The sequence below is a fragment of the Triticum aestivum genome, chromosome 1B, assembly GCF_018294505.1.
Source record: "Triticum aestivum cultivar Chinese Spring chromosome 1B, IWGSC CS RefSeq v2.1, whole genome shotgun sequence".
NCBI lineage: Eukaryota > Viridiplantae > Streptophyta > Magnoliopsida > Poales > Poaceae > Triticum > Triticum aestivum.
The window spans coordinates 394,425,628-394,569,806 of NC_057795.1; positions in this window are offsets into that span (position 1 = coordinate 394,425,628).

The window sequence follows — 144,179 nt, forward strand, 5'->3', positions numbered from 1 at the left end:
CTGTTATGACTTATAGCACTAGTAATGTTTGCATGATCATAGACAGACAACTGTCAGGTTTATATGACGGACAACGTCTTTTTAACTTATATATATATATATATATATATATATGTGTGTGTGTGTGTGTGTGTGTGTGTGTGTGTGTGTGTGTGTCAGAATCATTTTGCTTACATCAAAGAAATTTACAGATGTCTGTGTTGCTGGTAAACGACACCGACTTGTTACTTTAATATGTTGCCAAAAACTTGTTAGTTTTACTAGTTCATGTGTAATTAAATACGTTGCCAAAACTGGTTAGTTCTACTAGTTTCATGTTAGTTTCTTATGGCTTTTGCAACACTTTATTTATGATTGCTCACATTTAAGTTTGCAGATCCAACTGAAACTCCAATGGCACAACAAGTATGTTTTCAAAAACTTCTTTGTTTACCTGGTTTGTTGCTGTAACTTGTTGCTGTAATCATCTTAACAACTTCAACTTTTCAGAATCCAATTGGAAGTCCAATTGCACAACAGGTACATTTTAAAAAAATTATGTGTGTAACAGTTTTGCTGCTGGAACTTGTTGCTGTAATCATCTTACCAACTTCAACTTTTCAGGATCCAATTGAAAGTCCAATTGCACAACAGGTACATTTTCGAAAAATATATAACAGTTTTCCTGATGTAACTTGTTTCTCTAATCATGTTACTGTCTACTCAACCCTTCAGGGTCCAAGAAAAAAATCCAATGCCACAACATGTGCCTTTTGCAAAACTTCTTTGTTTAACTGTTTTGCTGCTGCATCCGGTTGCTCTAATCAAGTTACTGTTTACTCAACTTTTCAGGATCAAATAGAAACTCCAATGCCACAACATGTACCTTTTGCAAAACTTGTTTGTTTAACTGCTTTGCTGCTGTAACCGGTTGCAATGATGTTAATAACTAGTTTTCAGCATCGAATCAAAACTATTTAATTCCTTGTTTGTTTAACTGGGTTGTTGTTCTAACTCCCAGTTGAGATGTATTGCTAACTTCAACTTTTTTTGATCCAATCGGAACTTTAACGGCAAAACAGGTCAACCCAAGATTAAAGAGCAAGGTCCCCATGGACGTTGTATCATCCCACAGCAGTGGCATCGGCCCAATCGTGCATCATGAATTGCCAACTGCTGATGCACTAGAGGCTAAACTATTGGTAGAAAGAGATTCTGCTTCTACACTCAGAGATGAAGTTGACATGTTGAGGAAGCAAACAGCACAATCACAAGTAGTACTCAAGAGAACCATTAAATATTTGGCGGATTTGAAAATGAAGCAAGCTGAGACTGACCGCATTGTTAAGGTCCTGAAGGAAAAAAGAAAATTAAATTCCCACTTTGGAAATTGTAGGTGAAATATTTTTTCCATCGTTGAATGACCTTCATGTTGTTTGTTCATGTAATTGATCAAAACATTTGTTTTAGAGATCATGTAATAATTGTTTTTTGGTTAATAATTCTTTTTTGAGTACGAGTCTGTATTAATTGATAAGACTGAGACATTTCATATTGTTTGCTATGCCAGACCTACAAATATGCCAATAGACTGATAGTGCATTCAACAATAATATTAGTATAGATGGTCCTTAAGTGGCACGCATCTGAAAGGGCCAACATGATGTACTAGCTTTGCTAAAAAATGATGCTCTTCTAGCAAAAAAGTACAGTGGCCTGGCTTATGTATGTTAGTTGAGATTATTGATCCATATACTCTATAAGTGTTTATATGTCTATTAGTTTTGTACATTACTGGTTGATTGACTTAGTATTTTGAATCCTGAGATGTCGCTTGTGTACATATCTAAATGGGAGTACACTATATGCTGCGTGTGTTATACATGTTACACAAGTTGGACATAAAGTGGTATCAAATATTTGTTTCACCATAAACTGGATTCTACCTTCTGAATTCGAGTATCGACATTTGTAAATCATATTCATATATGATAGTGGAATACATCTTATGTGCTTCTGAAAATATATAAAAAAACATAGAATGATTTATAAAGATTCGTATAAGAATACAAAATGGATTTGAATTTAGTTGCCAGGGTAAACATGTCCCAAAATTCGAAGGAAGCGGCAAAACATCCACTCCCACGTCGGCTGCCCGAAGCCAGTGTTTGTGAGATGGAAATTACTGCCTACCACTTACACGGACAATCCATAGGCCCGATTTCCACTACTATCAGTAGGGGTAGGTTAGTAACTTCAATCAGACGTGACACGATCGCCTCTAAGCCCATTCAGGCATGGGCGGCAAAACACATTTGATTCAAGATCATCCGAAAGTCCTCTGTCCCTCCCTCCATTTCCCCATCTATACACGGTTGGCGGGAAACAAAACTCGACTCAGCCGAAATCGATGTAGCCAAATATTTTTAATAGGGGCAGATTTGTAACTTCACTCATACGTGACACAACTGCCCTACCTGTCATCCCCGTTCATACACCGTGGGCGCCAAGCGTGGGCGCCAAAACGCCCTCTCCTCGCTCGGAATCGCCTTGGGCAAATATTAGGGAGATGCAAGATTACCATCCTATCCCCAATCGACGAGACGTCCAGATTTTAAATGGGGGTAAGGTCATAACTTTCGCATATTTTAGACAGGCGCGTCCCAAAGACATGGTCCCCCGTACCTCTCCCTCCATTTTCTCATTCATACACAGTTTGTGCTAGAACTCCATCCAAACACCAGCCTCCTCTGTTCGCCACCACATCCATCGCTGCCGTCCTCCACCATGCCGGAGCACCTACCAAGACCGCATCGTACACTACTAGAGATGGACATTTCTCATCCACGGCGAAGGACCAGGAGCCTTGCATCGCGTCCTCTCGCTTCATCGGGGCAGTCGTCCTCCTTGCCGGGGATGCTCTAACAACCTTCTCATCCATTGCAACGGGACTTATCCCCTGATGCACCCGTCTACCATCGCAGATCATCTTCCGCGCCACCGACAACCATCGCACCCCCGATGCCTACACAACCCCGCAAGAGAGGTGGTACTACTTCAGATCCGCTCAACCTTTTGATCTCAACCAGAAAATAGATCATAACTTGTTACTGTACTTTCTTTTCAGCTCTTAGAATCTTAGTTCTTAGTTCGAAGCAAAAAATGGTTGCTAAGTAGCATTTCTGCGGTTTGCAGCTTCAAATCTGCCATGAGCCATAATAGGGTTTAATTGATCATGCTTAAGGTTTCCCCCTTTTATGATCACTATACGATCAGCCTACGTGCTTCGAGTCATAATAGCACTGCTCCACCCATCAAGCTAAACAAGCTTAGTTGTTCAAATATGAATATCATATTATTAAAACAGAGTTGTTTAATTTTTTTAAGCAAAACATAGTCGTTTAATTGGTCAGCTAAATGTTCCTAATTTTGTTTCAAAATGCATGTACGCCACCGGGGCAGATCTACAGGGTGTCCACGGTAGGCCGCGGCCCACCCTAGGATTTTGTGTCGGACCAGACCCCGATTCCCCTCTGTTCGGCTGCACTTCCTATCTCTACTCGCTCCCAGCCGCCTGCCTCGCCGGCGTCTTGCCGTCAAGGGACGACATGACTTTAGGAGGAGATGCCGGACTAATAGGAGGTTAGGAGCTGCTTTCCCAACAGCGTCACCGCTGCCCGGGCGCACCACCGTGCCTACCTTCCTAGTCCGTTGAAGGCTCAGGCGTGCAACACCCACTAAGCCAACCCGGATTATCCTGAGATATGTCCTCAACACTCAGCAACCACTCTCCATCACCCATTTTTAATCGATGCATTACTCATTAGGCATGACTTTCATTAGGGTTTGTTGTGTACTAACTACTACCTACACTTAATGGTCCAGATATTTTAGTAATCTTTAGTACCTGTAAAGTTCATAGGGTTTCAAAATTCTGGCCCTAGGAACAGACACTGGTCATTTTGTGTTGTTGGTCATAGTGACATTGACCCAGATTTGTTGACAATTTTACTTGTCTTTCTTACTCATTCGATATGATATCCAATTATTCACTTCGATTAGTTGCAAACAATAAGTGCTAGACCAACTTCTTGATTCAGATTTTGGACTGTCTCTTACTGCAGATACAATTCTGCACACTTGTCCTAGTAAGCTCACAAGTAATGATTGATTCACTACCTCTATGCTTGCCTTGTCATATTTGTTGTCAATATTCATTTAGGGTGGATCACCCTCTTTCAAAATACTGGAACCACATACATGAGTGAATAGTATTTCTCTATGTGATCTCTTCCATCATGTGTGGGCAATGAATACTGCATTATATAGAAAGAAAAGTGTAATACCCACCTTTTACATAGACTACGATCTTTTATATGGAATACAATCTACCTACTTGCTTTGTGTCGCACTATTAGCAGTTCACCCTTGAAGCTAAACATCATGCCACTCATAATTCCTTTATTTGTTCAAATACGAATTTGAGATGATTCTCATGTTCTTGCTTGAGTTTTCAAATGTGTGTCCGCCCCTTATAGAGACATAAGAGGTTTGTATTTCTATGTGTGGTCTGGTCAGCACGGTTGGGGGATGTACTTTGTATACGCAAGACAGAAGACACAAATTTCATTCTTTTAAATAGGCGAGGACCAAACTGGATATTTAAGATGAGCAAGGGTTGGTTGCTCTTTTCAAGCAGTCGTTGATGAAGTATCGTTCCTACCTAAGGCAAGCGCACTTTGATGGCAAGCTTCTAAATGAAATTTCTGTAAAGTCTCCGGTGCTACATTTATCATACAGTGATTGGAATAATCTTGTTACACATTGGTCACGTCTGCAGCATAAGGTACTGTCTATGATATCACATCACAACTTGAACTACATTTGTGCATGTACCTTACCGTATCACTTGTACGAAAACTGTTTGCAGAAGACTATTCATTCTCAAGGGACCACAGTATCTCACAACTATATTGTATGCTTGATGTTGGCTTGAAGTACGTCGGTATTTCCCCAAAGAGGAATTGATGATGCAGCACAACAACGCTAGGTATTTCCCTCAATGATGAGACCAAGGTTATCGAACCAGTAGGAGAACCACGCAACACAACGTAAACAACTCCTGCACACAAATAACAAATACTCGCAACACGGCGTGTTAAAGGGGTTGTCAATCCCTTTTGGATAATAGCGCCAGAAATTGGCACGGAGATGGGAGAAAGTTGTAATAGATTGGATAAATAGATCGCAAATAAAATAAAGTGTAGCAAAGTATTTTTGTATTTTTGGTTTAATAGATCTGAAAATAAAAGGCAAATAAAAGTAGATCGCGAAGGCAAATATATAAAAGAAGAGACCCGGGTGCTGTAGGTTTCAGTAGTGGCTTCTCTCGAGAAAATAGCAAACAGTGGGAGAACAATTACTGTTGGGCAATTGATAGAACTTCAAATAATCAAGACAATGTCCAGGCAATGATCGTTATATGGGCATCACGTCCAAGATTAGTAGACCGACTCCTTCCTGCATCTACTACTATTACTCCACACATCTACCATTGTCCAGCATGCATCTAGTGTATTAAGTTCATGGAAAAATGAAGTAATACAATAAGAACGATGACATGATGTCGACAAGACCTATTTATGTAGAAATAGACCCCATCTTGTTATCCTTAATAGCAAAAATACATACATGTCGTTTCCCCTTTTGTCACTCGGTTCAAGCACTGTAATCAAACCCATCACAAAGCACCTACTCTCATTGCAAGATAAATAGATCAAGTTGGCCAAACAAAACCCAAATATTAGAGAAGAAATACGAGGCTATAATAAATCATGCATATAAGAGATCAAAGAAGACTCAAATAACTTTCTTGGATAAAAACATAGATCTGATCATAAACTCAAAGTTCATCGGATCCCAACAAACACACCGCAAACATACTTACATCATATGGATCTCCAAGAGACCATTGTAATAAGAATCAAGAGAGAGAGAGAGAGAGAGAGAGAGGAATCCATCTAGCTACTAACTACGGACCCGTAGGTCTACAATGAACTACTCACGCATCTTCACAGAGGCACCAATGGACATGATGAACCCCTCCGTGATGGTGTCTAGATTGGATCTGGTGTTTCTGAACTTGCGGCGGTTGGAATTGATTTTCGTCGACTCCCCTAGGATTTCTGGAATATTGGGGTATTTATAGAGCAAAGAGGTGGTGCGGGAGGCCACCGAGGTGGGCATAACCCACCTGGGCGCGCCTGGGCCCCCAGGCGCCCCTGGTGGGTTGGGCCCCCCTCGGGGCACCCCTCTGGAACTTCTTCGGCCCATCTTGTGTCTTCTGGTCTAGAAAAATCCACAAAAAGTTTCGCTGCATTTGGACTCCGTTTGGTATTGATTTCCTGCAATGTAAAAAACAAGCAGAAAACAACAATTGGCATTGGGAACTATGTCAATAGGTTAATACCAAAAAATGATATAAAATGATTGTAAAACATCCAAGAATGATAATATAACAGCATGGAACAATCAAAAATTATAGATACGTTGGAGACGTATCAGCATCCCCAAGCTTAATTCCTGCTCATCCTCGAGTAGGGTAAATGATAAAAACAGATTTTTTGATGTGGAATGCTGCCCAACATATTCATCACATATTCTTTTATTTGTAGCATGGATATTTGGACTTTTGTATGTTTCAAAGCAATAGTCTAGTTTTGACATGAAGACTTTAATACTCAAGCATATCAACAAGCAAGCATGTCTTTCAAAATATCAACGCTAAAGAAAGTTATCCCTAGCCCATTATGCTCAGTCATTGATCCATTCATGAAACACACTCGAATACTAGCTATACCCAACGCTCAAGTATGATCATAGTGCCCCTTAGATGGTGCTTTGTAAGAGAAGATGGAGACTCAAGTAAAAAAAATTGCATAAAGTAAAAGAAAGGCCCTTCACGGAGGGAAGTAGGGATTTGTAGAGGTGCCAGAGCTCAAAGCAAAAACTGAGAGGTAAAAACATTTTGGGAGGCATACTTTTCCCACCAACGAAAACGACTTAGAGTTCCCAACACTATCCATGCTAGATACATCATAGGCGGTTCCCAAACAGAAAATAAAGTTTATTCCTTTTTCCACCATACTTTCACTTTCCATGGCTAATCGTATCCACGAGTGCCCTCCATACCAACACTTACCTTTGTTGTACTCTTGTGCAATGACAAGTGAATAAACACTCATTGTGAGAATAACACATATAGCATGGAAAACATCAGCCACCCCTCACCACCTCGAGAGCAGTACGAGCACACAAAAGAGGAATTTATTTTGAAAATTAGAGATGGCACATACAAATTTTCTTAGAATGGCACGGAAATACCGCATATAGGTAGATATAGTGGACTCATATAGCAAAACTGGTTTAAAGGGTTTTGGATGCACAAGTAGTGATCATACTTAGTGCAAATGAAGGCTAGCAAAAAGATTGAGAAGCGTCCAACCAAGAAATGACAAATCTCGTAAGCGAGCGTTAAGCATAACTAACACCGAATAATGCACCACAAATAGGATGTAATTTCATTTCATAATTATTGACTTTCATGCTTGCATAGGGAATCACAAACCTTAACACCAATATTCTTACTAAAGCATAATTACTCATCAACATGACTCACATATCATATCATCATATCTCAAAAACCATTACAAAGAACCAAGTTTATTTTGTCCAATGATCTTCATGAAAGTTTTTATTACATCCTCCTTGGATATCTATCACTTTGGGACTAATTTCATATGTTGCTTTTAATAAGCTCAAACAAATATAAGTGAAGAACATGAGCGTGATATTCCTTTCTCTAGAAATAATCTAAGTGAAGCAAGAGAGAATTAAAAAAAAAATACTAACTCCCAAATAAATTGAAGTGAAGCATGAGAGCATTTCTTCAAAAATAACAAAGCACACCGTGTTAAAAAAGATATAAGTGAAGCACTAGAGCAATTCCAAGGCTCTAAAAATTTAAGTGAAGCATAGGAGCAAGCATAGCATAATTTTTGGATCTCTCAAATAGGAGTGTCCAGAAAGGATTCAAGACTTAAAACACAAAGCAAAGCAAGCAAAGACTAATATCATACAAGACGCTCCAAGCAAAACTCATAATATGTGACGAATAAAAATATAGCTCCAAGTAAAATACCGATGGTTGTTAGAAGAAAGAGGGGATTCCACTCGGGGGCATCCCCAAGCTTAGTTGCTTGATACTTCTTGAATATTATCTTGGGATGCCTCGGTCATCCCCAAGCTTAGCCTTTTGCTAATCCTTATTCCTTCATCCATTGTAATATCACCCAAAACTTGAAAACTTCAATCACCCAAAACTCAACAAAACCTTCATGAGATCCGTTAGTATAAGAGAACAAACCACTACTATAAGTAATGTTGCAAACCCATTCATATTTTATTTTTGCATTATATCTACTGTATTCCAACTTTTATGTGGCAAAAACTCTTCAAAGAAAACCACGGAATCATCAAAACAAGCACACAACGCATAGAAAACAGAATCTGTCAAAAACAGAACAGTCTGTAGCAATCTGGCAACTTCGAATACTTCTGTAACTCCAAAAATTCTGAAAAATTAGGACAACGTGAGCAATTTGGTTATTAATCTTCTGAAAAAACAATCAACTCATAATCACTCTTCTGCCAATAATGGGAATTATTTTTGTGAGCGCAAAAGTTTCTGTTTTTCAGCAAGATCAATTCAACTGTCACCCAAAATCATCCCAAATGCTTTGCTTGGCACAAACACTAATTTAAACCACAAAACACATCTAATCAGAGGCATAACTGGGTATTTTATTGAAAACAGCAAGAAAACCAAAAAGCAAAAAGATACAAGTTGGGTTGCCTCCCAACAAGCGCTATCATTTTATACCCATGTAGGCATTCTAGATATGGGGGTATCCAAACTTGCCTGCTTGCGGCCCACCACACGGCTCCATCAACGGCCTGGTGCGGCCCAGCTTCAACATCAACAACTCAAGACCCTCGCGAGGTGCCTAGCATCGCGAGGAGGACGACGCCAAGACCCCCAAGGGACTCGGCCTCTTCAGGCTGGCTCCCGAGGGGCGGAGAGTTCTATGCAAGGTGCACCTCACGAGGCTCAGCTGATGTGAGCCATAACGACCAAGGCCAGGCGGGCGCCAGCGGGCACAGAGCGCCAGTTTCCTCTTCGGTTGAAGGGAGGCAAGCCACAAGCACGGAGTCCTGAGGAATAAACCAAAGGTTTCCATTCTGGTGCAACAAGACCAAGACCACCAAGACGGCAGGACGGAGGTCATCAACGAGCCCATCATAGCGTCATGACTAGGGGCTTTTCGCAGGCGAAGACCACTTTAGTAAGGATAAGCTGTACTACTTGTCCCCCTTCAAATCCGTCCATTGTGGGATCCCTTCCCGCCAACATTTGGGAAGATGACCAAAGCCACTATAAATAGGTCTTAGCCACCACCATAGAGGGGCATCTAGTTCACATCCCACCAGCTCTCTTGAGCTCAAGAACACCTCACCTCCTGAGGACAGTTCATCCACTGTACTAGTTCATCCTCAGCTCCTCGAGGCAATACACCAAAACGCTGGAGTAGGGTATTACACCGCAAGGTGGCCCGAACCAGGATAAACTGTTGTGTCCCTTTGTCTCTTCGAGCTTGTCGCGCTAGGCTTAGGAGGATCGCGAGTAGGCAGGCTGGGTAGGTTGAGATCTCCGCACGCACTCCATAGTTTGAACCTTTCAAGGGTTTGCGGAATCTGTAATCTGACATTTGGCGCGCCAGGTAGGGGTGCGTCAGAAATCCGCTGCTCAGTCCGCTGCATCCCGTTGCCAGCTTCGATGGCAGGCGTCCCCTCGTCGGCTCGGCTGTCGCGCGCCTCCGAGGAGCCGAGGGCCTCTGCGCTTCCGCTCCCGCCTTGCGATGGGTGGAATGGCCACCCAAGTTCAGACCAGATATGCCGCCACGCTACGACGGCGCGGAGGACCCGGCCGCCTTCCTCCATGCGTACGAGAAGCAGTTTGGGCGGCCGGTGGAGACGACAAGGTGAAGGCCAACTGGCTCCCCATGGCCCTCGTAGGCGCACCGTGCGCCTGGTTGCTCAACCTGCCGGAGTCCTCTGTGGCCTCTTGGGAGGAGCTGCGCGGCCTCTTGATCGCATGCTTCACGGCACCGGCGCCCCCCATCGTCGTAGTTTTCCTAGGTGGCTCGCAGGCACCACCATCCGACCGCCACATCAAGCAGTTCTACCGACAAGTAAGTGCCTCCCAAGAGGGCTCGGGGGCTCCCCCGGGCTGGGTGGCGCCTAAGGCTGACCTCACCTTCGGCCCCGAGGATCATCCAGCCACCACGACAGGAGCGGGCGCGCTCCCGATGTTCTGCACCCCCACCATCTGCAATGTGGCGGTCACCAAGACCCTCATCGATGATGGGGCCGGCCTCAACGTGCTCTCCGCGGAGACATTCGGCCTACTGCATGTGCCCCCCGGCCGGCTCACCCCCTCCAAGCCCTTATCTGGGGTCGGCGATGGCTCCACCAACCCCTTGGGGTAGATCCGCCTCCCCGTCACCTTCGGGACCCGCGACAACTACCGCACCGAGCTCATCGACTTTGACATTGCCCGGATCGACCTGGCATACAACACCATCCTGTGGTACCCGCCCTTGGCCAAGTTCATGGCGGCGACTCACCCAACTTACAAGCTCATGAAGATGCCTGGCAACAACAGCGTCCTCACGGTAGCAGGGGACACCAAAGACACGGTGCAGGCCCTCAAGCTCGCCTTCAGGTCGGCGGCGTCCGCACTGCCTAATGAGAAAGGGGGTCCTGGGGCCCCGGGAGGAGCGCCGGCCAAGAAGAAGCAGTTGTTCTCCCAAGACTGAGCCGAGACGAAGCAAGTGCTGGTCAGTGAGGAGGGGACAACCAGCGCCACCTTCACTATAGGAGCTGGCCTCCCTTAGGACCAAGAGAAAGCATTGGTCGAATTCTTGCGCACCAACAAGGATGTATTCACTTGGGAGCCCAAAGATCTGGCTGGGATCCCAAGGGGAATAATCGAGCACCACCTGAAGGTATGGCCAAACATGCGGCCGGTGAAGCAGAAGGCCTGCCGCCAGTCCATCGAGAAGCAAGCATTTATCGTCCAAGAAACCCGCAAGCTGCAGGACGCTGGGGTCATCAGGGAAGTATGATACCCGAAGTGTCTGGCAAACCCCGTTGTCGTCCCCAAGAAAGGAGGGAAGGAACACATGTGTGTCGACTTCACCAACCTCAACAAGGCCTGCCCTCAAGATCCCTGTTCCCTTCCTCGCATTGATCAGATCGTGGACTCCACCGCCGAGTGCGACCTGTTGTGCTTCTTGGACGGCTTCTCAGGCTACCACCAGATCAAGATGGTGGTGCAAGATGTGGAGAAGACGACATTCCTGACCCTCTGCGGGGTGTACTGCTGCACCTGCATGCCCTTTGAGCTGCGGAATGCCGGGGTTACCTTCCAGCGGCTGATGCATATCGCCCTGGGCACGCAGCTCGGGAGAAACACAGAGGCCTATGTTGAGGACATAGTAGTGAAGTCTCGGGAGGCTAGGACCCTGATAGCAGATCTGGAGCAGATATTTGCCAGCTTGCGCAAGGTGGATCTTCGGCTGAATCCCAAGAAGTGTGTATTCGGGGTCCCCACTGGCAAGCTCCTGGGCTTCCTAGTGTCGTATAGAGGGATCGAGGCCAATCTGGAGAAGGTCAAGGCAATATAAGACATGAGCCCCCCGTAGACCCTGAAGGAGATGCAGAAGCTGGCAGGCTGCGTAACCTCGCTTAGGCGCTTCATCTCCAAGCTTGGGGACCGCGCCCTCCCATTCTTCAAGCTGATGAGAAGGAAGGAGCCGTTCGAGTGGACCCGGGAGGCAGACGCAGCCTTTCAAGACCTCAGGAGATACCTGACCAGCCCACCAGTGATGGTGGCGCCACGCCCTCTCGAGCCCTTGGTGCTCTATTTGGCAGCCACCCCTCACTTAGCCAGCACCGCCCTGATGGCGCTAAGGAAGGAGCGCTCATCCGAGGACCCTAGGCAGGATGCTCAACCACCAAGCGAAGCACAGCGCCCTCAGGACGACGCACCTGGGGTCTCGGCCTTCCCAGCGGCCGATGTCCCTCCTGAGGCTGCAATTGACCCCACAGCTAGGGGGGCTCCTGAGTACGAACCTCACAAGACCGCCGAAGGCCCGCGCCCTAAAGAAGAACAAGACTCCACCGGTGCCTCCCCCCTCGTCGAGCACCTTGTCTACTTCGTCAGCACGATGCTGAGGGAGGCATGGGCGTACTACCCCATGCCTCAGAAACTCTTGCTCACGCTTCTCGTCGCCTCCCGAAAGCTGCGCCACTACTTCCAAGGCCACCCCATCAAAGTCGTTTTGGCATACCCGCTGGAGAGGGTGCTCCGGAGCCCGAACACCACCGGACGAGTTGCAGAATGGAACATCGAGCTTCAGGCGTTCCATCTCGAGTTCAGGACCACCAGGGTCATCAAGGGTGCGGCCCTTGCTGACTTTGTTGACAAGTGGACTGACCTCCCCGACCATGGGTTGAGCGAGGACCACTCCGTCTTACCTAGGGACGAGCAACCAGACAGATGGATCATGTACTTTGACGGAGCATTTGCACGACAAGGCGCAGGAGCTGGAGCCGTCCTTATCTCACCCACCAAGGACAAGCTCTACTACGAGGTACAACTCTGTTTCCAGCAGGGTGAGAAGGTCTCCAACAACATCGCGGAGTTCGAGGGCTTTCTCGCTGGTCTCAGGGCAGCGGCAGCGCTGGGGGTGAAGCGCCTCACCATCAAGGGCGATTCCCAGCTCCTCGTCAACTTCTCCAACAGGGAGTATACACCCAAGGACAAGCACATGGAGGCATACCCAGAAGAGGTATGCAAGATGGAGAAGCGTTTCTTGGGCTTGGAACTGCGGCACGTGCCGCGTGGGACAAACAAGGAGGAAGACAATATCACCAAGAGAGCATCCCAAAGGCTCCCCTAGGAGCCGGGGGTGTTTGAGGAGCGGCTCTTCAAGCCATATGCGGCTCCCCCACCGCGGCTCCAGCACCGCCTCAGGAGGATCTGCCTCAGGCGCTTGAGATGGGCGCCCCAGCATGTGGCCATCCCACAGGGGCACGCCTGTTACTTGCTCTCGAGCCTCAGAAGGGGTGCTGGACTGAGGAGTTCAAGGCGTACTTGCTTCAAGGGACCTTGCCAGAGAAGGAGGAGGATGCCGAGCGTGTGGCTCGTCAAGGCACCGCATACTGCATCTAGGATGGTGAGTTATATTGCAAGAGGCCCAATGACGTTTTGTTGCGATGCATCTCCAGGGAGCAGGGACTTGATCTGCTAGCGGACATACAAGGTGGGGACTGCGAGCATCATTCCTCGTCACACACTCTGGTGGGCAAGGCGTTCCGCAACAGCTTCTACTGGCCCACTGCGCTCAACGATGCCATAGAGCTGGTGTGTTCCTATGAAGCATGCCAGTTCCACGCCAAGCAAATTCACTAGCCTGCGTAGGGCCTCCAAACAATCTCGCTCACATGGCCGTTCGCGGTCTGGGGGCTGGACATCTTGGGGCCGTTGCCTCGAGCGCCAGGGGGCTACCGATACCTCTACGTCGCCATCGACAAATTCACCAAGTGGGTAGAGGTAGAAGTTGTTCGCGCCATCCCAGCCGGATCTGCCATCAAGTCCATCAAGGGCATCATGAGCCGGTTTGGGGTTCCTAACCGCATCATCACCGACAACAGCTCACAATTCACTAGCAACCTTTTCAAAACATACTGTGCTAACATTGGAACGTAGATATGCTATGCCTCAGTGGCACACCCCAGGAGCAATGGCCAAGCCGAGCAGGCCAATGCCGAAGTCCTGAGGGGCCTCAAGACGAGAACCTTCAAGAAGAAGCTTGAGTCCTGCAGCAGGGGCTGGCTCGACGAGCTACAGTCCGTGCTGTGGTCCATCCGCACCACTGCAACCAAGCCAATGGGAGAGACGCCGTTCTTCCTCGTCTACGGAGCAGTAGCGGTTCTCCCACACGAGGTCAAGCATCGCTCCACGCGGTTCCTGGCATTTAAGGAGGCATGTCAGGACTCCATGCGGGGGATGGATCTCGTGCTGGGGGAGGAATGCTGCCGTCAAGCCTCGCTCCGGACGGCAAGGTAGCAGCAGGCGCTGCGGCAGTATCACTGCCGCAACGTCCGCTCCAGGACGTTAGAGTTGGGTGACCTCGTCATGAGGCGGGTTCTCTCTAGGGAAGGGCTGCACAAGCTCTCTCCCATGTGGGAGGTCCCCTTTAGGATTGCCCGTGTCTCCAGGCCTGGAACCGCACGCCTAGAGACACAGGAAGGGGTCCCCATCCAGAACGCCTGGAACATCCAGCACCTGCGGAAGTTCTATCCCTGAAGAAAGGCTCCAGCCTGTGAAGATCTCCGCTCGTGACACTCTCACATAATTATGAGTGGGGCTGTACACGCCCCGGAGTCTCCTGAGAGCCGCCATGGGGCCTCATGGGGGCTCCCTTCCACGTCTTAGTGGCAGCACTTAGCTCCACGCTAGTGATAAGACTAGATTAGGTGCCGGACGCGGCTGTTCATTTGCTTTCCGAAGTTGCTTGCAGTTTTTTAGTTATCTTTTAATGGATTTGGTGCTTTCGTGTTTCGGTTTGCTGAGTTGGTTTCTCCTCCTCCCACTCATTTGTTTTTTGGCCCGAGGATAGGAGAGAGGTGGCAGTTGCCCGTCACTCTCCCTTGCGCGCCTCGCCCGTGGGGGCTAGGCAGGTGTGTGCGCCTTGGGCCTGCCCTCGTGCACGCACATCACGCCGAACCCCGCTGCCCTGGAGCTTCGGCCTTGTCCTTGCGAGGAGCCCTCGATCAAGCTCATAGGCATCAGCACCCCTCATATCCATGCCCCCCGGGCAGCGCGATGCGGTGCATTAAGTCAGAGCTGACTCAGGACAGGGGACTTGCATAGGGAAGAACGAGGCGCTCGTCAGGTTTCCTTTCCTTTAAAACAGCCCATGCAGCGGGTCCGCGGCGGCTCCCAAGAACCCAAGGCGCCTCCCGTGATCTCTAGCCTCCAGCTCCCCAGAAAGGGGGCCTCGTCGAGCGCCAGAAGCCAAGTCCTCGCGAGGCGGAAAGCTACTTCGCGTATATCAAGCTAAGTTTTCTTATCCTGGCCTACTCAGAGCGCAAATTTTACGGCACAACATCAAGACAGCAAGCATAGCATAAAGGGCATAACTGCCATAGTTCATTACACGCCCCGGCGGGGCACACTATCTTTTTTCGAATTACATGAGAAAGGAAAGGCTAAACAAAGGAGACCCAAGGACGAGCGAACCCGACACTAGCATCGCATCCTCAAGCAGCGCCTCAAGGTGCCCGGCACTCCACCAGCTCCCCCATAGGTGACCTGGGGCCGTGGCTGGTTTTGAGTCCAAGTTCGGCGGTCCCAGGCTCATGTCGGGCTCCTCTCCAGCTTCACCGGAGCGCTGCAGCAGGACGAACCACCGCCGTCCTCGACCCGAGCGTGACGGCATGGGGGCCGGTCGTAGCCACCACTGCTCGAGCTCTCATCCGAGGATGAGCTGCTGTCGTGCGAAGAGGAGTGCACACCGCCAAGGCCAAGCTCACCTTCGCCACCCTCGTCGTTGCTGTCGTCTTCCGGGCAGCACCCCATGCGGCGGCCGTCCTCCCTGAACACCCTCACGTACAGGGTTGCCAGGCCGTCGTACTTGAAGTGGAGGGTGCACCTTCCTCCCAGGCCTCGCGCGTGTGCGAACTTCTGCCAGCCGCGGGTCAGGACCACACCACCAGAGGTGGCGACCTCGGTCCCGACCCACAAAGCTCTGCTGCAGCAGCCGTCAGCCTGCAGCCAGAGACCATCGAGTCCCGAGGATTGAATCTCACCGGAGAAGAGGCACAGAATCCGGAGCAAGGTGCCGGCCGGGCTCTCCGACCACACCACAAACTCGGGGAGGATGTCCAACAAGGAGAAGCGCGGTCGAGGAGGGCGCATGATCACGGTGCGCCTTCCTTCGTCATGGGGGCTACTCTAGAGCCAGTGTCCCCTGCCGCGAGAAGAGGTGCCATCACGTGCACCAAGAGAAACATCGGCCCTACGGGATGTGCAACAGCGCTCCCTGGGGGCCGCTGTGGATGTCGCGGGGTGCTTGCGGGGATGGCCGCGACCTCTCTTGGGAGGCGGAGAGGGTGGTCCCTCCTTGGAATCTTTCCCCTTCTCGGCCGCCAAAAACCTCCTCGGCGGCGCCATAGAAGCAAGACGGAGAAGGAGAGGAAGCGGGCGGCAAGAAGACGAAGGATAGATGAGCGGCGGGGGGGGGGGGGCTCTGCCCCTCCCCACATTTATAGCCAAGGGAGGCCAACCGCCGGCCTCCACGACCTTGCACCATGATGATCTTCTACGTGCCGCATCATTCCGTCAAGGAAACAGTTGCCGAGTTAGCGTGGGGAAGTGGAGATGCCCACGTCCCATCAATCGCCATGCGTCATCAAGGCCGCAGGCGGTTAGGGCCCGCAGCGCTCCGCACTTGCCCTTTGGCTTCGCCTAGAAGCCAAGTCCGAGCGCGCCGTGGGCCCGGGGGCTACTGCTGGTGTTCTGGATATGGGGGTATTCAGATTTGCCTGCCTGCGGCCTACCACGCGGCTCCATCAACGACCTGGTGCGGCCCAGCTTCGGCATCAACGACTCAAGACCCTCGCGAGGAGGACGGCGTCAAGACCCCCGAGGGACTCGGCCTCTTCAGACTGGCTCCCGAGGGGCGGAGAGTTCTATGCAAGGTGCACCTCACAAGGCTCAGCTAACGTGAGCCATGACGACCAAGGCCAGGCGGGCGCCAGCGGGGACAGAGCGCCAGTTTCCTCTTCGGTGCAAAGGAGGCTAGCCGCAGGCGCGGAGTCCCGCGGAATCAACAAAAGGTTTCCATTCTGGTGCAACAAGACAAAGACCACCAGGACGGTAGGACGGAGGTCATCACCAAGCCCACCACAACGTCACGACCAGGGGCTTTTCGCAGGCGAGGACCACTTTAGTCAGGATAAGTTGTACTACTTGTGCCCTTTCAAATCCGGCCGTTGTGGGATCCCTTCCAGCCAACATTTGGGAAGAGGACCAAAGCCACTGTAAATAGGACTTAGCCACCACCATAGAGGGGCATCTAGTTCACATCCCACCAGCTCTCTTGAGCTCAAGAACACCTCACCTCGTGAGGCTACTTCGTCCATTGTACTAGTTCATCCTCAGCCCCTTGAGGCAATCCACCAAAACGCTGGAGTAGGGTATTACACCGCAAGGTGGCCCAAACCAGGATAAAATGTTGTGTCCCTTTGTCTCTTTGAGCTCGTCGCGCTAGGCTTAGGAGGATCGCTAGTAGGCAGGCTGGGTAGGTTGAGATCTTTGCACGCACTCCAGAGTTCGAACCTTTCAAGGGCTTTCGGAACCCGTAATCCGACAGCCCCTAGCGAGGCATAATTTTATTGATGCTCACATGAAAGATAATAGTTGAAACACAAAGAGAGCATCATAAAACATGTGACAAACACATTTAAGTCTCATATACTTCCTATGCATAGGAACTTTATCGGCAGACAAATTGGCAAAACAAGGCATATCTAACATATGCAAAGGAGAGGAATAAAACATTGACAATCTCAACATAACCAGAGGTAATTTAGTGACATGAAAATTTCTACAACCATATTTTCCTCTCTCATAATAATTCCATGTGGGATCATAATCAAATTCAATAATATAACCATCACATAAAATATTCTCTTCATGTCCAAATGCATGCAAAGTTGACACTCTTCCAAAATAGTGAGATTATCATCAAATAAAGTCATGACCTCTCGAAGCCCACTTTTATCAAAAAATTCACAAGATTGAACACTCTCCAAATATGCTGGATCATTTTCACCTAAAGTTGACACATTTCCAAATCTACTGTCAATACTGTTGCAAAAATTATTATCAATAACATACTCATCATGGGGCTTAAATGAATTTTCAAGATCATAAGAATCATTATCACCCCAATTATGATCATTGAAATAAGTAGTGGTCATAACATAACATGCATCCCCAAGCTTGGGATTTTGCATATCACTAACACAATTGACATTAATAGAATTTATAATAACATCATTGCAATAATGCTTTTCATTCAAGGAGCTATCATGAATCACATTATAAATTCCTTCGTTTAACACTTCATCCGAATTTTGAGATTCATAAATCTCAAGCTAAACTTCATAAAGATTATCTAGTGAACTCAATTCACTAGCAATTGGTTCATCATAATTGGATATTTTGAAAATATTAGCAAGTGGATGAGGATCCATATCAAGAGATTTTTAGCAAGCGAAGATGCAAGCAAATAGAGACACATGGCACACAAGCAAAGACGAGATTTGATGAGAAAACGATGAACGAAAAAGAGGGCGAATAAAACGGCAAATTGTCGTGAAGTGGGGGAGAGGATAACGAGAGGCAAATGATGTAAATTGCAAGGAGACGAGATTTTGTGATTAGGAACCAGGTAGATGTTGATGATGTCTCCCTGGCAACGGCGCCAGAAATTGGTGAGTTGTCAGGAGACTATCTTGACTTGATCCTCGCTGGCAACAGCGCTAGAAATTCCTTTTGATGTTGGCTTGAACTACGTCAGTATTTCCCCAAAGAGGAAGGGATGATGCCGCACAACAACGGTAGATATCTCCGTCAGTGATAAGACCAAGGTTATCGAACCAGTAGGAGAACCACGCAACACAATGTAAACACCTCCTGCACACAAATAACAAATACTCGCAACCCGACATGTTAAAGGGTTGTCAATCCCTTTTGGGTAACGGCGCCAGAAATTGGCACGGAGATGGGAGAAAGTTGTAATAGATTGGATAAATAGATCGAAAATAAAATAAAGTGCAGCAAAGTATTTTTGTATTTTCGATTTAATAGATCTGAAAATAAAAAGAAAATAAAAGTAGATCGCCAAGGCAAATATATAAAAGAAGAGACCCGAGGGCCGTAGGTTTCACTAGTGGCTTCTCTCGAGAAAATAGCAAACGGTGGGAAAACAATTACTACTGGGCAATTGATAGAACTTCAAATAATCATGACGATATCGAAGCAATGATCATTATATAGGCATCACGTCCAAGATTAGTAGACTGAATCCTTCCTGCATCTACTACTATTACTCCACACATCGACCGCTATCAAGCATGCATCTAGTGTATTAAGTTCATGGAGAAACGGAGTATGCAATAAGAACGATGACATGATGTAGACAAGATCTATTTATGTAGAAATAGACCCCATCTTGTTATCCTTAATAGCAAGGATACATATGTGTCGTTTCCCCTTCCGTCACTGGGATCAAGCACCGTAAGATCGAACCCATCACAAAGCACCTCTTCCCATTGCAAGATAAATAGATCAAGTTGGCCAAACAAAACCCAAATATCGGAGAAGAAATATGAGTCTATAATCAATCATGCATATAAGAGATCAAAGAAGACTCAAATAACTTTCTTGGATAAAAACATAGATCTGATCAGAAACTCAAAGTTCATCGGATCCCAACAAACACACTGCAAAAAGACTTACATCATATGGATCTCCAAGGGACCATTGTATTGAGAATCAAGAGAGAGAGAGAGAGAGAGAGAGAGAGAGAGAGAGATACGTCTCCGTCGGATCTACTTTTCCAAACACTTTTGCCCTTGTTTTGGACCCTAACTTGCATGATTTGAATGGAACTAACCCGGACTGACGCTGTTTTCAGTAGAACTGTCATGGTGTTATTTTTGTGCAGAAATAAAAGTTCTTGGAATGACCTAAAAATCCACAGAGCAACTTTTCAGAATTAATAAAAAATACTGGCAAAAGAATCAGCGTCAGGGGGCCCACAACCTGTCCACGAGGGTGGGGGGCGCGCCCCCTCCCCTAGGGCGCGCCCCTGCCTCGTGGGCCCCTAGACGTCCACCGACATCAACTCCAACTCCACATATTTGCTTTCGTGGAGAAAAAATTAGGGAGAAAGTTTTATCGCGTTTTACGATACGGAGCCGCCGCCAAATCTCTCTCGGGAGGGCTGATCTGGAGTCCGTTCGAGGCTCTGGAGAGGGGGATTCGTCGCCGTCATCATCATCAACCATCCTCCATCACCAATTTCATGATGCTCACCGTCGTGCGTGAGTAATTCCATCGTAGGCTTGCTAGACGATGATGGGTTGGATGAGATTTACTATGTAATCAAGTTAGTTTTGTTAGGGTTTGATCCCTAGTATCCACTATGTTCTGAGATTGATGTTGCTATGACTTTGCTATGCTTAATGCTTGTCATTAGGGCCTGAGTGCCATAATTTCAGACCTGAACCTATTATGTTTTCATGAATATATGTGAGTTCTTGATCCCATCTTGCAAGTCTATAGTCACCTATTATGTGTTATGATCCGACAACCCCGAAGTGACAATAATCGGGATACTTCTCGGTGATGACCGTAGTTTGAGGAGTGCATGTATTCACTATGTGTTAATGCTTTGGTCCGGTACTCTATTAAAAGGAGGCCTTAATATCCCTTAGTTTCCACTAGGACCCCGCTGCCACGGGAGGGTAGGACAAAAGATGTCATGCAAGTTCTTTTCCATAAGCATGTATGACTATATTCGGAATACATGCCTACATTACATTGATGAATTGGAGCTAGTTCTGTGTCACCCTATGTTATAACTATTACATGAGGAATCGCATCCGACATAATTATCCATCACAGATCCAATGCCTACGAGCTTTTCACATATTGTGCTTTGCTTATTTACTTTACCGTTGCTACTATTACAATTACTACGAAGCTGCTGCTGTTACTTTTGCTACTACTATCGTTACTTTCATACTGCTTTTCTACTAAATACTTTGCTGCAGATACTAAGTTATCCAGGTGTGGTTGAATTGACAACTCAACTACTAATACTTGATAATATTCTTTAGCTCCCCTTGTGTCGAATCAATAAATTTGGGTTGAATTCTCTACCCTCAGAAACTGTTGCGATCCTCTATACTTGTGGGTTATCAAGAATATTTTCTTGCCCCATTGCTGAGGAGCATAGCTCTATTCTTTGAGTCACTTGGGATTTATATCTGCTGGTCACTATGAAGAACTTGAAAGATGAAAGAACTAAGATTTATCCCTGAACTACGAGGGGAGGTAAGGAACTGCCATCTAGCTCTACACTAGATTCTCCTTATGTTATGAGTAAGCTTGCGACACCTAAACCTGCTTCTGCTATTAATTCTGATATGTCGCATGTTATTGATGATGCCACTTCTAATATGCATGATACTTATGATGACACTACTTCTGTGCTTGATACTACTGTGCCATTAGGTGAATATCTTGATGAAGAACTTGCTAGGGTTAGAGAGAATGAAATTCTTGAAACTGATATTATTGAAGATAGTGATGATGAAGGTTCTCCCCCTAAGTATGAATTGCCTGTTGTTCCTGAGGGTTATGTTATGGATGAAGAAACTGCTAGAGATTTTCTTGCTTGCAATGATAGATCTGATCTTAAGAAGTTATTAGCTAAAGTGAAACAGAAAACTCTGAATGCTAGAATGAAATGTGACCCTGCTTTTGCTACTTCACCTATCTTTGTTACTGATAAGGATTATGAATTCTCTGTCGATCCTGAGATAATTACTTTGGTTGAATCTGATCCTTTTTATGGCTATGAATCTGTAACTGTTGTGGCACATCTTACTAAGTGAAATGATATAGCCACCCTGTTCACTAATGATGAGAAATCTCGCTAATATTATATCCTTAAGATATTTCCATTCTCATTAAAGGGTGATGCTAAAATTTGCTTTAATTCTCTTCATCCTGGTTGTGTGCGTAGTCCCCAGGATATGATTTATTACTTCTCTGCTAAATATTTCCTTGCTCATAAGAAACAAGTTGCCTTGAGGGAAATATATAATTTTGTGCAAATTAAAGAAGAGAGTCTCCCACAAGCTTGAGGGAGGCTTCTCCAGTTACTTAATGCTTTCCCTGATCATCCTCTTAAGAAAAATGAAATACTTGATATCTTTTATAATGGACTAACCGATGCTTCCAAGGACCACTTGGATAGTTGTGCTGGTTGTGTTTTCAGGGAAAGAATAGTTGATCAAGCTGAGTTGCTATTGAATAATATGTTGACTAATGAAAATAATTGGACTCTTCCTAAGCCAATTCCTGAGCCAACTCCTAAACCAACTCTGAAGAAGAGGGGTGTTCTATTTCTTAGTCCTGAAGATATGCAAGAGGCAAAGAAATCTATGAAAGAAAAAGGTATAAAAGCTGAAGATGTTAAGAATTTACCTCCTATTGAGGAAATACATGGTCTTAATATACCACCTATTGAAGAAACACATGGTCTCGATAACCCGACACAGGTAGTAAAGGTAAATTCTCTCTATAGATATGATAAAGTTGAAATCCCGTCTACTAAGTTTGCTAGCCAATGCTTGGATGAGTTTGATGACTTTATGGCTAGGCAAGAAAATTTCAATGCTTATGTTGGTAGATAATTAAAGAGTAATTCTTACATGATTGGACGCTTCAGTGATTATATGGCTAGAGTTAAAGGTGAATTTAAACTCATTAGTAAATATGCTTCTATGGTTACTACTCAAGCAGAACAAGTACTTAAAGCTCAAAGTGATTTGCTTGATGAATTAAATAATAAACATGATTTTGCTGTTAGAGTGGCTACTAGAACTGGTAAAATGACTCAGGAACCTTTGTATCCTGAAGGCCACCCTATGAGGATTGAGCAAGATTCTCAGAGAAATAATGTAGATGCACCTAGTCCTTCTAAAAAGAAGAAAAAGAAAAATGATAGGACTTTGCATGCTTCTAGTGAACCTGTTGTAGACACACCTGAGAATCCCAATGATATTTCTATTTCTGATGATGAAACACAATCTGGTAATGAACATGAACCTAGTGATAATGTTAATGACAATGTTCATGTTGATGCTGGACCTAGTAATAATGATGTAGAGATTGAACCTGCTGTTGATCTTGATAACCCACAATCAAAGAATCAACGTTATGATAAGAGATACTTTGTTGCTAGGAAGAACGGTAAAGAAAGAGAACCATGGGTTCAGGCCATGCCTTTTCCTCCTAAGCCATGCAAGAAAAAGGATGATGAGGATTTTGAGCGCTTTGCTGAAATGATTAGACCTATCTTTTTGCGTATGCGTTTGACTGATATGCTTAAAGTGAATCCTTATGCTAAGTACATGAAAGATATTATTACAAATAAAAGAAAGATACCAGAAGCTGAGATTTCCACCATGCTTGCTAATTATACTTTTAAGGGTGGAATACCTAAGAAACTTGGAGACCCAGGAGTACCAACTATACCATGCTCCATTAAAAGAAACTATGTTAAAACTTCTTTATGTGATCTTGGAGCCGGTGTTAGTGTTATGCCTCTCTCTTTATATCGTAGACTTGAATTGAATAAGTTAACACCTACTGAAATATCTTTGCAAATGGCCGATAAATCAACTTCTATGCCTGTCGGTATTTGTGAGGATGTGCCTGTTGTGGTTGCAGACGTCACTATCTTAACGGACTTTGTTATTCTTGATATTCCCGAGGACGATAGTATGTCGATTATCCTTGGTATACCCTTTTTGAATACTGTAGGGGCTGTTATTGGTTGCAACAAAGGCAATGTCACTTTTCATATTAATGGTAATGAGCATACGGTACACTTTCCGAGGAAACAACCTCAAGTCCACAGTATCAATTCTATTAGAAAAATTCCAACTACTATTATTGGAGGTTTTGAATTTCCTCTTCCTACTGTCAAGAAGAAATATGATATTCTTATTATTGGGGACGTGCATATCCTGTTGAGGTAACCTAGTGTTATTCGAAATTTCTCTGGTTCCATGCTATTCAGAATGAGTTTGTTAACAAGACTTGACCAACCTTGTTAGTGGATTCCTTTTGATGAGCATGAGATGGATGAAGTTAGAAGGCACAACCTTCTGTACCCTCCTTTTACTTTCTGTTATTTAGATTAAATAAAGAAAAAATAGTATTTTCTGTCAGTTTTCTGAATTATCCATGCAATAAAAAATACCCCAAAAATAAAAGTTCTCCAAATGCCCTGCAAATTTAATATGATTTTTTCTGGAATATTTGAGAATATCTGGCACTGAGAACACAGCAGGGGGAGCTGGCACCTGGCCACGAGGGTCTAGGGCGCGCCCACCCCTACAGGGCGCGCCCCCTACCTCGTGGGCCCACGGTGGCCCCCCTCCACTTATTCCTGCACCCACACACTTCATATTCCTCCCAAAAAAATCACCATCCAGCACAAGCACGAGTTCTAGCTCACTTTGCTGCCATTCGATCTCCTTGCTCAAAGTTCCATTCACAAAACTACTTTGGGGGATTGTTCCTTGGTATGTGACTCCTCCAATGGTCCAATTATTTTTTGTTCTAGTGCTTTATTCATTGCAAATTTTCGCTGCCTAGGTGACCTTATTCTTGAGCTTGCATGTCAAATTTATATGGTCCCAAGTAATTTTAATGCATGATATAGGCTCTAGGCACTTGTGGGAGTAGTTGCTACCAATTTTATTGAGTTTGATTCACTTTTATTTTGAGTTACTAAAAATTTCAGAAATTTTTCAGAGGAAGAAATATGTCCAAGAAAATGTATCAAGGTGGTTCTTCAAGTAAGAAAGGACCCAGGCTTGCAATACGTGAGCAAGACGATGAACCACCGAGGGAAGCTGACGTGCGGCCTTGTGAATGGCCGAGAGAGGAGTTTATGGTCAAAGCGGGCATCAAGGATGAATTTGATGCATATGTGCGTAATGTCGATCTTGAGGACTTCATGCAAGATAAGTGCCCGCAATACCACTATTTGACTGACTCCTTTGTGAGAAGGTTTAAATTTACATCTTCGCGTAATTCTCCAACTGTCCTGTTTGATATTTATTATAAACCATATACCATGGACCTGGAAGATTTCACTACTTCTTGTAAACTCCCTCAGTGGGGCAGTGTTAATGAACCTCGTAAATCTGAATATAAAGATTTTCTTGCTAGTATCACTGTGGGAGAATCTAGAGAAATAGAACAAGCTACCATAGGGAGCATTCATTTTCCTGCTATACATTATTTTGCTCTCTTCATAGGTAGATGCATAAACGGTAAAGATGAAGCATGTCACATGTGTGTTCCTGATCTTTGTGTTCTCAAGAGTGCTATATTAGGTGATAAACAATACAACTTGGGGGCAATTGTTGCATGTAGGTTGCATAATAATGGTTTAGTTGGAGACTTATTTGGAGGGATTTATGCGACCCGTGTGGCTAACTATCTTGGCATACCTGCACGTGAAAATGATAGGGAGTTGCCTCCCACTTATTTAGATTATAATGCCATGGTTAATCATCATTTTCTTGAGAGGAATGAACAATTCCTCCAGTATCGACTAATCTTTGACAGACGTCGCGCTGTCCATATTACTCTCCCTGCTCCTGCCCTCTTTGATTATCACACAAAAGGAAGATATGTTATAACCAGGGAGGAGGCAAACAAGTACGAGAGGAGGACGGAGGCAGCTCGCCGCCATGCTGCAGCTCAGGAGGCGATGGCTGCTACATCTCAGTATGACCCCAGTTACAACTTCGGATATCAGCCAGGCTACCCATGGCCATAGACCAACTTAGGCCAAAAGCCTAAGCTTGGGGTAGTACGTATTTCTCACCGACATTACATTCATGTTCACACACTCACTCTAGTTGTCGGTGCTCATACTTTTTCATTGTACTATCCATGCTAGTTTAATTTCTTTTTCTAGCTTTCTTCTTGTGTGTTTGATAAACCTTAAGAAAAACAAAAAAAATAGTTAGTTTAATTTCCATGCTTGTAGTAGTAATTAAAATAAAACCCAAAAAGATTTCTCATTCTTCTTTTGCTTGTTGGGAGCTTTCCCGTGTAAATATTTTATTTCTTTCCTTTCCTTTGGTGGTCGAGAGGAGAATACCATAATGAAAATGTTTAGTGGCTCTCATATGCATGATTGTTTATTTAACCAAGAGCGCATATTACCTTGTCTTCTCCCTTGAATTGAATGCTTGCAGGTTCCAGCTTAGTCCAATGCACGTGCACCGTTATTATTATCCATATCATTCGGTCGTGCAAGTGAAAGGCAACAATGACGATATATGATGGACTGATTGAGACGAGAGAAGCTGGTATGAACTCGATCTCTCTTGTTTTGGTAAATATGATTAGTTCATCACCCTGATTCAACCTATTATGAATAAACATGTTTGCAATGACAATTAGAGATTATAGTTGCTTATGCCATGCTTAATTAGCTAGGAGCTTATAATGGTTTACCTTGCATGCCAACATGCTATTAAAATGGTTGTGATGTGGTATGATAGGGTGGTACCTCCTTTGAATGGTTCGAGTGACTTGGCACATGTTCACGCATGTAGTTGAAACAAAATCAACATAGCCTTCACGATATTTATGTTCATGGTGGATTATATCCTACTCATGCTTGCACTCGGTGTTGATTAATTTTAATGCAGTTGGTTGCTTCCCAGTCTTTTGCTAGCCTTCACCTGTACTAAGCGGGAATACTGCTTGTGAATCCAAACTCCATAAACCCCAAAGTTATTCCATATGAGTCCACCATACCTTCCTATATGCGGTATCTACCTGCCATTCCAAGTAAATTTGTATGCGCTAAACTCCAAACCTTCAAATGAAATTCTGTTTTGTATGCTTGAACAGCTCATGTATCAACTAGGGCTGTCTGTATCTTCCATGCTAGGTGGGTTATTCTCAAGAGGAGTGGACTCCGCCCCTCATTCACAAGAAAATGGCTGGTCACCGGGATGCCTAGTCCCACACTCAAATCAAATCAAAATAATTAAACAAAACTCCCCCAGGATTGTTGCTAGTTGGAGGCACCTGTTGTTTTGGGCAAGCCATGGATTGATGCTTGTTGGTGGTGGGGAGTATAAACTTTACCATTCCGTTTGGGAACCGCCTATAACATGTGTAGCATGGAAGATATGGAGATCTCATAGTTGTTATGTTGACAGTGAAAGTATACCGCTCAAATTGTTATTCATCTCTATTTCATAATCGAGCTCTGGCACCTCTACAAATCCCTGCTTCCCTCTGCGAAGGGCCTATCTATTTACTTTTATGATGAGTCATCACCCTCTTATTAGAAAGCACCCGCTGGAGAGCACTGCTGTCATTTGCATGCATTACTATTAGTTTATATTGGGTATGACTATGACTGGATCTCTTTTACCATGAATTACAATGTTTAGTCAGTCCTTGATCTTTAAAGGTGCTCTGCATTTATGTTTTGCGGTCTCAGAAAGGGCTAGCGAGATACCATCTTGTTATATCATATTATGATTGTTTTGGGAAAGTGTTGTCATCCGAGTTTTATTATTATTGCTCGCTAGTTGATTATGCCATTGATATGAGTAAACATGAGACCTAAGTGTTATTGTGAATATGGTTAGTTCATAATCTTTGCTGAAAACTTGAATTCTGGCTTTACATATTTGCAACAACAAGAGCAAACAGAGTTTGTAAAAGTTTTTCTTTATCACTTTCAGTTTGTCAATTGAATTGCTTGAGGACAAGCAAAGGTTTAAACTTGGGGGAGTTGGTACGTCTCCATCGTATCTACTTTTCCAAACACTTTTGCCATTGTTTTGGAATCTAACTTGCATGATTCGAATGGAACTAACCCGGACTGACGTTGTTTTCAGCAGAACTGCCATGCTGTTATTTTTGTGAAGAAATAAAAGTTCTCGGAATGACCTGGAAATCCATGGAGCAACTTTTCAGATTCAATATGAAATACTAGCAAAAGAATCAGCGTCAGGGGGCCCACTCCCTGTCCATGAGGGTGGGGGCGCGCCCCCTCCCCTAGGGCGCGCCCCCTGCCTCGTGGGCCCCTAGACGTCCACCGACCTCTACTCCAACTCCATATATTTGCTTTCGCGGAGAGAAAAATCAAGGAGAAAGTTTCATCGCATTTTACGATAGGGAGCCACCGCCAAGCCCTAATCTCTCTCGGGAGGGCTGATCTAGAGTCTGTTCGGGGCCCCGGAGAGGGGGATTCATTGCCGTCATCATCATCAACTATCCTCCATCACCAATTTCATGATGCTCATCGCCGCGCATGAGTAATTCCATCGTAGGCTTGCTGGACGGTGATGGGTTGGATGAGATTTACCATGTAATCAAGTTAGTTTTGTTAGGGTTTGATCCCTAGTATCCACTATGTTCTGAGATTGATGTTGCTATGACTTTGCTATGCTTAAAGCTTGTCACTAGGGCCCGAGTGCCATGATTTCAGATCTGAACCTACTATGTTTTCATGAATATATGTGAGTTCTTGATCCTATCTTGCAAGTCTATAGTCACCTATTATGTGTTATGATCCGACAACCCCGAAGTGACAATAATCGGGATACTTCTCGGTGATGACAGTAGTTTGAGGAGTTCATGTATTCACTATGTGTTAATGCTTTGGTCCGGTACTCAATTAAAAGGAGGTCTTAATATCCCTTAGTTTCCACTAGGACCCCCTGCCACGGGAGGGTAGGACAAAAGATGGCATGCAAGTTCTTTTCCATAAGCACGTATGACTATATTCGGAATACATGCCTACATTACATTGATGAATTGGAGCTAGTTCTGTGTCACCCTATGTTATAACTATTACACGAGGAATCGCATCCAACATAATTATCCATCACTGATCCAATGCCTACGAGCTTTTCACATATTGTGCTTTGCTTGTTTACTTTACCGTTGCTACTGTTACAATTACTACAAAACTGCTACTGTTACTTTTGCTACTGCTATCGTTACTTCCATACTACTTTGCTACTAAATACTTTGCTGCAGATACTAAGTTATCCAGGTGTGGTTGAATTGACAACTCAACTGCTAATACTTGAGAATATTCTTTGGCTCCCCTTGTGTCGAATCAATAAATTTGGGTTGAATACTCTACCCTCAAAAACTGTTGCGATCCTCTATACTTGTGGGTTATCAGGGAGGAAGTCATCTAGCTACTAACTACAGACCACTAGGTCTATAGTGAACTACTCACGCATCATCGGAGAAGCACCAATGGACATGATGAACCCCTCCGTGATGGTTCCTAGATTGGATCTGGTGTTTTTGGAACTTGCGGTGGCTAGAATTGATTTTCGCAGACTCCCCTAGGGTTTCTGGAATATTGGGGTATTTATAGAGTAAAGATGCGGTGCTGGAGGCCACCGAGGTGGGCATAACCCATGTGGGTGCGCCTAGGTTGTGCCCCCCTCGGGGCACCCCTCTGGTACTTCTTCGGCCCATCTTGTGTCTTCTAGTCTAGAAAAATTCCAGAAAAAGTTTCGATGCGTTTGGACTCCATTTGGTATTGATTTCCTATGATTTAAAAAACAAGTAGAAAATAGCAACTGGCACTGGACACTATGTCAATAGGTTAGTATCAAAAAATGATATAAAATGATTATAAAGTGATTGTAAAACATCCAAGAATGATAATATAACAGGATGGAACAATAAAAAATTATAGATACGTTGGAGAAGTACCAACATTGCATTGCTATTGTGAGTACCTCTTGTCTTGTATGACCATACTTACTTTCATAGCTGGTTGATTATGTAGCATCACTGCACATGTTAGCCTCCTTATCCTTCATTTGGTGGAAATTATAAGATCCGTATCGATTCTTACGTAAATTTAGAATTGACCTAGTGCTTTTGAAGAGGTTTAGCTCTGCAGTCCTCTTGTAAGGACCAAATGTCTTCTATCACTATACTTACATTAACAACTACTCCCTCCGTCCCATAATATAAGAGTGTTTTGTATAGTACACCGGTGTACTAAACACTCTTATATTATGGGAAGGAGGGGTTGGTTCATTGTGTAGCATTACTCTGCATATTATCTCCCTCGTCCACCATTTACTAAAAAATCTCAACCAGTGCAGAAGTGTAGCCCATTGCTCTTGTCAGTACATTTTTTCCTGTAACGCTTGTACTTACAGGGATAGGTAGTTGATTATGTAGCATCAATCTGCATCTTATCTTCATTATCCTCTATTCCTTCCAGTATTATCATATCTATAATAACTCTCTACAAAATGTAGAGTACATGCAATGCTTATGAAGAAGTTTCTGTGCTGAAATTCTTGAGTTATCCTTCCCCTTACATGGAGAAGGGCATTATATAGCCAGTGTTAATTGTTAATGTAAGTTAGTCCTTCTAAAGCCTTTAGCTCAACTGCTGTTTAATTTTCTCATACTCCCTATCGTCAACTACTGTTTAGTTTGTTGTTTCTATCAAAATGCATGTTCGCAACAACTGTAAGTTCCTTATTCATACCATGCACATTACTCAACACATATCGAATGATTTTCTTTAGCCCTGCATGTATGCTTGTTTTTGCTGATCTATAACCTAGTGTGTGGTGAAGCAGCCCACATTTGCATCTTGTCATTTCTTGCTATATCTTACTGATGTGGCTGATGATATGAACAACATGCCATGCACATTAACCAAAATAGATACAATGATTGCCTTTTCCCTTCATCTATGCTTGTTTTGTGTAGGATCAAAAGTATGTCTAGAGGGGGGTGATTAGACTACTTTACCAAATAAAAACCTAGCCTTTTCCAAATTTTATTTCTTGGCAGATTTTAGCAACTTAGCTCTAGTCAAGCAATCAACCTACACATGCAATTCTAAGAGTATAGGAGTGGGATGTAAATCATTGCATATGAAGGTAAAGGGGAGGAGTTTGGAGGGAGAAAACGCAATGTAGACACAGAGATTTTTGGCATGGTTCCGATAGGTGGTGCTATCGTACATCCACGTTGATGGAGACTTCAACCCACGAAGGGTAACGGCTGCGCGAGTCCACTGAGGGCTCCACCCAAGAAGGGTCCATGATGAAGCAACCTTGTCTATCCCAACATGGCCATCTCCCACGAAGGACTTACCTCACTTGGGTAGATCTTCACAAAGTAGGCGATCTCCTTGCCCTTACAAACTCCTTGGTTCAACTCCACAATCTTGACGGAGGCTCCCAAGTGACACCTAACCAATATAGGAGACACCACTCTCCAAAAGGTAATAGATGGTGTGTTGATGATGAACTCCTTGATCTTGTGCTTCAAATGATAGTCTCCCCAACACTCAACTCTCTCTCACAGATTTGGCTATGGTGGAAAGATGATTTGAGTGGAAAGCAACTTGTGAAGGCTAGAGATCAAGATTCTTGTGGTTGGAATGGAATGTCTTGGTCTCAACACATGAGTGGAGGTTCTCTCTCAGAAAATGAATTTCGGAAGTGTAGGCACGTTCTGATGGCTCTCACCATGAATGAAGAGTGGGTGGAGGGGTATACATAGCTTGCACACAAAATCTAACTGTTACACACAAATTCCCAAACTCGGTGAGACCAAATAGTGAAACTCGGTCAGACCGATTCAGTTCAAAATGTGAATGTTAGGCTTTTCGGTGGGACCGACATGATCAACTCGGTGGGACCGATATGCTAGGGTTAGGGCATAACTTGATATTGGTCAGACCGACCACATGAACTCAGTGGAACCGATTTCAGTAATAGGCAAACAGAGAGTTGGTCAGGAAAACTTGATGGGACCGATCACTCATTTCGGTGAGACTGAAACATTACAAAAAGGAAACAGGGAGTTTGCATTGCGAACTCGGTGGGACCGTTCACTCATTTCAGTGAGAGAGAAATGTTACGAAGGGAAACATAGAGTTTGCAATCCCATCTCGGTGAGACCGAGATCCCTATCGGTGAAACCGAAGTGATTAGGGTTTGTGGCAGTGGCTATGTCAAATGAACTCGGTGGCGCTGGATAGATCAAATTGGTGGGGCCGAGTTTGACTTTAGGTTTAGGACATATGTGGAAATGAGAAAGTGGTTGAGGGTTTGTGGAGCATATCACTAAGCATTTTGAGCAAGTAAGCCGTTAAGCAACACCTCATCCCCTTTTAATAGTATTGGCTTTTCCTATGGACTCAATGTGATCTTGGATCACTAAAATGAAAATGTAGAGTCTTGAGCTTGTTGCCAATATATGTCCTTAGCATTTTGAGGGGTCCACATCTCTAGTCCATGCCATGCCAATCATTGAACTTTCTGAAATGATCATCTTGAAAGAGTATTAGTTCAATGAGCTATATGTTGTTAAGAATTACCAAAACCACCTAGGGATTAGTTGCACTTTCATTTTGTCGACATGGTAATCCAGTAGTGTGTTGAAGCTCCCTGCATTATGAACAATGCCAAATTATGCTATTGACATTTTGAATCGTCTCTTTTTTTCTAATTTGAAACTGGATGGAATTGACAACATAGTTACCACCTTTATTTATATACGTGCAAAACCTATCATCTATGTGCTTGTTTCAGGGTGATATGCCCAATGCCATGCACAAGTCCGCTGAAGGCTGTGAGACAAACCCAACACATATTGCAGTAAAGAAGGCAAAACATCTTGAAGATAGCGAGACAACCTCAAAGTCATGTCTTGATGCAGTGTTCAGGTTACTTGAGACTAGTAGTCAAACAAGTTCACATAATTTGCTGCCTGAATCAGTTCAACTTCTTCAATCTCAACTTCAAGCAGAAAGGTGTTCTACAAATCAACTTTGATTTGAAGTCCAATCTCTAAGGAAGATCGCGAAGAAATCCAGTGATAACCTCATTGCTAATGAGCTACAGCTGGAAGCTATGACCGACATACTAGGCCGGTCTCATAGCCTTGCTCAGCTGCTTGCGTAGCAGCTCCCGCACAAGGCTAACCTTTCTTGAACTATCTTAGAAGTGGTCTTGGTTCAGTATTCTTTTGTTACTCTGCAATGGCACCCAGTTCTTGTAATCTTCTTGTTCGTTGAGCTTTATGATCATTAGTGGCAAACTTTGATGCCCAGTGGATGTAATATACCTTAAATCCTTTATTGTACACTGTAGGTTTATTATTCTATGTTACTATGCCATAATTTATTTATTGTATAGAGTAGGTTTGTTCTTAATTCCTACTAGTTACCGTATATGCCATCATTCGCTATTTAAAAAACGTGAAAATCTGATGTAGGCGACCAGGCCGAAACATTCGTCTCTAACGGGGCTGCATTTTAGCGGGTCACAATTGGACCGGCCCACAACTTTCTTGAGCCTGCACTGACTAGCCATTTGGGCCCTTCGTTGTCGCGTCAGACCCACAACTTACAATGGGCCTTCATTGGGCCCAACGTTTAGTTGGGCCTACTGTGGACCCAACGCTTAGTTGGGCCCATGTAGCTTCGGGCCTTTAACATGCTGAATATTCTCCTGGCCTGTTATGGCCGAGAAGATACCATGGGCCTTTAGCAGGCCTAAATGCATGTTGGGCCTCAATTTTCAATAGTTGTCCACGTGCCTTTAGCTGGCTAAAATGTAGACAGGGCCATTATTGGCCCAGTTATGTGACGGGCCTTTACCAGGCCGAAACATATCTCAGGCCTTATTTGGCTCACTGACATCATGGGCCTTTAAGAGGCCAAAAGCTTAATAGAGGCATCACGGGCCGAATTATACCACAGGCCTTGAACAGGCCCAATGTCACGTTGGGCTGAACTGTTGGCACGTTGATCACGGGCCTTTAGTGGGCCGTATGTCGCATTGAACCATATACGGCCCATGGGCAGCACGGGCCATCACTAGGCCTAAAGTCACATCGGGCTAAAATGGGCCCATGTATACATCGAGCCACTAATAGGTTGAAATCTCACTAGGCCATAATTGGGCCCAAAGACTCGGCGAACAATTGATGGGCCAGATCTCGCGGTGGGCCATAAATGGGCCATGTTTAATTAGGCCGTTAGTGGGCCAGCCCACCAATACCTGAGTAAATCAAATGGGCCTTTGCCTGGGCCAGCCTTTTAACCTATATGGGCCTCTGTTGGGCCCTACCACGTGTTGATGTATCATAGGCACGTCTCCTCCATTGGACTGACGACATCTGTCCCATCGAGGAGCTGACATGTGTTTCCTACGGCCAATGAGAATTTTACACGTGGAAAATCGCCATTGGTCATTGTTGTTAACGGGTTGTGGGATCCAAATCGGACCTTATAGCTTAACAACGACCCGTTACGATGGATGCCACGTGTCGGTTACCCTTGACGAAACCACTTCCATGACGCCTCATTTATCATCATGGAAGTGAACACTTCCATGATGACAGCACATGTATGAGTATCTTGATTCTGTCATAAAATCGTCATAGATGTACATGCATGCCAGAAAACATGACAAATCAATATCAATCAAGCAGGAGTAGGCTTTTACCTCCACTGTGAGGGGCCGAACCTTGGTAAACCCTTGTCTTTCGATTCTGATCAACCTCATTCAAGCTACTGCCTAGTAGTGATGGCCTCATGACTAAATCCTTTCACAAGGACATCTGCCGTGACAAAACCACGACAGTTGGCACCCACCATGGGACTATCACTTAGTGGTATTTAGTTCTTGGAGGGAGCTCTCCAAGGGAATGAGGCTATGTGATCGACCGCATGACCAAGAGTTGCCGGGACAAGCTCTATGTCGATGATTCAGGCTGGGGCCCCAAGGCCGTCTCGATCGAGTATGGGTACCGGGTCCCCTTTGGCAAGATCCACATCTTCATCGACATTATCAGCGAGTCCGTACCCGAACCAGACATTTGCACGACATTGTCGATCTAGCTCGGCGTGCGCAACCCGCCCATGCTCAAACCGGCCGGAAGCATGTCTTCGTTGGCTTCACCCAAGGGGCCGATCTTGTGGACAACTCCGTGACCGATGGGGACACCCTTGTCTACTCCGACGATGATTCATCGGTTGGGGAGATGGAGTCGACCCCCCCATATGACAGCAGGCTTGGGGGCTGCTCCGATGATGAGCCAGCGCTGAACAACCATGAGTCGCCCCATTGGACCACCGTTTATATGGCAGGCACCACCCCGGGCCTTAACTCAACTGTGGCAGGTACTATGGGAGTTGCCGATGCATCAGCGACTAATACAAACGTGGCTAGTGAAAGCTCGAGAAGAGGTTTCTAGAGGGGGGGGGGGTGATTAGACCCTCAACAAGTAAAGATAGCAGTTTTTAGGTTTTTCAAGTTGAGGTTGCAAATTAGCACAATTTCAATCATTCACAATACAATTCAAGCAAGCATGCAAAGAGTATATGAGCAGCGTGAAGTAAAGCATCCAACTTGTGAGAAAGTAAAGGGATGGGATTGGAGTATGCAAATGCAATTAGAGACATGGAGAATTTTGGCATGGTTCCTGTAGGATTTCGAGTTTCACAAACTCTTTAGAGGTTCGAACTCTGGGGTGCGTGCGGAGATCTCAACCTACCCAGCCTGCCAACTTGCTGACCTCATGGCCAATCGCATTGAGCTCGAAGGGATAAGAAGACACAGTAGTTTACCCAGGTTCGGGCCACCTTGCGGTGTAAAACCCTACTCCTGCTTTGTGGTGGATTTGCCTCGAGGGGCTGAGGAAGAACTAGTACAATGGAGAACAGCCTCAGGAGGCGTGTTCTTGGGCTCAAGTGAGCTGGTGAGATGGTGAGGGTGGAATGGACTCCCTCGACCCTCTCTTGTCTCTTCCCTCTAGATTCGACCCCTCTCTATGTTGGTGGCTTGGTCCTATTTATAGTGGCCTTGGTCCTCTTCCCAAATGTTGGCGGAAAGGGATCCCACAACGGCCAATTTTGAAGGGAGACAACAAGTACGTCCTATCCTGACTAAAGTGGTCTTCTCCTGCAAAAGCCTCTGGTCGTGACACGGCAGTGGGCTCGGTGATGACCTCCATTCTGCCGTCCTGGCGGTCTTGGTCTTCTTTGCACCAAAATGAAAACCTTTGGTTGATCCCTTGGGACTCTGTGCCTACTGCTTGCCTCCCTTGCACCGAAGAGGAAATTGGTACTCTGCGCCCATTGGCATCCGCCTGGCCTTGGTCGTCATGGCTCACGTCAGCTGAACCTCGCGAGGCATACCTTGCATAGAAATCTCCGCTCCTCGGGAGCCAGCCTGAGGGGGCCGATCCCCTTGGAGGTCTTGGTGTCATCCGCCTCGCGAGGCTTGGCCCCTCGCGAGGGTCTTGAGTTGTTGATGCTGAAATTGGGCGTACCAGGCCGTCGATGGAGCCATGCCGTGGGCTGCAGATAGGCAAGTATGGGTACCCCCGTATCCAGAACGCCGACAGTAGCCCCCGGGCCCAAGGCACGCTCAGACTTGACTTCTGGGCGAAGCCAAGGGGCAAGTGCGGAGCGCCGCGGGCCCTAACCGCTTGTGGCCTTGGACGACGCGTGGCGATTGATGGGACGTGGGCGTCTCCACTTCGCCATCCTGCCTTGAAATCCGTCTAACTTGACGAGTCGATGCTTGCTGTAATCATCCATGGCGCCAACGAGGAGGTTCTTGGCTGGTGAGAAAGGCAAGGCTCCCAAGGAGGAACCAGCTTCGCCACCACCCAAGAGGGGCCGCGGCCGTCCCTGCAAGCATGCCGCGACCTCGGTGGCGGCCCCCAGGGGGCACATGCGCGCTTCTCTAGGGGCCAGCATCTCCCTTGGCATACGTGGCGGTGCTTCTTCTCGCGGTGGGGGCCACCGGCCACGGGGCAGCCCCCGCGATGTGGGTAGGCGTGCTATGGTCGCTTGCCCTCTTCGACCGCGCTTCTCATCTATGGTCGGAGAGGCCCGCCGGCACCTCGTTCCGGCTTCCGCGCTTCTTCAGCATCGAGCTGCCGACCTCAAGGCTGGACGACCTCTGGCTGCAGGCCGATGGCTGCTGCAGCAAGGCCTCGTGGGTGGGGATTGAGGTCATCGCCATGGGCAGCATGGTCTTGACCTTTGGCTAGCAGGCGTTTGCCCGTGCACGAGGCCTGAGCGGGAGGTGCACCCTCCACTTCAAGTACGATGGCCTCGCGTCCCTCTTCGTGACGGTGTTCAGGGAAGATGTCCGCCTCACGGGGTGCTACCCAGAAGGCCGAAGCGACGATGAGCTTGGCCTTGACGACGGTCGTGCCGGCGACGGGGGTGAGCTTGGCCTTGACGACGTCCACATTTCCCCCCGCAGCGGCAGCTCTTCCTCGGGCAAGAGCTCAAGTAGCAGCGGCAAGGATCAAGCTCCGTGCCTCCGAGGTCGATCGAAGGAGGTGGCAGATCGCCTCTCCGCCACACCCCGGCGAAGTAGGAGGAAGGCCCAGCCTGAGCTCAGGGCTGCCGAACTTGGACTCAGGACCCGCTGCATCCTTGCAGGCTGCTTTTGTTTAACCTTTCCTTCCTTCTGTGATTTCAAAAAAGTAGGGTGCCCCGCTGGGGTGTGTAATGAACTATGGCAGTTATGCCCTTTTTGTTGTGCTTATTATCTTAATGTTGTGTCATGATGTTTGTATTCTGGGTAGGCAAGGGTAGGGTAACTTAGCTTGACATGTTTGCGATAGCTTCCCACCTTGCGAGGGCACGACCCTTGATGTCTGGTGGAGCCCCCTTTCCTGATGACTTAGGAGCCACTGGTCTCGGGAGGTGCTAGAGGCCTCGGGAGACGCCGTAGAGCTGCTGCAGATCTGTTAGAGGAAAAGAAACCTTAACGGGCACCTCATTCTTCCTTGCGCGAGCCCCATGCCATAGGTTTAGCTGTGGCCTAATGCACCGCGTCATGTTGCTCGAGGGGCACGGACATGAGAGGGCACTGATGCCCACGAGCTTGATCGAGGGCTCCTCGCAAGGATCATAAAGCCGAAGCACTGGGGCAACAGAGTTCGGCAAGGTGTGCTTGTGCGAGGGAGAACCCGTGCGCACACACCTGCCTAGCCCCCACGCGCGGGGCGCGCGAGGAAGAGCGACGGGCAACTACCGCCCTTTCCTGGCCTAGGTCAAGAATGTGAGAAATGAGAGCAGAGAACATCCAACTTGGCGAACCAAAACACGAAACCTCAAAATCCATTAAAAGATCACTAAAAGATTGCGAAACAACTTCGGAAAGCAAGCAAATGAACAACCGCATTTGGCACCTAGTCTAGTCTTCTTACCAGCGCGGAGCTAAGTGCTACCACTAGGATGTGGGAGGGAGCCCCCGTGAGGCCCCAGGGCGGCACTCAGGAGACTCCGGGGCGTGTACAGCTCCACTCATTATTACGTGAGAGTGTCACGAGCGAAGACCTTCACAGGACGGAGCCTTGCTTGATGGGTAGAACTTCTAGAGGTGCTGGATGTTCCAGGCGTTCTGGATGGGGATCCCGTCCTGTGTCTCCAAGCGCGTGGCGCCAGGCTTGAAGACACGGCCAATCCTAAAGGGGCCCTCCCACATGGGAGAGAGCTTGTGCAGCCCTTCACTGGAGAGCACCCACCTCAGGACGAGATCACCCACCTCGAGCATCCTGGGCGGGACGCTGCGGCAGTGTTTCTGCCGCAACGCCTGCTGGTACCATGCTCCTCAGAGCGAGGTTTGACTGTGGCATTCCTCTCCCAGCACGAGATCCATCCCCCGCGTGGCATCCTGGCATGCCTCGTCGAACGCCAGGACCCACGTGGAGCGATGCTTGACCTCATGTGGGAGAATCGCTTCAGCTCGTAGACGAGGAAGAATGGCGTCTTGCCCGTTGGCTTGATCGCGGTGGTGCAGATGGACCACAGCAGGGATTGGAGCTCGTCGAGCTAGCTCCTGCCGCAGGCCTCGAGCTAATTCTTGAAGGTCCTTGCCTTAAGGCCTCTCAAGACCTCTACATTGGCGCGCTCGGCCTGGTTGTTGCTCCTGGGGTGTGCCACCGAAGCGTAGCATATATGTGTTCCAAGGTTAGCACAATATGTTTTGAAAAGGTTGCTAGTGAAATGTGAGCCATTGTCGGTGATGATTCGATTAGGAACCCCAAACCGGCTCACGAGGTGCTTGATGAACTTGATGGCTGACCCAGCTGGGATGGTGCGGACAACTTCTACCTCCGCCCACTTGGTGAACTTTTCGATTGCGACGTAGAGGTAGCGGTAGCCCCCTGGCGCTCGGGGAAATGGCCCCAAGATGTCCAGCCCCCAGAACGTGAACGGCCACGTGAGTGGGATAGTCTGGAGGCCTTGCGTGGGCTGGTGGTTCTGCTTGGCGTGGAACTGGCAGGCTTCGCAGGAGCGCACCAGCTCGGTGGCATCGTTGAGTGCTGTGGGCCAATAGAAGCCACTGCGGAACACCTTGCCCACGAGGGTGCATGATGAAGAGTGGTGTTCACAATCCCCACCATGTATGTCTGCCAGTAGCTCGAGCCCCTGCTCCCTGGAGATGCATCATTGGGCCTTTTGTGGTACAACTCACTGTCCTGGATGCAGTACGTGGTGGCCTAGCGAGCCATGCGCTCGGCATCCTCTTCCTTCTCCGGCAGGGTCCCCTAAATTAGGTACTTCTTGAACTCCTCGGTCCAGCACCCCTCCTGAGGCTCGAGCGAGAGGAGCAGGCGGGCCCCTGAGGTCAAAAGCCGCAGGCCGGGGCGCCTGTTGCTGGGGCTCGGGGTAGGTCTTCCTGAGGTGGTGCTGGTGAAGCAATGGGGGGATCTGCCGATGGCTTGAAGAGTCGTTCTTCAAATACTCCTGGCTCCCGAGGTAGCCGCCGGGATGCCCTCTTGGCGATGCCATCCGCCTCCTTATTCGTGCCTCCTAGCATGTGTTGTAATTCCATGCCCAAGATCGTTTCTCCATTTTGCGTACCTCTTCCAGATATGCTTCCATGTGCTCGTCCTTGGGGACATACTCTTTGATGGAGAAGTTGATGAGGAGCTGGGAATCGCCCCTGATGGAGAGACGCTTCACTCCCAGCGCTGTTGCGGCCCTGAGGCCAGCGAGTAGGCCTTCATCTTCCGTGATGTTGTTGGACACCTTTTCACCCTGTTGGAAACAGAGTTGTACAACGTAGTAGAGCTTGTCCTTGGCGGGTGAGATGAGGACAACTCCAGTCCCCGCACCCTGCCATGCGAACGCGCCGTCGAAGTACATGATCCACCCGTCTGGCACCTCGTCTTCGGGCGAGAGGGAGCGATCCTCGCATATTCTGCGGTCAGGGACGTCGATCCACTCTGCCACGAAATATGCGAGGGCCGCGCCTTTGATGACCCTGGTGGTGCTGAACTTGAGCTGGAACACTTGAAGCTCGATGTTCCACTCTAAGTCCCTCCTGTCGGTGTCAAAACTGGCAGATCTCGGGTAGGACAAATGGTAACTATGGACAAAGGATACAGTGTTTTACCCAGGTTCAGGCCATCTTAATGGAGGTAAAACCCTACTCTTGCTTGATTATATTCGAGGGTATAGGGGTTACAAGAGTTGATCTACCACGAGATCGAATTGGCTAACCCTAGATTAGCTAGCCTAGCAATGTTGTGATCCTACCTCCGATCTACCCTCCGGTTTATATAGACACCAGAGGGGCTTAGGGTTGTAGAAAGTCAGTTTTACTGAAAGGAATAACATATCCGGACACCTATACTTTCCATCCACGCTTATGGGAGTCCCTACCAGACACGAGAGGTGATCTTCTGCCTTGTATCTCGACGGCCCATCAGTTCGGCCCACATCCAATAGACGAAGGCCCGAGGACCCCCTAGTCCAGGACTCCCACAGTAGCCCCTGAACTAGTCTTCAATGATGATATATTCGGCTTTCAGATTGTCTTTGACATTGCAAGGCAGGTTCCCTGAAGAATACACATCGGCTTCTTCTGTATAAGAATTGTATCCGGCTTTTTATAAACACAATCCTTAGCTACGAAGGCAGGACATACATATAAAAAATGAGAACAGTGTCTTTCACTAACACCTTTTTCAGCGAAGCGTCAGACTTGACCCTTCGTCATTTTGAACCGTTTTTCCCATCCCACGTTCCGTGTTATGCGGCCACACCTCATTGGCACGTCATGTCCAAACAAAGACCGTTCCCACAAAATACGGGATTGCACATCAATGATATTTGGGTAATCCAACCATTTGCGGCGCACACCTTCATTGGGAATAGGCTATATTCAAGGCACGAGTGAGGGGCGGTTGGCATTTTTTCTTCCTATAAGAGGGCAATGGATCTTTACTTTCTCCCCCACGCCTTCACATCTCCTCAGCCTTCCAAGCTCCCAAGCTCTCTACGCAGCAAAGTTTCCGTCTTTCTCACCACCACCACCACCTCCTCCGATGATGGCCGGATCTGGCTATAAAGGCAAGTGGGAGGCCTCCTCCGTCACGGAGAAGGAGATAAAGGATCTCCGGAGTGCGGGGTACCTTGCCGCCAACATCAAGCGTAGGCTTCCCCCCGAAGGTCAAGTCATTCCCACTCCGGAGCCCGGCGAATGGGTCGTCTTCCTTCCCCACTTCCTTAGAGGGTTTGGTTTTCCGCTCCAACCGTTTGTCCCTCGATTCATGTACTACCACGATCTAGCCCCGAACTCTTTCCTCCACACCTCAGCGTTCATCGCCATGTGTGAGGCTCTCCTCCGCGTCCACCCACACTTCAGCCAATGGCTTAAGGTCTTTGATGCGTCCATTTTGCATCATGCTTTTATGTCAATATTTATTGCATTATGGGCTATTACTACACATTATGTTTCAATACTTATGGCTATTCTCTCTTATTTTACAAGGTTTATCATGAAGAGGGGGAATGCCGGTAGTTGGAATTCTGGCTGGAAAAGGAGCAAATATTGGAAACCTATTCTGCACAGCTCCAAAAATCCTGAAACTCCACGAAAGTTATTTTTGGAATTAATAAGAATTATTGAGCTAAAAAACACCAGAGGGGGCCACACCCTGGCCAGGAGGGTGCGGGGCGCGCCCACCCCTACTGGGCACGCCCCTGTCTCCTGGCCCCCCTGGTGGCCCTTCGGTGCCCATCTTCTACTATATGAAGGGTTTTACCCTGGAAAAAAATCATAGGCAAGCTTACGGGACAAAACTCCGCCGCCACGAGGCGGAACCTTGGCGGAACCAATCTAGGGCTCCGGCGGAGCTGTTCTGCCGGGGAAACTTCCCTCCGGGAGGGGGAAATCATCACAAACGATCCTCTCACCGGGAGGGGGTCAATCTCCATCAACATCTTCACCAGCACCATCTCCTCTCAAAACCCTAGTTCAACTCTTGTATCCAATCTTGTATCAAAACCACAAATTGGTACCTGTGGGTTGCTAGTACTGTTGATTACTCCTTTTAGTTGATGCTAATTGGTTTACTTGGTGGAAGATCATATGTTCAGATCCTTAATGCATATTAATACTCCTCTGATTATGAACATGAATATGCTTTGTGAGTAGTTACGTTTGTTCCTGAGGACATGGGAGAAGTCTTGCTATTAGTAGTCATGTGAATTTGGTATTCGTTCGATATTTTGATGAGATGTATGTTGTCTCTCCTCTAGTGGTGTTATGTGAACGTCGACTACATGACACTTCACCATTATTTGGGCCTAGAGGAAGGCATTGGGAAGTAATAAGTAGATGATGGGTTGCTAGAGTGTCATAAGCTTAAACCCTAGTTTATGCGTTGCTTCGTAAGGGCTGATTTGGATCCGTATGTCTAATGTTATGGTTAGGTTTACCTCAATACTTCTTTTGTAGTTGCGGATGCTTGCAATAGGGGTTAATCATAAGTGGGATGCTTGTCCAAGTAAGGGTAGTACCCAAGCACCGGTCCACCCACATATCAAATTATCTAATTACCGAACGCGAATCATATGAGTGTGATGAAAACTAGCTTGACAATAATTCACATGTGTCCTCGGGAGCGCTTTTCTCATTATAAGAAATTGTCTAGCCTTGTTCTTTGCTACAAAAAGGATTGGGCCATCTTTCTGCACTTTATTTACTTTCATTGCTCGTTACCCGTTACAAATTATCTTATCACAAAACTATCTGTTACCTACAATTTCAGTGCTTGCAGAGAATACCTTACCGAAAACCGCTTGTCATTTCCTTCTGCTCCTCATTGGGTTCGACACTCTTACTTATCGAAAGGACTATGATAGATCCCCCATACTTGTGGGTCATCAAGACTCTTTTCTGGCGCCGTTGCCGGGGAGTGAAGCGCCTTTGGTGAGTGGAACTTGGTAAGGAAACATTTATATAGTGTGCTGAATTTTCTGTCACTTGTTACTATGGAAACTAATCCCTTGAGGGGCTTGTTTGGGGTATCTTCACCCCGACTAGTAGAGAGAAGATTTTCTCCTCAACCTACTGAACCTACTAAAAATATTTACTTTGAGATTCCTTCGGGTATGATAGAGAAACTGCTAGCTAATCCCTTTACAGGAGATGGAACATTGCATCCCGATTTACACCTTATCTTTGTGGATGAAGTTTGTGGATTATTTAGGCTTGCAGGTATTCCCGATGATGTTGTCAAAAGGAAGGTCTTCCATTTATCTTTGAAGGGAGATGCATTGACATGGTATAGGCTATGTGATGATAAGGGATCTTGGAATTATAAACGATTAAAGTTGGAATTTCACCAGAAGTTCTATCCTATGCATCTTGTTCATCGTGATCATAATTACATATATAATTTCTGGCCTCGCAAAGGAGAAAGTATAGCTCAAGCTTGGGGGAGGCTTAAGTCAATGTTATTGTCGTGGGAAATGAACACCTATGGGGCAGGGCCCCTTTTCGGTCCGGCGGGGAGCGGGGGATCGCACGAAGAGCGGATCGAGGCGAAGCACGCGAGCGGGTTTACCCAGCTTCGGAGCTCTCGGGAGAGTTAAACTCCTACTGCTGCTTTGTGGTTGTATTGTGTTCTTGCTCGAGAGCGCGAGCGTTCTGTAGTTTCGAATGAGTCGAACCTCCTCTACGTTGCGCATGGGCCTCCTTTTATAGGTTCTAGGGGTCACCGACAGGTGGCAACGCATGCGGGGGTAAAAGTGTAAAAGGTGTGGTCGGTACAACTGCTTCTATAGTGGATCCTACCTAACTCTGACGACAGGGGACAAAATCATTTAATGCCTGTCCGATCGCCCAAACAGTGCAGAAAAGCGACCGTTAGGGGCGCCACCGTTCGCCACGATGGCCATCTCATCATCTTCGCTCGCCACCTCGCACCGCTTGGCTGCACAGCCGCCCGCCACGTGCGCCTGGAACGATCCTGTGGCGACACGTTGACGGATGCGCTGGAGTATGGGCACAGAGTGGTGGCTTCGCCGCGGCAAGCGCCTTGCCGCGGTCGTTGTCTTGTCGCGCCCGGAAGCTTGTCGCTCGCCGGGTCTTGTCGGGACGCGCGGCACGTCGCGGCAAGTTTCTTGAAATGCCTTGGTTGGCCTTCCCGGCAAGCTCCTCTTGCCGGGGCCTTGTCCTTCCCGGCAAGCCTCTCTTGCTGGGGCCTTGTCTTCTCAGTTAAGACACTTTGTTCTTGAATGGCACCAATAGGAACCATGGAGGATCTTGGCGGTCACCCGACAAGCCTTGCCGCGGGGTGCTGCGACTGCCCGTGCACAAGTTCGGGATACTAAGGTACCCCTACTTTAGTAGAACGACAGGAGCCCTCGGGCCTGGGCCATACACGGTGCCGAGCGCTGTTGGGCCGGGCCCAAAACAGGGCACGGGCACACGCGGCCTGGGTCTACGCCGTATCTGACTCCGTATCCACCGCGCCCTCCCGTAACGGCACGCGTCGAATGCGGCGTTGTGGGAGAGATTGTGGGTGCTTCTTTATTCGGAGAAAGCGTAACGTTCGCCTCATCCTCTTTAGAAGCAAGGGAAACAGGGGCCGTTCCCCCACCTTCGCCATTTGCTGCTGCAATCTCGGAAATCTCCGCTGCTCCCCTCCGCTTCCAAAGCCGAAAGAGAGCAGCGCTCCGCCCCCCATCGCCACCGGCGCCGCCAACGCCGTCGATCTCCCTCACCACCTCCGCCATGGCTCCGAAAGCCGGAAAGGGGAAGGCCGCGAAGGCTGCGACCGCGAAGGCTGTGAAGTCGACCGAGGCGCAGCGGCTCGAGGCGCTGTGGAAGGAGCGGGCCACTTTCCCCCCGGAGCTCTCCGCGAAGGAGCTGAGGGAGTGGTACTACCTCTTCTGGTCGACGGAGACGCGAGCGCATCCGTGCACGAAGGTACTCTCCGCCGTCGCTACGAAAAAGGCTCCGGTTGGTGGATACCCTTTCTTCCCCTTGTTCTTCTACTGCGGGCTCTGCCCGCCCTTCTTTGATTTTTTCTGTGATATCATGAACACCTACGGGTTTCATCTCCTTGACTTCACCCCCAAAGCCGTTCTGACCATGGCAGTTTTCGCACATCTCTGCGAAAACTTTGTCGGAGTCCACCCAAACATAGCCCTCTTCCGCCACTTCTTCATGCCTCATGTCGAGAGAGGGGAACCTCTTGCCGGCGGGATCACCTGGATCTCGCGAGCCGGCAAGAAGGAGACCTATCTGGAGGGGGAGCTTCGTAGCAAGTGGGAGGAGTGGAGAGCAGATTGGTGCTGGGTCGTAGAGATGAACCCGCAGCTATTTACCGCTCTGCACCAAACCCCTGCGGTGCGCGGCAATGATTGAAGCGCCCTGTCCGCAGACAACGACAAGCTGAAGATCGCCACCACCCGGATCTTGCGCCTCAGGCTTGCCGGGCTGACTTTAGGCGCTGTCGGCGCAGATTTCCTTCACCGCCGCATCGCCCCTCTGCAGGCGAGGGGGAGACTCGCCTGGGAATTCGGGGTCCCGGCGGATATCATGAGGCTGCGCCCGGGCCTCAACTTTAATTTCACCGTCCTGGAGTTGGACGGGATACTCAAGGAGATATTCAAGCACGACCCTCAACATCCCGAGTGGTTCAGGTTGCCGGCAGGCGTCGTTCCTTTGTGCAACAACTCCTCGCGCGACCGCATCTGCGCAATGATGCCGTTGTGCGACTCGCATGGGATCGTCCCAACTTGGCAAGAACTTGCCGACGATGTCGTGCAGCAGTTCTTCGACGGCCTGGTGGAAGTGGCGGTCAATGCCGATGAAAAGAAGCTCCTCACCCGCGACACCACCGAGCAAGAGATGGAACGCATTGCCACCAGGGCGGAAGAGGCGGCGACAGCCGCAGCCGCGGGTGAGTTCGGGTTCACCGTGGAGGAAGCAGACGCGGCATCGGCGGCAAGCCTGGCCGAACGAGAGTGGCCCGAAGACGAAGAAGAGCTTGCCGCGCCTGGCGCCGAGTCGAGCGAGCCCGTCGAGGGTGCGAGCGGTCCGCCATCTCCGAGCAGCTTGCTGCAAGCAGGGCCCGCAGCGCAGCCCCCAGCGCAGCCAAGAAGGCGCCTCCGTAGGGCCGGGGACGCAGCAGGACGGCAACCGGGTCAACAACCGCGGCGCCGCGCGACACGCTCCACCGTGACAAGTACTGTCGCCGCTGGAGCGCCTCCCGCCGCGGTGGCAACTGGAGCGGGGTCGTCTCGGGCCGCCGCCGCAGCCCCCGCCAAGCGGCCAAGGGATCCCACTCATCCGCCTCGTCGCGCCGAAGGTGGGCCGAACTTCGACCTCTCCGCGCTCAGCTCCGACAAGGAGGAAGAAGAAGAGTAAGATCCTCTTGTTGTCCTTGTAGTTCTTCGATTTGCTTTTTTTGTCTTGTATCTGATCTGATTTACTCTGGACTCATTCCGTTTCAGGACACTGGCCGAGAGGGCGGCGAAGAGGGCCAAGGTTCCGGTGGTTGTTATCGAGGACGAGCCGACCGCGACAGCAGGAGGCGCGCCCGAGACCACCTTGCCGGACCCGGCCACTACTCCACAAAGCAGCCCCCAGCGTAAGTGTTTGGTTTCCTTTCCGCTGTTAGCCGTGCATGAGTGCTCTTTCTTGGCTATCAACTGAATATTTGTTTGTGCAGGAGCAGAACAACTTCACCAGGAGGGCCTGGAAATCCCTTCCGACTCGTCGTCCACTTCGACTAAGCCGCCAAGGGCGGACTCCCCGGCAAGGGAGCGTTGTCCGGCAAGGGAGGAGTCTCCGGCAAGGGACAGCGCCAACGATCCCCCGATGGTGGAGCCCATGACTGTGGACCCCAGCACAGGTAATCTTCCTTGCCTGAAACTTCCCTTGAGTTTTTCTTCTTCTGATTTCTCTTTTTGATCATTTGCTTGACTTTTCTCCCTTTCCGGCCTTCAGATCCACCCTCCATGGAGCCGATGGAAACCGAGACCACCGGCGAGGAGAACGCGCGCGGCAACACTGACGACGCTGCTGCCATCGAAGAGGAGGCCAGTGCTGACGATCCCGCCGACGAGGAGGCCGCCAAGGCTGCTGGCGCAGAAGCTGGCGAGGGGTCTGGCGGTCGCACTGACGACCCTGAGGGCGCAGGAGCACAAGGCGCTACGCCGACCGCCGATCCCTGTGCCGCTGATGCAGCGCCAGGCTCCAAAGAGCCCCAGTCTAGCGTCTACCTGAAGGCCGGCGATGGTGTCTTCATCAAGCTTCCCTGGGAGTCGAGCTCCAGGGCGCCGGTCGAAGGAGAACCTTTTGACGGGGAAGTGCTCATCTCCGCCGGGCTGACGCTGGTTGACACGCCAAGCAGCAGCAGCGGCGACTCTGAGGAGGAGCAACTGCTCCGGAAGCTGGTGTCGCTCTACCGCGCCCGACAAGCCAAGGTGGAGTCCCGGGAAGCGCTTGTCGCGCAGGCGGGAGCAGACATTGAGAAGCGCGCGGAAGAGCTCCGGGAACGGAATCAGGAAGCTCTCCGGTCCATTGCAGAGGAGCGGGCATAGCTCGTCGAAGCGCGGAAGGCGTTCATCCTTGAGAAGGCCGAAGCCGAGGAGCAACAGCGGCTTGCCGCCGAGGAGCTGTCCACGCGAGAAGGTGAGCTGACGCAGCGGAAAGTCAACCTGGACAGCTACGAGGAGGAGCTTGCTGCGCACGAGCAATCACTTGGCGGGGCACTCAAGGAAGCGAAGGACGCTGCCACAGCTCCCGTGGCCGCCAAGAAGGAGTTGGAGACGAAGGTGGCGCGGCTAGAGGGCGATCTCAAGGCGAAGGATGAAGAGCTTGCCGCGCTTCAGCGCGAGCGCGAGAAGGACGCCCTCGCCCATGGTGATCTGCAAGTTCAACTCGCCGATAAGGGCAAGGAACTGAACGCCGCCAAAGACTCAAATGCTGATCTGGAGCTGAAGCTAGCCACACTGACTGAGACGCTGGATGGCGCCAAGAAGTGAGAGGAGGACTTGAAGGGAGAGATCAAGGCCAACGAAGAGCTGCTAACGAGGGCCGCCGAGACTCAAAACACCTTCAGGGCTACGGTGGAGCTCTGGACAGAGGGCCTCGTCAACATTGCTGCAGTCATCGACGAGGAGCTGGCGCAGCTGGGGATGGAGGGCCTCGGGTACTCCTCCGACGAGAACCTCCAACCCAGCGCCAAGCTCACCCTGTTCTTCAAAGGCGTGGCGACGGGCCTCCAGTAACTCCGAGAAAGGATCCCAAAGCAGCTGGCCGACGAGTTGCGCACGATCTGCGCCAGAGTTCTGGAGAAGGTGCTGGTGAAGGTGGCGTTCCGCAACCCCGGCCTCAACCTCACCAACGTCCTCAAGAAGCTGCCGGCGGACGCTGATCTTGACGCGCTCGAGGCTCTTGTCACACCCATTGTGGACAAGGTGAACGAGGTCAAGAGGGTTGACGGCGGTCGTGTGGACTAGACTGCCCGTTTCTTCCTTTCCTTGCCGCTGCTAGACATGTTATGGGAACCATCCATTAGAGCGCGGCAAGTTATTTGTGTAATATAACTTTATCTTGGGCAGTATTTGCTACGTTATTTCCTTTACTTGATTCCTTCCTTTGTATGCTTTTACCCTACGCTTTTAGGGAACTTGCCGGCGCGGGCACCCTTGCCGCGAGCGCTGAGTGCGGAACATCAGCAGCCTGCTGGCGGTGCCGGTACCGACAAGAAACCTTGTCGCAACTAGTCGCAGCACACTTAAGTTGTTGAGCGGACTCGAAACAAAGTAAGGGCGCAGCTAGCTACGATTTGGTTCCTCTGCGCACAGGTTTTCCATACAAAGCACGGTCGTTCAAGGAAGATAACTCAAAAATTTAAAAACTGATTGCTCAAATTTTGGCAACTTAGCTTTCATATTGTCTGCTTCCCGGTAAGGCGAAACTTGCTTGAACGACGCCTGGTCCACACCATTATCTCCTTCTTCCCCCTCGGCAAACTTGTGCGCGAGGGAACCTTTCCCTTTCTTTGAGAAAAAGAAAGAAGAGAAAATAAAGATATGGAGCCTTAAGGCTCGTTATTGCTTACCGGGGGCAGGTGCTGCACAAAATGTCAGAAAGTACATGCGAATAACAAAGAACATGAAATTGACAAGATGTGCGGAGCACACAAATTTTATTTATGCACGGGGTCTGCACCCGACTTTGTACAAAGGGTTACATGCAACAGAGGCAAGGCTTGTACAAAAGGTGGTTGCCGGAACAGGTTCCGGCAACCGCGCCTTACGGGTAAAACTTACGAAGATGCTCGATGTCCCAGGAGTTGCTCACCGGAAAGCCATCTTCGGTCTCATGGCGGACAGCGCAGGACCTAGTGACTCGTTTCACCCGGCAAGGGCCTTCCCACTTTGGCGTCAACTTGTTGGAATTCTTGGCGGACTGAACCCGCCGAAGAACAAGGTCGCCTTCCTCGAGACTTCGGGCATTAACTTTGCGGCTATGGTAGCGGCGCAAAGCTTGCTGGTAGCGAGCAGCTCATACAGCAGCCTGAAGACGATCTTCCTCAAGGAGCAGTGCATCATCTTGTCGCAGCTGCTCTTGCTCAAGCTCATCATAAGCGAGCACTCGAGGCGATCCGTATACGAGTTCCGTGGGGAGAACTGCCTCTGCTCCGTAGACGAGAGCGAAAGGTGTCTGGCCAGTGGCTCGATTTGGCGTCGTCCTGATCGACCAAAGAACCACCGGCAGCTCCTCGATCCAGTTTTTTCCGCACTTGCGCAGCCTGTCGAAAGTCTTGGTCTTGAGCCCGCGCAACACTTCAGCATTTGCCCTCTCCGCTTGACCGTTGCTTCTCGGGTGAGCAACAGAAGCGAAGCAGACCTTGGCGCCAAGATCTTGGACGTACTGCATGAAGGTGCGGCTCGTGAATTGCGTGTCGTTGTTGGTGATGATCCTGTTGGGGACTCCGAAACGGCAAACAATCGACCTGAAGAACTTGACTGCTGACTGTGCCGTCACCTTCCTCACTGCCTCCACTTCCGGCCACTTTGTGAACTTGTCGATTGCAACGTACAAGTACTCAAAGCCCCCGACAGCTCGGGAGAAGGGGCCGAGGATGTCGAGCCCCCAGACCGAAAATGGCCAGGATAAAGGGATCGTCTGGAGAGCTTGAGCTGGCTGGTGTATCTGTTTGGAATGAAACTTGCACGCTTCACACTTGGTTACTTGTGCAGTTGCATCTTAGAGGGCTGTTGGCCAAAAGAAACCTTGCCGGAATGCTTTGCCGGCAAGTGCTCTTGCGCCAATGTGGTGGCCACATATGCCTCCATGTATCTTCGCCAACAGCTCCTGTCCATCTTCCTGGGGAATGCACTTCAATTTCACTCCGTTGAATCTTCTTCTATACAGTATGTCATCGACAAACTGGTACATACTTGATTGCCAGGCTACTCTCTCCGCTTCTTCTTGCTCTTCGGGAAGTTCTCCTGTTTGAAGGAAATGGACAATCTGTTGTGCCCATGCTGGAGCTTGCGGCTCGACAACAAGGACTAAAGGCACATATGCTGCTGCGGGAACATCCGCTTCTATGGCAAGAATTTGCGGCTCAGCTGGAGCGTGATGTTCCCCGGCAAGCTTGCCGGAGCAAAACTTGTCGGGAGCGTCTGCTTCAACGGAACAAACCCTAGGGCTTGTCGGAGCAGACTGCTCCTCAGCACTCTTGGTGTTGATCTTGGGGACCCTCTTGGTGGCGGCTTCGGGGAGCTCTGCCGGAAAGTAGTCACCGGAAATCAACTTCCTTTTCTTGCTCTGTCCTGTTGATGGTGTTACAGATGGTTGAGTCAGCTTGAGCACAAAGATCCCTGGTTCCACAGCTAACTTAAGTGCGGCGCACTTTGACAGGCCATCTGCAATGTCGTTCTGAGTTCTCGGAACATGTTCCATCTGTAGGCCGTCAAAGTGTTCTTCCAACTTTCTCACTTCATCAATGTAAGCTTCCATCAACGGACTCTGATAATCTTTGTTCACTTGGCGGACGACAAGCTGCGAGTCACCCCTAACAATGAGCTTCTTGATCCCAAGGTCTGCAGCGATCCTGAGTCCGGCAAGCAAACCTTCATACTCTGCAGGATTGTTTGTTGCTTGCTCCTTGGGAAAGTGCATCTGGACCACGTACTTGAGGTGCTCTCCGGTGGGTGCGACAAGTAACATGCACGCACCGGCGCCTTGCAGCGAGAAGGCACCATCAAAGTACATGACCCATTCTTTGTTTGCCTCCTTGACGGGGATGCTCGTTTCCGGAATTTCTTCATCAGGTGTTGGCGTCCATTCCACTATGAACTCTGCCAATGCTCGGCTCTGGATAGTTGAAGTACTCTGAAACTTGAGGCCAAAGCTTGACAGTTCCAGTGCCCACTCGACAATCCTGCCTGTTGCTTCTGGATTCTGCAATATCCTCTTCAACGGAAAGCGAGTGACAACTGTGATCTCATGTGCTTGAAAGTAATGGCGCAGCTTCCTCGAGGCCATGAGAAGGCCGAAAAGCAACTTCTGCACACCAGAGTACCTTGACCTAGCCCCTTGCAGAAGGGAACTGACAAAGTAAACTGGGCGCTGCACCATCTTCTTCTGCTTCTCTTCTTGTGGCTGCACAGATCCATCCTTGTCGGGACCAGAGCTTGTCGGGGAAGCCCCCTGCTTGTCGCTGGACGCGCTTGCCGTGGTCGCTGGCTCATCATCTGCCTCCCTTTCCGCTACTAACGCAGCACTAACCACTTGATTGGTTACCGCTAGATACAATAGCAACTTCTCTTGCGGATTAGGTGCGACAAGTATTGGAGTGGAGGACAGGTATCTCTTCAAGTCCTGCAGCGCAGCCTCCGCTTCCGGAGTCCATTTCATTGGACCTACCTTTTTCAATATTTTGAAAAATGGCAGGGCGTGCTCAGCAGACTTGACGCGCTTCAGTGCTTCGATCTGCTCAATGGCCTTAATCTTGTCGGGATTGGCTTCAATCCCCCGCTGAGATACGAAGAACCCGAGAAGCTTGCCGAAGGGGACTCCAAACACACACTTCTCGGGGTTCAACTTGAGATTGATCTTGCGCAGATTTGCAAAGGTCTCGTCCAAATCTTGGATCAGAGTTGCTTTGTCCTTGCTTTTGACCACTATGTCATCCATGTAAGCTTCTACATTTCTGTGCAACTGTGGCTCAAAAGCTTCGTGAACAACCGTTGCAAATGTTGAACCAGCATTCCTTAATCTGAAAGGCATCCGTACAAAACAGTAGGTGCCACACGGAGTAATGAATGCGGTTTTCTCCACATCCTCTTCTGTCATAAAGATCTGATGATATCCTAAATATGCGTCAAGGAATGAAAGCAAATCACATCCTGCCGTGGAGTCGACAATCTGGTCAATGCGCGGCAAGGGAAATGGATCTCTGGGACAAGCCTTATTAACGCCAGTGAAGTCAATACAAAGCCTCCACTTTCTGTTCGCCTTGCGCACGACTACAGGATTGGCCAGCCATGTAGGATGGAGCACTCCTCTGACAAGACCTGTTGCTTCCAACTTCTTGATCTCTTCTGCAATGAATTCTTGACGCTCCACTGTTTGTTTCCTAACTCTCTGCTTGACGGGCCGCGCGTGAGGACAGACGGCAAGGTGGTGCTCAATTACTTTCCTGGGAACACCGGGGATATCAGACGGTTGGCATGCAAACATGTCGACATTCGCCCGCAGGAAAGCAATGAGCACGCTTTCCTATTTAGGGTCAAGCGTGGCACTGATGGTGAAGGTACCACCAGTGCCGTCCTCCTTGGCGGCCACTTTCTTGGTCTCTGGTGAAGCTGTCTTTGCCTTCTTACACTTGCCGGTGGAGCTCGATGGTGCGTCCTCGACGGTAGCGCAGCACTCCGAAGAGGTGCGCTTGCCGGAGTGGGCATCAGAGCTCTTGCCGGACTTGGTCTTCTTCTTCCCCCCGGGAGCTTCAGCGGCAAGTGGCTTGCGTTCTGCTACGGCTGCTGCTTCCCGGTAGATCTTGTCAGTGCAGATAAGGGCGTCCTTCTTGTCACCAGGGACAGAAATGACACTTATCGGACCAGGCATCTTGAGCACGTTGTATGCATAGTGAGAGGCTGCCATGAACTTAGCGAGTGCTGGAAGGCCGAGTATTCCATTGTAGGGTAATGGAAAATCGGCAAGCTCATAGGTGACCCTCTCAGTCCTGAAGTTTAGCTCGCTGCCGAATGTTACCAGCAACGCGATCTTCCCCTTCGGCTTGCTCCTTCCCGGATTGATTCCTTGGAATGTGCCAGTCTCTTCGAGCTCGCTGTCGGGGATCTGGAGCTTCTGGAGTACCGCTGAGGAGATCTGGTTCAAGCCGGCCCCGCCGTCAACTAGCATCTTTGTGACCTTGAGGTTGCGGATAGTTGGTGAAACCAACATCGGCAAGCACCCGACCGCAGTTATGCGATCGGGGTGATCCTCAACATCAAAGATGATAGGCGTGCTGGACCACTTTAGAGGCTTGCGTGACTCAACTGATGGTTCTGCTGCATTAACTTCCCGCACCCACTGTTTGAGCTGGCGGTGCGAAGTATGCAGAGAAGCACCGCCGTCAACGCACAAAACCTCTGTGGCTTTCTGAAACTCCTGCTCGTCGGCCTCGTCATCGTCCATATCCTCATCTTCGTCTTCATCTTCATCCTTGTCGCGGCCGCGGGGAGGCCTGTCTCCTTGCCGCTGCTTGGCCTTGCCGCGGTGTCCTCCCCGGCCGGGACGCTTCTTGCCGGATCCTCCAGTACCTTCTTGGGCCTTCTCCTTGTCGCGTCGCTCGTACTCAGCTTTCTGCAGCTCAACAAGCTGCTCAACCTTCTTGCAGGTCTGGAGATCATGGCCCTTGGTGCGGTGGATCTTGCAGTACTGCTTGCCGGAGCCGTCTTGCTTGTCGGCGGCCACCACAGCCTCGCCGGAGTTACCAGTTTTGGCCTTCTCGGCGCCACCTCCGTCGCCGGACTGCTCGACAACTAGCACGTCTTTAGCTTTCCTCTTCCTGTTGTTCCGCCGCCGGTTTTTCCTTGCCGGGGAGGCATCTTCACTGTCAGATCCTCCTGCTCCTGTCTTCTCTCCGGGGAGTTTCCTCCCTTCCTCAGCACGTGCACACTTGTCGGCCAAGGCATATAGCTCGCTGACGTCCCTGATTTTGCACATCGCCATCTCCTCCCTCATCCTGCGGTTTCACACGTTCTGATGGAACGCGCTGATGACCGCAGCAGGGTGGATGTCTGGGATGTTGCGCTGCACTTGGCTGAATCTCTGAATGTACTTGCGCAAGGGTTCTCCTTCCTTCTGGGCGAGCAGATGAAGATCGCTCTCCAGGCCATGGGGCTTGTGGCCGCCTGTGAAGGCGCCGACAAACTGATGGCACAAATCTGCCCATGAGGAGATTGAGTTGTCCGGCAAGTGCATGAGCCAGGATCTGACATTGGGCTTGAGTACCAGTGGGAAGTAGTTGGCAAGGATCTTGTCGTCGCGTCCTCCGGCAGCTTGCACCACAATGGTGTAGATGCCGAGGAACTCCAACGGATGTATCCTGCCGTCGTACTTCTCGGGTACATCTGGCTTGAAGTTCTTGGTACTGGGCCACTGGACTTGCCGCAGCTCACGAGTAAACGCAGGGCAACCTACTGCGTACGGCAAGTCGCCTGGTTCCCCTGGCGCATGCATGTCGATAGTGGGCCCAGCGCGCTGGTCTGATTGATGCTGTGCTTCTCTCCGACGCTCGATTCGAGTACGAGCGTCCTCTTGCTGTCGTTCTTGAAGAACTTGGCGCTGATCACGACGAGCTTGCGGATCTGATGACGCTATGGAGTCCGTGTCGAGGTTGACCCGGCGAGTCGGCGATCTTGGCCTTCGGGGAGGGGAGTGCATGGTGGTTGCACCGCCACCAGTCTTGTCGCCATCGGCCCGCGCCTGGGCGTCTTGCCGCGGCTTCGAAGTGCTCGGTTGCCGGGGAGTGTCGCCGTTGGCGAAGCCGATGAGGCTCTGAATGGTGGCCCTCCAGTCGTCGATCTTGTCCGGTGCTGGAGGGAAGTCCAGGAGCAGTTGGGCTCGGGCCAGCGCTTCTTCTGGAGTCTTTGGTGGCGGTGGTGAACGACGCGAGGAACGGAATATGCTCGAACTTCTAACCGTGTTAGAAGGAGCAACATCTCGTCCAGGTGACCGTGCCGCGCTCGTGCCAGCACGTTGGCGTGCATGCTGGCCTTGAGCGTCCCGGGATCCACCAGCTTGGCCATGTTCCAACACGCGTATGGTACTGCGGGCACCATGACGCTGTCGGTCCCGCACCTCCTGAGAAGGGCGCGGTGCGTGTACGGACGCCGAGGTTTGTGCAGCCTTGTCCTTGGACCTGGCAGCATCGTGAGCTCCCTCGTCGGCGCCCGTTCCTTCGCCAGCGTCTACCCCACCACCCGTTTGCTCCGGTGGCGGCGGGATCGACGCGGACGGACCAGCCACCTCCGAAGCCTTCCTCTTCAGTGGCATGTTGATGAAGATGACGAAGATCTGGCTCGCGTGAACGCCGGATCAGGTTCACGCAACCTCGACGCCCCCTACCTGGCGCGCCAAAGATGTCGTGGGAAACGAACACCTATGGGGCAGGGCCCCTTTTCGGTCCGGTGGGGAGCGGGGGATTGCACGAAGAGCGGATCTAGGCGAAGCACGCGAGCGGGTTTACCCAGCTTCGGAGCTCTGCGGAGAGATAAAACTCCTACTGCTGCTTTGTGGTTGTATTGCGTTCTTGCTCGAGAGCGCGAGCGTTCTGTAGTTTCGAATGAGTCGAACCTCCTCTACATTGCGCATGGGCCTCCTTTTATAGGTTCAAGGGGTCACCGACAGGTGGCAACGCATGCGGGGGTAAAAGTGTAAAAGGTGTGGTCGGTACAACTGCTTCTACTGTGGATCCTACCTAACTCTAACGGCAGGGGACAAAGTCATTTAATGCCCGTCCGATCGCCCAAACAGTGCAGAAAAGCGACCGTTAGGGGCGCCACCGTTCGCCACGATGGCCATCTCGTCATCTTCGCTCGCCACCTCGCACCGCTTGGCTGCACAGCCGCCCGCCACGTGCGCCTGGAACGATCCTGTGGCGACACGTTGACGGATGCGCAGGAGCGTGGGCACGGAGTGGTGGCTTCGCCGCGGCAAGCGCCTTGCCGCGGTCGTTATCTTGTCGTGCCCGGAAGCTTGTCGCTCGCCGGGTCTTGCCAGGACGCGCGGCGCGTCGCGGCAAGTTTCTTGAAATGCCTTGGTTGGCCTTCCCGGCAAGCTCCTCTTGCCGGGGCCTTGTCCTTCCCGGCAAGCCTCTCTTGCCGGGGCCTTGTCTTCTCAGTTAAGACACTTTGTTCTTGAATGGCACCAATAGGAACCATGGAGGATCTTGGCGGTCACCCGGCAAGCCTTGCCGCGGGGTGCTGCGACTGCCCGTGCACAAGTTCGGGATACTAAGGTACCCCTACTTTAGTACACCGACAGTTATATTCATGCCCCAATCATGAGCTCTCAAGAGAAATGATTATTCAAAAATTTAATGCTCGACTTTCTCTCAATGATCGCACCATGCTTGATACTTCTTGTGCTGGTTCTTATATGCTGAAGACTACTGAATTCAAGTGGGACTTATTGGAAAGAATTAAACGCAACTCTGAAGATTGGGGTTCCGATGATGGTAAGTAGTCATGTATAATACCTAAGTTTGATTGTGTTAAATCTTTGATGGATACCGATGCTTTTCGTGGATTTAGCGCTAAGTATGGACTTGACTCTGAGATAGTAGCTGCTTTTTGTGAATCTTTTGCTACTCACGTTGATCTCCCTAAGGAGAAGTGGTCTAAATATAATCCTCCCATTGAAGTAAAAGTAGTTGCACCTATTATAGTTGAAGAAAAGACTGTCACTTATAATGATCCTATTGTTCCTACTACTTATGTTGAGAAACCTCCTTTTCCTGTTAGGATAAAGGATGATGCTAAAACTTCGACTGTTTTTCGTAAGAGTAATACTAGGACTTATACACCTCGTGAGCAAATCAAAGTTGAACCTAGTATTGCTATGGTTAAAGATCTCTTGGATGATAATTTAGATGGGCATGTTATTTATTTGTGTGGTGAGACTGCTAATATTGCTAGACCAGATGCTAAGATACATAGACCTGTTGTAGGCATGCCTGTTATTTCTGTTAAAATAGGAGATCATTGTTATCATGACTTATGTGATATGGGTGCTAGTGCCAGTGCAATACCCTATGACTTATATAAAGAAATTATGCATGATATTGCACCCGCTGAAATAGAGGGTATTGATGTTACTATTAAGCTTGCCAATAGGGATACCATTAAGCCAGTTGGGATTGTTAGAGATATTGAAGTCTTGTGTGGAAAAGTTATATATCCTGCTGATTTTCTTGTTCTTGGTTCCCCACAAGATGACTTTTGTCCCATTATTTTTGGTAGACTCTTCTTGAATACTGTTAATGCTAGGATTGATTGCAAAAAGGATGTTGTTACAATTGGCTTAGGGGATATGTCTCATGAGTTTAATTTTGCTAAGTTTCGTAGACAACCTCGTGATAAAAAATCACCTAGTAAGGATGAGATTATTGGTCTTGCTTCTATTGTCGTGCCTCCTACGGATCTGTTAGAACAATATTTTCTAGACCACAAAGATGATATGTTTATGAATGAAAGAAGGGAAATAGATAAAGTATTCCTTCAACAGGGCCCTATTCTGAAACACAACTTACCTGTTTAAATCCTAGGGGATCCCCCTCCACCCAAGGGTGATCCCGTGTTTGAGCTCAAACCATTAGTCCCACTCTATGCCAACACAAAATTAAAGTGGAGAAAGATGACAAACCGGTTGGAGATCCTCAATGACGATTGAATCCTAAGATGAAAGAAGTGGTAAGAAAGGAGATACTAAAGCTCCTTGAGGCAGGTATAATTTATCACGTTGCTGATAGCGATTGGGTAAGTCCTGTCCATTGCGTTCCTAAGAAGGGAGGTATTACTGTCGTTCCTAATGATAAAGATGAATTGATCCCGCAAAGAATTATTACAAGTTATAGGATGGTAATTGATTTTCGTAAATTAAATAAAGCTACTAAGAAAGATCATTACCCTTTACCTTTTATTGATCAAATGCTAGAAAGACTGTCCAAACATACACATTTTTGCTTTCTAGATGGTTATTCGGGTTTCTCTCAAATACCTGTGTCAGCAGAGGATCAATCAAAAACTACTTTTACTTGCCCTTTCGGTACTTTTGCTTATGGATGTATTCCTTTTGGTTTATGTAATGCACGTGCTACCTTTCAAAGATGCATGATGGCTATATTCTCTGACTTTTGTGAAAAGATTTTTGAGGTATTCATGGATGATTTCTCCATTTATGGATCCTCCTTTGATGATTGCTTGAGCAACCTTGATCGAGTTTTGCAGAGATGTGAAGACACTACTCTCGTGTTGAATTGGGAAAAGTGCCACTTTATGGTTAATGAAGGCATTGTCTTGGGGCATAAGATTTCTGAGAGAGGTATTGAAGTTGATAAAGCTAAAGTTGATGCTATTGAAAAGATGCCATGTCCCAAGGACATAAAAGGTATAAGAAGTTTTCTTGGTCATGCCGGTTTTTATAGGAGGTTCATTAAGGACTTTTCTAAAATCTCTAGGCCTCTGACTAATTTATTGCAAAAAGATATTCCTTTTGTCTTTGATGATGATTGTGTAGAAGCATTTGAAATACTTAAGAAAGCTTTGATCACTGCACCTATTGTTCAGCCATCTGATTGGAATTTACCCTTTGAAATTATGTGTGATGCTTGTGATTATGCTGTAGATGCTGTTCTAGGGCAAAGAGTTGATAAGAAATTGAATGTTATCCAGTATGCTAGTAAAACTCTTGATACTGTCCAGAGAAATTATGCTACTACTGAAAAAGAGTTCTTAGCAGTTGTGTTTGCATGTGATAAGTCGTTGATTCCAAAGTTACTATTCACACTAATCATGCTGCTATCAAATATCTTATGGAAAAGAAAGATGCTAAACCTAGACTTATTAGATGGGTTCACTTGCTCCAAGAATTTGATTTGCATATTATTGATAGAAAGGGAGCTGAGAACCCCGTTGCAGACAACTTGTCTAGGCTAGAGAATGTTCTTGATGACCCACTACCTATTGATCATAGCTTTCCTAATGAACAATTAGCGGTTGTTAATGCTTCTCGTACTGCTCCTTGGTATGCTGATTATGCTAATTACATTGTTGCTAAATTTCTACCACCTAGTTTCACATACCAGCAAAAGAAAAAGTTCTTTTATGATTTAAGACATTACTTCTGGGATGACCCACACCTTTATAAAGAAGGAGTAGATGGTGTTATTAGACGTTGTGTACCTGAGCATGAACAGGAATAGATCCTATGCAAGTGTCACTCTGAATCATATGGAATACACCACGCTGGAGATAGAACTGCACATAAGGTATTGCAATCCGGTTTTTATTGGCCTACTCTCTTCAAAGATGCTCGTAAGTTTGTCGTGTCTTGTGATGAATGTCAAAGAATAGGCAATATTAGTAGACATCAAGAAATTCCTATGAACTATTCTCTTGTGATTGAACCATTTGATGTTTGGGGCTTTGATTATATGGGACCTTTTCCTGCCTCTAATGGATATACACACATTCTAGTTGCTGTTGATTACGTTACTAAGTGGGTAGAAGCTATTCCAACTAGTAGTGCTGATCATAACACTTCTATTAAAATGCTTAAAGAAGTTATTTTTACGAGGTTTGGAGTCCCTAGATATCTTATGACTGATGGCGGTTCACACTTTATTCATGGTGCTTTCCGTAAGATGCTTGCTAAGTATGATGTTAATCATAGAATTGCATCTCCTTATCACCAGCGGTCTAGTTGTCAAGTAGAGTTGAGCAATAGAGAGCTCAACTTAATTTTGCAAAAGACTGTCAATAGATCTAGAAAGAGCTGGTCCAAAAAACTTGATGATGCATTATGGGCCTATAGAACTGCATATAAAAATCCTATGGGTATGCCTCCATATAAGATGGTTTATGGAAAATCATGTCACTTACCTCTTGAACTTGAACATAAAGCATATTGGGCTATTAAATCATGACTTCAAACTTGCAAGTGAGAAGAGGTTATTTGATATTAGCTCACTTGATGAATGGAGAACCCAAGCCTATGAGAATGCCAAGTTGTTCAAAGAAAAAGTCAAATGCTGGCATGACAAAAGGATACAAAAGCGTGAGTTTAACGTAGGTGATTATGTGTTATTATTCAACTCTCATTTAAGATTTTTTGCAGGAAAACTTCGTTCTAAATCGGAAGGTCCTTACGTTATCGAGGAGGTCTATCGTTCCGGTGCCATAAAAATCTACAACTTCGAAGGCACAAGTCCGAGGGTGGTGAACGGTCAAAGAATCAAACATTATATCTCAGGTAATCCTGTCAATGTTGAAACCAATATTATTGAGACCGTAACCCCGGAGGAATACATAAGGGGCACTTTTTAGAACGTTTCAGACTCCAAAAGGAATAGGTACGTGGTACGGTAAGTAAATCGACTCCAAAACCATTCTAATGGCAATTTTTCTCTGTTTTGGAATATTTAAGAATTTTGGGAAGAAAGAAGTAATCCGGGAAGGACACGAGGCCTCCACGAGGGTGGAGGGCGCGCCCACCCTTACTGGGCGCGCCCCCTGTCTCGTGGCCACCTCGTGTGCCTCCCGGACTCCGTTTTATTGCACGTTACGTTTTTTGGTCGGTAAAAATTCATTATATAATCTCCTGAAGGTTTTGACCACCGTATGACGCAAATATCCTCTATTTTCGTTTTGAGCTGTTTCCGTTACAGATTTAGAGCAATATGTCGTCTTAGGATTCGAAAGGGGAGAGCTTTGTGGCTGACTACCTTGCAGACCGTAAGGTGTACAGGGACTTGGAGCATGGTGTACGGACCACTGAAGAAGAGGAAGACTATGAGCCTAAGGGAAAGGAGGATACGAGTTCAGACGAAGACGAAGCCCCATTACCTCAACCTGGGGACATGCATGTGGAGTTTAAAAAGTCAGGCCTCCCTGATAGAGCAAAGAAGCCAAAGATCGAGTTTATCCCTTTTCTTCTCTTGCAGGAAAATAAACAGGAACTATGCAAAAGAATATTAAGTCTTGAGCAAGAGATCGATGACCTAAAGGAGCAAAATATTATCCTCAAGCGTATATTGAGGAAGAAGCCTACATCATCAAGAACTCCTTTAGCACCTCCAAGGACATAATCACATGGGTATGGGCACTCCCCTTGGCAACTACCAAGCTTGGGGGAGGTGCCCCGATATCGTATCACCATCACACTCCTTTCTTTACCGTTTTACTTAGTTCGATCCTTTTAAGTAATATCTAGATCTAGTAGATTGAAGTTTTGGTATCAAGTAGTTTTGAGTTTTGCTTTGTGATCTCTTTATGTAATCAAGTTCGTGAGCTATCTATAATAAAGATTAGTGTTGAGTCAAGGGCTTTGCTATCTTGCTATGATCTTGAGAAAGTAGAAAGAATAAAAATAATAAAAGACTCCATATTGATCTTATGGATAGTAATGACCTCGCATATAAAAAGTATGAGGCATAAAAGTTGTTGAGAGTTGACAAACGTAGTTTTGGTCATCGCTGCAATTAATAGGAAGTAATAAGGAAAGAGAGGTTTTCACATATAAATATACTATCTTGGACATCTTTTATGATTGTGAGCACTCATTAAGTATGACATGCTAAAAGAGTTGATGTTGGACAAGGAAGACAACATAATGGTTTGTGTTTTCTCACATCTCAGTTAAAGTATATTGTCATTGATCTTCCCAACATGTTGAGCTTGCCTTTCCCCCTCATGCTAGCCAAAATTACTTGCACCAAGTAGAGATACTGCTTGTGCTTCCAAATATCCTTAAACCCAGTTTTGCCATGAGAGTCCACCATACCTACCTATGGATTGAGTAAGATCCTTCAAGTAAGTTGTCATGTTGCAAGCAATAAAAATTGCTCTCTAAATATGTATGACTTATTAGTGCGGAGAAAATAAGCTTTATATGATCGTGTGATATGGAAGTAATAAAAGCGACGGACTGCATAATAAAGGTTCATATCACAAGTGGAAATATAAAGTGACGTCCTTTTGCATTAAGATTTTGTGCATCCAACCCTAAAAGAACATGACAACCTCTGCTTCCCTCTGCGAAGGGCCTATCTTTTACTTTATGTCTTTTACTTTATGCAAGAGTCAAGGTGATCTTCACCTTTCCCTTTTTCATTTTATCCTTTGGCAAGCACCTCGTGCTGGAAAGATCCTGATATATATAGCCAATTGGATGTAAGTTAGCATGATTATTATTGTTGACATCACCCGAAGGTGAATACATTGGGAGGCAACACACTAAGCCCCTATCTTTCTCAGTGTCCGGTTGAAACTCCATAACCACAAGTATTGCGTGAGTGTTAGCAATTGTAGAAGACTATATGATAGTTGAGTATGTGGACTTGCTGAAAGGCTCTATTCTTGACTCTTTCTGATGTTATGATAAATTGTAGTTGCTTCAATGACTGAGATTATAATAGTTTGTTTGTTCTCAACGAAGTTTCTGAACCATACTTGACATTGTGAATTGATTGATACTAGAGCATAAGAAGTCATATGATAAAGTATATATATGTTGCTGTTATAAGAATGATCATGATGCCCTCATGTCTGTATTTTATTTTTATTGACACCTCTATCTCTAAACATGTGGACATATTTTTTGATTTCGGCTTCCGCTTGAGGACAAGCGAGGTCTAAGCTTGGGGGAGTTGATACGTCCATTTTGCATCATGCTTTTATGTCAATATTTATTGCATTATGGGCTATTATTACACATTATGTTTCAATACTTATGGCTATTCTTTCTTATTTTACAAGGTTTATCATGAAGAGGGGGAATGCCGTCAGCTGGAGTTCTGGCTAGAAAAGGAGCAAATATTGGAAACCTATTCTGCACAACTCCAAAAATCCTGAAACTCCACGAAAGTTATTTTTGGAATTAATAAGAATTATTGAGCAAAGAAAACACGAGAGGGGGCCCACACCCTGGCCAGGAGGGTGGGGGCGCGCCCACCCCTACTGGGCGCCCCCTGTCTCCTGGGCCCCCTGGTGGCCCTCCGGTGCCCATCTTCTGCTATATGAAGGCTTTTACCCTAGAAAAAAAATCATAGGCAAGCTTACGGGACGAAACTCCGCCGCCACGAGGCGGAACCTTGGCGGAACCAATCTAGGGCTCCGGCGGAGCTGTTCTGCCGGGTAAACTTCCCTCCGGGAGGGGGAAATCATCACCATCGTCATCACCAATGATCTTCTCATCGGGAGGGGGTCAATCTCCATAAACATCTTCACCAGCAACATCTCCTCTCAAAACCCTAGTTCATCTCTTGTATCCAATCTTGTATCAAAACCACAAATTGGTACCTGTGGGTTGCTAGTAGTGTTGATTACTCCTTGTAGTTGATGCTAATTGGTTTACTTGGTGGAAGATCATATGTTCATATCCTTAATGCATTTTAATAATCCTCTGATTATGAACATGAATATGCTTTGTGAGTAGTTACATTTGTTCCTGAGGACATGGGAGAAGTCTTGCTATTAGTAGTCATGTGAATTTGGTATTCGTTCGATATTTTGATGAGATGTATGTTGTCTCTCCTCTAGTGGTGTTATGTGAACGTCGACTACATGACACTTCACCATTATTTGGGCCTAGAGGAAGGTATTGGGAAGTAATCAGTAGATGATGGGTTGCTAGAGTGACAGAAGCTTAAACCCTAGTTTATGCGTTGCTTCGTAAGGGGATGATTTGGATCCATATGTCTAATGATGTGGTTTGGTTTACCTTAATACTTCTTTTGTAGTTGCGGATGCTTGCAATAGGGGTTAATCATAAGTGGGATGCTTGCCCAAGTAAGGGCAGTACCCAAGCACCGGTCCACCCACATATCAAATTATCAAAGTACCGAACGCGAATCATATGAGCGTGATGAAAACTAGCTTGACGATAATTCCCATGTGTCCTCGGGAGCGCTTTTCTCATTATAAGAAATTGTCTAGGCTTGTCCTTTTCTACAAAAAGGACTGGGCCATCTTGCTGCACTTTATTTACTTTCATTGCTTGTTACCCGATACAAATTATCTTATCACAAAACTATCTGTTGCCTACAATTTCAGTGCTTGCAGAGAATAACTTACTGAAAGCCGTTTGTCATTTCCTTTTGCTCCTCGTTGGGTTCGACACTCTTACTTATCGAAAGGACTACGATAGATCCCCTATACTTGTGGGTCATCAGTCTTCAACATGAAGCCAAAGGTGGTTGACAGGCAGCACGCAGACTGCAGCGGAGTTATGATCAGCAAGCTACCGAACACCACATGGCCCATGGGGGCCTTCGTGAAGACCATGAAGATCTGGCAACAAGAGTGGTTCTACATCACTGAGCCGCGCCGGCCTAAGTGGGTGGCGATTCTGGAGTTTAGATCGGGACCCCCCATGAGGCTCACCTCATGGAACGCAAAGGGCCACAACTGGGGCTCCTAGACGGAGGTGCAAGTGCTGCAAATGCGCATCACCAACGTGCTAGGGAAGAACATTGGTCTAACAAACGTGATTCAAATTATGCTCTTCCGCCACATTCTCCCCTGCCAGCGCCAGGATTCCCCCATGTGGGAATTCAAACCGGAGGAGCAGCGGACTCTACAACATTTCCTCAGCACCACAGACAAGGGAATGTGGAAGCTGCTCTTCAAGGCGCAGAAGAGCTAGCCCATGGAGACCGAAGACATCGGCCTCAACGCCATGAATCCGACCTCTCCGGTAAGTATTTGATATTTTCGAAGACATAGTCAGTACATATTCATACATTCGATCTATACTGAACTCATCAGCCCATCTTTTGGTTACAGGGCGGGACCAAGAAGTCGGAGCGGATCCAGATTCTGGCTCTGTTTCCTAAATACCCAGTCACTCCTGCGCTAGCGGAGATGCTGGTCCCGGTGCCGTATAAGGCACCGGAGAAGAAGGCCAAGAAGAAGAGCAAGGGGCCCAAGGACGGGCCCCACCATAAAGGGCCTTCGAAAGCTGTGTCCGGAGAGACCGAGCTTGTCTCCTCCCATGAGGAGGACGAGGACAAAGAGGACAAAGGGGAGGAGGAGGAGGAGGAGGTGGAGAGCGACTCCCCCTCAAGACGAGGAGGGGAAAGAGGACAACCTCTAAGAACCTGGAGGGGGCGACACCGAAGAAGGGGAGGGTGGTACTCTCGGATAGTTTGAACTCAGAGTCTCAACACAGCCCGGAGAGGGTCCAAAGGGAGAAACCCCTGGTTGAAACATAAGTGTCAGAAACTTACTCGTTCCATTATCGCTTGAATCTGCCTGTGTCATGCCTAACCCTTTTATGATTTTTAGCCCTCCGCGCAAGATCCCGATCCCCTTTTCTATAAAGGGGAACTCTCTAGCCCCTGGAGAGGCGGAGAGTGATAGGCCGTCGTGCACCTTCTCCCCCCTGCCATGGAGCACACCGAGGTGTCCTCCCAAAGGGCATCTCTGGGGAAAGTAGGAGCAGGCGAGACCATCCAAAAGCCGCCCGAGGACAACGCCTCGGACACCGTAGAGCAGGGCACGGCGGCCCCCATGACCACCGAGGATGGGGGGACTTCAACAGTCTCGGCCCTCACTGAACACCATCCCGGAGACCAGTACGGCTCCGGGTTCGAACCAACACCCCCCTTCGAAAGAGGGGTGAGGAGCAGGAGCTCCGTCGGCGGCCTCTGCCAATCTGGAGGCTGCTGACGCTATGCAGGAGACACTGCAACGCGCCTCTATCGTGGAGGAACACCACACCCAGATGGGTGTGGTCATGGAAAAGGTTCGGTCTGTGAAGGGCGGACTGACTAAAGCCTTCAACAGCCTATTGGCAAGCTTTGAGGTAAGCGATGTAATATTCTTTATTAGCTTTAATTTTTTGTACACATATATGTGTTAGGCAAAACCCATGTGTAGAAAGTAGCCCCTGAGACTATGTCTGGATTAGGACAATCCAGACAGAGGATCAAAACAGGTTGATAACGTGCCGTATATATTGTTGGACAGGCTCCGATGTTGGCGGCTACTGCCCAATCCGCAGAGATAGCCGAGCTCAATCGGAAACTTCGGCTATCCGACGAGGAACTCGACAGCATCAACAAGAGGTTTAATGAAACCCAAGGTATGTGAAAGTAATCCATACCCGAAAGTGATGTTTGTATGTAGTCGTGTAAACTTACTAAAAATGTTATAAAATACTCATAGTTGGCGCAGCTGCTACGTCTTGAGCTTGCGTTGGTTTTCCTTGAAGAGGAAAGGGTGATGCAGCAATAGTAGTGTAAGTATTTCCCTCAGTTTTTGAGAACCAAGGTATCATTCCAGTAGGAGGCTCCTCAATAGTCCCACGCACCTACACAAACAAACAAAGAACTCGCCACCAACGCAATAAAGGGGTTGCCAATCCCTTCACGACCACTTGCAAAAGTGAGATCTGATAGAGATAGTATGATAAGAATAAATATTTTTATTTTATTTTATGATATAGATTGGAAAAGTAAAGATACAAATAAAAGTAGATTCTTATATGATAAAAGATAGACCCGGGGGCCATAGGTTTCACTAGTGGCTTCTCTCAAGATAGCATAAGTATTACGGTGGGTGAACAAATGACTGTCGAGCAATTGATAGAAAATCGAATAATTATGAGATTATCTAGGCATGATCATGTATATAGGCATCACGTCCGCGACAAGTAGACCGACTCCTGCCTGCATCTACTACTATTACTCCACACATCGACCGCTATCCAGCATGCATCTAGAGTATTAAGTTCATAAGAATAGAGTAATGCATTAAGAAAGATGACATGATGTAGAGGGATAAACTCATGCAATATGATATAAACCCCACCTTTTTATCCTCGATGGCAACAATACAATACGTGCCTTGCAACCCCTATTGTCACTGGGTAAGGACACCACAAGATTGAACCCAAAGCTAAGCACTTCTCCCATTGCAAGAAAGATCAATCTAGTAGGCCAAACCAAACTGATAATTCGAATAGACTTGCAAAGATAACTCAATCATACATAAAAGAATTCAGAGGACATTCAAATATTTCTCATAGATAAACTTGATCATAAACCCACAATTCACCGGATCTCGACAAACACACCGCAAAAAGAGTTACATCGAATAGATCTCCACAAGAGAGGGGGAGAACATGGTATTGAGATCCAAAAAGAGAGAAGAAGCCATCTAGCTAATAACAATGGACCCGAAGGTCTGTGGTAAACTACTCACAACTCATCGGAGGGGCTATGGTGTTGATGTAGAAGCCCTTCATGGTCGATTCCCCCTCCAGCGGAGCGCCGGCGAAGGCTCCAAGATGTGATCTCGTGGATACAGAAGGTTACGGCGGTGGAAATTGTTTTTCGTTGGCTCCCTGGATGTTTTCGAGGTACGTGGGTATATATAGGAGGAAGAAGTAGGTCGGTGGCCGCCCGAGGGGCCCACAAGATAGGGGGGCGCGCCCTGTAGGGGTGGGCGTGCCCTCCACCCTCGTGGCCGCCTCGGCTGCTTCTTGGCTTGCACTCCAAGTCCTCTGGATCACGTTCGTTCCAAAAATCATGCTCCCGAAGGTTTCATTCCGTTTGGACTCTGTTTGATATTCCTTTTCTTCGAAATACTGAAATAGGCAAAAATGATATAAATGTGTAAAATAAAGCCCATAAACATCCAAAACGGGTAATATCATAGCATGGAACAATAAAAAATTATTGATACGTTGGAGACGTATCAAGCATCCCCAAGCTTAATTCCTGCTCGTCCTCGATTAGGTAAATGATAATAACAGAATTTTTGATGTGGAATGCTACCTAGCATATTTCTCAATGTAATTTTCTTTATTGTGGCATGAATGTTCAGATCCAAATGATTCAAAATAAAAGTTCATATTGACATAATAAATAGTAATACTTCAAGCATACTAATCAACGCAATCATGTCTTCTCATAATAACATGGCTAAAGAAAGTTATCCCTACAAAATCATATAGTCTGGCTTTTGCTCTATCTTCATCACACAAAGTATTTAATCATGCACAACCCCGATGACAAGCCAAGCAATTGTTTCATACTTTAGTAATCTCAAACTTTTTCAACTTTCACGCAATACATGAGCGTGAGCCATGGACATAGCACTATATGTGGAATAGAATGGTGGTTGTGGAGAAGACAAAAAAGGAGAAGCTAGTCTCACATCAACTAGGCGTATCAACGGGCTATGGAGATGCCCATTAATAGATATCAATGTGAGATAGTAGGGATTGCCATGCAACTGATGCACTAGAGCTATAAATGTACGAAAGCTCAACAAAAGAAACTAAGTGGGTGTGCATCCAACTCGCTTGCTCACGAAGACCTAGGGCATTTTGAGGAAGCCCATCTTTGGAATATACAAGCCAAGTTCTATAATGAAAAATTCCCACTAGTATATGAAAGTGACAACATAGGAGACTCTCTATCATGAAGATCATTGTGCTATTTTGAAGCACAGGTGTGGTAAAAGGATAATAGCATTGTCCCTTCTCTCTTTTTCTCTCATTTTTTTTTCTTTTCTCTTTTTTCCCTTTTTTTATTTTTTTCTTTGGCCTTTTTTTTATTTTTGGCCTTTCTCTTTTTTTTGTAAAGTCCGAAGTCTCATTCCAACTTGTGGGGGAATCATAGTCTCCATCATCCTTTCCTCACTGGGACAATGCTCTAATAATGAAGATCATCACACTTTTATTTACTTACAACTCAAGATTACAACTCAAAACTAGAACAAGATATGACTCTATATGAATGCCTCCGGTGGTGTACCGGGATATGCAATGAATCAAGAGCGACATGTATGAACATTATGATGGTGGCCTTGCCACAAATACGATGTCAACTACATGATCATGCAAAGAGCAATATGACAATAATGACGTGTGTCATATAAACGGAACGGTGGAAAGTTGCATGGCAATATATCTCAGAATGGCTATGAAAATGCCATAATAGGTAGGTATGGTGTCTGTTTTGAGGAAGGTATATGGTGGGTGCATGGTACCGGCGAGAGTTGCGGGGAACAAGAGAGGCTAGCAATGGTGGAAGGGTGAGAGTGCGTATAATCCATGGGCTCAACATTAGTCAAAAGAACTCATATACTTATTGCAAAAATCTACAAGTCATCAAAAACAAAGTATTATGCGCATGCTCCTAGGGGGATAGATTGGTAGGAAAAGACCATCGCTCGTCCCCGACCGCTACTCATAAGGAAGACAATCAATAAATAAAATTGTGATCGAACTTCATCACAAAGCGGTTCACTATACGTGCGTGCTACGGGAATCACAAACTTCAACACAAGCATTCTTTAACTTGATAATCACCCAACTAGCATGACTTTAATATCACTACCTCCATATCTCAAAAAAATTATCAAGTATCATATTGATCATAGCATCCAATTCACTTTCTATGATAGTTTTTATTATACCCAACTTGGATGCCTACCATTCTAGGACCAATTTTATAACCATAGAAAATACCATGCTGTTCTAAGAGACTCTCAAAATAATATAAGTGAAGCATGAGAGACTAGCAATTTCTACAAAATTAAGCCACCGCCGTGCTCTAAAAGATATAAGTGAAGCACTAGAGAAAAAACTATCTAGCTCAAAAGATATAAGTGAAACACATAGAGCAAAATCTATCTAGCTCAAAAGATATAAGTGAAGCACATAGAGTATTCTAATAAATTTCAATGAAGTGGGCTTCTCCCAAAAAGGTGTGTATAGCAAGGATGATTGTGGAAAACTAAAAATCAAATACTAATATCATACAGACGCTCCAAGCAAAACACATATCGTGTGGCGAATAAAAATATAGCTCCAAGTAAAATTACCAATGAACGAAGATGAAAGAGGGGATACCTTCCGAGGGCATCCCCAAGCTTAGGCTTTTGGATAAGCTTGAATATCTTGCGGTTCCATGGGCATCCCCAAGCTTAGGATTTTGCCACTCCTTATTACATAGTCCATTAAATATTTACCCAAAACTTGAAAACTTCACAACACAAAACTCAACAGGAAATCTCATAAGCTCCGTTAGTGAAAGAAAACAAAACCACCACATAATTTAATGTAATGAACTCATTATTTATTTATATTGGTGTTAAACCTAATGTATTTCAAGTGCTCTATGGTTCATACCACTTAATACTAGCCATAGATGCATCAAAATAAGGAAACAACACACGAAAAACAGAATCTGTCAAAAAACAGAACAGTCTGTAGCAATCTGTAACTAACGAAAACTTCTGGAACCCTAAAAGTCCTAACAAAATAGGAAGTCCTGTACAATTTGTCTATTGATCTTTAGCAAAAAGAATCAACGCAACAGCACTTTTATGTGATTAACAAAACTAATTTCGTGCGTGCAAAGTTTCTGTTTTTCAGCAGAATCAAATTAACTATCACCATAGGTTATCCTATAGGTTCTACTTGGCACAAACACTAATTAAAACATAAAAAACACATATAAACAGAAGGTAGATGCAAAATTTGTTACTAAACAGAAACAAAAACGAAAAACACAAATAAAATTGGGTTGCCTCCCAACTAGCGTTATCATTTAACGCCCCTAGCTAGGCATAAAAGCGAAGATAGATCTAAGTAGTGACATCTTTGGCACTCAATTCATAAGTAGCTCGCATGACAGATTCATAATGTAATTTAATTTTCTTTCTTGGAAAGTTCTCCATGCATTTCCTTAATGGAAATTGGAATCTAATATTCCATTCCTTCATATCAACACCAATCGTTCTAAGGAAAGGTCTACCAAGAATAATAGGGCAAGAAAGATTGCAATCTATATCAAGAACGATAAAATCTACGGGCACCAAATTTCTATTTGCAACAATGAGAACATCATTGATCCTTCCCATTGCCTTTTTAATGGTGGAATCCGCAAGGTGCAAATTTAAAGAGCAATCATCAAGATCATGGAAACCTAGAATATCACATAAAGTTTTCGGAATCGTGGAAACACTAGCACCCAAATCACACAAAGAAAAACACTCATGATCTTTAATTTTAATCTTTATAATAGGTTCCCACTCATCATTAAGTTTTCTAGGTATAGAGACTTCCAAATTAAGTTTTTCATCATAAGATTGCATCAAGGCATCAACGATATGTTTGGTAAAAGCTTTATTTTGACTATAAGCATGAGGAGAATTAACAACGGATTGCAACAAGGAAATACAACCTTCTAAAGAACAATTATCATAATCAAATTCCTTGAAATCCGAGATAGTGGGTTCAATGCTATTTAAAGTCATGACCTCTCCAATCCCACTTTTACCAAATTTAGCATCAAGATCTAAAAACTCTGAATTATTGGGACGCCTTCTAACTAAAGTTGACTCATCTCCAGTCCCATTATTAATAAGATTCATATTGCAAAACAAAGATCTAATAGGGGACACATCAATAACTTTAAGATCTTCATCATTATTTTCACGAAAACTAGAAGAACACGCCTTTACAAAGCAATATTTCTTAGCACGCAATCTAGCGGTTCTTTCCTTGCACTCATCAATGGAAATTCTCATGGCTTTGAGAGACTCATTGATATCATGCTTAGGAGGGGTAGATCTAAGTTTAAGAGAATCAACATCAAGTGAAAGTCTATCAATGTTCCTAGCCAAATCATCAACTTTGAGCAAGTTTTCTTCAAGCAAGGCATTACAATTCTTTTGAGAAATCATAAATTCTTTCACACTATTCTCAAAATCAGAGGGCATATTATTAAAATTACCATAATAATTATTGTCGGAATTTCCATGATTATTAGAGGAATTACTGGGGAACGGTCTAGGATTAAAGTTTCCTCTATAAGCATTGTTTCCAAAACTATTCCTTCCAAAAAAAATCACATCCATAGGCTATTTATTATTCTCAATCAAAGTAAACAAAGGCATATCATTGGGATCAAGAGGAGTATTCTTAGTAGCAAACAATTTCATAAGTTCATCCATCTTTCCACTCAAAACATTAATTTCTTCTATAGCATGCACTTTTTTACTAGTAGATCTTTCGGTGTGGCATTGAGAATAATTAGCCATAATATTATCAAGATGTTTTGTAGCATCTCCTAATGTGATTTCCATAAACGTGCCTCCCGCGGCCGAATCTAAAAGATTTCTAGAAGCAAAGTTCAACCTGGCATAAAATTTTGTATGATCATCCATAAATTCAAACCATGAGTAGGGCAATTACGAATCATCAATTTCATTCTTTCCCAAGATTGGGCAACATGCTCATGATCAAATTGTTTAAAATTCATAATATCGTTCCTGAGAGTGATAAGCTTAGCGGGAGGAAAATATTTAGAGATAAAATCATCTTCGCACTTGTTCCAAGAATCAATACTATTTTTAGGCAAAGACGAAAACCAAACTTTAGCACGATCTCTATGTGAAAACGGAAATAACTTCAATTTAACAATATCATTATCCGTATCTTTCTTCTTTTGCATATCACACAAATCAACAAAGTTTTTTATATGGGTAGCGGCATCTTCACTAGGAAGGTCGGCGAATTGATCTTTCATAACAAGATTCAGCAAACAGTATTGATTTCACAAGACTCAACATCATTAAGAGGAGCAATCGGAGTACTAAGGAAATCATTATTATTGGTATTGGAGAAATCACACCATTTGGTATTATCTTGCGCCACGGCGACAAGTAATCCAACACAAAAGCAAACATAAAAAGGCAAGCGAAAAAGAGAGGAGAGGTTGGGAAAGAGAGGGCGAATAAAACAGCAAGGGTGAAGTGGGGGAGAGGAAAACGAGAGGCAAATGGCAAATTATGTAAATGCGAGGGAGATGAGTTTGTGATGGGTACTTGGTATGTCTTGACTTGAGCGAAGACCTCCCTGGCAACGGCACCAGAAATCCTTCTTGCTACGTCTTGAGCTTGCGTTGGTTTTCCTTGAAGAGGAAAGGGTGATGCAGCAATAGTACCATAAGTATTTCCCTCAGTTTGTGAGAACCAAGGTATCAATCCATTAGGAGGCTCCTCAAAAGTCCCACGCACCAACACAAACAAACAAAGAACTCGCAACCAACGCAATAAATGGGTTGTCAATCCCTTCACGGCCACTTGCGAAAATGAGTTCTGGTAGAGATAGTATGATAAGAATAAATATATTTTTGGTATTTTATGATATAGATTGGAAAGTAAAGATGCAAATAAAAGTAGATTGAAAGCTTATATGATAAAAGATAGACCCGAGGGCCATAGGTTTCACTAGTGGCTTCTCTCAAGATAGCATAAGTATTACGGTGGGTGAACAAATTATTGTTGAGCAATTAATAGAAAAGCGAATAATTATGAGATTATCTAGGCATGATCATGTGTATAGGCATCACGTCCGCGACAAGTAGACCGACTCCTGCCTGCATCTACTACTATTACTCCACACATCGACTGCTATCTAGCATGCATCTAGAGTATTAAGTTCATAAGAACATAGTAACGCATTAAGAAAGATGACATGATGTAGAGGGATAAACTCATTCAATACGATATAAACCCCACCTTTTTATCCTCGATGGCAACAATACAATACGTGCCTTGCAACCCCTATTGTCACTGGGTAAGGACACCGCAATATTGAACCCAAAGCTAAGCACTTCTCCCATTGCAAGAAAGATCAATCTAGTAGGCCAAACCAAACTTATAATTCGAAGAGACTTGAAAAGGTAACTCAATCATACATAAAAGAATTCGGAGGACATTCAAATATTTCTCATAGATAAACTTTATCATAAACCCACAATTCATCGGATCTCGACAAACACACCGCAAAAAGAGTTACATCGAATAGATCTCCACAAGAGAGGGGGAGAACATGGTATTGAGATCCAAAAAGAGAGAAGAAGCCATCTAGCTAATAACTATGGACCCGAAGGTCTGTGGTAAACTACTCACAACTTATCGGAGGGGCTATGGTGTTGATGTAGAAGCCCTACGTGGTTGATTCCCCCTCCGGCAGAGCGCCGGCGAAGGCTCCAAGATGGGATCTCGCGGATACAGAATGTTACGGCGGTGGAATTTTTTTTTGTTGGCTCCCTGGATGTTTTCGGGGTACGTGGGTATATATAGGAGGAAGAAGTAGGTCGGTGGCCGCCCGAGGGGCCCACGAGATAGGGGGGCGCGCCCTGTAGGGGTTGGCGCGCCCTGTAGGGGTTGGCGCGCCCTCCACCCTCGTGGCCGCCTCGGCTGTTTCTTATCTTGCACTCCAAGTCCTCTGGATCACGTTCGCTCCAAAAATCATGCTCCCGAAGGTTCCATTCCGTTCGGACTCCGTTTGATATTCCTTTTCTCCGAAATACTGAAATAGGCAAAAAAAACAGCAATACGGGCTGGGCCTCCGGTTAGTAGGTTAGTCCCAAAAATGATATAAATGTGTGAAATAAAGCCCATAAACATCCCAAACGGGTAATATAATAGCATGGAACAATAAAAAATTATAGATACGTTGGAGACGTATCAGCAGCTGAGGTCAAGTCCCTCAAGAGAGCCCTCGCCGAAGCCAAGAAGGAGGCGGAGGTGAGCAAGGCGACCACGGACAAAGCGGCCAAGGATTTAGACGAGTAGCAAACCACCCGCCAAGGACATGAGGCGCGGGTGGGGGAGGTCAAACAAGAGCTTCAAGGACGCCATCGCTAGGTGCGAGTCCTCGGAGTAGAAGAGTTCGGAGCAGGCCTCCGAGCTCACCAAAGCTCTTGAGAAGCTGAAGGAAGCCCAAGTTGAATCCCAGGGTGCTCGCCAGGAGAGCCAAGAGGAGAGGCAAATTGCGGCTGGTAAGGCCTTTATCATGCAGAGTAGATTTACTAGTAAGAGATATATTTTGCTGACCCGAGTTTGGAGTTCTCCAGGCGCCTTTGCCGATCTGCCGAGGATTATTGCGGAGCTGAAGAGTGGAGCTCGACAGAGAAGTTGTTCTGTTCGCAGTATGTTGCGCCAGAACTCCCAGTGCCCCTTAGCGACCAGCTGAAGCACCTGTCCAAACTGCATAGGCTGGCCGGACTGGCCATGAAGGTTGTGATAGTCCGTCTATGGCCGGCCAAGCCCATACCTATCAGTCATTTTGGCCTCGTGAAGCGGCTGGTGGATGCTCTTCCTCGGATCGATGCCATCAAGCAATCGTCCTGGATAGAAGGTGCTCGGATGGCCCTCGTCCGCGTCAAAGTTCAATGAGTGAAGATGAAGGCCACCGAAATTGCCACCGCATGGCCACCTGAAGGCAAGGAGCACTGGCAGCCGGAGAAGTACTTTGACGAGGTCCTTGAAGGAGCCCGCATTGTAAAGGGCCAGTGCTCAAAGGACGTCATATTTGAATAGTTGAGTCCGGTTTGTAAGAGTCATGTAATGAACTCATGATGTATAATAGTTATGCTTATGCTTTATGATTAGTTTATCCTCCTATTCTGCTGTTTATATGTCTGAAAGTTTACCAGTCGTCGGCTTCAGCCCCCACGTAAATATTACAGGGGTGTTAGAAAATGCATGACCGCACTTTATCCAACATCTTGGTTTGATGTGGGAGGCAGCCTGCGAGGTGAACCAGGCAATCAGACTATGAGGTTTTAGTACTTTCACTTAGCCATAAGAGTCCATTGGTGGCGCTAAGTACTAGCCCCTTGTTGCATGAATGGCAATCCATAGTGCGGTGCCTTTGCAACGTGGCTGGTCGAGAGCCCAGCCCCTCATATAACACGACATAAATCACAGATGATTTGTAGTATAACACTAAGTCACTGGACCGCTGACCCGCTCTCACCTATCATGATAGTCAGTTTTCGGCTTTCTCTACTGAGGTACTTAACCAGACGAACCATAAATACAATTGCAATAGTTCTCCCTTTACTACCTTAGCTGAACTTGCGGAATGTAAGGTGGCAAACACGGGAGCCGGGCAACCCAACTATAGACCAAAGAGATGATTCGGAGGCGATGCATATAATGCAATTTCCGGGACGCTGAAGAGTTCCCTATGGTGTTCGGACTTAAGAATTTTGTGGGGCCGAATACGGCCCCTGAAATGAAGGCCATGTCGAACCACATGTGTCAGTTGGAGGTAAGGGGGAAACACAAATGACGAGGTAATAACATGACCCAACCATTAAGGTGATAATCATCTGCTTCCTTTGTATCTTTATTGATACGCCGACGACAGACAGTGTTGTTCAATATTAAGGTCATATTACATGCCTCAAAAAAGAAGAAAAGGTTTTGCATATGGGAAAGTCTAACACAGGGACTAAAGATCATAGTTCAAAAAAAGGAAACTCCAGTGATGCCCTGCTACACGTCTGCGCCATTTCTACTTAGTAATAAGTCCTTTGAGAGGAGTGTTTGATGGTTGGGAAACGCTATCCTTAAGAGGATCTCCTGCAACAACCATCTAGCAAGTAGGGTTCTTGATGAACCTGCAGTTAGAGGAAAAGGATATATGTGGTCCAGAGAGGGTCAAGCCATACAATGGACTTTTTCCACAGTGTGCCTCCGGCACCGCCCAGTGTATTTTTAGTGCATAGTTATGTACGCGCGATATGCGAGCCGCAACCTGATAGGGCGATCGACGGAGGCCAAACTGCTAGTTAAGGTCCGGATCCGTTGATTTATCACTATTAGGCGCGGACCAGACTCGTTTAGATACGTCATTGGATTTATTGGCTGATGAACTATTCAGCTTGATAAGGCCGCCATATACTTCGGCTGCAAGGGCCACGGTTTGCTCTTCAGTACGGAGTGAGTGTTCCATATTAGCATTGACTGTAATAATGCCATGAGGTCCGGGCATTTTGTGCTTCAAGTAAGCGTAGTGCGGGACTGTGTTGAAGCGGGCGAAAGCAGTTCGTCCGAGCAGTGCATCATAGTCACTGCAGAAAGGGATAATATCAAAGACTAACTCCTCACTCGAAAGTTGTCTGGGGAGCCGAATAATATCTCCAGTGTCAGTGAGCCCGTACAACAGGACTCTACTCCCGGTATCACACCTTTAAAGCTAGTGTTACTAGGCTTGATTCTAGATTGGTCAATTCCCATCTCACGGACAGTATCTTGATAAATCAGGTTGAGACTGCTTCCTCCGTCCATAAGGACTCTGGTGAGGTGGTATCCATCAATAATTGGATCAAGAACCAGGGCAGCGGAACCCTCGTGACAGATACTGGTTGGGTGATCCCTGCGTTCAAATGTGATTGGACAGGCTGACCATGGGTTAAACTTGGGGGGCGACGGGCTCTACCGCATAGACATCCCGTAGTGCACATTTCCACTCCCTTTTGGGGATATGAGTGGCATATATCATGTTCACCATTTTCACCTCGGGGGGAAACTGCTTCTGACCCTCGGTGTTCTACTGACGGGGTTCATCATCGTCTTCAATTGGAAGCCCTTTTCCCTTGTGTTCGGTATTTATTTTACTCGCCTGTTTGAAAACCCAACAATTCCTGTTGGTGTGGTTCGCAGTCTGATCGGGCGTACCATGAATCTGACAGGGCCTCTCGAGGATTTTATCTAAGTTAGATGGCCCGTCCTTGTTGCCTTTGAAAGGTTTCTTCCGCTGACCGGACTTATGACCGCTGAATCCGGCATTAACTGCCGTATCGCCTGCGTCGTTGTTGTTGTTGTTCCGACGTTTGTTTTTTTTGCGGTGAGGTTTACCATTGCCGTCCCGCACCTCAGAGGTGCTGGGATCACCCGAGATGTTGCTTTTATGAGCCAACCAGCTGTCTTCACCCGCAAAAAAAGCGGGTCATGAGTGACGTTAAGGCTTCCATGGTCTTCGGCTTTTCCTGCCCAAGGTGTCGGGTGAGCCATTCATCATGGACGATGTGTTTAAAGGCCGCTAAGGTTTTGGCGTCTGGACAGTCTATGATCTGGTTCCTTTTAGTTAAGAACCGATTTTCCAAAGTTTGCGGGCTGATTCGCCTGGCTGCTGAATTATGTGACTCAAGTCGTCAGTATCCGGTGGCCGAACATAAGTGCCCTGAAAGTTGGCCCAAAAAGCATCTTCCAAGTCTTCCCAGGTTCCAATGGAGTTTTTTGGGAGGCTGTTTAGCCAGTGCCGTGATGGTCCTTTCAGCTTTAGAGGAAGATATTTGATGGCCTGAAGGTCATCTCCTCGAGCCATGTGGATGTGGAGAAGAAAATCTTCAATCCAGACGGTCGGATCCGTCGTTCCATCGTACTGTTCGATTTTTACGGGTTTAAACCCTTTTGGAAATTGGTATTCCATGACCTCATTGGTGAAGCACAAAGGGTGTGTGGCCCCTCTATATCGTGCAATATCACGGCGGAGATCGGCTGACATATGAATTCATTTCTGATCCCGATTATAGTAATGGTCGTCATGCCGGGCTTGATAGCCATTGTCTCGCACCGAGGCACGGCCTCTTGATCCATAGATTGATCTAGTTTGAGTAGCTTTATTGGCTAGATCACGTTGCAAGTCGTATGTGTATCCCGTAGCTGCTATCTCCCTGCCTCTTCGGCGAGGAGGTGTGGGTTGGTGTTTGGCTTGATATGTCGCTTTATCCCGTTCATGTGATGGTCGGTCTAGTTGGTCTGCCTGATTGCATTTTGACGGTATTGGCTCAAGGGATTCGTCGTTGAACTGTGGCAGCAACTTGCGCTTAGGGTAACTTTTAACAGGTCGCTCGTGGCCGTATTCCTCAGCAGCCAGGACCTTAGTCCACCTTTCGTTAAGCGTATCTTGTTCAGCTTTGAGCTGCTGCTACTTCTTTTTCAAGCTCCGAGTTGTAGCAGTAAGCTATCGCTTGAAGCGTTCCTAATCGAGGGGTTCCTCTGGGACGATAAAATCTTCGTCGCCGAGGCTGACCTCCTCTTCGGATTCTGGCATATAGTTGTTATCCTCCGAATCTTTGTGATTGGCCTGTCCAGGACTGTATTCACCCTCTTCCCTTTCGTCATGTTCGGATGTTGGCTCGACGGGGTATTCGGGGTCTTCGGCATTATCCAGAGTCTCATTATCTCCGGTGCCGGTGTTATTGTCCTTCGCCCGACGTGATCGTGAGCGGTGCCACTGACGTCGGTGCTTTGTTGGTTTATCGACGGGTTTGTCCTCATCCGGGCTCCGATTATCTTCGTCGTTCTTTTTATTTGGAGTGTCCACCATGTACACGTCATAGGCTGAGGTGGTCGTCCAACGCCCCATAACAGGTGGGACTTGGCTTGATTCGGCGTCCGCATCATTGTCCATGTCGTCGATGTTTTCGGACATGGAGTCCAGCATGTCGGTTAAGTCCTTGATAGTGGCTATTAAGTGGGTGGTGGGTGGGACGTAAAATTCCCTGCTCTCAGCCCCCAGCCCAAGGTGGGCACAGTTCAAAGGGAAAGCCTCCATGATGGCGAGCAACTGCATTAAACTCGATGCTTCATCTAGGAGCGAAGGTCGGACCGGAAACTTTGGATCTGCAGAGCTGAGTTTGGCATGGGATACCTGATCAAATCCAATGAGTGCGGACCTCGACAGTTCGGGATGGTTGCCCAGAGCCAAGCCTAGGATTGCATCTGGGCCTTCGGTCGGGAACTAGGTCCAGCGGGGCTTGCACTCCCGTCTTCGGACGAAGAGGCCCGCCCGGGATCTATGCCTGGGGTAGGTATGGGTGGTGACCCTGAATAGGGTCTAATAGGGGAACCAAAGAGTCTCCTTGGTAGGGGCATAAAGCAGCAGCCGGGGCTGCAAACCCGCAAAGACCAGGTCTCCTCGGATGTCAGCAACATAGCTCAGGTTTCCAAACCTGATCTGGTGGCCGGGGGCATAGCTGTCGACTTGCTCGAGGCGGCCGATCGAATTGGCGTGAAGCACAAAGCCATGGAACACAAAGAGTTGTCCAGGGAGAAAGGTTTCCTTGGGAGCAGCATCGTTGTTGATGCAGAGCTGAGCCATCGATCCTTCTGTCAACGATACAATGGAGCTCTCAATGAAAGCACCAATGTTTGTGTCAAAACCGGTAGATCTCGGGTAAGGGGGCCCAAGTTGTATGTTTGAGGACCAATGGTAAGTATGGACAAAGGACAAAGTTTTTTTCCTAGGTTCGGGCCCTCTTAATGGAGGTAAAACCCTACTCCTGCTTGATTATATTCGAGGGTATAGGGGTTACGAAAGTTGATCTACCACGAGATCGAATTGGCTAACCCTAGATTAGCTAGCCTAGCAATGTTGTGATCCTGCCTCCAATCTACCCTCTAGTTTATATAGACACCGGAGGGGCTTAGGGTTGCACAAAGTTGGTTTTACAGAAAGGAATAACATATTCGGACACCTATACTTGCCATCCACGCATATGGGAGTCCCTACCGGACATGAGAGGTGATCTTCTGCCTTGTATCTCGACGGCCCATCAGTCCGGCCCACATCCCAGTAGACCGGACGCCCGAGGACCCCCTAGTCTAGGACTCCCACACCTCCCGGCGGCGTTAGGGCTCCGAAGTACCCTCTCTAGTGGGTAGTCTGAAACGACCATGATGGGGTGACCCTGGAAGTAGTAGCGCAGCTTCCGGGAGGCGACGAGGACTACGAGCAAAAGCTTTTGGGGCATGGGGTAGCACGCTCGTGCCAATCGTAGCACCGTGCTGACAAAGTAGACCGGATGCTCGACGAGGGAGGAGGTATTGGCGAGGTTTTGTGTCTCTTGAGGATGCTGACCTTCAGGGGCCTGATCACCTGCCGCATCAGCCGTGATCTCGCGAGCCTTAGCCACAGGAGCCCCTCCGGCTGAAGGGTCGGCTTGAGCCTCAAGAGGGACATTGGTTGTCGGGTCAGCCGAAGCCTCAGGAGCACCATCCTGAGGTTGTTGCACCTTGCTTGGTGACGAGACGCCCTGCCGAGGGTCCTTGATCGGGCACCCTTCCCTTAACGCCACCAGAGCAGCACTGGCGGAGTGAGGGGTGGCGGCCAAGTAGAGCACCAAGGGCTTGATAGGGCGCAGCGCCACCATCACCGGCGGGCTGGTTAGGTATCTCTTGAGGTCTTGGAAGGTTGCATCAACTTCAGGGGTCCACTCAAACGGCCCTTTCCTCTTCATCAGCTTGAAGAATAGGACGACACGTTCCCCCAACTTGGAGATGAAACACCCCAGTGAGGTCACGCAGCCCGCCAGCTTCTCCATCTCCTTGAGCGTCTATGGCGGGCTCATGTCTTCTATGACCTTGACTTTCTCCGGGTTGGCCTCGATTCCTCTGTGCGATACTAGGAAACCCAGCAGCTTGCCAGAGGGAACTCTGAACACACACTTCTCGGGATTGAGCCGGAGGTCCACCATGTGCAAGTTGGCAAAAATTACCTCCAGGTCTTCAATCAGGGTCTTCGCCTCCCGAGACTTCACCACTATGTCATCAACGTAGGCCTCAGCGTTCCTCCTGAGCTGCTGGCCTAGGGAAATGTGCATTAGCCTCTAGAAGGTAGCTCCAGCATTATGCAGTCCGAAAGGCATGCAGGTGTAGCAGTACACCCCACAGGGGATCAGGAACACTATCTTCTCCACATCTTGCACAACCATCTTGATCTGGTGGTAGCCCGAAAAGGCATCCAAAAAGCATAGAAGATCACACTCGGCGGTGGAGTCGACGATCTGGTTGATGTGCGGGAGCGGGAAGGGGTCCTAAGGGCAAGCCTTGTTGAGGTTGGTGAAGTTGACGCACATGCGCTCCTTCCCTCCTTTCTTGGGGATGTTAACTATGTTCGCTAGCAACTCTAGGTACCGTACTTTCCGAATGACACCAACATCCTGCAGCTTGCGGGTTTCTTAGATGATGAACGCTTGCTTCTTAGTGGACTGTCATCGGGTATTCTGCTTGACTGGGCGCACATTTGGGCACACCCTTAGGTGGTGCTCGATTACTCCCCTTAGGACCCTGACCAGGTCCTTGGGCTCCCATACGAACACTTACTTGTTAGCGCGCAAGAAGCTGACCAACGCTCTTTCTTGGTCCGGGGGGAGGCCAGCTCCTATGGTGAAGGTGGCGCCTGACGCCCCATCCTCATCAACTCGCACCTGCTTCGTCTCGGCTCGGTCTTGGGAAAACAACTGCTTCTTCTTGGCTGGAGCTGCCCCCGGAGCCTCAGGGCCCCCCTTCTTGCTCGACTGCACGAACGCCGTAGTCTTGAAGGTGAGCTTAAGGGCCTGCAGCGTGTCCTTGGTGTCCCCTGCCACCGTGAGGACACGTTGCTAGCTGGCATCTTCATGAGGTTGTAGGCTGGATGATTTGCTGCCATGAACTTGGCCAAGGCTGGGTACCCAAGGATGGCGTTGTATGGTAGGTCGATCCGGGTGATGTCGAAGTCGATGAGCTCGATGCGGTAGTTGTCGCGGTCCCGAAAGTGACGGGAAGGCGGATTTGCCCCAGGGGGTTGGTAGAACCGTTGCCGACCCCGGAGAAGGGCTTGGTGGGGCGGAGTCGGCTGTGGGGCAAGTGAAGCAAGCCGAATGCCTCCACAGAGAGCATGTTTAGGTTGGCTCCACCGTCGATGAGGGTCTTGGGGACCGCCACGTTGCATATGGTGGGGGTGTAGAGCATCGGGACCGCGCTTGCTCCCGCCGTGGTGCGGGGTGATCTTCTGGGCCAAAGGTCACGTCGGCCTTGGGTGCCGCCCAACCCGGCGGAGCCCCCGGCTGCACTTTGGGCGGCACCCACCTGGCAGTATAACTGCTTGATGTGGCGACAGCGGGAGGCGACGGCGGGAGGCGCCGGTGCCGTGAAGTGCACGATGAAGAGGCCGCACAGCTCCTCCCAGGAGGCCACAGAAGACTCTGGCAAGCTGAGCAGCCTGGCGCATGGCATGCTCACTAGGGCCATGGGGAGCCAGTTGGCCATCACCTTGTCGTCCCCGCCGGCTGCCCAAACTGCCTCCTCGTACGCTTGGAGGAAGCCATCCGGATCTGCCGCACTGTCATAGCGGGGCCGCATCTCTGGCCCGAACTTGGGTGGACACTGCACCTCCCGCAAGGCCGGGGTGAAAGCGCAGAGGCCAATGGCTCGCCCAAAGGTGCACGATGGCCCGGTCGATGGAGGAGTTCCTGCCATCGGGGCCGACAACGGAATGTGGCGGACGAAGCGGTGGATCTCCGAGGCACCCCTACCTGGCGTGCCAAATATCGGATTTTGGGTTCCGCAAACCCTTGAGAGGTTCAAACTCTGGGGTGCGTGCAGAGATCTCAACCTACCTAGCCTGCCAACTAGCAAACCTCACGGCCAATCGCGTCGAGCTCAAAGGGACAGGAAGACACAACAGTTTACCCAGGTTCGGGCCACCTTGCAGTGTAAAACCCTACTCCTTCTTTGTGGTGGATTTGCCTCGAGGGGCTGAGGAAGAACTAGTACAGTGGAGAATAGCCTCAGGAGGCATGTTCTTGGGCTCAAGTGAGTTGGTGAGATGGGGAGGGTGGAATGGGCTCCCTCAACCCTCTCTTCTCTCTTCTTTCCGGATTCGACCCCTCTCTATGGTGGTGGCTTTGTCCTATTTATAGTGGCCTTGGTCCTCTTCCCAAATGTTGGCGGGAAGGGATCCCACAATGGCCAATTTCCAAGGGAGACAACAAGTACATCCTATACTGACTAAAGTGGTCTTCGTTTGCAAAAGCCTCTGGTTGTGATGCGGCGGTGGGCTCGGTGATGACCTCCGTCCTGCTCTCCTGGCGGTCTTGGTCTTGTTGCACCAAAACGGAAACCTTTGATTGATCCCTCGGGACTTTGCGCCTGCTGCTTGCCTCCCTTGCACCAAAGTGGAAATCGGTACTCTGCGCCTACTGCCACACGCCTGGCGCCTTCCTAGCCTTGGTCGTCATGGCTCACGTCAGCCGAATATCGCGGGGTATACCTTGCATTGAAATCTCCACTCCTCGGGAGCCAGCCTGAGGGGGCCGATCCCCTTGGAGGTCTTGGTGTCGTCCGCCTCACGAGGCTTGGCCCCTCGCAAGGGTCTTGAGTTGTTGATGCTGAAACTGGGCCATATCAGGCCGTCGATGGAGCCATGCCGTGGGCCGCAGACAGTCAAGTCTGGGTACCCCTGTATCCAGAACGTCGATAGTTCCGATAGGTGGTGCTATCGTACATCCACGTTGGTGGAGAATTCAACCCACGAAGGATAACGGTTGCGTGAGTCCACGGAGTTCTCCACCCATGAAGGGTCCATGAAGAAGCAACCTTGTCTATGCCACCATGGCGATCACGCATGAAGGACTTGCCTCACTAGGGTAGATCTTCACGAAGTAGGCGATCTCCTTGCCCTTACAAACTCCTTGGTTCAACTCCACCATCTTGATGGAGGCTCCCAAGTGACACCTAACCAATCTAGGAGACACCAATCTCCAAAAGGTAATAGATGGTGTATTGATGATGAACTCCTTGCTCTTGTGCTTCAAATGATAGTCTCCCCAACACTCAACTCTCGCTCACAGATTTGGCTATGCTGGAAAGATGATTTGGGTGGAAAGCAACTTGGGGAAGGCTAGAGATCAAGATTGTTGTGGTTGGATTGGAATGTCTTGGTCTCAACACATGAGTAGGTGGTTCTCTCTCAGAAAATGAGTAGTGGAACAGCAGGCACGTTCTGATGGATCTCTCACTTATGGAGAAGAGGGTGGAGGGGTATATATGGCGTCCACACAAAATCTAACTGTTACACACTAATTCCCAAACTCGATGGAACCGAATGGTTAAACTCGGCCAGACCGACTTGGTTCAAAATGTGAACGTTAGAGTTTTTGGTGGGACCGACAAGGCAACTCGGTGAGACCGATGTGCTAGGGTTAGGGAAAAATCTCATCTTAGTGAGACTGATTGCATGAACTCGGTGGGACCGATTTCAATAATAAGCAAACAGAGACTTTGTCAAGCAAACTCTGTGGGACCGACTGCATATTTCGGTGAGACCGAAATAACTGCAATAAGTAACAGAGAGTTTGCAAGGCCATCTCGGTGAGACCGAGATCCCATCGGTGAGACTGAACCGATTAGGGTTTCTGGCAGTGGCTATGTCAAGTGAACTCGGTGGCACTGGATGAATCAAATCGGTGGGGCCAAGTTTGACTTTAGGTTTAGGACAAATGTGGAAATGAGAAAGTGGTTGAGGGCTCTGGAGCATATCACTAAGCACTTTGAGAAAGCAAGCCATTAAGCAACACCTCATCCCCTTTTAATAGTATTGGCTTTCCTATGGACTCAATGTGATCTTGGATCACTAAAAATGAAAATGTGGAGTCCTGAGCTTTTGCAATTGCTTGTCCTTAGCATCTTGAAGGGGTTCCACATCCTCTTGTCCTACCACTCCAATGTTAAACTCATCTGAAATATACTAGGTAGAAGTATTAGTCCAACAAGAGATATGTTGACATTAATTACCAAAATCACCCAGGGAGGACTTGTGCTTTCAGCTAGCCCTGTCAAGAAGCCGACTAAAGTTCTCACAGAGTTGTTCGCCTCATTGACAGCTCTCCTCGAGTCGCCCCTAACAACAGAAAATCCAGAAGAGTGCAATGCAGAGGTTGCAAAATGCATGAGCAGATGACTAAAGCTCAGGAGGACATCAACACTGAGAGTGCTTGCATGGTACAGTTACAAACCTAGATCCATAATGAAACAGAGGGCCTGAGGATAGAGGCGTGGCGCCTGGGCCTCCGTCAGCATGTTTCTAAGGCGGTTCACAGGAGAAATCATGAAAATCGCCTACCGCCTGGTTTTCAGGGAACACGTCTATTCAACACGCCAGCACCAGGCGTCGGGACTGTCGGATTCAAGGCTCCGCGGACCCGAAGTGAGGTTTGAGAAGTTGACCAGGAGCTGGGAATTTCTTTTGATGGTGAGGCACTTGACCCCCAGAGCGGCGGCGGCCTTGGGGCTAGAGATCAGGCATTCGTACTCCGCAATGTTGTTGGAGACGTTCCGCCATGCTGGAAGCAAAGCTGGACGGCGTAGTAGAGCTTGTCTTTGGTTGGGGAGATGAGCACGACTCCAGCCTCTGCGCCCTGCCTGGAGAAGGCGCCATTGAAGTGCATGACACAACCAGAGGGCACCTCGTCCCCGGGTGAGAAGGACTAGTCCTCGCGTGGCTCCCCGTCAGGGGTATCCATCCACTCCGTGACAAAGTCAGCAAGCGCCACTTCCTTGATGACCCTGGCCGTGCAGAACTCCAGCTGGAAGGCTTGCAGCTCGTTGTTCCAGTCGGCGACTCAGACAACGACATTGGGGTTGCACAGCACCTTCAACAGGGGGTATGCGGAGACAACCTTAATAGGGTGACCTTGGAAGTAATGGCGCAGCTTTTTGGAGGCCATTAGGATCACGACTAGGAGCTTCTGCTGCATAGGGTAGTGTGCACGCGTGTCCCGCAGCATCATGCTGACGAAGTATACAAGGTGCTCGACGAGGCGTTGGGGTGTCAGCGTTGGCTTACTTCTGGTGGGGCGCGAGGGGCCCTCGCGCTTTGCCAGGTGAAAGGGACGCAACGGGCCCGGGAGCACCATCTTGTAGTACCAAGGACCCGAGGGGCCCCGCGGCCTTAGGAAGGCTGTCAAGCCTTGCTTGGGCACTGGCGCGCTGCTCTCGGACCGCTACGGGTGCTGCACTGGCCGAATGTGGGGTAGCTGCAGGGTAGGGCACCAAGGAGAATGATGGGTCCACTTGAAGGAACCCTTCTTCTTCATTGGCTTGAAGAATGGGAGGGCGCCAAGCTTGGAGATGAAGCACCCTAGAGAAGTCATGCACCCCGCCAGCTTCTACATCTCCTTGAGGGTCTGAGGAGGGCACATCTGTCGGTGTTCTGGGAACGGGGGTCCCCAGACTTGCCTGCCTGCGGCCTGCGTCGTGGCTCAAGTAGTGGCCTAGTACGGCTCGTCTTCATCAAACCAAGCTCAAGACCCTCGCGAGGGGCCAAGCCTCGCGGGGCGGACGACGCAAGGCTTCCTCAGGGGCGGCCTCACCAAGCAGGCTCACGAGGAGGCGGAGAGATCAAGGCAGGGGTACCTCGTGAGGTGCTCGTGACGCAAGCCATGACAATCAAGACCAGGCGGGCGCCAGCCTGCACAGTGTCCTCGTTTCCTCTTTGGTGCAAAGGGGGCAAGCGTAGGCGCGGAGTACCGAGGCAGCAAGAAAAGGTTACCATTTCGGTGCAACGAGACCTAGACCAGCAGAGCGGCAGGATGGAGGTCACCATGGAGCCCAAGACGGCGTCATCGCCAGTGCCTTTGGCAGCCGAAGACCAAATTTAGTCAGGATAACTTGTACTAGATGTTCCCCATCAAAATGGCCGTTGTTGGCTCCCTTCCCGCTCAATATTTGGGGAGAGGACCAAGGCCCCTATATATAGAGATAGCCACCACAGTAGAGGGGATCGAGTTCTCACCTGATCCAGAGGCGATCAAATCCACCCAAGTAGAACACAAGCCCAAGAACACCTCTCGTGAGGCCGTTCCTCCTTTGTATTGTTCATCATCAGCCCCTGAGGCAATCCACCACACCACAAACTAGAGTAGGGTATTACACCACAACAGTGGCCCGAACTAGTATAAACCTTGTGTCCCTTGTGTTGTTCATCGTGTAGCTTAGATTCACAGCAAGGCGTTGGGATGTGGATCGGTAGGGGAAAGATCTTCGCACGCACCCCAGAGTTCGAACCTTAAGGGTTTTGCCATAACCCAATATCCAACATTTGGCGTGCCAGGTAGGGATGCGCCGGAGCTCTCCCTTCCGTCGACCAGCTCTCCATCAACACTGCGCTTTGCTCTCATGGCCAATGGCGCACCGCTCGCTCCGGCGACCGACGCTAGCACTGGGGCCAGTGGGCTCTGAGCCTTGGCCCCCGCCTTGCGACAGGTGCAGTGGCCGCGCAAGTTCAAGCCAGAGATGCCGCCACGTTATGACGGCGCGGTGGATCCGCTAGCTTTCCTGCTGGCGTATGAGGAGGCCGTCCTCAAGGCCGGCGGCGACGACAGGGTCATGGCAAACTGGTTTCCCATGGCTCTCACCGGCGTTCCGCGCATGTGGCTGCTCCACCTGCCAACAACTTCTGTGGCCTCCTGGGAGGAGCTGCGCGACCTCTTCCTCACCCATCACGCCGCGCTGGCGCCCCCGGTCATCGCAGCTCTCCTGGGCGGCTCGCAGGCGCCACCCTCGGGCCGCCACGTAAAGCCATTCGTCTGCCAGATCGGCGTCGCCCTTAAGCGGCACGGGGATCCTCCGGGTTGGGCGGCACCCAAGGCTGACCTGACCTTCAGCTCCGATGACCACCCCGTCAACACTGCCCGCTCGGGTGCGCTCCCGATGCTTTGCACTCCCACCATCTGCCAGGTGGCCGTCACAAGGACCCTCATCAACGGTGGTGCCGGCCTCAACGTGCTCTCGGTAGAGGCCTTCAGCTTCCTCCACATGTCGCTGGAACGACTTGGCCCAGCAAGCCCTTCTCGGGCGTCGGAGGCAGTTCAACCGGCTCCCTCGGGCAGATCCGCCTTCCGGTGACCTTCGGCACCCACGACAACTTCCACATGGAGTTGGTCGACTTCGACATCGCCCGCATCGGCCTACCGTACAACGCCATCCTCGACTACCCTGCTCTAACCCAGTTCATGGCAGCGACTCACCCGGCCTACAACCTCATGAAGATGCCCGGGAGCAGCGGCATCCTCACCGTAGCTGGAGATACGAAAGATGCACTTCAGGCACTCAAACTCGCCTTCAAGACAGCCGCAGTGGCGCAGACCACCAGCGCTGTCGGCGTTCTGGGAACGGGGGTCCTCAGACTTGCCTGCCTGCGGGCCTGCGGCATGGCTCAAAAGGGGGCCCAGCACGGCCCATCTTCATCAACACAGGCTCAAGACCCTCGCGAGGGGCCAAGCCTCGCGGGGCGGACGACAAGGAGCTTCCTCAGGCACGGCCTCATCAGGCTAGCTCACGAGGAGGCGAAGAGTTCAAGGCGGGGTACCTCGCGAGGTGCCCATGATGCAAGCCATGACGACCAAGGGCGCCAGTCGGGCGCCAGCCCGCGCAGTGTCCTCCTTTCCTCTTTGGTGCAAAGGGAGCAAGCGCAGGTGAGAGCATCAAGCAAAGGCATCCATTTCGGTGCAACAAGACCAAGACCAGCCCAACGGTAGGAAGCAAGTCATTGTGGAGCCCAAGCAGGCGTCACCTCTAGAGCCTTTGACGGGCGAGGACCAACTTTAGTCAGGATAAGTGTACCCGTTGTTCCCCTTAAAAATGGCCAATTGTTGGCGCCCTTCCCGCTCAATATTTGGGAAGAGGCCCAGGGCCTTTGCCTATAAATAGGACTAGCCACCCCCAGGGTAGAGGCATCTGGACCTGATCTAGAATCAAGAATCCTCACCAGAAAGCCAGTAGAGAGAGCGACTGAACTCCCCCTAGCAGTTCATCGCACCAGTCAAGAACAGACCTTCGCCAGGCTGTTCTTCCTTGTATTGTTCATCACCAGCCCAAGAGGCAATCCAGCACACCACACACTGGAGTAGGTTATTACACCACAATGGTGGCCTGAACCAGGATAAACTCTGTGTCTCTTGTGTTATTCCTTTCGTAGTTTAGATCTTAGCGAGTTGGCTAGGAACAGGTAGGTAGAGGGCAAAATCTCCGCGCACACCCCAGTGTTTGAACCTCAAGGATCTGCCGGAACCCGAAATCCGACATTTGGCGCGCCAGGTAGGGGTGCCCCGGAATTCGTCTTCCGTCGCCCTGTTCTTCCCCGACCATCGCATCCATGTCTGACGCTCGTCGGGCCCGCGCCGAGCGCCGAGCCGCCCTTGCTTCCCGTGTCGCCCAGACGGCTCCCGTCGGCAGGCACCCTCGTCGTTCCCCGTCGCCTGCCGTCAACGCCGCCACCGGCCCGGCGGGGAACGAGCAGCAAGCACCGTCCCAGCATCCATCCATGAGGCAAGACGGCTGCACTTCTACACCCTCGCTCACCCCAGCTGGTTCTTCGTCCCACGCGCCCCGTGCGGCCATGGAGGCTCGAGATGTGCTCATGGCGGAAAACGAGCTCCTGTGCTACCGTCCCGTCGACGACATCTACGAAGAATGGCTCGACCGAGTCGCCAAGCTTGTCTGTGCCGCAGGGGGCTCCCCCGCGCCGTCCTTCTCGCTGCACCGCGCCCCGCCCTGCGCGGGCAATGAAGCTCCGTGGACGCCTCAGCCGCCTCCCCCTCAAGAAGACGCCCTGGCCCCAAGGCACGTGGCCCCTGGATGGAACCCGCATCGTCAGGCGCCAGCGCGGCAAAAGCAGAGCTGCCAAGAAGTCCCTCGCCCGCCAGAAGCTGCCCGAGCGCTCCCCGCTCCGGTTCGTCGCGACCACGCTCCTGCTCCAGCATGACAAGACCCCGCGCTGCTCCCAGCTGCAGCGCATGGGGACCCGCAGGACCAAGCTCTTCGTCACCCAAGGCCTCCCGTGGCCACAGCAGGCTGTCGTGCCTTCACCACCGAGCTGCGCAGCGTCGCGTGGCCCGACAAGTTCAAGCCATGTCACGCCCAATATGCGACCCTATCCAAAAGGAACTCGAAGGTCCCACCAAGGATAGACCCGCATATTGAAACGCTTTTGCAAGGTGGATATCACTACATCAACATTACATAATAGATGTGGATACATACAAAAGGCAATACAATGCCACACGAATACAACATCATATTACATAAGAGCACCATCCGACTACGGATGAAACACAAACAGAAACTCAAACCACATCCACCCTGCTAGCCCAGGCTGCCGACCTGGAACCTATCCCCTGATCAAAGAAGAAGCAGAAGAAGAACTCCAAAACAAGCAAACATCGCTCTCGCGTCAAGATCATCGCATATCCTGTACCTGCAACTGTTGTTGTAGTAATCTGTGAGCCACGAGGACTCAGCAATCCCATTACCATGGGTATCAAGACTAGCAAAGCTTAATGGGAAAGGAAGGGGTAAAGTGGTGAGGTTGCAGCAGCGACTAAGCAAGTATGGTGGCTAACATACGCAAATGAGAGCGAGAAAAGAGCAAGCGGAATGGTCGTCAACTAGTAATGATCAAGAGGTGATCCTGAACACCTACTTACGTCAAACGTAACCCATAAACCGTGTTCACTTCCCGGACTCCGCCGAGAAGAGACCATCACGGCTACACACGCGGTTGATGCGCTTTAAATCGGATCTGGTGTCAAGTTATCTACAACCGGACATTAACAAATTCCCATCTGCCACATAACCGCGGGCACGGCTCTCGAAAGTTTATACCCTGCAGGGTTGTCCCAACTTAGCCCATGATAAGCTCTCGTGATCAATGAAGGATATTCCTTCTCCCAGGAAGACCCGATCAGTCTCGGAATCCCGGTTTACAAGACATTTTGACAATGGTAAAACAAGACCAGCAGGACCGCCCGATGCGCCGACATCCCGATAGGAGCTGCACATATCTCATTCTCAGGGCAACACCGGATGAGCACTCCGTACAACTAAAACCAAACCTCAAGTTTCCCTGAGGGGGCACTGCAAATGACTCTAGTTCGGACCAACACTTAGACAAGCATTGGCCCGGGGGGGGGGGCTATAATAAAGATGACCCTTGGGTTAATTACTCCCAAGGGAAAAGTAGGTGGTCGTGAGGCAAATGGTAAAACCAAGGTTGCGCCTTGCTGGAGGAGTTTTATTCAAAGCGAACTGTCAAGGGGGTCCCATATATCACCCGACCGCGTAAGGAACGCAAAATCCGGGAACATAACACCGGTATGACGAACACTAGGGCGGCAAGAGTGGAACAAAACACCAGGCATAAGGCCGAGCCTTCCACGCTTTACCAAATATATAGATGCATTAATTAAATAAGAGATATTGTGATATCCCAACATAACCCTGTCCACCATGGAGCAATCTTCAACTTCACCTGCAACTAACAACGCTATAAGAGGGGCTGAGCAAAGCGGTAACATAGCCAAACAACGGTTTGCTAGGAAAGGTGTCAAAGGTTAGAGGTTCATGGCAATTTGGGAGGCTTGAAGAGCAAATGATGGGTAACGCAGCATAGCGATAGAACGAAGCAACTAGCATAGCAATGATAGTAGTGAGATCCAGGGTAGCGGTCATCTTGCCTGAAATGCCGCTAGGAAGAAGAACGATTCCATGAAGACGAAGCCTCGAAGACAAACCAAGCGTAGACGAACGAATCCTCACGATCGCAACGAAAACGGGAACTATCGAGAAGAAGCACACAACAAGGTAAACAAACCACACATAGACAATACATGATGCACAACAAGCATGATGCATGACAAGGCTACATGAAGCTACTCATGGCAAGAGATGACGCAAACAAAAACAACACATCAAGGCAAGTTTAAATGAGGCCGGAAACAACATATAACAATTCTGGTAAGTCCTCATATGCAAGTTTCGAAATTGGTCCAGATCTGAATAATCCTTATGTTCAAGTTGTTAAACAGCAAGTTAAGATGCACCAAGATGATCTACACGAGATTCTAGTCAAGTTACATATAAAGTTCATTAGATACGGAGCTACGGCCTAGAAGATATGAGCAAAACAAGTTAAGCATGGCATTGGTGCAAAATGCATACAAACGTCAAGCAAACACCTTAAAACAAGGATGCAACCTGATAATATGAAGCTACATGCAAAATCAAGCAAGTTTCATATATAGCACACTCAAAACGGAGCAACGGTTCAACACACACACACTATACAAGTCATAACAACAATCTGTCCAAAACAACAACTAGCCATATTGCAAGCATCAAAACAATATGCTACAGCATCTCAACGTAATAACAAAAGGCATGGGCATGAAGTACAGGTAAAGCATAACAAAATATGAACACTGAGCTATCTCCAGAAATCACTAGAACATGCTCAAAAACACATGGTAAGATTGCAAATAATAACAGTTTCAGACTTATCAGGAAATAACATCAGGTTGCAATGTTTAGTGCTATAAAACAACATGTTACAGGAACTTATCATGGCAAACAAAGGCATGGAATGAATCTACTAATGACATAGAACAAAAGTCCCTTACTGACCATGAGCCAAAAAGGCACATAAAAGGTGATGACACCCATGTAAACATGGCAAATAATATGACAGATTCATACATGGCAGGAACAACAATAAGGAGGCATGTTGGTGAGCTAGAACCACTCACCACAGAGCAATACATGGCATGGCAAGGCAAGCAACAGTAAGGAGACATGTTTATGAAGCTAAGCATGGCAAGAGCAAGGTCATAGGGTGCATGGATCACTAGCAAAACACATGGCCAAAACTGAACTTAATGTTAACAGGCTGACAACAACATTATTTAGCAACTTTGGAGCAAGATAACAACATATTAAAGCAGGCTATAATTGCAACCAGGGGCATGAATGGATAGAGCAAGACATGTATAACAAAACATCCTTAGTGAAACATCTCCAGATTATGCACGAAATGACTTGTAGCAGCAGGTTTACGTAGCAACAAAATATAACAGAACCAGTCAGGAAAACAGCAACAGCATGTACCCCACTTAACAAGCTTGATGCACTCACTACAGAAGTCACAAAAATACATGGATGGAACCACTGGAAAGATGGCATAGCATAGATCAAAACACATGTAGAGCTCATGCTTATAGGATGCACACATCAAACATGGCAAAAATGACAAATGAGCATGTTATAACAGTTCCAGCAGATTAACATCAACATGCACCGTTACAACGATGATTCAGGCATCAACATGGACTCAAATGAACATGATGCAATGAGATAAAATGAAGTACTCGTCGAGGTGAACAATTTGACATATTACATGCACGAAACGGAGCAGTACACAGAGAGTTATGATGCGATGAAAATGGCATGATAATGTCAAAAAATCAGGGACTTGGACGTTTTTCACCTCGCGAAAAAACTGACAGGTCGGGGTTGGCTGCTTGCCTCGTACAAAACGGAGGGCACGGAAGTCAACACCGGCGGGGAGGGAGCGTGGGACTCCGGCAAGCGCCGGGAAGGCCTTGAATGGGTAGATCGGGCACGGGGCAACCCATTCCCGGCGTTGAGGGGGCTTGGGGCGGCACGAGCACGGAAATCGGGGCAGCCATGGAAGCTCATGTGGAGGTGAGAGAGAGAGATGCGTGAGGGGGAGAGAGAACAAGAGAGAGAACAGAAGGGAGGAGAGATGGCTGGCGGGGCTGGCCTGGACGGCGCGGGTGCTCCGACGACGGGGCTTGCCGGCGGGAAGCGGGGTCAGCGAGGGGAGAGAGATCGTGGTCGAGGGGCTCCTCCCCTCGATCCAGATCGTGAGCGCGCGAGGGCGGCGCACGGGCGGTCTCCTGCGGGAGCGGCGGCGGCGGCTCGGGCCCGGCGAGGACAGAGGGTAGGGACGGCGGAGACGGGCAGATCCGCCCTCCCGGCGGTGGATCCGACCGGTGGCGGCGGAGCACGAGGCTGGCGGCAGCGGGCAACCAAGGCGGCGCTATAGCAGAGGGGAAAAGGAGGTTAGAGGAGGAAGGAGTGGAGAGGAAGGGAGAGCGGGGCGGGGCGGCGCTGGCCTGGGCGGAGAGCTCGTCGGCGGAGGGGCTCCGGTCGCCGGAGACGGGCGGCGAGGAGCTGGAAGGCGCGGAGGGAGGCGCGGGGCGACGCCCTGGTTCGGGGCATGGCTGCGGAGGAGCGGGTGTGGCTGCGGGGGAGCGGGCACGCCGAGCTCAGATGCGGCCCGAGGCGGGCCGGTTGCGGGCTTCCATGGGCCTCGGCGGTGGGGAGGACGCGGGGAGGATGCGTGGAGGCTGCTGGTTGGCTGGACGGGCGGTAGGTGGCGGCGCGGTGAGTGGGGCGGTGACACTTGGCGGCGGAGGGCTGGCTTGCTGCTGAAATCGAGGAGGGAGGAGGCTGGCGGCTGCGGGGATCCCAAGGGGAAGGCTAGAAGGTAGGTGGAGGCTAGGGGATGTCCAAATTTAGAATGGGAGGAGTATATATAGGTTAGGAGCTAGGGTTTGAGGGTTTCGGAGGGGTTTTCAGGCATCGGATTTCTATCCGATGGTTCGGGGCGGAGGGAGACTAGGTGAGGTGTTGGTGGGCTGTGTAGAATGCGTTGGGCTGAGAAGAGAGAGATGCCCGACAGCAGTTTCGGAGACCGAAACGTCCGACGAATATACCGACTATATCGCGGTTATATATTTAACAGTTGGGCAGTCGAACGAACTCCGAATGCGACGAAAGTTGGCAGGCGGCCTGTCTACACTATAATAAGACCGCATGCCAAGCTTCAATGCATTCCGAGAACATTTTTACGCCACTTATAAAATAATATTTCGGAGGTGCCGCGGGCACGTGCAAGACTGTCTGGCTCAGAACGAACAATGGAGAGAACCGGCGGAACCCGAACGGATGCAAGTTTTGAAAAACATGCAGAAGAAATGCAGATGATGACATGGCAAAAAGCAACACGCAAGCAAAAGAGATGGCAACGACGGCGAATAACTGGCAGACACCTGGCGCAATGAATCCGGGGCATTAGAACACTCCTCCACTAACAAGAGATCTCGTCCCGAGATCTTAGGACCGAGACGGAAGGGAAAAAGGAATGAGGTGAAACAAGAACTCAAAAGAAGAAACAAAGAGTTGAGAGCCTCGAGAAGAAGAGAGGAGCGACGAGAATGACGAGAATCGAAAGCTCACGGAATCAAATAGACTATGAAACCACTCCGGTTAGAATAAGATAAGAAACGAATAAGACTGAAAGGAATTAGGCAGCACTCCGGCTGAACATGGAAAGAAAGAATAGAACATGAACTTTAGAGGATAGAATGATACTTGATGAAGCCATGACACAAAACCTCCGGAAAGAATTGAAAGAGTTGAAAGAAAAGAACGGAGAAGAAAATGACAACTTGTGCCACGAATGAAATTGAAAGCAACCTTAGAAGCAAGGTTGAACGGAGTTGTTGAGAAAATCAACAACGAAAAAAATAAGCTTGTTGTGGTCTTATAGGTAACATCTCAAGATCATAAGGTGATAACCGGCCACAAGCGGAAATGATTGGATAGCTGAGAAGAAGGAGGAAATGCAAAACTCCACTTTAAAAGAATACGGAGATTTAATTGCACCTCGAGATGCAAGTTTAAAAGATACTAGAACTCCTTGAATAAGAATCTTGATGAACACTTGAAGAATGAATTGAATCATGAAGAACCACCATGAAGCACTCCGGTGAAAAAAAATGATGAGATAGGAATGAAGGATAAAAGAATAAGATGAGCCTTGCGGTGATTTAGATGAAGGTTCCGATGAGATGGCCAGGAAATTTGAACTCCGGAAAAGAAAAGATGAAAAGACTTGGAACTAGAATTTATTCATCAAGAACAAACTCTGAAGGATGGGATTACTCACTTGGAGGATATAAGAATAAGATTTATTGTATGCTTATCCTTCATCAAATTAAATTGATGACAAGGAATGGATTTTTCATACTACTTATTCTTCTTGAAAAGGATTGAGAAGTGACATATCGCAAACATGAGAAGGTCTTCATGAACCACCGGTAGGATTGAAAGAACGAATGAATTAATATGATAATCAAAGAAAAAGAATCTTGAACGAACCACTGTAAGAATTCGGAAATGACTGATGAAAGAGAATGAATCACCGAGAAGAATTAGAAGAACAAATATGCTTGAGGGGGATTTAGAAGCAAAAGAACGAAGAGATCGCGAACTGATTGAAGAATACTTGAACGAAGCACCGGAAGAATATTGAGGGGGCACGGATATAGAATAATTGGGGAATGAATCTGAAAACTTGGAACGAAGCAATATTCTGAAAAGATGGCCTCCGGATGATCAAGACGGCAAAAACTACTCCTGAAATACTCCGGATGGATGACAAATGGAATATTAGCTAGAACCACAAAACTTCACGAGAACAGACAAGATTTAGAGGAAAAACTCTTCTTCGGTCTTCAAATGATGACGAGAAACACCACTAAAATTACTGAGATACTCCGGTAGACTGAAAAGGAGAAAGGGTTGAACCAAAAGATGAAAAGAATTTGAAAACGGTCTTGGAGAAGGCATGTGACTGATGGAATCCATTCTTACGTCACACTTGAAAAGAATTGAGAATAATTCCGGGGGAATTAGAAGAGTCAGGTAAGATCCTGGGAAAAGACCTGTGGGTTAGGGCCCACTGAAGAGATAACACCGTTGAAAAGGATGTTGAACTGATAGATGATGCACCGGAACAATTGAAATATTTGAATGAGGTGACAACCTCGAATTAACTCAACCACAGGCGAATCTTCTGAGATGTCTTGAACACTCCGGAAGGATTAACTGGTGAGAGGCGAACGAGCAAGGAGAACACTTTAACCAAGGGAAAAGAATGTGATCAGCCCGAAAAAGTTGAATTGAGTCCACCGGAGAAGAAAAGGAGATGATGAATGTCAAACGAACAAGAATTCACCGGGTGAAATAATTGAGGGAAGATTGAAGGGGCTCCGCAGGAATGAAATGGCTTCTCGAAAAGATGCTCAAACTCCGGGAAGAAAAGGGGTGGGAGGGCGGGAAAACAAAGGCAACTTGGAAGGGGAAAACCGATGAATATCTTGAATAGAAGACATCGGTTGAAATAATTGAGGAAAGAAAGCAAAGACTTCACACGAGTAGGATGGATACTCGATTATGGACTCCGGTTCCAAGAAGAAGAAGGGTGGGCGGGTGGGAAAAGAAAACAACTGAGGATTGAACTTGAGAACGATGAAGAGGCTCGAGTCAACTTGATGAGAAATGCACCGGATGAAAAGAGCTGAGAACCAACGATCGGAAAACCAACTGCGTGAACCTAAAGAAAAAATTGAAGGGGAAGAGGAGTAGTTCAAAACACCTACGTCAAGATTCCTCACCAGAGCGACGAAGGGGCAGAGGAGTAAAAATAATTCCTACTCTCCGATATAACTAGACTCCAAAAAAGTTTTCTTCTAGACTCAACAGCGGCCAAACTACATAATCAATCAAGGGGGATCCTAGGGTCGGTCAAGGCTCTGATACCAACTTGTCACGCCCAATATGCGACCCTATCCAAAAGGAACTCGAAGGTCCCACCAAGGATAGACCCGCATATTGAAACGCTTTTGCCAGGTGGATATCATTACATCAACATTACATAATAGATGGGGATACATACAAAAGGCAATACAATGCCACACGAATACAACATCATATTACATAAGAGCACCATCCGACTACGGATGAAACACAAACAGAAACTCAAACGACATCCACCCTGCTAGCCCAGGCTGCCGACCTGGAACCTATCCCCTAATCGAAGAAGAAGCAGAAGAAGAACTCCAAAACAAGCAAACATCGCTCTCGCGTCAAGATCACCGCATAACCTGTACCTGCAACTGTTGTTGTAGTAATCTGTGAGCCACGAGGACTCAGCAATCCCATTACCATGGGTATCAAGACTAGCAAAGCTTAATGGGAAAGGAAGGGGTAAAGTGGTGAGGTTGCAGCAGCGACTAAGCAAGTATGGTGGCTAACATACGCAAATGAGAGCGAGAAAAGAGCAAGCGGAACGGTCGTCAACTAGTAATGATCAAGAGGTGATCCTGAACACCTACTTACATCAAACATAACCCATAAACCGTGTTCACTTCCCGGACTCCGCCGAGAAGAGACCATCACGGCTACACACGCGGTTGATGCGCTTTAAATCGGATCTGGTGTCAAGTTATCTACAACTGGACATTAACAAATTCCCATCTGCCACATAACCGCGGGCACGGCTCTCGAAATTTTATACCCTGCAGGGGTGTCCCAACTTAGCCCATGATAAGCTCTCGCGATCAACGAAGGATATTCCTTCTCCCAGGAAGACCCGATCAGTCTCGGAATCCCGGTTTACAAGACATTTCAACAATGGTAAAACAAGACCAGCAAGACCGCCCGATGCGCCGACATCCCGATAGGAGCTGCACATATCTCGTTCTCAGGGCAACACCGGATGAGCACTCCGTACAACTAAAACCAGACCTCAAGTTTCCCTGAGGGGGCGCTGCAAAGGACTCTAGTTCGGACCAACACTTAGACAAGCATTGGCCCGGGGGGCTATAATAAAGATGACCCTTGGGTTAATTACTCCCAAGGGAAAAGTAGGTGGTGGTGAGGCAAATGGTAAAACCAAGGTTGGGCCTTGCTGGAGGAGTTTTATTCAAAGCAAACTCTCAAGGGGGTCCCATAAATCACCCGACCGCGTAAGGAACGCAAAATCCGGGAACATAACATTGGTATGACGGAAACTAGGGCGGCAAGAGTGGAACAAAACACCAGGCATAAGGCCGAGCCTTCCACGCTTTACCAAATATATAGATGCATTAATTAAATAAGAGATATTGTGATATCCCAACATAACCCTGTCCACCATGGAGCAATCTTCAACTTCACCTGCAACTAACAATGCTATAAGAGGGGCTGAGCAAAGCGGTAACATAGCCAAACAACGGTTTGCTAGGAAAGGTGTCAAAGTTTAGAGGTTCATGGCAATTTGGGAGGCTTGAAGAGCAAATGATAGGTAACACAGCATAGCGATAGAACAAAGCAACTAGCATAGCAATGATAGTAGTGAGATCCAGGGTAGCGGTCATCTTGCCTGAAATCCCGCTAGGAAGAAGAACCAGTCCATGAAGAAGACGAAGCCACGAAGACGAACCAAGCATAGACGAACGAATCCTCACGATCGCAACGAAGCGGGAACTATCGAGAAGAAGCACACAACATGGTAAACAAACCACACATAGACAATACATTATGCACAACAAGCATGATGCATGAAAATTTTACATGAAGCTACTCATGGCAAGAGATGATGCAAACAAAAACAACACATCAAGGCAAGTTTAAATGAGGCCGGAAACAACGTATAACAATTCCGGTAAGTCCTCATATGCAACTTTCGAAATTGGTCCAGATATGAATAAACCTTATGTTCAAGTTGTTAAACAGCAAGTTAAGATGCACCAAGATGATCTACACGAGATTCTAGTCAAGTTACATATAAAGTTCATTAGATTCGGAGCTACGACCTAGAAGATATGAGCAAAACAAGTTAAGCATGGCATTGGTGCAAAATGCATACAAACGTCAAGCAAACACCTCAAAACAAGGATGCAACATGATAATATGAAGCTACATGCAAAATCAAGCAAGTTTCATATAGAGCACACTCAAAACGGAGCAACGGTTCAACACACACACACTATACAAGTCATAACAACAATCTGTCCAAAACAGCAACTAGCCATATTGCAAGCATCAAAACAATATGCTACATCATCTCAACGTCATAACAAAAGGCATGGGCATGAAGTATAGGTAAAGCATAACAAAACATGAACACTGAGCTATCTCCAGAAATCACTAGAACATGCTCAAAAACACATGGTAAGATTGCAAATAATAATAGTTTTAGACTTATCAGGAAATAACATCAGGTTGCAATGTTTAGTGCTATAAAACAACATGTTATAGGAACTTATCATGGCAAACAAAGGCATGGCATGAATCTACTAATGACATAGAACAAAATTCCCTTACTGACCTTGAGCCAAAAGGCACAGAAAATATGATGGCACCCATGTAAACATGGCAAATAATATGACAGATTCATACATGGCCGGAACAACAATAAGCAGGCATGTTGGTGAGCTTGAAACACTCACCACAGAGCAATACATGGAATGACAAGGCAACCAACAGTAAGAATACATGTTTATGAAGCTAAGCATGGCAAGATCAAGGTCATAGGGTGCATGGATCACTAGCAAAACACATGGCCAAAACTGAACTTAATGTTAACAGGCTGACAACAACATTATTTATCAACTTTGGAGCAAGATAACAACATGTTAATGCAGGCTATAGTTGCAACCAGGGGCATGAATGGATAGAGCAAGACATGTATAACAAAACATCCTTAGTGAAACATCTCCAGATTATGCACGAAATGACTTGTAGCAGCAGGTTTACATAGCAACAAAATATAACAGAATCAGTTAGGAAAACAGCAACAGCAAGTACCCTACTTAACAAGCTTGATGCACTCACTACACAAGTCACAAAAATACATGGATGGAACCACTGGAAAGATGGCATAGCATAGATCGAAACACATGTAGACCTCATGCTTATAGGATGCACACATCAAACATGGCAAAAATGACAAATGAGCAAGTTATAACAGTTCCAGCAGATTAACATCAACATGCACTCTTACAACGATGATTCAGGCATCAAGATGGACTCAAATGAACATGATGAAGTGAGATGAAATGAAGTACTCGTCGAGGCGAACAATTTGACATATTACACACACGAAACGGAGCAGTATGCACAGAGTTATGATGCGATGAAAATGGCATGATAATGTCAAAAAATCAGGGACTTGAACGTTTTTCACCCCGCGAAAAAAACTAACAGGTCGGGGTTGGCTGCTTGCCTCGTACAAAACGGAGGGCACGGAAGTCAACGCCGGCGGGGAGGGGGCGTGGGACTCCGGCGAGCGCCGGGAAGGCCTTGAATGGGTAGATCGGGCACGGGGCAACCCATTCCCGGCGTTGAGGCGGCTTGGGGCGGCACGAGCGCGGAGATCGGGCAGCCATGGAAGCTCGTATGGAGGTGAGAGAGAGATGCGTGAGGGAGAGAGAACAAGAGAGAGAGAGAGAGCAGAAGGGAGGAGAGATGGCTGGCGGGGCTGGCCTGGATGGCGCGGGTGCTCTGGCGACGGGGCTTGCCGGCAGGAGGCAGGGTCAGCGAGGGGAGAGAGATCGTGGTCGAGGGGCTCCTCCCCTCGATCCAGATCGTGAGAGCGCGAGGGCGGCGCACGGGCGGTCTCCTGCGGGAGCGGCGGCGGCGGCTCGGGCCCGCCGAGGATAGAGGGTAGGGACGGCGGAGACGGGCGGATCCGCCCTCCCGGCGGTGGATCCGGCCGGTGGCGGCGGAGCACGAGGCCGGCGGCGACGGGCAACCAAGGCGGCGCTGTAGCAGAGGGGAAAAGGAGGTTAGAGGAGGAAGGAGTGGAGAGGAAGGGAGAGCAGGGCGGGGCGGCGCTGGCCTGGGCGGAGAGCTTGTCGGCCGAGGGGCTCCGGTCGCCGGAGACGGGCGGCAAGGAGCTGGAAGGCGCGGAGGGAGGCGCGGGGCGACGCGCTGGTTCGGGGCATGGCTGCGGAGGAGCGGGTGCGGCTGCGGGGGAGCGGGCGCGCCGAGCCCAGATGCGGCCCGGGGCGGGTCGGTTGCGGGCTTCCGCGGGCCTCGGCGGCGGGGACGACGCGGCGAGGACGCGTGGAGGCTGCTGGTTGGCTGGACGGGCGGTAGGTGGCGGCGCGGCGAGTGGGGCAGCGACACTTGGCGGCGGAGGGCTGGCTTGCTGCTGAAATCGAGGAGGGAGGAGGCTGGCGGCTGCGGGGATCCCGAGGGGAAGGCTATAAGGTAGGTGGAGGCTAGGGGATGTCCAAATTTAGAATGGGAGGAGTATATATAGGTTAGGAGCTAGGGTTTGAGGGTTTCGGAGGGGTTTTCGGGCATCGGATTTCGATCCGACGGTCCGGGGCGGAGGAAGACTCGGTGAGGTGTTGGTGGGCTGTGTAGAATGAATTCGGCTGAGAAGAGAGAGAGGCCCGACAACAGTTTCGGAGACCGTAACGTCCGACGAATATACCGACTATATCGCGGTTATATATTTAACGGTTGGGGAGTCAAACAAACTCCGAATGCGACGAAAGTTGGCAGGCGGCCTGTCTACACTATAATAAGACCGCATGCCAAGCTTGAACCCATTCCGAGAACATTTTTATGCCACTCATAAAATAATATTTCGGAGGTGCCGCGGGCACGTGCAAGAGTGTCTGGCTCAGAACGAACAATGGAGAGAACCGGCGGAACCCGAACGGATGCAAGTTTTGAAAAACATGCAGAAGAAATGCAGATGATTACATGGCAAAAAGCAACACGCAAGCAAAAGACATGGCAACGACGGCGAATAACTGGCAGACACCTAGCGCAACGAATCCGGGGCGTTACAAGCCAGACCTGCCTCCTCGCTACGACGGTATGGCTGAACCCGCAGAGTTCCTCCAGCTCTACGAGTTGGGCATCGAAGCTGCCAATGGAGACGAGAAGGTCATGGCGAACTGGTTTCCCATGGCGCTCAAGGACGGGGCCCGCACGTGGCTCCTGAACCTGGCCCCAGGCACGATCTCCTCCTGGGACGAGATGCGCACCCGCTTCATCGCCAACTTCCAGGGTACTCGCGACCGGCCACCCGCTGTGAGCGAGATGCGCCGTATCAAGCAGCAACCAGGGGAAACCCTGTAGAAGTACATCCAACGCTTCAACAGCACACGCCTCAAGATTCCCAAGGTGACCGAGGAGGCCATCATCTTAGCCTTCTCCGACGGCATGCGCGACGTCAAGATGAAGGAGGAGCTGGCGATGCATGAAGACCTGTGCACCTCCTTGGAGCTGTTCAACTTGGCGACCAAGTGCGCCAGGGATGAGGAAGGGCGTCTCTCCCTCCTCGAGCTGCCTGCCGTAGACCCAGTAGAGAAGAAGCCCAAGGCCAAGGACATGAAGCGCAAGGGGGCTGCCGTGCTCGCGGCAGAACCAGACACCAAGCAGGGCAGAGATCAGCCCGAACCTTCCAATGGCAGCCGGCATTGCGTCTACCACGACCTCCACACCCACAACACCAATGAATGCCAAGAGCTCCGAGCCGTGTGAGAAGGAAGGACCGGCCGACGTCCCGACCGCAGCGACCGGGGCTACGACCGAGGAGGAGGAAGGAACGCAGGACGCTGGGAAGGCCGCGGCCCTCGCCAAGGGTGGCGCGACCAACCTCGCGAGGATCGCTGGCAGGACCCGCCTCACGAGGGAGGCTGGAGGGATCAGCCTCGCGAGGATCGCCCGCAAGGCAACGCAGGCCTCTTTCCACTGCCTACGCAGCCAAGGAGAAATGAGGACTGTCATCAGGACGAGGGGGCTGGGGGCTTCCAGGAACCACGTGCGATCGCCTGCATCCTGGGCGGAGCTCAAGCCCCAGCCTCTCAAAGCATCTTCAAGCAGTTTGCCCGCGAAGTAAATGCAGTCCTCCCCAAGCTCGAGGCCACGCGCCCTCTTAGGTGGTCGGCGTGCACCATCACGTTCAGCTCAGCGGATCAGCTCAAGTGCGCGACCACAGCCGGAGTCCTCCCGATGCTTTGTTCCCCAATCATCAGCAACGTGCTAGTCACCAGGACCCTCATCGATGGCGGGGCAGGGCTCAACGTCCTGTTCATGGAAACGTTCAGCAATCTCCAAGTGCCCTACAATCAGCTTCAGCCAACCAAGCCTTTCTCCGGAGTCACCGACGGCTCCACGGTCCCGATTGGGCAGTTCCGCCTCCCTGTCACCTTCGGGGCACACGACAACTACCGCACCGAGCTCATCGACTTCGACGTCGCCCACATTCGCCTGCCATACAACGCCATCCTCGGGTACCCAGCGCTGGCCAAGTTCATGGTCGTAACCCACCACGGCTACAACGTCCTCAAGATGCTAGGAAGTGGCGGAGTCATCACGGTCCCCTGCGAAGAGAAAGACGCGGTGTGCTCCCTGGAACGAGCCTTCCAGGCCGCATCACTGGAAGACCTGGATCGCGGAAGCAGGAGGCTTCCCGAGGTCGCCCCCAAGAAGAAGACATCATCCGGCCCGGCCCCTCAGGAGGCAGGCCCCTCAGGGCCCGCGCCTGCCCAGGGGGAACCTCCTTCCATCGCATAGGGAAGCGCGCCCAGCGCCCTCCTCAGGCAGGGCTTGGGGGCTCTCCCCTGGAGGGCCTCCGACCTCGCCAAGGTCACGAGGGAGGCGCTTGGGCATCACTTGGAGGCGTGTTTCGAAGCACGTTTCCCTCAAGAAGGAGCAAGGCAAGGAGGGCCAAACCCTCAGGAGTTCGTCAGCAAGGTCATCTAGGAGCTACAGGAGTCATGAGTCATGAGAGGCAGCCGCCGCTTACCCGCTGTGGCCCCCCATCTAGGCGAGGATGGTGGGTTGCGCGTCTGCATCGACATACCAGGGCTCAACCAAGCCGCATCTCAGGAGCGCCTCTGGCCCCCGCAAGTGGGGTGCTGTGAAGGTCCACCCCACAGCTACGTTGGCGTGCCTTACCGCTTGCCGAACGCGGCTGCCACGTACCAGCGGCTCATGAGGGGCATCCTGGAGGCTCAAGAGGTCAGGCGTTCCGCAGCCCTGGCGGAGATGGAGATGGTCCGCAAGGAGCCACCAGCAGCTCCGGAGCCTCCTGAGGCCCCAGGGCCTGGGGACTCGTGAGGATCGACCCCCGCAGCCCACCGAGGCTGCTACACCAACACCCCTTCGTCTTCAACATCATCAGGTGACATCTTTCAAGTTTCATTTCCAGCTGGGAGCGCCCTCAGGGCTGCATCATTCCCAGGCCGCGTGGGTCCGTCCCTGCGGCATGTATCCCTTTTGCTCGTGTTCTTAGCTTACTTTGTTGGGGGCGCCCCTCGGGCTGCATTATCCCCAAGTCGCTCGGGTCAGACCCAGCGGCGTGTACCCCTCTTGCGTTTATCTTAGGGCCATGCTTTCGACCCATCATGCTTGTTATTTGGTGCCCGTCTGTGGCACCTTTTCTTCTAGGATGTCGGAAGCTTGCACGTTAAAGGGGGGGGGGTACCTGAGCATCGCGACTCAGGGCTCCTACTGGCTCTCCATCCCTCACCCTCTAGTCTTGTCCACGGCATCGTGACCTGGCATACCAGCGACGGCTGAGACCAGCTCGAGGGCCGGGACCCGAGGACGTAGAGTTTCGACATCTAACCAAGCTTGCGCGTTAAAGGGGGATACCTGAGCATCGCGACTCAGGGCTCCTACCGGCTCTCCAGCCCTCACCCTCTGGTCTTGTCCACGGCATCGCGACCTGGCATACCAGCGACGGCTGAGACCAGCTCGAGGGCCGGGACCCGAGGACGTAGAGTTTCGACATCTAACCAAGCTTGCGCGTTAAAGGGGGGGTACCTGAGCATCGCGACTCAGGGCTCCTACCAGCTCTCCAGCCCTCACCCTCTGGTCTTGTCCACGGCATCGCGACCTGGCATACCAGCGATGGCTGAGACCAGCTCGAGGGCCGGGACCCAAGGACGTAGAGCTTCGGCATCTAGCCAAATTTGCAGGAACACACCCCAAGATAAGGCCCAGTGCCAGGCGCAACCCGCCTTGAGGTAGGGCCCCATGAGTCCCGCACTGGCTCACGGGTGCCCAGATACACCTCGTCAGGCCCTACCGTGCCAGCCACGTGTCAGGGCGGGGCTGTACACGCCCCAGGAGCTCCTCCCGGAGGGGAGCCCCCTCCCATGCACCAGTGGAAGCACCATGCTCCGCGCTGGCTGACGACACTGCCGAGGAGCGCCTATGCCCGTACACATACGGAAGCGCTATGCTCCGCGCTGGTGATAAACAACTGAGGGTGGCCCCCGGGCCGCATCAACCTCAGGGAGCCTAGAGCTTTGTGTCTAACCTCATCGCAACGCCTCCCCTCGGGAGTGCCGCACGAGGGGGCTGGGCACGGGGGCTGCGCCTGGGTCACGCCCAGACGCACGCCACCCAGCCAGGCCCCCCGGGCCTGGTTCATCACACGTCCCTCCCCGAGTGGAGCCAAGGTACGAAGGCCGTTTGAGCGTCAAGGGGGACTCCCGAGCATCGCGACTCAGGAGCCTAACTGGTCACGTAGCCCCTCACTCCTTAGTTCCGAAAGGCTAACGGCGGTTGAGGCATGCGCGGGGCCGGGCTCTGTAGACGTAGAACGGTAGACCCACCCGCATCTCACCTCCCTAAGGAGTCACCCCCATATTTCACCTCCCTACTTGCTGTTCGAGCGCCAAGGGGGACTGCTGAGCATCGCGAATCAGGAGCCTAACTTGTCATGTAGCCCCTCACTCCTTGGTCCCGTCCAGGTTTCCGTTCGGGGCTAACGGTGGCTGAGGTATGCGCGGGGCCGGGCTCTGCCAGTGTAGAACATAAGCAAGTAGGAAGGAATAGCGCAAATTTCAAGGAATTCAAAAGCAAATATTACGGTCCATACTGTTATCACAACACCAAATGCAAGTTTTAACGCCTCCCCGAGGCATGGTACATGTGCAGGAATTAAAAGCAGGACGGGAGCCACGACGGAGTCACTTGCCGGCGGTGGAGCTGCGCGGAGCGGGTTTGCCTTGTGGAGCTGCAGGGCCGGCAGCTCCCCGCTTCGGTTTGGTACTAAAGGCCCGGAACTTCCCCAGCAGAGCCTCCGTGCGACCCTTCATGGCCTCAGCAGCGGCAGCGGCAAGCTCGCCGCTCACTGGTTCCAGCAGGCTGTCGAGGTCGACGTTGGAGTCACGAAGATAGATGTGGGTAAGGACCCGCGTCAGCGCTGCAGAAGACAAGGCACGCGCCTCGGCCTCAGCCGTAGGGCCAAGGCCAAGGGTGACATCTTCAAGAGCACGAACCAGGAAGGGAAGCAGCTTGGCGGGGCCGTCCTCCTCGCCGGCCAGCGGGCTCGCCAGGCTGCTCTCATAAAGCGTCTTTAGCGAAGTGCGAGCCTTCTCCTCCATCTCCGCGAAGGCCACGCGATCCTCGGCAAGAACCCATGCCTTGCCGTCCAGCTCGACCTTTCTCGCCTCCAACTCTTGCTCCAGTGCGCCTAGGCGGTCATGGTGCTTCTTGAGCTTGGCGTCCCAGTCCTTGACGGCCACCTCGCGAGCCTTCATGCCTTCCTCCTGCTCTTGGCGAAGGCGGGTCTCCTCGGTGAGCTGGTCCTGCAGGCCCTTCAGCTCGCTCTCCAGCGCCTTGCAGTGACCTTGGACATTAGCCACCTCCCCAAGGCGGCATCACGAGCAGCCTTCGCACCAAGGACGGCCTGCTTCTCCTCGTCGCAAGCCGTCGAGGCCTGGACCAGCGCCGCCCGAATCGAAGCGTCGGAGCGAATCCAGCCAGAAGCTAGCTCCAAGCGCCCGGCCACTAAACGAGGGTCGGTGCTCAGAAGATCCTGCCGTAGACGGTCCAGTTCGGCAGCAGCACGATCCAGAATAGTAGGAGGAGTCGGGGAAGCAGCAGTCGGTGGAGTAGGAGGAGAAGACGGCAGCGTGACCATGGTATTCTGAGGTGGAGCCTGTTGCGCCCCAATGGCTGTGGTGGCGGCATCAGGCAAGGGCACCTCGGGAGTCGCTTGGGCTGCGGGGACTGAGCTCGCCCCAGCCGGCTCAGCCAGGCCTCGCAAGGACGCCCGGGCAGGAGAGGCCCGTGCGTCATGGTCACCTTCCTTTGCGGGCAGAGGCGCTGCCACGGATGGAACCTCGGGAGCTCCCTTCGACTTCTTTGCCGCGGGCGCCAGCCTAGCCGGGAGATACAAACGTCAAGCCTCAGCAACAGAACAAGAAACAAGACAGGAACCAAGCACTTACAGGTCGTCGCTCGCGGGCTCGAGCAGCCTCCGGCCGTACTTGAAGCCCGAGAGCCGGCTGCAAGGATCAGCCTCAAGGAGCTCGGGAGCAGGAGGCGCATCTGCGGATCGCCTCGGGGCCGGGGCAGACCCGCGGGGGATCAGCCCGGTCCTGTCCTTCTTCGGGATCGGGGGCAGGCTCATGCCGCCCTGCTCGTCATCATCCTCGTGGTCATCACTCAGAGAGAGGCGGAGAGCACGGGACCTGCGCCGAAGGGGGGAGCCCTTGACTCTCCGTCAATCGCCTCGGAGTCAGGCCCTTTTTCCCGCTCCCCTTCTTCCTTCTCTTCGCTGGAGTCGCCGGAGGACACGTCCACCGGGTCCTCAGGAGCCTCCACGGGCACAGGCCCGTCCCCATTGAAGACAGGCATGGACTCCACCACCCGCTCCCAGTCCTCGTGGAGGAACAGGGGCATAGGAGCGGCCTCCAACCTCGCCACGTCGCCCCCGACCAAAGATTGGAGGACCGCAGCCAGATCCTCGTTGGCCAAGACCGCGGGGCTCAGATGGGGCCTCCACATCGGAAGTGGGTACTGACGAAGCGGAGCCAACTGGTGCTCCAGGAACTCCCTCAGCAGCGATGCACCAGTCAGCTTCGCCGCCGCCATGCTAGGCGGCCTTAGATCCACATCCATCTTCTCCAACACCAGCCTCATGCGGGGATCCACAAGCTCCACTCGAGACCAGTCATCGGAGCTCGGGGGGAGCCCTGTGGGCAAGACCAGCCGAGGGTGGATGCGCCTGGCATCTACCAAGACCCACTTGCTCCTGAAGCCCTCAATCCTCTTCCCGGGGTTCGAAATGGCGGTGGAGCTACCATACGCGACGAAGCTCGCACACGCAGAGACGGGACCACGAGAAGTCCGGAGGGAGAAGTAGTGGCGCAGCAGGGCCACTGAGGGCTTCACCCCTATGTGAGCCTCGCAATAGTAGGCGAAGATTGTGAGAAGAAGGATATAATTGGAATGTAGATGCAGAGCTTGAAGCTTATAATGGCAGAGGACAGAGAAGAAGAACTCAGAAAAGGGAGCCACCAAACCAGCAACAATGGCGCTCACAAAGAGCGGGTAGAAGGTGCTCCCTTGGCCCTCAGGGAGGGCAGAGCCGGCCTTGAACACCTTCGTCTCGTCGATGCCCTGCGCTGCTGCCATCTGGTGCACCCGGGCAAGGCTCGCCTCCGACACATTCGGCGAGTCCAGGGCGGACGAATACCAAGCTCCGGCCGGGGCCTGGCGAGGCGCCATGTCTTGCTAGGGCGCGTGGATGGAGTAGATCTGAAGATTTCGGAGGCAGGAAGGAGAGGCGCAAGAAAGGGGTTTTGAGCAGCAACCGGAGAAAGCAAAGGAGGCAAAGCCTAGATAGATGCCGCTCCTTTATCAACTCGCACGGTTGCTGAGGCGCCCACGTCCAATAAACCTCCACGCGGCGCCCAAGGCCGCAGGCTATTAGGGCCCGCGACGCTTCGCTCTTGCCCTTTCGCCTCTCTGCTCGGCCAAGTCCGGGCGCGCCTTGGTCCGGGGGCTACTGTTGGCGTTCTGGGAACGGGGGTCCCCAGACTTGCCTGCCTCCGGGCCTGCGGCGTGGCTCAAAAGGGGGCCCAGCACGGCCCATCTTCATCAACACAGGCTCAAGACCCTCGCGAGGGGCCAAGCCTCGCGGGGCGGACGACAAGGAGCTTCCTCAGGCACGGCCTCATCAGGCTAGCTCACGAGGAGGCGGAGAGTTCAAGGCAAGGTACCTCGCGAGGTGCCCATGACGCAAGCCATGACAACCAAGGGCGCCAGTCAGGCGCCAGCCCGCGCAATGTCCTCCTTTCCTCTTTGGTGCAAAGGGAGCAAGCGCAGGCGAGAGCATCAAGCAAAGGCATCCATTTCGGTGCAACAAGACCAAGACCAGCCCAACGGAAGGACGGAAGTCATTCTGGAGCCCAAGCAGGCGTCACCACCAGAGCCTTTGACAGGTGAGGACCACCTTTAGTCAGGATAAGTGTACCCGCTGTTCCCCTTCAAAATGGCCAATTGTTGGCGCCCTTCCCGCTCAATATTTGGGAAGAGGCCCAAGGCCTTTGCCTATAAATAGGACTAGCCACCCCCAGGGTAGAGGCATCTAGACCTGATCTAGAATCAAGAATCCTCACGAGAAAGCCAGTAGAGAGAGCGACTAAACTCCCCCTAGCAGTTCATCGCACCAGTCAAGAACAGACCTTTGCGAGGCTGTTCTTCCTTGTATTGTTCATCACCAGCCCAAGAGGCAATCCACCACACCACACATTGGAGTAGGGTATTACACCACAATGGTGGCCTGAACCAGGATAAACTTTGTGTCTCTTGTGTTGTTCCTTTCGTAGTTTAGATCTTAGCGAGTTGGCGAGGAACAGGTAGGTAGAGGGCAAAATCTCCGCGTGCACCCCAGTGTTCGAACCTCAAGGGTCTGCCGGAACCCGAAATCTGACAAGCGCCGACACCCCCAAGGCCAAGGGGGTTGCGCCAACCAAGAAGAAGCAGCTGTTCACCCAGGACAAGGCGGAGACTAAGCAGGTACCAGTTGATGAGGACGGATCCTCCGGCACCACCTTCACCATAGGCGCCAATCTCGACCCCGACCAAGAGGAGGCTCTGGTGAAATTCATGCGCGCGAACAAGGAGGTGTTTGCATGGGAACCCAAGCAGCTAGCAGGGGTCCCAAGGCAAGTGATCGAGCACCACCTAAACGTGTGCCCCAATGTGCGCCCCGTGAAGTAGAAAGCAAGGCGGCAGTCCGCCAAGAAGGAGGCCTTCATCGTCCAAGAAACCCGCAAGCTGGAAGCTGCAGGTGTCATTCGCGAGGTCCGCTACCCTTAATGGCTGGCAAACCCTGTTGTTGTGCTGAAGAAGGGAGGAAGGAGCGCATGTGCGTCGACTTCACCAACCTCATCAAGGCCTGCACTTAGGATCCGTTCCCGCTCCCCCGCATCGACCAAATTGTCGACTCCACCGCTGAGTGCAATCTGTTGTGCTTCCTGGATGCCTTCTCGGGCTACCACCAAATCAATATGATGGTAGAAGACATGGAGAAGACGGTCTTCCTGACCCCGTGCGGAGTGTACTGCTACACTTGCATGCCATTCAGGTTGCGTAACGCAGGCACAACCTTTCAGCGACTGATGCATATCGCCTTGGGCCGGCAGCTCAGGAGAAATGATGAGGCCTACGTCGATGACATTGTGGTGAAGTCTCGCGAGGCGAAGACCCTGATACAGGACCTGGAAGAAACCTTCGCGAGCCTTCGTGAAGTGGACCTGCGGCTCAACCTGGAGAAGTGTGTATTTGGTGTTCCCTATGGCAAGCTTCAGGGCTTCCTCGTGTCACACAGGGGCATCAAGGCCAACCTAGAGAAGATCAAGGCAATCGAAGAAATGAGTCCACCCCAAACCCTCAGGGAAATGCAGAAGCTCGTCGGACACGTAACTGTGTTAGGGCGCTTCATCTCCAAGCTGGGGGAGCGAGCCCTGCCCTTCTTCAAGCTGATATAGAAGAAGGGCCCGTTCGAGTGGACACCAGAGGCCGACGAAGCATTTCAAGATGTCAAGAAGTACCTGACCAGCCCTCCAGTGATGGTGGCACCAAGCCCCCAGGAGCCCCTAGTTCTCTACCTCGCCACCACACCATACTCCGCCAGCGCTGCTTTGGTGGCGGTTCGGGAGGAGCGCCAGGTCAAGGCTGCATCGCGACCGGCCGCGGCCCCGACCGCGACAGCACAAGACTAGGAAGGCCTCGCGAAGGCCACGGCCTTGGCAGATGGAGACCAGCCTCGGCAGGAAGATGCCCCCAGGGCTGAGGGGACCTCATCAAGCAGCTAGGAGCCGGGGGATCCAGCGTCTCAGTAGGCGCTCAACTCTCCGGAGGGTGCAGCCCCATTGGCGCGCCCACCCTCATCGAGCATCCTGTGTATTTCGTCAGCACGGTGCTGCAGGATGCAAGGGCGCGGTACCCCATGCCCCAGAAGCTCTTACTCGCGCTGTTGGTGGCCTCGCGCAAGCTGCGACACTACTTCCAAGGTCACCCCATCAAGGTCGTCTCAGCCTACCCATTGGAGAGGGTGCTCAGGAGTCCTAACTCAGCTGGAAGGGTCGCTAAATGGAACATCGAGCTACAAGTGTTTTGGTTGGAATTCAGCACGACCAGCGTCGTCAAAGGGGCCGTGCTTGCAAATTTTGTGGCAGAGTGGACAGAGGCGCCAGGGCTCGAGGCAGGCGAAGATCGGTCACTTTCGCCAGGCAGCGAGGCACCGGATGGCTGGGTTTGGCACTTCGATGGAGCATTCTCGCGACATGGCGGGGGGGCTGGCGCAGTGCTTATATCGCCCACTCAGGACAAGCTTTATTACGGCGTACAGCTCTGTTTCCAACAGGGCGAGAAGGTTTCCAACAACATAGCAGAATATGAGGGTCTCATAGCCGGCTTAAAGGCCGCGGCCGCACTGGGGGTGAAGCGCCTCATCATCAAGGGAGACTCACAGCTCCTCGTCAACTTCTCCAACAATGTGTACGAGCCCAAGGACGAGCACATGGAGGCGTATCTGCAGAGGTGCGCAAGATGGAAAAGAAGTTTTTGGGGCTGGAGCTGCAGCATGTGCCCCATGGCACCAACCAAGAGGCTGATGACATCGCCAAGAGGGCATCAAGGCGGCTGCCTCAGGAGCCTGGCGTTTTTGAGTAACGACTCTTCAAGCCCTCAGCAGCACTGTCGCTATGCAGCACATCGCAACCTCGAGAGGAACTCCCTCAACCGCCTACCTCAAGAGCTCCGGCCTCTGGCCCGACCTCAGGAGCACGCCTGCTCCTGGCGCTGGAGCCTCGGGAGGGATGTTGGACGGCGGAGCTCAAGGATTACCTGATGCAAGGGACACTGCCAGAGAAAGAAGAGGACGCAGAACGCGTGGCCTGGCAGGCCACAGCCTATTACATCCAAGATGGAGAGCTCTACCGGAAGCGGCCGAACGGTGTTTCCCTGCGTTGCATCTCCAAGGAACAAGGGAAGGAGTTGCTGGCAGACATCCACGATGGAGACTATGGGCACCACTCGTCATCATGAACCCTTGCCAGCAAGGCATTTCGCAGCGGGTTTTACTGGCCTACGGCACTCAACGACGCGATCGAGATGGTGAAGGCTTGTGAAGCCTGTCAGTTTCACGCCAAGCAGATCCATCAGCGGGCGCAGGGCCTGCAGACCATCCCACTCTCGTGGCCATTCACAGTCTGGGGGCTGGATATCTTGGGCCCATTTCCTTGGGCGCCAGGGGGCTATCGCTACCTTTATGTCGCCATTGACAAGTTCACCAAGTGGGCGGAGGTGGAAGTCGTCTGCACCATCCCGGCTGGCTCTGCAGTCAAGTTCATCAAGGGCCTCGTGAGCCGGTTCGGGGTGCCCAATCGCATCATCACCGACAACGGTTCGCAGTTCACTAGCAACCTCTTCAAAACATATTGTGCTAACCTTGGGACACAGATATGCTACACTTTGGTGGCACACCCTCGGAGCAACGGCCAGGCAGAACGCGCCAACGCAGAGGTCCTGAAGGGCCTCAAAACCAGGACCTTCAAGAAGAAGCTGGAGGCCTGCGGCAGGGGCTGGTACGACGAGCTCCATTCCGTGCTATGGTCCATCCACACTACCGCCACCAAGTCGACCGGTGAGACCCCGTTCTTCCTCATCTACGGAGCAGAGGCGGTCCTCCCTCATGAGGTCAAGCATTGCTCCGCGCGGGTCCTGGCGTTTGATGAAGCGCAGCAGGACGCCATCCAAGGGATGGACCTCGTGCTGTGGGAGCAACACCGTCGGGAGGCTGCGCTACAAGCAGCAAGATACCAGCAGGCGCTACGGCGGTACCACTGCCGCAACATCCGCCCCAGGACTCTCGAGGTAGGTGACCTCGTGCTCAGGCAGGTGCTCTCCAGGGAAGGGCTGCACAAGCTCTCGCCCATGTGGGAGGGCCCGTTCAAGGTCGTTCATGTTTCTAGACCTGGCGCCGCACGCTTGGAGAGCCAGGAGGGGGTGCCCGTCCCGAACGCGTGGAACATTCAGCACCTCCGGAGGTTCTACCCTTGAAGTAAGGCCCCGTGCCTGTAAAGAAGGCCTGACACCTGTGAAGTAAGGCCCAGAGCCTGTAAGGAAGGACCGGTGCCTGTGAAGAAGGGCCCAGTGCCTATAAAGAAGGCCCGGTGCCTATGAAGCTCGCCGCCCCAAGAAAGGCCCGGTGCCTGTGAAGAAGGCCCAGCGCCTGTGAAGCTCGCCGCCCGTGACACTCTCACATAATAATGAATTGGGGCTGTACATGCCCCAGAGTCTCCGGAGTGCCGCACTCGGGCCTCGCGGTCTCCCGCCCACGCCCAGTGGCAGCACTTACCTCCGCACTGGTGAGAAGACGTCGAAGACTAGACTAGGTGCCGGACGCGGCTTTTCATTTGCTTTTCGCAGTTGGCTTCTTCTCCCTCATTTGAACTTTTATAGGAATTGCTTCTGGTGTTGTTTGCCGTCCCCTGCCCCTGTTCTCTGTCTCTGGCTTTTGCTCGGCCTGTTCTTCTTCTCGCTAGCTTCGCGAGGGGGCTATGCAGGCGCCCTCGTGAGCCCTTTCTCTCCTGATTTCGTGAGGATCCCTCACTCGAGTCCGCAGCGGGAGCCACCCTCCCAGTCCATGCCCCACGGGCATCGCGACGCGGAACACGGGACCTAGCCAGATCACCCACGCGACAAAGGTTTGAAAGCTACTCTCCTAACTGATTTTGCAGACCCTAACGCACCCGGCGAGGCCTCAAGCAAGTACCTCGCGAGGCGGAAACCACGGCAAACCCCCTATGCTAAGTTGTTCCTACGCGCAATCACGTAGCCGCAACACCTCAACACAGCATGTGAATAATAGAACTAGCATGATAATTAAGGGCAATAGTCTTGCACGCCGCCACGGGGCTCCATACTTCTATCTCTCTCTCAATGTAGGAAAAGGAGGTAAGCAAAATAAACACGGTACGCCTTGCGACGGCTCGCGAGGACGGATCCGCACCACCCTCCCGACCTCAATCAGACTCTTCCTCGCGCTTCACCGGGGCACAGCGACGGGATGACCCGCTACCACCCTCGAAGCAGGCGCGACGGCGCGGTGGTTGGTCGCGGCCACCGCTAGAGGAGCTGCCACCAGAGGAGGAGCCGCTGAAGCTTGGCGAGCTGCGGGCGCTGCCAAGGGCGAGCTCGCCTTCGTCCTCATCACGGTCGTCGCCAAGGCCAAGCACCCGGTCGCCGTCATCATCTTCAGGGCAGCACCCGGCATGACGGCCGTCTTCAACGAACACCCTCACGTGGAGGGTGGCGTTGCCATCAAACTTGAAGTGCAGGATGCACCACCGGCCCAGGCCACGCGCACGGGCGAACGTCTATCATCCACGAGCCAAGGCCACGTCCCCAGCGATGGAGATCTCCACCGTGACCCAGGAAGCCCTGCTACAGCAACGATCCGCCTGCAGCCAGAGCCCACCAGGTCCGGCGGCCGGCAGTTCACCGGTAAGGAAGTGGGGGAACTGGAGCCAGTTGCCGGCCGGATCTACCAACCACACGACAAACTCCGGCAGCACCTCTGCCGAGTGAAAGCGTGGCCGGGGAGGCCGCGCGGCCACGGCGCGTCTTCCCCCGCCCATCGGGCGGCCATCACCACGCGAAGAATCACTGCCGCGACCAAAAAGGACCCACTACAGGGGTCGCGGGTGCTTGCGGGGACGACCTCGGCTGTGCTTGGGCGGAGGGGAGCCAGGCCTTTCCTGGCGAGCTTTCCCCTTCTCCGCGGCCGAGAACCTCTTTGCCGGCGCCATGGGACACGGCAGGAAACTGGAGCAAGGAGGAAGAAGAAGCAGGCGGGGGAAGGGAGATGTGCAGCGGGTGCCCGCACCCCCTGCACATTTATAGTCAAGAGAAGGCCAACCGTCGGTCTCCATGATCGCAGGTAATCATGACTGTTTGTGCATGCAGCAGGGACTCGTCAAATCGGGCAGTTGCCGAGGCAGCATTGGGAAGCGGGGACGCCCACGTCCAATCAACCGCCATGCGGCGACCGAGGCCACAGGCTGTTGGGGCCTGCGGTGCTCCGCACTTCCCCTTTTGGTTCGCTGCTAAGCCAAGTCCGAGCGCGCCTTGGGCCCGGGGGCTACTGTTGGCATTCTAAATGGGGGTCCCCAGACTTGCCTCCCTGCGGCCTGCGGCGTGGCTCAAGTAGTGGCCTAGTAAGGCCCGCCTTCATCAACACAAGCTCAAGACCCTCGCGAGGGGCCAAGCCTCGCGGGGCGGACGACGCAAAGCTTCCTCAGGGGCGGCCTCACGAGGCAGGCTCACGAGGAGGCCGAGAGATCAAGGCAGGGGTACCACGCGAGGTGCTCGTGACGCAAGGCATGACGATCAAGACCAGGCGGGCGCCAGCCTGCGAAGTGTCCTCGTTTCCTCTTTGCGCAAAGGGGGCAAGCGCAGGCGCGGAGTACCGAGGCATCAAGCAAAGTTACCGTTTTGGTGCAACGAGACAAAGACCAGCAGAGCGGCAGGATGGAGGTCACCGTGGAGCCCAAGACGGCATCATCGCTAGTGCCTTTGGCAGCCGAAGACCAACTTTAGTCAGGATAACTTGTACTAGATGTTCCCCTTCAAAATGGCCGTTGTTGGCTCCCTTCCCGCTCAATATTTGGGGAGAGGACCAGGGCCTTTATATATAGAGATAGCCACCACAGTAGAGGGAATCGAGTTCTCACCTGATCCAGAGGCGATCAAATCCACCCAAGTAGAACACCAGCCGAAGAACACCTCTCGTGAGGTCGTTCCTCCTTTGTACTGTTCATCATCAGCCCCTGAGGCACACCACACCACAAACTAGAGTAGGATATAACACCACAACGGTGGCCCAAACTTTTATAAACCTTGTGTCCCTTGTGTTATTCATCGTGTAGCTTAGATTCACAGCGAGGCATTGGGACGTACATCGGTAGGGGAAAGATCTTCGCACGCACCCCAGAGTTCGAACCTTAAGGGTTTTGACGGAACCCGATATCTGACAACATTCTTTCAATGGCCTTGATCTTCTCGGGGTTGGCCTCGATCCCTTGATGGGAGACGAGGCATCTGAGCAGCTTGCCGAAGGCTACCCCGAAAACACACTTCTCGTGGTTAAGCCTCAAGCTCACCCTATGGAGGTTGGCAAGTGTTTCCTCTAGGTCTTCAACCAGCGTCCTAGCCTCACGCGACCTGACCATGTTGTCATCAACTTAGGCGTCTGCATTTCACCTCGGTTGTGGTGCCAGCGTGATGTGCATTAGTCATTGGAAGGTGGTGCCGATGCTCCTCAACCTGTAGGGCATGCAAGTGTAGCAGTACACGCCGCATAGATAAATGAAGGTCGTCTTCTTGCCATTTTGATCTGGTGGTAACCCGAGAAGGCATCCAGGAAGCATAACAGGTCCCATTCTATAGTGGAGTCCATGATTTGGTCGATGTGTGGAAGCGGGACGGATCCTGGGGGCAAGCCTTGTTGAGGCTCGTGAAGTCGACGCACATACGCTCCTTTCCGCCCTTCGTGGGGACGACGACCGGGTTAGCGAGCCACTCTGGATGGCGCACTTCTTGTACGACCTCTGCCTCTTGCAGGTTGTGCACCTCCTGGACAATGAATGCTTGCTTCTCCAGTGCCTGACATCGTGCTTTTTGCTTGATAGGGCGAGCATTGGGGCACACCGCCAGGTGGTGCTCGATTACTCCCCTCGAGACACCGACCAATTCTAACGCCTTCCAGGCGAACACGTCCTTGTTCGCCCAGAGGAAGGGGATGAGTGCCTCCTCCTACTCTGAGGGAAGGCCAGCGCTGATAGTGAAGGTGGGGCCCGAGTAATTGTCGTCAACCGGCACTTTCTTCATCTCGGCGCGGTCCTGGGAGAAAAATTGCTTATTCCTTGCAGGCACAGCCTCCGAAGCTTCCAGCACGTCCCCAGAGCCAAGGCGTGAAGCCGCCGCGGTCCTGTAAGCGAGCTTGAGGACTCGGACCAGATCTTCCTTATCCCCAGCTATGGTGATGACGCCGCCGCTACATGGCATCGTGATGACGTTGTATCCCGGGTGAGTCAATGCCATGAACTTGACGAGTGCGGGATATCCGAACATGGCGTTGTAAGGGAGGCCAATGTGGGCCATGTCGAAGTCGCTCAGCTCGGTGCGGTAGTTGTCGCGAGTGCCGAAGGTGACTGGGAGGCACACCTGCCCTAGTGGAGTGGTGGAGCCGTCGGTCACCCCGGAGAATGACCTGGTGGGCACGAGCTGGTCATAAGGCACTTGAAGCGTCTCGAAGGTCTCGACGGAGAGCACGTTGAGGATGGTGCTGCCATCGACAAGGGTCTTGGTGACTGAAACATTGCTGATGGTGGGGGTGCACATCATGGGGAGTGCGTCGGTGGCGGTCGCAAACTTGGGGTGATCACTGGAGTCGAAGGTGATGACGCCCTCAGGCTGCGTGCTACACCGCAAAGCTTCCGGCCGGGGCCATGCGACGTTCGCCCTGGGGAAGAGCTGCTTGGCGTGGCAACTAGACGCAGGTGCCTAGGACCGCTGAGGATGCAAGCGACCGTGTGGGGCCCTGGGATCGCGAAACGAGTGATGAACCGATCGCGGAGCTCACGCCAAGAGGAGACCGAGGCCCGTGGGAGGCCGAGGAGCCAAGAACACGGGGCGCCCGCAAGAGCGAGAGGGAACCAGTTAGCGATGGCCTTGTCGTCGCCGCCCGCCGCCAGGATGCTCTAGGCGTACAGTTGGAGAAACTCTTCGGGGTCAGCTGCATCGTTGTAGCGCGGGGACAACACCGGCCTAAACCTCGCTGGCCACTTCATTCGGCGCGAGTTGGGAGTGAAGGTCGGGCAGCCCGCGGCATTCAAGAGAGCGGCGGGGCAGGCGGCGTCGGCCATAGAAACGACATAGCAAAGTTGGAATGAAGCAGAAGAACTTTGGCACACCCCTACCTGGCGCGCCAAATGTCGGATTTAGGTCTCCGCGGACCCGAAGTGAGCTTCAAACTCTGCGGTGTGCGCGAAGAACTCCACCAAGCTACGACTTGCCACTCACGGCATCACGGTGATGCTTCGGTGTGCTCGAGCTGGCGGGAAGGGAAGATGGACACGATGATTTACCCAGGTTCGGGCCACCTTGGGGTGTAAGACCCTACTCCTGCTTTGTGGTGGATTGCCTCATGAGGGTGGATGAGTATGAGCGAGTACAAGGATGAACTGGCTCTTGGAGACTGGGGGAGGATGGATTCGATCCCTCTCTATGGTGGAGACTAGCCTATACTTATACCGACCCTAGTCCACTTCCCGCAAAAACTCTAGGCGGGAAGGGATGCCACAACGGCCAATTTGAAGGGGGACAGGAGTACACCCTATCCTGACTAAAGGTGGTCTTCGCCTACAAAGCTCATGTCCATGACGCACAGGTGGACTCAACGATGACCTCCGTCCTGGCGAGCCCGTGGTCTTGGTCTCATTGCACCAGAATGAAAATGTCACATCCCTAGTTCTATTAATGCCTAGTACTAGCATCTGGTGTTGCATCATGTTTAAATTTCTCTTAAATATGAAATGGGGATGACAGAACCCCCAGCACCCCCCCTTTAAACCAATTAGGGTTTACTAAAACCTTTTTCAATGAACCTGAAATGCCCTTATAAAATGTTCATCATCTTTGCCTTGGTCTAGAACCTCTAACAAAAATGGTGCACAATTTTCTAGGACACATAAGGTCACTGAATTAAATCATATGCTATTTGCAATTGGGCATTTAAATGCTATATAATATTTTAAATGCTCAATTAATTCTGAACTTAAGTGAGGGCTGTTAGGAATAATCCAAACAGAGCCCACAACTATTTTCATGATTTTTGGAAACGTTTTTGTATTTTTAATAAAGCCACAAAGATTACAGGAAATAGAAAAACAGAAACTAAAAATAGGAAAACCAGAGAGAGAGAGCCTACCTGGGCCACTTACCAAGCGCCCCACCACGGCCCAGCAGAGGCCCAGCCCACTGGCCTCTGCCAGTCATCACCGACCTCCTGCCAGGAGGACAGCACGCGCGTGGCCGCCGCGCGCGAGCACACGCTCCGGCACCTCCTGCTTGCCGCTGAGCTTCTGGACGCCCTGGACGCCGACACGCACCCCTCTGGAACTCTCTCACTCTCTCCCAACCTTTTCCCCCTCCTTTGCTTTCTATCCCTCTCTACCCGAGCGGAGCTCGCCGCCGCCATACGCCGTAGACGCAGCCTTCGTGCTCCCCTCGCCTCCCCGACATGTCCACGAGCATCGCCACGCCTCCCTCGTCCTCTCTGTCCAGCCACGCCTCGCTGGAGGCCCTACATCGACGCCATCTTCATCATCTTCGTCGCCGGCTGCCGGAGATCCCTCTCGCCGCCCCGCTCGCTCCGGTACTTCCCCGAGCACGCCAAGGCCACCTCTGCACTCGCCGTGAGCTTCTCTACCAATCCCCCCTACTCTCATGTCCATTAGCTCATCGTAGCCCTCGTTTCCGTGGAGACCGAGACCTCACCGGCGCCGGACTTGTCGCCGTCGTCGTTTTGATTCGCCTCCGTCCAAACCGAGCACGTTACTGCACTCAGTGCACTCCCAAGAGCCCGTAGCGCCCACCAGCCCCTCCTCCCATGCACCGTAGCGCCGAACCCGTCGTTATCCAAACTCTGGCCGCCGCCTTGGAGCTCGCCATCGTCGGCTCCGGCCACCATAGGCCCGACCTTGACCACCAATCGACACGCACCTGCAAGGGCTCTCCAACGAGCCCAAGAACGGCCTCGTCCGTGCCCTATGGGCGTTTTCCGAGCCGCGCCACCATCTCGGGCCTCGCCGGCGTCGAGTCGCCGGTGGGTTTGACCCCGTTGACCGTTGACTGGGTGGGCCCAGTTTGTCCCTGGGTCACTGACGTGTGGGCCACCCTGGCTAATTATCAGTTAGGTTAGTGTAACGCTAATTAACCTAGATTAGTGCTTAACCTAACAATAACTAACTCTGTTTAGTTGGTTAACTAACCACTGACACGTGGGTCCCCAGGTCAGGTTTGACCTGGCCGACCCAGTTGACCTGCTGATGTCACACCTATGTCATGCTGACGCAATAACTCTTTTCTGGATTTATTCTTTTACAGGAAATTCCAGAAAATATCCAAATCTTCTAAAAATCATATAAAATCAGCCGTAACTCCAAATCAAACAAAGTATATATGAAAAATGATCAGAAAAATCCAATATATTCATTTGTACCATTTTCATGCATGTTTGAACAACTTAAATCTGCTGTATACAACAATTTGAATAAATGGCATTTAAAATGCCTTATGTGGAGTTTGAATTTGAACCTAGGGTTCAAACCAACTTCATTTAACCTGCTGCTAGTTGCATTAGCTCAAACCACATCATATTGCCATGTCATGATCATGCATCATATTGTGCATTGCATTGATTGTGTTCTTCCTTGTTTGTCGGTGTTTGTCCCCTCTCGATAGACGTGACTCCGACGATGAGATCGATGACACCGATGAAGAACTATACTACCTTCAGAAGTGCCAGGCAAGCAAAACCCCCTTGTTCATTCTGATACAATCCTACTCTCTCGCTCCTGCTCTCTTTTACTGCATTAGGACAACAACGATTCATCTGTTACTTGCTGCGGTAGTTGAACCCTTTTATCCTCTACATGACCTGTCATTGCCACAGTAAATAGATAAAACCCACTAGCATGAGTAGGAGTTGTTTGAGCCCTGTTGTGCCTACTCATTCATGCTTGTTTGTCATGCCTGCTACTGCTTAGAGTTGAGTCAGGTCTGATTCATCGGGGATGAATCAGAGGTGTGTGAACATGTCCTATTGTGTGCGAGCTAAGTGTGTGAACACGATTTGGTAAAGGTAGCGGTGAGAGGCCATGGAGGAGTACATGGTGGGTTGTCTCATTGAAGCCGTCCTTAGGAACTGAGTTCTGTGTTTGTGATCCATGATTCAGCTACTACCATGCATTGGGCCCTGAAATATGACCCCGCTCGACTTCTTAATCACCCATGTCCTCTGTCCAGGAGTTGCAAGTAGTTTCTGGTGTTTGTAGTATGCTGGAGGCCGTGCGCAGCGCTGACCGGAGGGGTGGGTTGTGATGCGGTAGGCACGTGGCACGGTGTACCGGGCGCCCATTTGGTGTCTCGGGAACCCTGCACACATCGTTTGGGGCTGTGAGCGAAACTCCGGCCGGATCTCCTCGCGGATGGAACCCGAATAGGCGATAAACCTGGACTAGAGACTTGAGTGTTTAGGTAGGTCGTGGTCTACACCCACGTCGGCTTTCGCTTGAAGTCCGCCGAGCACATGTCGTGTGCAGACGCTAAGTGGTGGAAACATGTATGAATAAGTACACCCCTGCAGGGTTAACATCATCTATTCGAATAGCCGTGTCCGCGGTAAAGGACTTCTGGGTTGCCTATAACAATTCATAGACAAGTAAAAGTGGATACTCTAAAATACGCAAGATAAGCGTGAGTGCTATGGATGGCGTTCTCGTAGGGAGATGGGAGCGGATCCATAGTGGTGTATTGATATGGTGAATATGTGGAATCGAGTGCGCCACCTCAAAAGAGTTACTTGTAGTCGTAGTTCAGGATAGCAACTGAGTCAAAGCTGGCTTGCTGCAGGTAAACTCCACCACCCCCTTTGTTGATAATGATGCATATGTAGCTAGTTCTGATGTAAGTCTTGCTGGGTACATTTGTACTCACGTTTGCCTATTTTATGTTTTGCAGAGAGACTTTAGTCTTGCTAGTAGTTCCGCTTGGACTTCGATGTTTAGCTTGTTACCTCAGCTACGATCTTGTGCCCTCGGCAGGATCTGGTGGATAGTCAGGCTTATAAGCCTTTTTCATTTGTAGATGTCTGTACTCAGACATGCTAAGCTTCCGTTTGTGCTTGACTTGTGTGCTCTAAATGTTGGGTCATGAGACCCATGTTTGTAATATCTCGCTCCTCGGAGCCTATTGAATAAAATACTTGAGTTGTAGAGTCATGATGTGATGCCATGTTGTATTTGCACATATCGAGCATATTGTGTGTATGTTATTGAAATGCTTGGTATGTGTGGGATCTGACTATCTAGTTGTTTATCCTTAGTAGCCTCTCTTACCGGGAAATGTCTCCTAGTGCTTCCACTGAGCCATGGTAGCTTGCTACTACTCTGGAACACTTAGGCTGGCCGGCATGTGTCCTTCTTCGTTCCTGTGTCTGTCCCTTCGGGGAAATGTCACGCGATGAATACCGGAGTCCTGTTAGCCCTCTACAGCCCGGTTCACCGGAGTCCTGCTAGCCCAGTGCTACAGCCTGGATTCACTCGCTGATGACCGACACGTTCGATGCTTGGTCATGGATGCCTTTCCGTGTAAGTTTGTGCCACTTTGGGTTTACGACTAGCCATGTCAGCCCGGGCTCCTTATCATATGGATGCTAGCGACACTATCATATACGTGTGCCAAAAGGCGCAAACGGTCCCGGGCAAAGGTAAGGCGACACCCGTGGGGATACCGTGCGTGAGGCCGCAAAGTGATATGAGGTGTTACATGCTAGATCGATATGGCATTGAGTCGGGGTCCTGACAACTTTGGTATCAGAGCCTGACTACCTGTAGGATTACCAAGCCAAACTGGTCGAAGTTGTGTCTAGAAATGCTTTAGTTATGTAAGGGAATTGATTGTGGAAGGGAACGTAAGGCTCTTTTTACTCCTTATACCTCATGGCCTTCTGATCTGAGTCATCCTCTTCTCTTCTACGGGGTTTAAGAACTAGGCCTTCTCATCTATCTATCAGGATGACGTATTACTAATCCATAGACTTATGAGATTGTTGGTTTTACGCCCCAGTTCAGTTTATACTACTTCCGTGTGTTGTTAGTTGATCTCAGAACCTTGTTATTGTGATGTCGAGTGGTCATGCCGCTATTTTGCAGGATGTCTCAAATCATTTTGAGCATTTACAGCCGTTATGCTGTCCCAGTCATCCCAGGTTTCTAAACAATCTGATGCACATGCAAATCCTTTCCCTCTGGTGTTTATGTACCTTTGGGCCTGGTTAATCACACTAATTACTGAGTTGAGGTATTCTATTGCCTCAACATATATGTTGGAATGATTATTATGACCCTAGGTGTCTAGAGTATCACCTAGTAACTTAGCCATGTTTTGTATCCCCAGTGTGATGATTCTGGTCATTATTCTCGAAAGCATCCCGTGATGCCATTTAGTTAGTAGGCATTCTGTTCCTAGGTTTTTGAGCCCAAAATTCACCCTACTTACTTCATGTTGATAGTGTTTGCTAGTTCCCTAGGATATTAGTAACCTTTGCGATAGTCCTCAACATCCGTGGTAAATCCTTCTTCCAATACCACGGACCATTATGGTAGAAGTTCGTTGAACCAAAAGATCGCAACCAAGGTGCTCTTGAGGAGTACTCCATTCAAATTTTTGACTCTATTAGTTCTACCTTTCTGCATGGGTTATCCGGAAGAAATATGTTGAACTCGTCCGACATACTAATCTATGCATCCACAACTCTAGAAAATCATATGTTCCTTGAGTTGTTCCTTTCAGTTGCCTTCTGACCTCGTCTGTAAATTGATTGTCAAGAGTATGTGTGTATTCGTTCATCAATACCTATTACTCTTGTGGTCCGTCAAGCCATTCTATTCCGAAATGACTAGGAGAAACAAACTCTAGTACCTTGTCCATTTCTAGGATTGGGTCAAAGAAGTTGTATTCCACAGATCAAATGCCAATCTAGCTTCTAATCTGTTCCACCCTGGAGTATTGCCATCTTATGTCAAGAATATCATGGGAATTGTACAACCTCTTATGAATTCTTGATACAGTGATACTCTCGCCATCATTTTTCATTCCTCGGTCCTCGGGTTGTTGAAACCGGAATGCCGATAAGTGAACTGTGATGTGTGAAATCGATACTCCTAGCAACCTCGTTGCTTGGTAGTAAATGGACAATATTCTTATTCTTAGCGTGTTGGTTATTGAATCATCATCCTAAGATTGATCGTGCTACCTAGTCCTTATCTCCCAGTGCGCTCTTCGATCAATGAGTTAGGATTGTGTCAATCCCTCGCTCTTTTGATCATATCGTCTTGCCCTGAAAAGCAAGATTGTTCCCAAGCTTAGTAAATCGATGGTTCGTGATTTTCTGAATATCTTCTCGGAAGTATCACCAGGTCGTCACCTGACTGATATGTTGAGTTCGTGATCAAGTTGGTTTCCTTGTAAACCACCCCTTCTCCAAGAATCTGTGTTGGATACCCCTGAGCTAGTTGGTCAAGCTAAACAACAACTTGGAGAGTTGGAAGATAAAAGCTTGTCTGACTTAGTTCATTCCAAGGGATATCTTTGTGTGTGTATTGAAGGAAGATGGTATTTTCATCGATTGACCCTCATGGTTAGTTAACGGATCTATCATCTTATCCAATCTTTGATTTGAGCATGGGCTATCGTCAAATCAAACCAGAACCAACGATATTCATAATGTTATCTTACTCGTGGTTGATTCCTTGAGCATACACCATTATATCTTTTGGGTCTGACCAATGCTATCACTTGTTCACATAATTATGGAACTCCATCTTCATGGAAACCTGGATGAATTGTTGTTGAGCCCATCAACAACATTTTTATCTTTTCCATGATTTTGTTGAGCTTTAAACTAGTGTTGGAAACTTTTGAAAGCATTTCTTCATGCTAGCTCATGAAGCATATGTTCGAATGAAAGGAGTGACTTCCTCTAATTCACGTGCATTTGATGTAAGTTGCCGTCGTGAATTCGAGAAAGCTTGTTTTTTGCTTCCTCTGGAATCATCCCAAGTTAGTCACGCATATGTGCGAAGTACTCTATGGTTTGATAGGTTGGCCGCCTCCATTCTATATGTGTTCCTAGCACACCAAGCCACTGATTGACTTGCTCAAGGATAAGAAGTTCATCCATAAGTGCACAAGGACTCCGATATCCTCAATGATGGTTCCCCACCTGAACTCGGTAGTGTTTTGTTATAAGACTACCACGTGGTCATGCTTGTCTTGACAGCGTGCTCACAGGTTTGTAGCAGAACCAGCTCATGTTTTGGAGCTTGCTATCGTAGCTCATTCCCCGAGAATCTCACAACGTCATCTCGTCGAATTGCATTGCAAACTTTCATTTTTCTATCTAGATTTGATGAGTCTGGAATATCCTGACACCAACTAGATCTGAATCTCAGGCAGGTATGATGGTTGGAACGTACTCCAAGAACTATAATGTTGGTCTCTCTGTAACCGGTAAAGTGGATGCCGTGGCCAACACACCCAGCCGGAAGACCTATTATTATAGAATCTTGATTGAGGAAGTTGGCCACCTCCCCATAAGGATTTCGTAGGATTTACTCCAGAAGTTGTTCTTATGGATCCTTTATATTCCGAAGTCCAACCACTATTTGATGGCTATGTTGATTCTTTAGGCATGACCATAGTAACCAGTACATCAAGGAGAACATTAGAAGCGGAGTGCTAAATGTCTCTCGGTCGATTATCCAGATTTCGTTCCCTTGGCCTCGCTAAGGTGAAATCTAAGAAAGGGTTGTCTTTCTATGCATCTGCATTGTCCATCACTATTCATCAAGGTAGTAAGATGTGTTGCCAGGATCCTTGTCTCGGATATTGGTAAAACCTTGATGAATATGGAAATGCTCAAGTTCTTGAGAGCACTCACAAGCACTAGGTGTTATCATCGACACTTATTGGGATTGCTCCTAGTTTTCTTCGGTTGTGTTATAACCACTCCAACAGTGGAATTATTTCCTACTATTGAGTTCCTTCCCAATTACTAGAATCATTTCCGGCATTTGCATTTTGCTCCCAGCTTGCATCACCATTGTGCCATTCCACCATGGGTTCCATCCATTTCTGATGAGAACCAAAAATCATCCGTTGCGTTGTCTTCAACAAGGTAGTCCACATCATCCATTCTGTCCCGAGAATGCCATTCTTTCGGACTCCTTCAAATGATCGATTGTGATTTGCCTTAGGCTGGTATAAAAAGTTTCAATGATCTCTGAATCAAAGGTAATTTTTTTGCCACTTAAGGGGATATTCTACGAGTCACCTTCCCTGAAGTGTCTCGATATGGTATCATGGCAACTCAAATCTTCGCTACGTGACAACCGTTCACCACCCTCTTAAGTGTGGGATTGTTGTCTACCTAGTGAACCCTCTTCATCAGTTCCACTACCATCTTCTGAGATGCACGCTCCGTGTCTCGCTCGAGAGATGTTTCTACGCCTCAATTCCGCGAGGTTGACCTTGTGATCATTAAGATGATCCATCTGTGTAGACACTGTTTTTCACTCTATTGGTCGTCGTGTTTGGATGAAGATCTCAAAAGTAAGGACGTCAAGATCAATTTGGAGTCAAACCCAAAATCAAACAACTAGAGAAGGCAGTTGAATCATATAGTTCCTGATGATACTTAGTGTCCCTTTGTCTTCTTACCTCACGTCGTTGAATCTTGGGACGAGATTCTTGTTTAGTGGGGGGTGAGTTGTACAGATCCCCTAGTTCTATTAAATGGCCTAGTGCTAGCATCTGGTGTTGCATCATGTTTAAATTTCTCTTAAATATGAAATGGGATGACAGAACCCCAGCACCCCCCTTTAAACCAATTAGGGTTTACTAAAACCTTTTTCAATGAACCTGAAATGCCCTTATAAAATGTTCATCATCTTTGCCTTGGTCTAGAACCTCTGACAAAAATGGTGCACAATTTTCTAGGACACATAAGGTCACTGAATTAAATCATATACTATTTGCAATTGGGCATTTAAATGCTATATAATATTTTAAATGCTCAATTAATTCTGAACTTAAGTGAGGGCTGTTAGGAATAATCGAAACAGAGCCCACAACTATTTTCATGATTTTTGGAAACGTTTTTGTATTTTTAATAAAGCCACAAAGATTACAGGAAATAGAAAAACAGAAACTAAAAATAGGAAAACCAGAGAGAGAGAGAGCCTACCTGGGCCACTTACCTAGCGCCCCACCACGGCCCAGCAGAGGCCCAGCCCACTGGCCTCTGCCAGTCATCACCGACCTCCCGCCAGGAGGACAGTGCGCGCGTGGCCGCCGCGCGCGAGCACACGCTCCGCCACCTCCTGCTTGCCGCTAAGCTTCTGGACGCCCTGGACGCCGACACGCACCCCTCTGGAACTCTCTCACTCTCTCCCAACCTTTTCCCCCTCCTCTGCTTTCTCTCCCTCTCTGCCCGAGCGGAGCTTGCCGCCGCCATACGCCGTAGACGCAGCCTCCGTGCTCCCCTCGCCTCCCCGACGTGTCCACGAGCATCGCCACGCCTCCCTCGTCCTCCCTGTCCAACCACGCCTCGCCGGAGGCCCTGCATCAACGCCATCTTCATCATCTTCGTCACCGGCCGCCGGAGATCCCTCTCGCCGCCCCGCTCGCTCCGGTGGTTCCCCGAGCACGCCAAGGCCACCTCTGCACTCGCCGTGAGCTTCTCTACCGATCCCCCTACTCTCATGTCCATTAGCTCATCGTAGCCCTCGTTTCCGTGGAGACCGAGACCTCACCGGCGCCGGACTTGTCGCCGTCGTCGTTTTGGTTCGCCTCCGTCGAAACCGAGCACGTCACTGCACTCAGTGCACTCCCAAGAGCCCGTAGCGCCCACCAGCCCCTCCTCCCATGCACCGTAGCGCCGAACCCATCGTTGTCCGAACTCTGGCCGCCGCCTTGGAGCTCGCCGTCGTCGGCTCCGACCACTATAGGCCCGACCTTGACCACCAATCAACGCGCACCTGCAAGGGCTCTCCAACGAGCCCAAGAACGGCCTCGTCCGTGCCTTGTGGGCGTTTTCCGAGCCGCGCCACCATCTCGGGCCTCGCCGACATCGAGTCGCCGGTGGGTTTGACCCCGTTGACCGTTGACTGGGTGGGCCCAGTTTGACCCTGGGTCACTGACGTGTGGGCCACCCTGGCTAATTATCAGTTAGGTTAGTGTAACGCTAATTAACGTAGATTAGTGCTTAACCTAACAATAACTAACTCTGTTTAGTTGGTTAACTAACCACTGACACGTGGGTCCCCCAGGTCAGGTTTGACCTGGCCGACCCAGTTGACCAGCTGACGTCACACCTATGTCATGCTGACGCAATAACTCTTTTCTGGATTTATTCTTTTACAGGAAATTCCAGAAAATATCCAAATCTTCTAAAAATCATATAAAATCAACTGTAACTCCAAATCAAACAAATTATATATGAAAAATGATCAGAAAAATCCAATCTATTCATCTGTACCATTTTCATGCATGTTTGAACAATTTAAATCTGCTGTATACAACAATTTGAATAAATGGCATTTAAAATGCCTTATCTAGAGTTTGAATTTGAACATAGGGTTCAAACCAACTTCATTTAACCTGCTGCAAGTTGCATTAGCTCAAACCACATCATATTGCCATGTCATGATCATGCATCATATTATGCATTGCATTGATTGTGTTCTTCCTTGTTTGTTGGTGTTTGTCCCCTCTCGATAGACGTGACTCCGACAATGAGATCGATGACACCGATGAAGAACTATACTATGTTCAGAAGTGCCAGGCAAGCAAAACCCCCTTGTTCATTCTGATACAATCCTACTCTCTCGCTCCTGCTCTCTTTTACTGCATTAGGACAACAACGATTCATCTGTTACTTGCTGCGGTAGCTGAACCCCTTTATCCTCTGCATGACCTGTCATTGCCACAGTAAATAGATAAAACCTACTAGCATGAGTAGGAGTTGTTTGAGCCCTGTTGTGCCTACTCATTCATGCTTGTTTGTCATGCCTGCTACTGCTTAGAGTTGAGTCAGGTCTGATTCATCGGGGATGAATCAGAGGTGTGTGAACATGTCCTATTGTGTGCGAGCTAAGTGTGTGAACACGATTTGGTAAAGGTAGCGGTGAGAGGCCATGTAGGAGTACATGGTGGGTTGTCTCATTGAAGCCGTCCTTAGGAACTGAGTTCTGTTTTTGTGATCCATGATTCAGCTACTACCATGCATTGGGCCCTGAAATATGACCCCGCTCGACTTCTTAATCACCCATGTCCTCTGTCCAGGAGTTGCAAGTAGTTTCTGGTGTTTGTAGTATGCTAGAGGCCATGCGCAGCGCTGACCGGAGGGGTGGGATGTGATGCGGTAGGCACATGGCACGGTGTACCGGGCGCCCGTTTGGTGTCTCGGGAACCCTGCACACATCGTTTGGGGCTGTGAGTGAAACTCCGGCCGGATCTCCTCGCGGATGGAACCCGAATAGGCGATAAACCTGGACTAGAGACTTGAGTGTTTAGGTAGGTCATGGCCTACACCCACGTCGGCTTTCGCTTGAAGTCTGCCGAGCACATGTCGTGTGCAGATGCTAAGTGGGGAAACATGTATGAAGAAGTACACCCCTGCAGGGTTAACATCATCTATTCGAATAGCCGTGTCCGCGGTAAAGGACTTCTGGGTTGCCTATAACAGTTCATAGACAAGTGAAAGTGGATACTCTAAAATACGCAAGATAAGCGTGAGTGCTATGGATGGCGTTCTCATAGGGAGACGGGAGCGGATCCATAGTGGTGTATTTATATGGTGAATATGTGGAATCGTGTGCGCCACCTCAAAAGAGTTACTTGCAGTCGTAGTTCAGGATAGCCACTGAGTCAAAGCTGGCTTGCTGCAGTTAAACTCCACCACCCCCCTTTGTTGATAATGATGCATATGTAGCTAGTTCTGACGTAAGTCTTGCTGGGTACATTTGTACTCACGTTTGCCTATTTTATGTTTTGCAGAGAGACTTCAGTCTCGCTAGTAGTTCCGCTTGGACTTCGACGTTTAGCTTGTTACCTTAGCTACGATCTTGTGCCCTCGGCAGGATCTGGTGGATAGTCAGGCTTCTAAGCCTTTTTCATTTGTAGATGTCTGTACTCAGACATGCTAAGCTTCCGTTTGTTCTTGACTTGTGTGCTCTGAATGTTGGGTCATGAGACCCATGTTTGTAATATCTCACTCCTCGGAGCCTATTGAATAAAATACTTGAGTTGTAGAGACATGATGTGATGCCATGTTGTATTTGCACATATCGAGCATATTGTGTGTATGTTATTGAAATGCTTGGTATGTGTGGGATCTGACTATCTAGTTGTTTATCCTTAGTAGCCTCTCTTACCGGGAAATGTCTCCTAGTGCTTCCACTGAGCCATGGTAGCTTGCTACTGCTCCAGAACACTTAGGCTGGCCGGCATGTGTCCTTCTTCGTTCATGTGTCTGTCCCTTCGGGGAAATGTCACGTGATGAATACCGGAGTCCTGTTAGCCCGCTACAGCCCGGTTCACCGGAGTCCTGCTAGCTGAGTGCTACAGCCTGGATTCACTCGCTGATGACCGACACGTTCGATGCTAGGTCATGGATGCCTGTCTCTGTAAGTTTGTGCCACTTTGGGTTTACGACTAGCCATGTCAGCCCGGGCTCCTTATCATATGGATGCTAGCGACACTATCATATACGTGTGCCAAAAGGCGCAAACGGTCCCGGGCAAAGGTAAGGCGACACCCGTGGGGATACCGTGCGTGAGGCCGCAAAGTGATATGAGGTGTTACATGCTAGATCGATGTGGCATTGAGTCGGGGTCCTGACAGGCAACCTTTGAGGGATTCCTCGGGAACCCGTGTGCGTCCTTGCCTCCTTAGCACCAAAGAGGAAAGTGTCCTTATTTGCGCCCGCTGGCGCCCTTCTAGCTTGCTTCATCATGGCCCACATCACCCATGCCCCTCGCGAGGCAGGGTGGCAAGCCTAGAGATATCCACCCCATAAGGGGCCTCGTGAGGTAGTCTCGGGAGACTGCTCCTCGGAAGGCCCTTGGGAGGCCTTGACGTCACTCGTCTCACGAGGCGGGGGCCCTTGCGAGGGTATTGCTCATGAAGTCTTAGAGCTGGGCCGCATCGGGCTTTTCGATCGTCCCGTGCGATGGGCTATAGGCAGACGGGCCTGGGTACCCCTGGTCCCAGAGCCCCGACAGGGACAAGCACCCCCTCAATACCCGTTATACCCCAATTGAACCGGGTCGTGCCCCGAGATGGCAATGGCAGGCCATCTTCGGCCTAGCCTTGCCAGCCTGTTGAGTGGTCGACTCATCGTTCATCACCTATTCGAACAACTCCAGATCGATTCGTAACACCGGAGGGTCATTTCTCCAATCCTATTGATAACTTGGTAGCAGCAGCCACCAACCTCGCCACACTTCCAATCACACGTAATACCCCAGTCGAGAGGGAAGCTTTGCATGCCATCGAGCTGTTGAAAACCGTGGTTGTGCAGCAGCAAAACTACTCCTACAGTCGTCAACATCTTCACTCAACCAGCACCCGATCCGTAGTAGGTGCTACCATGCCGAGTCGCATGCAGTCTCTAGCAACGCCCAAAGGATGTAGGAGTAGCAGTGCGACTTGCCCCGACATGGGGCTTTGGATGCCCAAGAGATCGTCGACACAGATCGGGCACGACGGAGGCATAGGCGGCCCATACGGTGGCTCATCAGTCGCCTCCCATGACCCCCTTAGGCTCACAAGGTGTTGGATCAAGCGTGCGAACCATCGGGATACCATGCCTGGCACTAGCTTTGCGCAATGAGCGTATGCCTAAGGATTTGAATGGCCCACATAAGGTTTCCAACTACACGCCTGACCTTGAACCAGCGGCTTGGATTGAGAGTTACGAGATTGCCATGGACATGTTAGGCGTCAGCGACACCGTCTGTGCCAAGTAATTGACTATGATGTTGCAAGGGCCGGCTCGTACTTTGCTGAAGAACTTGCCCCAAAATTCCATCAACACTTGGGCATAGTTGAAGACGCGCTTTATCAAACACTTCCAGGCAACACGCAAGCGCCCCTTGACCATTGTTGATATGCAACATTGTATTCAGCGTGAGGGGGAATCAGCTCATCATTGGTCTCGTTGGGTCGCGGATATCATTCACTCCTCAAACGGCATATTAGCTGCTCAAGCTGTCTTGATCCTGGAGAAAAAAAATGTCATTTTGACCCCTTCATCCAGAAGCTCGAGCGGCTCAAGAGGATGGTTCAGGACATGGGCGAGCTCATGGATGTTCTTACCAGATACGTTGAGTCAGATACCACGAAGGATCCTACTTCAGATGTTGAAAAAGCCGGTAAGGGCAAGAAAAATGGTGGTGGCAAAGGACATCAACATAATAACTGCGGGTATAATGGTAACCATGGCAATCAAGGTAATGGTGGTAAGCCTAAGCATTTGGAGGGCAGCTCAAATTTTGTTGCCAACACTAATACTGGTTTGAAGGGCCAGAGACGAAACAATTCTGGGAGGCTGTTCAATGCAAATAAAGCTCGTAACTTCAAGGAAGCCCTAAAGGGAACCGTGTCCTAAGCACGGTACTCAAAATAAGCCGACAATCCACTCTTGGGAGAACTGTTATATTATGCAGCAATATCGCAATTAATTTTTCCAGAATGACCAAGGAGGTGGCGGTAGAAACCCTAGTCATCCGGGGGTTGGCGGCTCAGGATCTGGTTTTCCTGGTGCTAGCTCATCTGGTGGGTATAAAAATCATGGTGGCTCTGGATCTGGATATCAAGGGTCTGGCAATAATGGAGGTGTCAATCAACATTCTGGCCAAGGCACTCAGCATTAGGGCAACCAGACAGGTTTTCATAGCAATCCCAAGCATTTCATTAGTGGGTAATATCAGGTCTTTACAACTAGTACCTGCAAGCATGATAACAAAATTCAGAAGCGCGCAGTTAACTTGGTTGAGCCGGCGGTTCTAGAGTATTCAAATTGGTCAGAGCAACTAGTTACTTGGAGTAGGGCTTATCATCCTCCCTGGATGGAAAATGTCGGTGGCCTGGCTCTGGTGGTGGTGCTTCAAGTCGATGGATACAATCTCACAAAGGTACTAATGGATGGAGGAAGCAGCATCAACATCTTGTACTATGATAGCTTTAGGCGTATGAACTTGTCAGAAAAGCAACTCTCACCTTCCTCAACTGTTTTTCATGGGATCGTCCCAGGAAAATCTGCATACCCCATCGGGCGGACTATGTTGGAGGTTGTGTTTGGCGATGAGTATAATTACAGAACAGAGTTTCTGACGTTTGAAGTAGTCAAGATCAAGAGCCCATATCATGCTTTGTTTGGGCGGTCAGCTTATGCTCGTTTCATGGCTCAGCCCTGTTATGTGTATCTCAAGCTCAAGATGCTTGGGCCAAGGGGCACTATTACAATCAATGGCGACAGAAAAATTGCTCGTGAGTGTGAAGAAGGGGACACAGCTTATGCTGAGTCGGCTTGCACAGTGGAGGAGTTGAAATTTTACACATCCAATGTTGACCTGACTAATATGACGTCTCTGAAGAAACCCACCATAGAAACTAACCCTCCGCTCAAGTTTAAGTCTGCCGAGGACACAAAACAGGTTGATTTCACCCCAGGCGACTCGTCCAAGCAGTTCACTTTCGGGACTGGCATGGATCCCAAATAGGAAAGCGCACTCAACGAGTTCATCAGTGAGAATTGGGACGTCTTTGCATGGAAACCTTCTGACATGCCTGGTGTAGCGAGAGAATTCTCTGAGCACCACCTTAATGTTGGTCCTAAGATGAAACTAGTCTGACAGTACCTCCATCGTTTTAATGAGGAGAGACACAAGGCTATTGGGGAAGAAATGGCCCGGTCCTAGCTGCCAGGATCATCGTGGAAGTATTTCATCCTTAGTGGCTGTCTAATCATGTACTCGTCCTAAAGAAGAACGACACTTGGTGTATGTGTGTTGATTACACAGATCTCAACAAGGCTTGTGCTAAAGACCCGTTTGCCCTCCCTCGCATTGATCAGATCATCGATTCAACTGTTAGGTGTGAAAGTTTATGTTTCCTGGATGCTTACTCTGGTTATCATCAGATAAAGATGGCAGTTGAGGACAGGGAGAAGACACCCTTTATCACACCTTTTGGGGCTTTCTACTATGTCTCGATGCCTTTTGGGCTTAAGAGTGCGGGGACTACTTGCTAGCGTTTCGTGCAGAATTGTTTTCATAATCAGATTGGGCTCAATGTTCACGCTTATGTTGATGATATTATGGTCAAGTCCCGGAAGAAGGAAACGCTGCTGGACGATCTCAAGGAAACCTTTGACAATCTTCGGGTTTATAAGATGATGCTTAACCCATCCAAATGTGTGTTCGGGGTTCTTACAGGTATATTGCTTGGTTTTCTGGTGTATGAGCGAGGCATTGAAGCTAATCCAGAGAAAAATCAAGGCGGTGACCTCCCTTGCCAAGCCGGCCAACACCACCGATGTCCAGCGTATGGTGGGTCGTATTGCTGCTTTGAGCCGTTTCATATGCCTGGAATTATGATTATATGTTGTGTTGGAAGTAACCCGACAGGAATTAGATGAAAAAGTGAAGTTTCAAAAGAAACAGAACAGAAGACGCCCTAACGCGCGACCAACTTGGTTGTTCGACTGGTTGTATGGAATCCTGGTGGCTCCATAGAGACAAACTAGAGGCCACAAAGCGTTCGACAGCGTATCATGGGAGCACACCCGCTTGTATGTGCGGTCGTACAAACCTTCAACCAAAACAAAGAAGAAGTGTAGAGTGTTTGATGGTGTTCCATGCGAGCATCCGCGCTCGTATGAGCGGTCGTATGCACTACAAAAAAATACACATACGTGACATTTTGGGCCGAATGAATTTTTTTTGTCATACTTATGACACTTCTATGATGATAATTTGTGATAAAAACCGGTATCATCATAGATGTGGTGGGCTCCTACTTCTATGACAAAAAGGATGACAAAAAATGGGCTTTTCATCCTGGGTGGGCCGGAGACGCAGCTGCATGACATTCTTTGCCCGTCCATGAAGGAAAAAACCGTGGTAGAAGCAAGGGCGAGAAAAATATCGGGGAGTTCCCGGTTACGGTGGGTGGTCGGGGCCGAGTGATGCAGGGAGGGATTGCACGTTTCTCTCGTAAACGTACGCGCGTGGGTGTGAGGCGTTGGGCTCTAACTGAACCCGAGTGAGGCATTCGCCAACTGAACCCGAGCGATTGCACTGTCTACGCGTTACTGAACCTGAGCGATCGATTGATCCCTGGCTGTTAACTAAACCCAATCGAGCGATCCTTTGCTACTGCTGCTAACTAAAGCCGATCGAACATGCTGCCTCTTGATGAATAGTGAGTGTTGTTGGGGGGTGGATGAACAGTTCCTGATGGGGGTTGGATGAACATGACCCCGTGGTAGTAGAGGTCGTTGCCGCTGGATGAACAGGACCCCAATCGAGCCGGTTGGGTGGATGAACAGGACCCCGTGGAGGGTTGGTTGAACAGTAGCCAGTGGAGGGCTAGATGAACAGTAGCTCGTGGAGGGGTGGTTGAACAGTAGCCGGTGGAGACTGGATGAACATGAGCCCGTGGATGAACAGTAGCCATTGTGCGACTAGAAGAAACATCTTACCCTAGCTTGGGCGACGTGTTGCGTGTTATATAGCAGGAGCGCAATAACCTTGACACCGCATACATGATTCGGTTGAGTACATCTTGAGGAGAAAGAAAGAGGAGGAGATGTGTTTCGTTACAATAGAAAGACTAGCCTAAACTACCTCCTGAACTTATATCATGTAAATATCCTCTACTTGTGATATAATGCTCTACGTGACAGGGTGCAACACGCCTGGTTTAACACCCTCCCTTAATCACAACTTGGTCAAGTTGAGATTAGATCAGAATTTATCAAAACTCTGTACAGGCAACACCTTGGTGAATCCATTGGCTAGTTGATCCTGGGAATGTATAAACCGAGTGTCAAGTTGCTTATGAGCAACTCTTTCTCTGAAAAAATGAAAATCATTTTCAATATGCTTTGTTCTGGCATGGAAGACTGGATTTGCACATAGGTAAGTTGCACCAAGATTGTCACACTATAGACATGGGGCTTGTTTGACTTTTACACCAAGCTCCTTTAACATGGACTGAACCCATATGATCTCTGCTATAGAATTTGCTAATGCTTTGTATTCTGCCTCTGTGCTTGACCTAGAGACAGTAGCCTGCTTTCATGCACACCATGAGATCAAATTAGGTCCAATGAAAACTGCAAACCCACCAGTTAATCTTCTGTCATCCAGATATCCTGCCCAATCAGACTCAGAGAAGGCACTGACAAGAGTAGAGGGTGATCTGTTGAAGTATAAGCCAACAACCAAAGTGTTCTTGACATATCTTACTATATGTTTTGCAGCAGTCAAATGAACAGTAGTGGGTGCATGAAGAATTGGCTTACTTTGTTCACAACAAAGGAAATGTTAGGTCTAGTAAGAGTGAGATACTGCAAAGCTCCTACTGGACTTCTATATTTTGTGCTATCCTCTTGACTCAGTAATGTTCCTTCTGTAAGAGACAATTCTTCTGAACTAGATAAAGGAGTGGGTGAGGGTTTACAATCTTGAAAACCAGCCTTTTTACTAGATCAGTTGCATACTTTTCCTGACAGAGATGTAGTCCATCCATGTGTCCCTTCACCTCAATTCCAAGAAAGAAATGCAAGTCTCCAAGATCCTTCAGGGAAAACTCTGCACCCAAGTCCCTCAAGAGTCCTTTGATTGCTTCACTAGATGAGCTTGTCACAATGATACACTAAAAAAAGACACATCCGTGACATTTTGGGCCGAACGAATTTTTTTTCTATCATACTTATGACACTTCTATGACGGTAATTGTGCTCTAACTGAACCCGAGCAAGGCGTTGGCCTCTAACTGAACCCGAGTGATTGCACTGCAGGCTACGCGTTACTGAACCCGAGCAATCGATCGATGGCTGTTAACTAAACCCGATCGAGCGATTCCTTCGCTACTACTGCTAATTGAAGCCAATCAATGATGCCTCTGGATGAACAGTGAGCGTTGCGGGGGGGGGGGGTGGATGAATAGGACCCCGTGGCATTGCCTCTGGATGAACAGGACCCCTATCGATCGAGTCGGTTGGGGCTGGATGAACAGGACCCCGTGGAGGGCTGGATGAATAGGACGACCCCGTGGAGGGCTGGATGAACAGTAGAGGGTGGAGGGGTGGATGAACAGTATCCCATGGAGGGGTGGTTGAACAGGAGCCCGTGGAGGGGTGGTTGAACAGTAGCCGGTGGAGTAGCGCGCGGTGGAGGCTGGATGAATAGGAGCCCGTGGAGGCTGGAGGAGATCGACGGTGGATGAACATTAGCCCGTGGAGGCTGGAGGAGGTCGACGGTGGAGATGAACAATATCCCGTGGAGTCCCGTTTTGCAGTACGCCACACCCCTCTCGATGAACAGGACCCCCATTTCGACCGTAGCGCTCCAACACAGGTATGTTTTGTCTGTTTTGTGGTACGCCAGACCCCTCCCGATTAATAGGACCCCTGTTTCGACCATAGGAGGTCCGTTTCCTCCGTTTTGCGGTACGCCATACCCCTCCCGATGAACAGGATCCTGTTCCGAATGTGGCCGGACGAACACAAGGCCGTTTCCTCTGTTCTGTGATACGCCAGGCCTCGTTTCCATCGCCTGTTCCGTCCAAGCCGGTTGGCTCAGACGCATTATGTTGCCTCCCGATGAAAACGACGCATTCCGTTGCCTCCCCATGAACACGACGCATTCCGTTGCCTCCCCATGAACACGACGATGACGCAATTTCTCCGTTCCGACCATCCATGTACACGAGCCATGGCCGTACGTATGCGCGAGTAGGCGTTCGAGACCCTTCCCGTATGTACGTACATGGCCGTATTTACTTTCTTGCACCCTGGTCGTTGTACGTGCGTGTACATGCTACGTGCGCGCCTCTACATCGACCAGTATGTACATACATGTTTGCGACCAGAATGAAAACGCTACGTACGCTTCGACCAGGTGGGTCTCGACTGTGAGGCAATTCCTTGCGTGTGAAGATGTAGCTGGTGGGTCCCAGCAGTCAGGGGTGAATCATTTTTTTTTGCCCAGACGCACTTCCTTGCGTGCGAAGATGTAGCTGGTGGGTCCCAGCAGTCAGGGGGCCAACCATTTTTTTTGCCTGTAATATGGACACACTTCCTTGCGTGCGAAGATGTAGCTGGTAGGTCCCAGCAGTCAGTGAGGAAAGGTTTTTTTTGCGAAATACGGTGGCCCGTCCGGTGGGTCCCTACTGTCAGGTGGAGGAATAATTATTTTGCGTGTAATAAGGAGGCACTTCCTTGCGGCTGTCGTGGACCCAGCTGTCAGCCTCTCCACATACAGTACTCTTCCTATGGAAGTCGGTCGTTGACCACGTTGACCATGCCGCGTCGAGAGCACCACGGCGGTGGACGACGACAAGGCCTAGGAAGGGGAGGACGCGGAGCCGGGGAAGACGCGGCAGTGGATGCCCATGCGGAGAGGAGTACGAGGGTCCGCCGGTTCGACTGTGGTGTGAGGTTGCCGTCGCCCCAGAATAACAGGGAGTGTGGGTGAGTAGAGGGATGGCCTGGCCATCTGTGGGAGTAGTAGGAGGCGGTGAGGCCTCCGCGGCATCACAACCGGCCACGGGAGGCTGGAGCATGCGGCACGACCGGCGCTGCTTTGGGCGGATGGAGCAAGAAGACCAGAGGTTGAAGAAGCACTACGGTCGTTGGATGGGCATCGTACGGTCAGTGGAGCTAGAATCGTTCATATTGACTAAAGTTGACAAAGGCCTCCGTCCCAGTCAACTTAGTAGGCCCACAAGTCAGCCTCCCACCATGGTGGGTCCCAGCTAGCAGGGGGAGTATTCATTCTTTTGTGCATAATAAGGAGACACTTCCGGTGGGTCCGAGCTGATAGCGGGGGGAACATTTTTTTCGTGAAATACGGTGGCCCGTCCGGTGGGTCCTAGTAGTCAGGGGGAAATGTTTTTTCGCAAAATACGGTGGCCCGTCCGATGGGTCCCAGCAGTTAGGGGGGAAACGTTTTTTCCATGAAATACTGGTGGCCCGTCCGGTGGGTCCTTGATGTCAGGTGGAGGAATAATTATTTTCCGCGTAATAAGGAGGCACTTCCTTGCGGCTGCCGTGGACCCAGTTGTCAGCCTCTCCACGTATAGTACTCTTCCGATGGAATTCGGTCGTTGACCACATTGACCACGCTGCGCCGAGAGCACCACGGCGGTGGACGATGGTGAGGCCTAGGAAGGGGACGACGCAGAGCCGGGGAAGACGCGGCAGTGGATGCCCATGCGGAGAGGAGTACGAGGGTTCACTGGTTCGGTTGCGCTGCCATCGCCGCAGAATAACAGGGGGTGTGGGTGAGTCGAATGGAGGGATGGTCTGGCCAGCGGTGGGAGTAGTATGGGCGCGGTGAGGCCTCCGCGGCAGCACATCTAGCCACGAGAGGCAGGAGCAGGCGGCATAACCGGCGCTGCTTTGGGCGGCTGGAGCAAGAAGACCATAGGTTGAGGAAGCCCTACGGCCATTGGATGGACATCGTACGATCAGTCGAGCTAGAATCGTGCATTTTGACTAAGTTGACAAAGCCCTCCATCCCCATCAACTTAGTAGGCCCACTATATTGGGTCCCAGCTGGCAGGGGGAGTATTCATTTTTTTGTGCGTAATAAGGAGGCACTTCCTTGCGTGCGAAGATATAGCTGGTGGGTCCGAGCTGTCAGCGGCGGTAATGTTTTTTTCACGAAATACAGAGGCCCTTTCGGTGGGTCCCAGATGTCAGGTGGAGGAATCATTATTTTGCACGTAGTAAGGAGGCATTTCCTTGTGTGCGGCCTTGGACCCAGCTGTCAGCCTCTCCACGTACAATCCACTTCAGATGCATGTCGGTCATTGACCACGTTGATCACGTCACACCGAGAGCACCAGGGTGGTGGATGACGGCGAGGCCTAGGAAGGGAACAACATGGAGCCAGGGAAGACTCGGCAGTTGTTTCAAACGCGGGTTTACTGGTTCGTCTGCCGTCGCCGGAGAATAATAGTAGGTGTGGGTGAGTAGAGGGATGGCTAGGCCAGCGATGGGAGTATGGGAGGGCGGTGAGGCCTGCGCGGCAGCACAGCCCGCCGCGAGGAGGAGGGAGCAGGCAGTCCCGCCGGCGCTTGTTTGAGCGGCTGGAGCAGGAAGAGCAGAGATTGAAGAAGCACGACGGTCGTTGGATGGACATCCAACATTCACTGCTTGTGCATCAACCTTTTTTTTTGGAAAGCCTCAAATCTGTGGAAAACAGCATACATGCCATCTACCATTATTTCTAATAATTTACAGCCCATTTGCTAATTCTTACATTTTTTTGGAGCCCATATTCTATTTGTTAGCATTACAGCCCATATTGTGAACACGGTTAAAAAATTATACGAAATTTTGCATATGTCGGTGCGGTCTGGACAATTTTTAATCCCGAAATTTCGAGTCACATTCAGACTGATTTAGAAAATAAATGTATATCAATATAAAATCCAATAAATTGTCCACGCATAAAAATCAATGCAATTTAAATCTCGAAATGAAAAAAAGATATTTGAAACTAATTGCCGGTTTGATGTGTTTTAAAAATGTACAACCCATTTCTCATTACTGATAGGCCATTTTCTCAGCCAGCCGAATGAAGCTCTCCTCGTCTTGAAAGATTTGCAGCCCAACAGGCCTGATAAAGCGACTTACTTGACAGATCACAAAAAAACTGGGCTAGCCATTTTCAGAAAGAAAAAAACTACTGGGCTGGTGTATGGTAAACATAAAAGAAAAGGTTGTCTAGACAGGCCAGAGTGTCCCGCACAGCCCAGTTGACACCCTGCTTCCGTCTCAAAAACAAATTAGATAAATGCCACTCCAATTATGGCGATTCATAAAAATGCCACTGCAATTTCCAAACTTTGAAAAATGCCACTGCAAATTTTGCAGACTTTGAAGAACACCACTTCAGTTTTCAAACTTTGAAAAACGCCACTCCAGACTTCGAAAATGCCACTCGAAATGGCATGAAATGGCATTTTTCAAAGTTTGGAAATTGCAGTGGCATTTCTCGGAAACACCAGATTTGGAGTGACATTTATCAAATTAACCCAAAACAAAAATAACTGGGCGAGCTGCTGGGTCCCTGGTGTCAGCCGCTCGTTGTGCAATTCTCTCGTATATTGACTACGTTGACAATGACATCGGACCCAGATGTCAGAAATCCACTAGGAGGAGCCATTTTTTTATTGGCTTGAAAAAAGGAGGCACTTGCTTGCGTACTGCCATGACCTTGGCGGGTCCCTGGTGTCATCCTCTCCACGTACAATCATCTCCTGATTGTGTATGCATCAACTTGGTAGGCCCACAAGTCAGCCTCTAAACCCATGGAGGACAAATACAACCCATTTAAAAAATTAACAGCCCATTCCATACGTTCAAACGGAAAGTTCAACATCCAGAGCAAAGTAACAGGTCTGATACACATATAGAGTATTGAACTTCCACGTTAACAACCATCATAGCCAAGTTAACTATCTACTCCCACTAATACTCTAGTAGCGTATAAGTACTAACTTACTCTTAGCTAACTAGACGATGCCGGCCGCCATCTGCGGTACATGCTAAACGCCGGCACAGGCGTACTACGCCTCGCCTCAGACTTGCAAGAGGTGCAATAGGGCGCATTGCTCACGCGCGTTGGCCCTTTCCATGTCGGCGTGGTCCACTGAAGCTTCGGCTTCCAAGCGGGAAACCCACTTGACGAGCTGGTAGTAAAAATCGGCGTCGCGAACGCGTGCATGCCAGATAGCCTCCAGGGCTATTTGTCGGGCGCCGGCCTCCATATAGTCGACCCAGTTGCGGGCGCTCTGCTCGCGACTCAGAGCGTCGGTGTGCTGCTGCTCCATGTCCTGCTGGCGGCACAAATC